The 125,473-nt window shown below is 49.6% G+C and overlaps 3 protein-coding genes and 1 long non-coding RNA gene across 7 annotated transcripts; 2 read left to right on the top strand and 2 right to left on the bottom strand.

Annotated features, from left to right (window-relative positions):
- Nucleotides 1-6,583: 6,583 nt before the first annotated feature.
- On the top strand, nt 6,584-36,665 carry LOC132367634 (L-gulonolactone oxidase). Of its 2 annotated transcripts, XM_059926226.1 has the most exons (12): nt 6,584-7,422; nt 8,169-8,270; nt 10,923-11,048; nt 12,309-12,403; nt 16,304-16,394; nt 19,510-19,695; nt 27,186-27,293; nt 28,136-28,212; nt 32,445-32,594; nt 33,477-33,641; nt 35,146-35,236; nt 35,890-36,665. In XM_059926226.1, the coding sequence occupies exons 1-12, from the start codon at nt 7,420-7,422 to the stop codon at nt 36,016-36,018; spliced, it is 1,323 nt and encodes a 440-aa protein (XP_059782209.1). In that variant the 5' UTR covers nt 6,584-7,419; the 3' UTR covers nt 36,019-36,665. The 2 variants fall into 2 exon arrangements, with proteins under 2 accessions (XP_059782209.1, XP_059782208.1); XM_059926225.1 differs by lacking the exon at nt 6,584-7,422 and having other exon boundaries at nt 8,081-8,270.
- An 8,140-nt stretch (nt 36,666-44,805) lies between these two features.
- On the bottom strand, nt 44,806-59,719 carry CLU (clusterin). The gene is made up of 9 exons (XM_059926853.1): nt 59,613-59,719; nt 55,993-56,109; nt 54,524-54,672; nt 52,268-52,438; nt 50,257-50,668; nt 49,108-49,212; nt 46,192-46,421; nt 45,304-45,473; nt 44,806-45,052 (listed from the first exon to the last, which is right to left on the bottom strand). Exons 2-9 carry the CDS (start codon nt 56,069-56,071, stop codon nt 45,043-45,045), a joined length of 1,326 nt encoding a protein of 441 aa, XP_059782836.1. The 5' UTR covers nt 56,072-56,109; nt 59,613-59,719; the 3' UTR covers nt 44,806-45,042.
- A 14,404-nt stretch (nt 59,720-74,123) lies between these two features.
- On the bottom strand, nt 74,124-77,433 carry LOC132368186 (uncharacterized). The gene is made up of 4 exons (XR_009503964.1): nt 77,332-77,433; nt 76,911-77,148; nt 76,760-76,820; nt 74,124-74,381 (listed from the first exon to the last, which is right to left on the bottom strand). It is a non-coding gene; the product is annotated as an uncharacterized LOC132368186 (long non-coding RNA).
- SCARA3 (scavenger receptor class A member 3) lies at nt 76,092-115,662 on the top strand. Of its 3 annotated transcripts, none has more exons than XM_059926836.1 (7): nt 76,272-76,528; nt 86,358-86,425; nt 94,660-94,761; nt 95,981-96,100; nt 97,415-97,513; nt 98,500-99,543; nt 113,961-115,662. In XM_059926836.1, exons 2-7 carry the CDS (start codon nt 86,407-86,409, stop codon nt 114,410-114,412), a joined length of 1,836 nt encoding a protein of 611 aa, XP_059782819.1. In that variant the 5' UTR covers nt 76,272-76,528; nt 86,358-86,406; the 3' UTR covers nt 114,413-115,662. The 3 variants fall into 3 exon arrangements, with proteins under 3 accessions (XP_059782820.1, XP_059782819.1, XP_059782821.1); XM_059926838.1 differs by lacking the exon at nt 113,961-115,662 and adding an exon at nt 102,685-102,943; XM_059926837.1 differs by lacking the exon at nt 86,358-86,425 and having other exon boundaries at nt 76,092-76,528.
- The last annotated feature ends 9,811 nt before the right edge of the window (nt 115,663-125,473 follow it).

The following is a 125,473-nucleotide window of genomic DNA, read 5'->3' as shown; positions in this document are numbered from 1 at the left end:
TTTACCCATTCATCTGTTGATGGACACTTAGGTTGCTTCCATGTCTCGGCTATTGTAAATAATGTTGGAACAAACATAGGGTGCATGTATCTTTTCAAACTATAGTTTTCTCCAGATATATGCCCAGAAGTGGGATAACAGGCTCAGAGAGCAACTCTATTTTTAGCTTTTGGGGGAACCTCCGTACTGTTTTCATAGTGGCTGCACCAATTTATATTCCCGTGGAACTTTCTGACACGATTGAAATGGTCGGTTCTGTGCTACCAGATAGAGTGGCCACCAGCCACGCGTAGCCATGTGCCCTGTCTCCCTGCTCCGTTGGCATGGTGTGCTCACCAATCTATGTTCACCTCCCTCACTGCTCGTTCTGCAGGGCAAGCTTGTGGACAAGGTGGTGTCTCCAGGCTGAATTCTGAATTAGGATGAATGTAAATTAACCAGGCGGAAAAGGGTATGTATGTCCAGGTGTGTGCAGAAAAGAAATGTTAACAGCTATCATTCTTAAATACCCCTGTGTGCCTGGAGCCCTACACTGACCATCTCTTATCCTTCCCATTTAACAGATGGGAAAACTGAGGTTCAGATAATTTGCCCAAGGTCGCTTGGCTAGTGCGGGGCAGAGCCTAGATTCAGATGCATGCTCTCTGGTTCTGCAGGTTGAGCTCCTTCTACCAAAAGCTCTTTTCTTTTCTAAATCTGGGGTGAGACTACCCAGATCAAATCCCTGCTCGGCCACTGACCACAGAGTGACCTCGAGAAAGAGGTCACTGTGCCTCAGTTTCCTCTATTAGAAAAGGACATTAATAGCACCAAACTCATAAGTGATCGTGAGTATTAAATGAGGTAATACATACAGGGCCCTAGAACGGTGCCTGGCACAGAGGAAGTGCTACTGAAGTATTAGCCATAAAATTTCTGGTTTATCCCAGGATGAGGCTTCTGAGGGCTTTAAACTTCCAGCCAGCCCACCACCACCTCCTCCCTTTTGGATCAGAGAATTAAAGGACTCATTTAAAAAGCAAATGTGTGCTCTGGGGGAATGACTACAGAAGCCGGCTAACAATATTTCACTAACTGCGTGTGTCCAGGCTTATTTGTCCGGGATTGGTTGGAGGAAACAAGAATCTTAGAACATCTCTCATCTGAAGAAGCACAAGTAGGCAAACCTATTCGGCCTGTCTCCGTTTCCAGTATTCTCCCCAGTAATCTCTGTAAACCATTCAAAATGTTCAGAAATTCTACTCTTTCAGCAAATAAGGGCCGGACGAATCTAGTTCATAGCATTGCGACACAAATATCACCAGTCATACAAGATTGGGGGCCATAAAAAAAACGCTCCATTGGAAAAGGTCTTTAGGTCATTCCCGAAAATACTTTTCAGATGCCTTGTTAAGTACAAGTTGTTTGAAGTATGTTCAAATTGATTTGATTTTTAAATGTTATTTTTATTTCAGACTACAAAGGGCATAAATAACAAGTGTATTTACCTCTGCAGAGGGAATTAGCTTTTTAAAAGAGGCATGAAAGACCCCACCCACATATCAGTGAGATCATAGAGCTCCCTCCAGGGAGCTGAGATCACTCACAGGTTCTGTCCTCACACTCGATGGCTGTCAACTAGCAGGGTCCAAGGTTTCCAGGAGAAATAGCTTCTAAAAATGCATCTATTTAGAACATGTGACAAAAAGCTATTCCTGTCTCTCTTGGGGTATAATGAACCCATGGTGTTAGGCCTGGGAGTGACTCTAAGGCCCACTGTTCACACTGACATTACCATGAGCACAAATTAAAACTAAACAATGGCTAAAATATGTAGGTCAGAAGTTCAAAGGTTTTGGCAACAAGAATTGGGTGGGAAATATCATGCCTCGCAGTTCAAGGGAATCCATCTGGCAACAAATAAAATACTTTCTTGGCAGTTGCGGAAGTTTCTCCCCAGTGTTGGCTGCTGCACCCAATTGTTAATTGTTTCTTCTGCCAGACTGTCAGGTTCTTGGGATTGGAGCCTGACTGTCTAGGTGATTCATCCTTGATCCTAGCCCAGTGCATGCCTGGTGTTTTGAATGGGTAAATGAGTTAAGTTTCAAATGCTTGACTTTTGATGTCCTGCTTCATGAGATGGACGACCAATTGTCTGAGTATTTTCACTGTCCCAAGCCTTGGTAGATCTCTTACTGTTGGCATGTGTGCCGATAGCACTAAATTCAGGAGAAGATATCCAGATTCTAGACATCTACACATCTTCCCTAGGATCCATTGGATAAACCACGAGGGTATGTCACTGAGCTTCTGCTTCATGAAACAAATGTGATAATTATTTTAATAACACAGTTGAAGTATTTGAAGATACTGTAGGTTTTTACAGCTTTCATATTTATAAGGCATAGGTAGTCATTTTGGCAGTTTACCTAAATACATTTTGTCTTATTTCCATACATATTTCCTGGATTTTGAGGCCGGCACCTGCTTTAGAAAGAATACCAGTGATACCCCTATTCCTGTAAATTCACTTTTTTAAAATTGTGGTCAAACTTGCATAACATAAAATTTACCATTTTTCAGTGCACAGTTCAGTGGCATTAAGTACATGCACATTGCTGTGTAACCATCACCACCATCCATCTCCACAACCTTTTCATCTTCCCAAACAACCCTGTCCCCATTAAACACTAACTCCCTTTTCTCCGTCCCCCAGTTCCTGGAAACCCCCATTCTAGTTTCCGTCTCTATAAATTTGGCTACTCTAGCTACTTCATATAAGTGGATTCATACTGTATTTGTCTTTTCGTAACTGGCTTATTTCACTTAGTATAAGATCCTGTCAGGGAGGAAGAAAACTTTCCTCTACCCTTCTATGTTCTTCTGGCTGGTCTAAGAATTAAATTGACATGAGATAGATTAACAGGAAAGATCAAATTTAATTTTGCACATAACGGGAACCCTACATACATGAGAGGGTCAGAGGGAGAAAGGTAAAATGAGGTATATATGCCACCCTGAGCTAAGGAATGGGATAGGAGCCTGGGGCTTCCAAGTACAGGAGGGTCATTCACAGGATGATAAAAGGAAGAGCAGATGCTGGGTACTTAGGTATTTGCCCTGCCATATACATGGTGCCACTCAGACAAAATTTATCTCCGGTAATAACTCTTTTCTGGGAAAAATCCCCAATTTAAATTCTTGTAGGTAGTTGAGGGAGGAGCAGTAGTTTCTCTTGAACCCACAGGGGCTCTATTGCCTTTAGCTCCTCGTGCAAAAGTAACACATTTTGCGGAGGCTCGTTCTGAGCCCCTAAAATCCTCAAGGCTCATCCATGTTGTGGCCTGTGTCAGAATTTCCTTCCTTTTTAAGGCTGAATAATATTCCGTTGTATGTATGTTCCACATTTTGTTTATCCAATCATACATCAGTTGACACTTGGGTGTACAAGTATCTCTTAAAGCCCCTGCTTTCAGTTCTTCTGTGTACGTACCCAGAGGTGGGATTGCTGGATCATACGATAATTCTCTCCACTGTACTGTTTTCCACACCGACTGAATCATTTTACATTCCCATCAGCAATGCAAAGGGCTTCAATTTCTCTACATCATCATCATCACTTGTTGTTTTCTGAGCTTTGGGTAATAGCCATCCTAATGGGTTTGAAGTGGCATCTCTTTGTGGTTTTGATTTGCATTTCCCTACTACTAAGTGAAGAGCGTCTTTTCCTGTGCTATTCACCATTTGTATATCTTCTTTGGAGAAATGTGCATTCTTTGCCCATTTTTAAATCAGGGTTGGGTTTTGGTTGTTGAGTTGTAGGAGTTCTTTATATATTCTGGATATTAATCCATTATATGATTTGCAAATATTTTCTCCCATTCTGCAGGTCATAAACTCACTTTTTAATCAAGTAAAAATTTACTTCCAATTTTAAAAGGACCTGGGTTAGGACCTAACCTCTGTTTTGTATGTAGTTCCTCACTGTTTTCCATAAAGTTACTGCCAAGATGGATGGGCAGAACACCTCAGCACTGGGGAGCTTGTGTGACTATTCGGCTTATGTCAGAATTTGGAAGACAAAAACAATTCTTTGTTTATGCAAATCAAGGTAAGAAAAATCCAGAGAAAGCCCCAAACAGTGGTCTTTGTTGCCATTGGAATAGATTGAGGAGATGTATTATTTGGTCACTGTCTCCATCAGTTATCCTGGACTGAGATGGAAAAGAACCCTAAGAAGCGGGGGATACTTTAAACCTTGCCATCCAGCTTTGTCATTTGTTGAATGAACTTTATGCCTTACAGCAGACTTTTTATTTATTTATTTTTAATAGATCTTTATTGGAGTATAATTGCTTCACAATACTGTGTTAGTTTCTGTTGCACGACAGAGCGAATCAGCCATATGCATACACATGTCCCCATATCCCTTCCCTCTTGAGCCTCCCTCCCTCCCAGCCTCCCTATCCCACCCCTCTAGGTCATCGCAAAGCACCGAGTAGATCTCCCTGTGCTGTGCTGCTGCTTCCCACCAGCCAACTATTTTACCTTCGGTACAGCAGCCTTTTTAAAGAGAACGAGCTGGCTGAGTGGGACTAGGAAGTAATACCTACCGATCAGAAATCATTAAACACTCTTCCAAATGTTCACAGTGTTTCAAAGAAATGTGTTAAGTTACCATGTACAAATTGTATATTAAGGACTCGTTTTCACTGATTAATAAGCACAGGAGGGGAAAAGATTTTTTAAAAAAGCCTTCAGTGGCCATCGGGATGGTAACATTAATTTCCCTTGCCAACAAATGTTTGGAAAAGTTAAGACTCAGCAAGTATAGAACAAGCTGAGTCCTTCAGACAAGAAGAAATGAGCAATATACCATCGACCTCAACCACGAGATGGTGGCGAGGCAGATTGAATTAACTGATAGACACCATTTTTGCTGATCTTTATATTTCTTTTCACGTCATTTTATTTTTTCTTTCAGTAAAGGCGATTCATAAAAGTGATGCGACTGGCTTGGGGGTGAGGGAGGAAGCATTCCACGCAAGGGCAGTAGCACAGGGTGAAGAAAGCAAGCCTGGTGGGTGACTCCAGGCTTCAGGAAATCTCAGCAGAGGAGGGAAGTGAGCCTGCAGGCAGTCTGGGGGCACAGTCCAGGCCCACCGACACCCATGGCATCCAGCTTCTGGAATGTCCTGCCTCAGAATGCATTCACCCAAAGGAGAAAACCTGGCTTCCACTGTAGTTGCAGAGGAACATTTGCGGGTGGGCACAGGGTACATTTCGCCTGAAGCTGTGGGACAGGGCTTGAGGGTGAGCGGGAAGCAAGCTATTTATTTGGGGTGGCATCGGGCTGCCCCCTCCCCTCCTTGCCACGGGCCTCTTTGCCCTCCTGGCATGATGCACACCCCACCCCATCTGGTGGCCGCAGCCCCTGGACCCCCTTCCAACTCGGAGGGGGGACAGTAGCCAACTTGAAAGGTGCGTTCTCCACCCCTCAGCCCTTGGGCGTCCCCACTGCACCCCTACCAAGGCCTGCCTCTCCCAGGCAGGGAGTCTATGGGGAGGTGCCCTCGGGTGATGGAGCTGGCCGCCTTGGAGCGCCCTGGCCCTGCCTTCCACCAGGGACAGCCCGAGGGAGACAGCGCAGAGGCAAGAGGGCTTGCTCTCCTCCCGCACAAAGTCCTTGGTGGAGACCCTAGCACAGAGGCTTGCAGGCAGCCAGAGTGAAGAACCACAGACCGAGTGGCTCCAACAACGGGCGCTCATGGTCTCACAGCTCTGGGGGCTGGAAGTCTAAGGCCAAGCGGTCGGCAGGGTTGGTTTCTCCTGAGGCCTCTCTCCTTGGCGTGTAGACAGCCGTCTTCTCCCTGTGTCCTCACCTGGCCTTCCGTCTGTGTCTGTGTCCTAATCTCCTCTTATCTAGACACAGTCATATTGGATCAGGGCCCATTCCAATGACCTCATTTTAACTTAATTACCTCTAAAAATCCTATCTCCAAATACAGTCACATTCTGAGGTCCCGGGGGTTAAGGCTTCAACCTAGGAACTTGGTGGGGGGAACACGATTCAGCCCATGACACAGGTCCCAGCTCTTGTGCCAGATCGGCTCGGTTCTGTGGCCCTGAGCTCTGCGTACCTGGTACTTTCCTCTCTGCTGTTGAGCTGCTGCTAAGCGATCATAAACAGCATCTCCACTAGTTGGGATCCCCCTGTGGGGAACACGTGGCTACCACACCCCCTCAGCACACAACTTTGCAGTTGCGGAGTGTGATCGCACACACACACACATGCACACGCACACACATATGCACCCGGCAGCTGGAGGAGATCCTGGCCTGGGGGACACAGGTGTCCCCCAACCCCCATTCCAGAACTTCTTCTGTGTATATCTGACCCCAAGCTCCGATCCTCCAGCCCGGCCTCGCCTCCAAAACCCTAGAGCTGTTACTCACATTTCCCGCTAGACCCCAGCTCTTGGCTTGGAGAGATCGAATGCCAAGATGCTCAGTGACTGATTAATCTGTTCATTGCACAAACGTGCCTCAGAGGCTGGTGCGGTGCCAGGCACTGAGCCAAGCAGTGGTGACGTGGACAGGAACGTCCCAAGGAGCCTGCCACCGAAAGCTCAGCGCTGGGGGCAGATGCAAGAGCTTGATACCTTCGCAAGCTCTGATGGTGTCCCGGTGCTTCTCAGACGTCTGCTCTAACCTTTATGTCCACCCAGAGGATTAGGCAAAAATGCCACCACTTTATTGGAGAGAAAACTGAGCTTCACAGAGGTTAACCGGCAAAGCATGGCAGAGGAACCCAGGTCTGCCTGCCTTAAGGCCTGGGGAAGGAAGACCTCAGCTAGAAGACTCTGCCTGGTCTGAGTGTCACTCGTCGGCCCCCCCACGTCCCCCGTCCCCCGCGCCCCCGTCCTACAGCCACCAGCATCCTGTTCTGTCTCCCGATAGTGATGGGCAGCCTGGTGTATCCCTCCCCCGGCTCTGACAAATGAACTAACACACGGGGCCCATGTCACAGCCTCCCCTGACCTGTGGCATTAAGGACCCAGTTTCGAGGCCGGGGGTCCTTCGGCTCCAGAACGCCTCTACTTGGTGTCAGAGCTCAGCAGCTTTCGGGAAGAGAGCAGCCGCCTTATAAATGCTGCGTGTCCAGCCTGCGGCCTGAGAGGAGCCCCGGGGCAGGGGGCCAGGCCAAACTGCTGTTTGTCTGGGTGGAGCCTGTTGTCACACTGTTTATCCACCTCTGCCGGGGCCCCAAGCCCCTCTGTGTGCTGCAGCTGCAGAGTCGGCCCTGAGCTCCTGCGGTCACCGTCACCGCGCTGCTGGTTCCAGCCCCCCGCTCCGCCTGGCCTCCGCACCCCGCTGCCCCGTGCTCTGCTCCACGAGGAGGCCAGAGTCAGCCAAGGCCACGGACCCACCGCTGGAGCCATGGTAGGGCCACGTGGCCAGCCGCTCGGCCCTGCCCGTCTGCATCCAGGCTGGGCCTGTGAACCCGGCTTGGGAGGGCAAAACGAGGGCGGGTGTGGGGCTACTGGGAGGCCACGGGGAGGCCACGGGGAAGCTCTTGAATTAGGCTCGTGGCTCTGGGGAGCCGCTGGGGTGCTGGGGAAGGGATGGAAGAGGAAGGCCGGGGTTGGACTCCTGTGTCTTTCCTTGGTTGCTCTGTGAGCTCGGGGAGGTTACTCTACCTCTCTGAGCCTCAGTTTCTGCTCCTGAAAATGAGAGTAATATTACCTATTTCATGGCTTTATTGTAAGGCCTAAATAAGAGATATGACATGTGGAGGACCCCAGAACAGTGCCCGGCACACAACGGGGATCCCACAAACGGGAGTCTTTTCCCCAAGGCTCTCTGCTGTGGCCTCCAGGCCAGGAAAGGCCGCTGTGCTGTCTCCCAGGGCTGCACCCCTGATCTCCTGTAGCCCCCTTCTCCTAAGGGGGGGGGGGCCGAGTTTTCTGCGTGATCTGCTCCCCTGACCATGGGGGTCAAGGGAGATCGTAGCAGGAAGACCGCACGTGGCTGCACGGCTTTAGGGCTTCCACTGTGTGTTTGAGCTTCCCAGTGGCTCAGCGCCGTGGCCCCAGCCTCCCATCTCTACAATGCTGGGACAGTGGGACGGGGGTCAGGGCAGCCCTAGACCACTTACTGGTGGTGACCCGGGGTTTGTCCTATCACAGGTCCATGGGTACAAAGGAGTCAAATTCCAAAACTGGGCGAGGACCTATGGCTGTTACCCGGAGATGTACTACCAGCCCACGTCCGTGGAGGAGATCAGAGAGGTGAGTGCCCACCTCAGCACAGGGCCCAGTGGTCCAGCTGCCGGACCTCCAGCTCCATCTGGGCCCTGTGGACCAGGCCAGCCCCAGGGAGGAGGTGGACTTCCCAGCTAAGACCCTCATCCCCACCCCAGAACTGCCGGTGGGGTGACAGCTCCATGTGGTCGGCTCCAGCTGAACTCTGCTGCTGCGTGACCACTTGTGGTGTCTGCCAGTGACTGCCAGATTTTTATTTCTGGCTCAGGTCTCTTCTCTGAACTTCAGATTCGCTTTTGACTTCTTTCATCGAAGACATCACAAACTTATATGCCCCAAACAATGTTTTTGATGTTTGTTTGCTTTCAACCTGTCCTAGTGTAGTCTTCCCTGACTCTGTACCAACCACGGGATTGCTCAAACTAGAAGCCAGGAAGTAGGTCACTGTCCCTTATCGGACCTCAGCAAGTCATGCCTCAGAAGTTTCTAGAACCCACCTCCTTCTCTCCGGCACTTTTGTCACTAAGCCCAGGCCACCATCTCTTCCTCACATGCCGTGGCCTGTGATGGCCTCACCCCTGATCTCCCAGCTTCAGTTCTTACCTCCCTCAAATGCACTTTCCACAATCAGCGAAAGTAATTTTCTTAAAATGTAAGTTGAATTGGGCTACTTCCTTGCTCTTCAGAGGCTTTCATTGTTTGTGGAATAAAACCCCAACTCCTGACCCCAAGGCCATGCATCCTCTGGGCCTGTCTCTCTGGCCTCCCTAAGGTCCCTCTCTCCCTGGCTCGCTACCTCCGTACCTTAGTACTTGCTGTTCCCACCACCTGGGATGCCTGTCCCATCGCTTTTAATGGGACTGACTCCTTTTCATCCTTTAGGTCTCAAAGTAAATCACCTCCTCAGAGCCTTCCCAGACCATCTTATCTGAGTATTTCCCCATCTTCTGTATCTCAGCTCCTTGCTTATTTCTTTCATTGCATGTTCAAAACCTGTGGTTATTTCGTTGACGTGAACGTTTGCATGCTTTTGTCTCTCTCCCTCATAAGGATTTAAGACCATGCTTGTCTTGTTTTCCATTTTATCCTCAGCACCCAGCCCTGTGACCTGTACACAGGAAGCACTTAATGAATATTTGTTGAATGAGTGAGTGAATGAATGAATGAATGGACATGACCCAACTTCTGCCCTTTAAAGGCTTGCCCCTAAGACAGGCTGCATGTGACTAACCCCAGAGGATGCAGACGTTTCACTAGCACCAGCAGAGCACAGAGAAGGGAGAAATTCATGCTGCGTGTGTGTGCATGGGTGTGAGTCTGTGCACAGGTGTGTGTGAGGGCACTTGGAGGAGAGCGGTGGGAACGACACTGTCACCACTAAGTGATCAGCACCACTGCTTCATATCTGTGGTCTCATCCATCCCCACAACCCCCTGTGAGGTAGTGATTATTATCCCCATTTTCCAGATGAGCAAACTGAGGCTCAGAGAAGCTTTGTAATTTTCCCATATTAGTAAGTGTCAGAGCCAGGATCCAAACCAGGATTCAAAACCCCCAACTTCTCATGCATGAGAATGAAGGAAAGTGGTCACTGAGCCAGGCCCTGGAGGATGCATAGGAGCTCAACAGGGAGCTGGGCAAGGGCAGTGTGAGGTGAAGGAAGGTGAGGAGGACACCTGGAGAGTCGTCAGACGTGGCTGCCGGAGGGTGCATGGGGGAAGGGGAGGGCAGAAGAGGAAGACTGGGAGGCAGAGTGGCTTTGAACAAATCTGAGGGCCTTGAATGCCGAGGCAATATGCTTCATTCTGAGCTGAGGGGAGAGGGTGTAGGGGTGCTGATGTCCTGCGTGTGAAGGCCGTTTCTAGCCGTGCTAGCCGGCACGACTGTGAATTACAAATAGGAGGAGGCTACTGCAGGCCCGTGTTTCCCTGGAGAGCTGGTAGGGTCGGGGGGCGGGGGGCGGAATAAAAATAGTTGTGCGGTCAAGGGAGTGCGAGGGAGATGCTGTTAAACAGATGTCTTCATTGTATTGACATTCAGTAGAACCTGCAGCCTTACACGTGCTTCACGCATGGGGGTGGGCGTGGAAGACAAGGGCGATGGAGCATTTCCCAATCTTCCTTGACCCTGGAACCCCTCGAGGTATGAATCCGGAGACTGGTGTTCCACGCCAGACACAAGGGTGAAAGAGTATGGATTCCTTTGAGTGACACCACGCATTCATTTCTTTACTCATTCAAGATCACTAGAGACGGCCTATTCCCGTCAGGCCCGGGGTAGACACGGGGCTGCAGTGTCAAATTAAGCCACCGCCCCTGCCCCCGGGAACCTTCATCCCACCCTGGGAGGCAGCTGAGGCCCATGTGGGCCAACACGAGGAGAAGGGCCTTCTTCTGAAGGTGCCGGGTGCCTTTGAAAGGTTTTGCCCAGGAGAAGAATGTGATCAGGTTTGCCAGCTGCCTCGGGAGGCACGCCCAGGAGCCCCACTTTAGGGTGCTTCCTTGGTTCTCCCTCCCACTCGCTTCCCGGCCCGTCTCTCTGGCTCTTTCCCGGAGTGGCCTGCACAGCGGCCTCCAGCCAGGCAGGGCCTTGCGGGGCTGGGGGCCCAGAGCCTGGGCGGCCCGGCGGCCTCACGGAGAAGGGCCTGGACCGGGGCTGACGCAGGCGTTGCCTCAGCAGGTGCTGGCCCTGGCCAGGCAGCAGAACAAGCGGGTGAAGGTGGTGGGCGGCGGCCACTCACCGTCAGACATCGCCTGCACCGACGGCTTCATGATCCACATGGGCAAGATGAACCGCGTCCTCAAGGTACTCGGAGCCCTGGGCTCCCCGCCTCTGCTGAGCCCCATGCCGGGCAGCTACGGTCTCCGTCTCAGAGTCCAGGCGGAGACTCCTTAGCCTTTTCCCTTGGGCCTTATCCCCTCCCCACCTCTGAGTCCCAAAGTGACCCCCCCAATTCCTGGTCCTCCTGCCTGGGCTTGCTCAGGCCTCTCGTCTGGTCTGTGCGCCCCCTTGTGGCCACGGAGAGGATGTCCTTCCTCCCCTCCAGCCAGAGCCTCCTCTCCACTTCTCTAGAACAACAATGGCAAGTCAGGCCCCCAAAGGTGGACTCACAATGAGAAATCCAGAAGGCTTTGCACTTAACTTGTTTTACTTTACGTATGGGGAAACTGAAGATCAGAGAGGGAGAGTGATTTGCCTAAGGTCACACAGCCGATCAGCAGCAGAGCGGGCCGCAGACTCAGGGGCCTGACATCAGCCCTGTGCTGGGATACTGTTCATGCAATTCAGCCATGAATTCAGGCCCCACCACCACCCCTTCAGGTGCCTGCCTGGGAGTGAGAGTACTGGCAGGCGTGCCGCCCGTTAGGAAGGCTCCTGTTCCCACCTGACCTGACGGGGCCAGCTCCCCTGAGCTGTAATTTTTGCCAGGTACCCTCCCCTCCAGCCCTGCTAGCAGAGGTTCTGGGTTTCTCTCTACTATTTATTTCCTGATTTGCTCAGGCTGACGGTCACCACCCCGTAGAAAATGTTCCAGTCAAGACATCAGTCATGGCAGAAATCAACTCTGATCGCTAATCAGTGAGGCCTGGGCTCCAGTAATTGATTTTGCCAGGCCCTGGGCTCGGGGTCAACGGAATGTGTGTTTTGGAGTCACACAGATGGGAGTCTCATCTCAGTTCCGCCACGGATGTTTGTGTGACCTTGGGCAAGTGACTTCAAGTCCCTGAACTTCAGTCTCCTCGCTGTGAAATGGAGAGAGCCTGCACCTCCCCCGACCCCCGGGGCAGCCATGGTTGGGGGCGGTGGGTCTCAGTACACAGCACAGTTCCCCTAGTCCTGCAGTGACTTGGGCAAATCCCTTCTCTTCCCTGCTTCTTATTTCTTTCCCCTGTGAAAAGAAGTGTTATGCAGAATAGTCCCAAAGCCCCAGCACGCTAGGGCTCTGCCTGCACCCCTTTGGCTGCCTGCAGCGGGAGACATGCTTGTACTCACAGCCCTGCGGGGCTGCAGGACAAGGACTGAGCGACGGCCTAGCTCATCCCAATCTCCGCTGGTCTCTTGCAGGTGGACACGGAGAAGAAGCAGGTGACCGTGGAGGCCGGCATCCTCCTGGCTGATCTGCACCCACAGCTGGACAAGCACGGCCTGGCCTTGTCCAAGTAAGAGCCGCCTCCCGGATTCCCAGGTGGGCCAGTGATGGCCCCTGCTCCCTGCCCTGGCCTTGGCTGGACACTCAGGCATCTGTCAGGAGCCAGAGAGAAGCGCTTCTTAGGATGCACCTGTTTCTCTGGACCCCTGTTCCTCCCCCACAGAGTACCCATCTCCCCATCCCCTGTGTTCAGGGGCTATTGTGTGAGAATAAAAAGAAATAGGCCAGCATTAAAAAAAAGTCTAGTACAGGAATGGGAAAACCATGCATTAAGTCTTTCTTAAAACTTGCAATAAAACTATATGAACCCAAACAGAAGGATATACAAAATAAGCACTCAGAGAAGCAGAAGAGCATGCTGATTGAGACACAGGGCTTCCTGGTATACCTATATGTGGCTTCACTTGTTTCTCCTTCCAAACATGGTATCAGTGAATGCTCAAGTTTAATATCAGGAGGCTTCCACTGAAATAGGAAATGAATTTGGCTGAATGCAGCCAAAGGAGTGAATGTCTAACTGTGAGGTTTCAACCACTAGAAACAAGTGACAGAATTATTTTGGATATTGAGGTAGCAATCTCTTCACAGCTGGAAATTGCAACCATAGAAGCCTGTGGTTGATCTTCAAGTGTGGGTGGTCCATTCACCTAGCTTTCTCATTGCAGGCCCTGAGGCATCACTATACTTTTTCACTCTGAAAACCATTCTGTTTCTGCCTCTCCAAGGGTCATGGCAACTCAAACATTTATGGAGTGTCTACCATGTGCAGGCTTTGTTCAGGCCCAGAAGAGGCCAGGATGAATAAAACCCAGACCCACTCACAAGGAGCTCCCTGCAAGGGGGGGAGACAGACCCACGAAGTGACAAGCATGACACAAAGCAAGAGCCTCAATGCCGGAGAAGTGTTCAGGGCACCGTGGGGTTCTTGGGGGCCCATGTTCAGCCTTGGCAGGCAGGGGAATGTGTGAATGGATGGGAATCAGGGCAAGCTTCCTGCAGGAGGGGCCCCTTGGTGGAGCCCTAAAGGATGACCTGATGTGAACCAGAAAAAAGAGAGGAGAGAAGGGCTTCAGGCAGAGAGAGCAGCATGAGTGAAGCCCAGGAGAGGGAAGGTGTGGGAGTGTGCAGGGGTCTGTATGCAGCTAACGGACACATCTCCGTGACCAGCGACGACAGGAGATATGTTCCATTAATCACAGGCTTTAGCTTCTGGGCCCTGGAGCGTCTCTGTGCCCTGCTCATGATGTATCTCTGTCCTCCCTGGGGACCTAGTCCTCCTCAAGTACCTGCCTGCACGGGGCTCATCTGCCTCTCAAAGGGAGTTTGGATGTCCTGTCCTGTGTATCCCAGGGGCCACCTAGGTCTGCAGCTCCAAGGATGCTGTGGGGACCTCGGGAGTGGCTGGGGGCTTGGGGGGAAGCACAGAGCTGTGTCAGGCCGCATGCCGGTGGCTTCATGCCCTCTCTCATCATATCATCATCCCTGGGAGGAAGGACTGGAACCCCCATTTAAGGATGCAGAAAGCAGTGTCTTGAGGCAAAGGTGCTTCTCAAAGCCACGCAGGTGGAAAGCTCTGGAGCTCCCACTGTGTGGTGAGCCAGAGGGAGCAGGCCACAGGCGCTGTTCCTAAGAGGGAGGACAGCAGCTTGGTGAAGACCCCAGCTCCAGAAACAGGCCTGGGTGCGAATCCTGCTTCTACCTCGTACCAGCTGTCACTCAAGTTCCTTGACCCTTCTGGGCCTCAGAGTTCTCATCTAGAAAATGGGTCTGTGAAATAGGGGCGCTCAGAAGCCTGCGTGAGTCAAAGGTGCCCCGCATAGTAATTACTACGTAAGTGTCGGTTCCCCCTTCATTTTCCTGGCTCTGTCTCGCTGCACAGACTCCGGAAGTGACCCTTCCCCTTGGCTTGTTCTCTCCACCTCTCGGGAGACAAAGTCTAATCCTTCCTTCCTAGGTCTTCCTCCCTGAGGGCCTCACGTTTATCCAGCTTATTTCTTTTACTTATTTATTTATTTTTATTGAAAAAAATAAAGTTGATACAGTTGATTTACAGTGTTGTGTTAGTTTCAGGTATACAGGAAAGTGATTCAGTTTCATATATGTGTGTGTGTGTATTCTTTTTCAGATTCTTTTCCATTATAGGTCATTCCAAGATATTGAATATAGTTTCCTGTGCTATCCAGTAGGTCCTTGTTGGTTATCTATCTTATATATAGTAGTGTGTATCTGTTAATCCCAAACTGCTAATTTATCCCTCTCTTTCCGCTTTGGTAACCGTTAAGTTTGTTTTCTATGTCTGTGCGTCCACTTCTGGTTTGTAAATAAGTCCATTTGTGTTGTATTTTAGATTCCACATATAAGTGATAGCATATGGTATTTGTCTTTCTCTGTCTGACTTTTCACTTAGTATGATAATCTCGAGGTCCATCCATGTAGCTGCAAATGGCATTATTTCATTCTTTTTTATGGCTGAGTAATATTCCATTGTATATATGTACCACATCCTTATCCATTCATCTGTCAATGGACACTTAGATCAGCTCTTTCTTTTAACGTGGTCCCAAGCCCACTTCCGTGTTGCTCTGTAGTCTCCGTGGGCTTCGTGGACAAGGGTAGACTTATTGCAGGTTGGTGAAACATCCCCTCCCCTGTCACGGGCACATGGCTGTCCTCAGTTCTTCACTATCGTTCATGATGCCTTGATGAACGTCTTCGTGCATCTGCCTTCCCACATGCTGGGGCATTCCCTGCGACAGGATTTCTGTGGTCTAACATTCTGGTATTTTCACAAGGGGTGATATCACCAAGTCACCCCACTAACGTGGACAAAAAGGCAAGAGTGACACAAGGGTGAGGGCAGAGAAGGGAAGAGGCTTCCGTTTCTTTCATCCTCTTCCTGTTTCACCAGGGCCGCCCCAGGTCCCATTGCAGGAGGGTATGAGGCTAGATTTTCTCATCACTGTCAACCTGCCTCTTTGGAAGCCAGGGCCCTCCTGCCTCAGGGGCCCTGGGTCTGCGCTGAGGGCCAGGTTGGGTCAGATCCCCGCCCTCCCGGCTGGGCCCATTCCTCAAGTGTGAACCAAGGCAACTGGGCTATCGTGGAGCTGTTGTGTAGCGTGCAAAGCTCCGATCTCCTTGGCCCCCAGTGGGCCTTCTGTAAACACTAGTTCCTTTCTCCTTTCAGCCGGGGCTGGGATGTCTCAGAGAAAGCTCCTGAGAAGTAAGATTTCTTAAAAACTCCTGACCCACTCTCTCTCCTGGACCCTGAGGTCTGAGCACATCTTTCTAATTCCCGTCCTCAGAGCCCACGCCAGTGGAGGCGTCTTACTCCCCTTTAGGGATCTGGTCCTCGTGCACACGGCATCCTCTTATTATTTGTTCCAGGGCCTGGAACACCAGGCTGAGGCGTGCGGGCTTGATCCTGGAGGCCCCGGGGGACCCTGGAGGTTTCTGAGCAGGGCGTGACATGGTCTCCTTCTCCTGCGTCCTCCTACCATCCTGGGACGGCTGTGTGTGCAATTCTGACACGGGGACTCTACAGGCCTCGATAGGCTGGGTCTGGAGAAGTCTTAGTAGGAGCGTTTGGCCTGTGGTTGGCGGAGAAGATATTGCTGGCAGATGGAGGTCGGAGGAAAGGGGTGTTCTAGGCTGCAGGAAGCCTGAGGCAGGCAGGCAGGCAGGCCTCCCCTCGGAGCGGAGCCGTATCCCCACCAGCTCATCTGACGGGCCACGCGGCTCACAGACAAGGGCTGGCTTGAGTCAGACGATCTAAGCTGTGGTAAGTTGGGGACGAGATTCCCAGGCAGGAGATGGATCAACTATTCTGCTCTGAGGGGCCTCACACCGAAACCCCAGGGGGCATGGTCACAGGAAGCCTCACTGGTCCCTCCGTCCCTCCCCCTCTCTCCAGCCTGGGAGCCGTGTCGGACGTGACCGCAGCTGGCGTCATCGGGTCCGGAACGCACAACACGGGGATCAAGCACGGCATCCTGGCCACCCAGGTGAGTCTATCTGCTTCGCCACTGACTGCCAGGGAGAGGGGAGGACGGGACGGAGCCCCTTTCACCCTTTGCTCCGTGGCTGCTGGACAAGCAGGTACTCCAGGGCAGTGTCGGCAGCTCCACAAGGGCCTCAAGCCCATCCGGGTCTCGCCTCTGACAGAGACTCGGCAGGGGTCCTTCAGAAACACCGTCTCCCCTAACCCTCATCCGTTCCCAGCAGACACAAGTGACGAAGGCGCCCTCGTGCATGTTGACGCTGCCCTGCCTCTCGGGAGCCTCCTGGCCACCCTGGGGAAAAGGGCAAGCAGAGCAAAGGGTTCCATCCCCACTGAACGGTCTGAGGCAGGAGCCAGGCAAGGCAAGGGGCCTTTCCAGATTAGCAAGTCGGGGAGGAGCCAGGAAGGAGCCCAGCACAGGCGGGCCTGGGATCCGCACCTGACCTTCACCAAAAATCATTTCTTAAACTTCACGAGAGCCCAGTTTGGGGCACAAGTTTAGGACTCAGACCTGGGCCCCAGACCTAAGTCCGATGTGCTCTGTGTGCGGCATGTGGGCAGGTTATTTAACTCATCTGGACATCCGTGTTTTCAGCTGTCACCTGGGGAGAATACTCCTCAACCCAGGGAGGGTGGTCAATGGGACAGCGTGTGTCAGTGCCGGGGGCTGGATGACAGTTCACGACGCCTGCGTCAGGAACCACCCCTTTGGGGGGCAAACTCCTTTAACTTTCACTATTAGGAGGAGCTTCTAACAGGCCAGGCTACGGCTCCGTGAAGCAGGCCGCTGGGGGGCACCCGTGGAGGCTGGCCGCTCACCCTCAGGGGAGAGAGAGAGACCCTCGTGCTGGCCGTAGCTCACCGCGTGCTTCCCTGCGGAAGTCCACCTGCACTCTGGGCCACGTGGCCTCTGGCCATCGGAGCATCAGTGCTAAGTGCTGGGCTTTGGCTTTTGCCTCCCAGCCCTTTGACTCTTGTCTGTGTGACCGGGGAGGGGACAGGTCTCTTCACCTCTGGCCGCCTCAGTTTGCGCCCCTGGAGAATGGGGATGATCACGCCAGCAGTGCGTGCAGGGTGCTTAGCTGAGTGCACACAGTTAGTGCTCAGTACGTGTCTGTGATGGGCTTGTATGTAGGGCAAGGCCCTTTCCAGAGCCCACACTCTACGCTGTCAAAGAAATTTCAGCTTCGTGGCGGCACTGACCGCACTGATGACTTATGTGTTCCCCAGTCAACCAGCCAGGAGCACGGCTCCCCTGTTCTAAGGAAGACGGACACGCCGGCAGGTGCTGTCTGACTGTGGCTTCTGGGAGCTGGTCCCACGTGCTCCAGTCCGGAGCTGCACTGGCTGGAAAGAAAATGGCCAACAGCACTTTCCAAGGATTCACTTTGTTTTCTTACCACGAGGGGGAGCCACTTCAGTTACTGTTCCGTAAATCCGCACTTTGCTTTCTCATCAGCCTTATGCACGCACACCGGTGGCCCTTGTCCTTTTCCTCCCCCCTCTTTCAAGCACAAAAGCCCCAGAGACTCACCAGGCAAGGGAGAGGCATTCTGAGGGGATGCCGGGAGCCAGGGAAGGGGAAAGGCCCAGGGCATTCGACCACGAAGCAAAGCAAGGTAGGTTTTGTGCGACCTGATTCCCAGGCACTCAGAGCCCTCTGTAGACTTGTCGTTACCCCCTCAGGGTGGGGTTCACTGTCCAGGAGAGCCCAGTGGTAACTGGGGGTGAAGGGTAATAAACCACCCCTCCCAAGATCTGGCCACAGTCCTAGTCTACTCTCCAGGGGTGAGGTCAAGCTGGTTGCCTCAGTTTCTACAAAGTGATCAGCAGAGTATGGAAAAGAATTCTGAGTGGTCAGAAATCAAAATGCACGTGAGATATATTGGCCACTTCCCTGAGGAGGCTCAGCTGAGCAGGATGGGCCCCTGCACGCAGTAGACGGGAGGGGACTGGCATCTTTAATATCCACTGTACCCCAGGCAGTTAGCTGGGTGCATCACATACTCTCTCAGAGTTGCTTATTATCCTCATTTCACAGATGAGGAAACAGAGAGGTTAAGTCACCTGCCCAAGGTCACACAGCTGGTGAATCGTTGTCCGCATTTATTGTCACTGGACCCTGCTGCAGTGTTTCACTGGCAGCTCTCAGGCTCTGCCCTGGATCTCAGACAAAGTCTGGTTTTTATAAAAGTCATTCTGACGCCCTCACTCCCACAGAGGGCCACCATGCCCCATTTCTGCCAATTTCTCCTCTTTGGTCTTGGCTGCTGTTGATTAGAATTAGTTCAGCTTTATCTGTTCTCTCACCCTGAGCACCCAGCCACCAGCTGCACACGTCGAAAGCAATTTCCATCCAAATGAGCAGGTAGCAGAAAAGTACTTCCACAGGCGATGAAAGAGGATTCCTCTGGAAATGGGGGCCAAGGGCAAGGATACTGACGTTAACCACCTGTCTTCAACTGGGCAGCCCACTCTTTGCAGAGACCAGAGGTTTCCAGTTGTGTGTGGCCACGTAGGGGAATCTAGTTCCTGAGGCCAGTGAGAGGTCCCCGAATGAGAAGATGGACTTGGGTCGGTGCCCAGGGGGGCGACAGGCAGAGAGAGCCTGCAGGGGACCCTGGTCCCCGGGCTGCGTGTTGGGACAGAGGGCCGGCTCTCCCCCAGATGCACACACATCCTCCCTTTGCCTTCACAAGCCACCTCCACCCAGGGCCTCGGGGCTCTTTGGAGCCTGTCTCGTCTTAGACTTCTTCCGGGCAGAGGACAAGCTCGCTGCATCCTGAGTGTGAAGTCCACAGAATGATCAAGGCAGCGGTGGGAAGACAAGCCACTGGGGTCCCACGGAACCACATGTGATATATGGGCCCCCTCCCTGCTGAGGGCTGATGCCACCCAGACACAGCCTCCTTCTCCCCATTTCCCCTTTCTCCCTCCCCCAAGACTGAGGCTCCCTCAGGCTGTGACTGGAGACCCAGCTGGGAAAGTTCCCTGTGACCAGATGATGGTGGTCTTCTGGGAATAGAGATACCTGGCCTCACTTCCAAGGACAAACAAGGAAGTGAAGGCTTCACCCAAAGTCTAGGGGTTCTGAAATGTGGCTCGTCTCCCACTGCCAGGTGGTGGCACTGACCCTCCTGACGGCCGACGGGACCATTCTGGAGTGCTCCGAGTCCAGCAACGCGGAGGTGTTCCAGGCGGCGCGGGTGCACCTGGGCTGCCTCGGAGTCCTCCTCACCATCACCCTGCAGTGCGTGCCCCAGTTCTACTTGCAGGAGACTTCCTTCCCCTCGACCTTGACAGAGGTACTGTCTCTCCTTCATCAGAAAATAAATGGAGGGCATTAATAAGTCATGTTCCACTGAGAGCCCCCGCGGCTCTGTAGGCCCCCTGAATGGGACAGTGGGCTGACCTCACCAGACCTTCGCTGGCCCTAGGTTACTGTAGCAGTATCCGTTTGTGAGCAGGTCAGGGGAGCTCAGAGGAACTGGATGATGGGGGGCAGAAAGGATAGCTTCTGATTGATAGCAGTGTTTTTCTGAATGAATGAAAACCCATGTTGGTTAGCTGGATGGATGGATGGATGGATAAATGGATACATGGATGGATGATGGATGGATGGATGCATGAATGAATGGATGGATGAATGGATACATGGATGGATGATGGATGGATGGATGAATGGATACATGGATGGATGATGGATGGATGGATGGATGAATGGATACATGGATGGATGATGGATGGATGGATGGATGGATGCATGAATGAATGGATGGATGAATGGATACATGGATGGATGATGGATGGATGATGGATGGATGGATACATGAATGAATGGATGGATGAATGGATTATGGATGGATGGATGGATGACGGATGGATGGATGCATGAGATGGATGACTGGATGGATGGATGGGTAGCATGGAATAGGCCTGAAATGCCTGGCAAGGATGGATCTCTCCCTGGTAATCACTAAGCTACAGGACTCAAATCTATGGTTCCAAGTTCCTTGGCCTTTGAGTTCCTCCATGGTCACCTCACCATTCAATACAGGTAGACTCTCTGTGCAGGTGGAGTCGGCAGTGGTGCAAGCACTACTGGCCCCACATGGTTATGGTGGGATTGGGGATCAAATTGATCTGGCCTTGAATGCTGGCAGTACCACTTCCAAGCTGTGACCCTGAGCCAGCCATTTAACCTTGCTGAGCCTCAGTTTCCTCATCTAAAAGCAAAGTAAATCATGTCTACCTTAAAGTATTGAATCTGAGGATTAAATCAGATAACACCTGCAAAGTGTCTAGTTCAGTATTAAAACATGTTCCCCATGGTACCTAGTCAGTGACAAATGGAAAATATTGTTACCTAGAATCTGGTCTAAAAATCCTTACCATTGGAATTTCTAATGCATTAAAACCTCAAGGCAAAGGATTTAGATCCGGAAGGCCCTTTACTCAGAGGCATGGTGTTTGGTGAAACTTTAATCCCAGTTGGTGGCTGAGAAAGTGATTCCAGGGATGCCGTAGGGGACGCGGCACTGATCCCTGGGGTACCAATGCTGAGCCTGCACGGACCAGTCTTGGCAAATGAGCTGCCTGATGCTTTGGCCCAGTAAGGAGTTGTTTGGCAGTGACAGTGCATGGCTAAGCCAGGGAGCCCCATGAGGGCGGGGCTGGTCCATACGACTGCCTGGAACCACCCCAGACTCTGAGCTCTCTGGGGCCACCTCCAGTCTGCCTCCCCAGACCGGCGTTAAAGGGCAGATCTAGGCCTCTTGTTCACTCCAAACAGGCCCTAGCTTCAAATATAGTCACATTCTGAGGATGAGGGCTTCAATATATGAATTTGGGGTAGATGCATTTCAGCCCAAAGCAGAGATCAACAGCCCCCTGGGCGATTGACCATGGCAGTGGATGAGGTCACCCACGGAGAGAGGGTCTGGGTGAGGAGAGAAGGGAGCCTTACTGCTTAGTGCCCAGGACAGAGCAGCCAAGAGTCCAACGCTGTGGGGAATCAGGGATCGACACGAGGGTCTGGTCATCAGGAAGCCGTCGCTGACCTCGGTGAGAATGGTCTCAGTGGAGCAATGGACAGGTTAAAGGGTGGGTGGGCATCTCAGGCAAAGAAGGGAGCTGGGCAGAGACCACCTTCAACCGGAAAGGGGCTGTAACGTGCTTAGTTGTTGAATCTATTTTCCTGCCTCTCACTTAGGTCAGAACCTGTTCATTTCGAAGCTGAATACTTTGACCCAGAGATAAAGAGATTGCTTCTTTTTTGCAAGTAGGACTGGCCCCCGGGCGCGCACGCACACACACACACACACACACGCACACACACACACACAATTACACAGCAGTAACACTCAACAAGTATATTGTAAGGGCTCTGGGGAAGCAGGCAGGGCCCCAAGCCTGACTGTGCAGCTCACTCTGTGTGACCTTGACCAAGTCCTTCAAACTTCTGGAGCCCCGGTTTCTTTGTCTTTTAAAAGTGGGGTCCGATTAGGTGAACCCTGAGGTCCTTTTCAGTGCGGACGTTCTGTAAACCAGTGCAACACTTTGATACAAAACTGTGCCCGCACCTCATCGCCCAACCCTGGAGACAGAGGGTCCTCTCTTACGTTATTCTTTCTTTCCCCCGGAGCATCTGGTGACGTTCTCGGCCCTTATCCCCAAGGAGGGGCATGAACCCTGGTGGGAAGGCCTCCGTCCTTCCCCTGTGACCCCAGCGCATCCTGCAAGGCCTCAAGGGGCTAGATCCTGCTTCTCCCCCTCTTCCATGAGTCAGCAGGTCCTCCGTGGATTCTCTCCTTCCCCACTAGCGGCTCCTGATGCTATTCCGCCCCGCGTCATACACCCAGCTTAGGGCTCTGTCGGGCCCGTCATCAGCATCCATGACACCCACGGACAGCCTTCCCTGCCCCCAGTTGCTGGCCACAGATAAGGACTGCGCAGAGGGTGGGTGGCATTTACAACCCTGGCATTTACTGCCAGCAGTATGTACAGTCAATCGCCCCACATTCAATTCACTTTTGCCCTCTCTCCACTCAGAGCAGCCTTTAAGGGGCCCCTTCAAGGGGTTGGGAATGCTTGGGAAGAAGAGTAAGATGGAGGTGGGACCCGAGACCCAAGCTGCTTCCCTAGGAGGAAACAGCCCATAGAGGAAAGAAAGAGGACCAATTGGAAAACCATCACTAGAGCAGATTCTCCTCACTCTTGAGTTGCCTGGAGGTTTTCCTTCTAATCCAAAAGGGAAAATAATGGGACCTCACTTCCAGGAGCACGCAGTTTCCTGAGAACCGATAGGAAGGCAGTAAACCTTCGTGGGTTCATACGTTGATATCGGCTCCCAGTTTCTTGCCATTCAGGTGTCTAGGAAGCTGTCCCACCTCCCCTGGGGCTGCAGACCATGCTGCCCCGAGCGTTTGCCTCTAAGTAGCAGCTGCTCCGAGACGCACACAGCCCCCCAGCCTCATGTCCCCTCTAGACGAGGGTGGGCTCCCTGATGGCCAAGCCCTCCAGGTGGGCTGGTCGTGAGCCACAGGAGGGCATTGGAGGAGAGGACAGAAGCCAGGACAAAGGACTATGACGATGGCTTCCTGCATGTAAAGTCGGGTTTGAAGATTCAGCTTCTCGGCCATTTTTCCTTCCCTTGTATGTCTTTCCTTTCCTTTCCTATTCCCTTCCTCCCATCCAGCACGTGTAGCTATCTTGGGGCTTCCAGCCTGAATTCTGGAAGAGTCCCAGGAAAGCCACCGCGAGGGTGCAGTGTAGAGCCTGTGACACCTCTCTGAGTCAAACCACCCTCTCCACTGACCCGCTGTGACTTTGCACAATTCCTCCCTCCCCCAGCCCCGGCTTGGATTCCTCACCGATACAGTGGGGATACGAGCACCACTGCCCCCACGGGGCTGCTGTCAGGACTCAAGGACACACAGCACTTGAGTCCTCGGCCCTTTATAGCCTCCGAGAGAGGGACCCTCAGTCCATCCTCTCTCTGGCTTTATTCGAAGAGAATACTACCTACTGGTACCTGCTCTGTAGGTAGATTCTAGACTCTGAATCTACACTGCACTTTCCAGACCACACATGCTGGTTGCCCTAATTTGCTCATGAGCCTCTTAACATTTTTTTCCCCTCCTCCTTCTTGCTCGGTGGTCAGTTTCTGGAGAGCAGGGATGTTATCTGAGGTCTTTTTACCTCCCCAGGGTCCACAAAATACAGACCTCAATACCAGGTAACTCAAGGTCAGTTGGTCAAGAATGTATTGAAAATCCATCCCTTTCTGGGATTTTCCGCATCTCCTCCCACCCATGCTGTGTGTGGTCCATCTCAGATGCAATTCCGTGCTTCCCATGACTGATGTTCTTAACTACATCTCAACACGGTTTCTGAAGGTTGCTCAAAGCCGTATGAGGGGAAGGGGGAGTTCGGAATCAGGGCTTCTGGGCAGTGAGGCCAAGAAAAGGGCAGGTTTCATGGCTTTTTATGACAGTCTCAGCATTTCTGACTCTTTGCAGTCTGATTGGTACGAAATCACAGCCAGTGAGAAGACATGAGGATTTTGGAAATTGCTGTCAACATTTTGCCCTTTATGCCATGCAAACCATAATGAGATGTGAGGAGTACAGCTGGCTGCCTGCATCACCCGCTCCCGCTACGCTCTGGGAAGCAGGTTCGGTCCCAGGGACACACCGGCCTTGTCAGCAGCGTCCCAATGCCTGCCACTATCTTGGGTGGTCGTTCGCTGGTGACTGGGTAGCCCCCAGCCATGGGACATGGAGCTCTCAGCTTCTGCTCTTGAGCCTGGTAACCACGTCCCAAGAACCAATTCAGTAGTGGCACTAATTTAGGGGGAATGAATCCTCTAGAACCCTTCATGCCAATAACATGCCAAGGAAGACGTTCCTCTGGGGCCCAAACCCCTTTGATGGTGCTCCCAGGAACCACAAGTCAAACCGAGGAAATCCATGATCCTAGGGACCCTCCTCCTCCAGATGGGATTGTTTGTAGGCCCTGAAGGGAGAGAGTTAAGCTCACAATGGGATGGGGCTTGGGGCGGCTCCATCCTTCAGCCACCACTCGGTGCTAAGTTAGGGACCACAGAGGGTACAGAACTGGAGCGTGCGTGGGGCATGCCTCCAGGAGCTTAGAGTTTAGTGTCGGCGAAAAGGATATGCCTTGTCCCTCTAATTCAGGGAGGAAAAGAAATGACAGATGTCAGGAGAGAGGCACAAAATGTGATGTGAGAGTGGCTCTCATCACTCCATTCGGGGTGGAAATCTGGGCACGCATCTCTCAGTCACCAGAGCTGAGAAAGGGGCGCCATTACATTTACTGCTAAGATGCTGGGCGATATAGGATGGCCTTGGATGCTGGGACACGAGGAAATGGGGGATTTTCTGCTCTCTCGTGTCCTAGCCCCATCCTCCATCCAAGCCCCAGGCTGTGTTCCCTGCTCTCCCAGCAGAAAATCAGCTCTGCCCGGAGGTGATGGGTCATGGGTCCACCACCCAGTCAGGAGGGAAGTGATAGTAACAGGGTTCTGGAGTTTCTTCCTGAACTTTTCCCAGGTCTATAGCCCAGCAGAAAAGGCCCTCCTCTTCAAATAAGGAATCATAGGGCCCTCCCGCATTTATTGTGTGCAAGGAGCTAGGCCAGCAGCTCTAGGGCAAGGGGTTGGGAAACTACGGCCCACAGGGAAGAGCTGGCTTACTGCCTGCTTTTGTAAATAAAGTTTTATTGGCACACGGCCACGCTCCTTGTTAATGTATCCTCTGTGTCTGCTTTCACGCTACCATGGTAGAGTTGTGTAGTTGCAACAGAGACGGTAAAGCCTAAAATATTTACTATCTGGCCCTTTACAGAAAAAAAAATTTGCTGATCTCTGCCCTCGGGGAGAAACTAAATATGAATGAAATAGTCACTGACCTATAGGAGATGCTTGATGAATTTCAGAGACAGGTGTATGCTTCAATACCTGTAATATACTTCTGGGATGGATGTGATATAAATAGAAACTGCTTAGAATGGAAGGAGAGAGCTTTGGGGCGGTGGGGGGGGGGGGGATTTACATTGAGCTTTAAAATTACAATACATCTCAGTTCAGATCCCACACTTTCCAGGTGCTCCATTGTCACTCGTGGCCAGTGGTGAAGGTACCGGACGGTGTCTGTAGAAGGAGGCTTCTTAGCGCTGAACTGTTTGGGCTCGATTCCGTAGGAAATGGAGCGCTGCTGGGGATTTTTGAGCTGTGTCTTGGGGTGCTTCCCTGTGATGTTGTCTGGAGAGATGAAAAATGGAGCAAATTATGAGGCTAGTGCAAGAGGGCAGGTGAGAGCAAAGAAGGCAGCTAAGTCAGCCACCTTCCTTGGCAGCAGGAGCGGATTATAGGGAAGACTGGAGAGACACGTGCGGGGATGCAATAGGGTGACCGACAGCCTGGGCCTGGCATGGGCGGGGGAGGTTTAGCATGGCAGCCAGGTCACTGGAAGGCAACCCATTCCTGTATCCCCCAGGCCCCATCAAGCATCGGTTAACAAGTTAGGGGTCCTCCCTGAAGTGATGACAAGGATCCAGAATTCTAAAGTTCCCCCACTGCTCCCAGATGCTCCAAACTGAAGTTCTAGGTGGGCTCACCTCAGTGCTTCATCTTGGCTTCACTTCCCTTCCTGGTCAGATGTGGAAATCACAAGTTGTGTTTAACAGCTTATAAACTGCTTTCACATCCATCAACTCCCTTGGTCCTCACAACAGTCCTAGAAGGAAGGAAGGAAGGAAGGAAGGAAGGAAGGAAGGGAGGAAAACTATTAATGTCTTGGTTCTACAGATGAAGACACGCTGCCCAGAGGCCTCAGAGGGCTTCTTGAGACTCACAGCTGAGAACTCGGGGGCTGGGGAGTAGGACCGGGGCCCTAAATGTGTGCCAGTATTGCTCACATTCAGAGACAAGACTCTCCACTGGGCACATGCCACGTGGCAGGCACTCGACTCGGAAGCGTCAGCGTAGGTTATCTCATTTCATCTGCACAAGTGCCCGCATGTTATTGGTGGGAAAACCAAGGCTCAGAGGACGTGGTTCGTGCAAGGTCGTGCAGCTGCAGAGCCAGGACTTGAATCCAGAACTTACTCCAAGATCGGTGCTCCTCCCCTACCTCCCGGCTGCCTATCAAACCCCAAATCTGTCTCTGCTTTGGCTCAGAACTTGTCCTGTATCAGCCTGATGGACGTCAAGGAGACATGATTCGCTGTGCGATGTTATTTCCGCGTGTGCAGATAATGAGCCATACCCGAGCAAGGCTCTCCTGCCCATTTTACTGAGGGCCCTCGACATGTCAGGCCTTGTGGGGATAAGAGGGGATGACAAGTACAATGTAAGAGTAATTGTAGCAGCAGCACCCTGCACCTGTACAGGGCTCACCAAGCTTGTGACACCACCTTAAGCACTTTCTAAGCATTAGTGCATTTACTCTTCATCACAAGCCTGACATAGGTACTGTTATTAATCCCATTTTACAGATAAGGAAACTGAGGCACTTGCCCAAACTTACATAGATAGTAATTATTCAAGCCAGAACACATGAGAAGTCATTTTTGTCCTCTAAGTTACTAAAGGAAGTCAACCTGTAAGTGGACCATTTTAATGTCCAGCATCTTATAAGACACATTCTGTGCTATTTGACAATGTTAGGACAATTTCAGGTATTTTCTTTTGATGGTGGGCTCTGACTTCCAGCAGCCCCACCATCATCCTGTGACCAGTACAATCTCTGCTCCTTCCTCCTGCCTCGGACAGGTTCTTGACAACCTGGACAGCCACCTGAAAAAATCCGAATACTTCCGCTTCCTCTGGTTCCCGCACAGCGAGAACGTCAGCGCCATCTACCAGGACCACACCAACAAGGTAGCCGGGGCGTCTTCCCCTCCTCACGCACAGCCCACCATTCCCACACGGCCCCACCCCCAGCTCCCAGGGTGCCTGACACCTGTTATCGTGCTGATGAGCTGTGAGAGGTGAGAGGAAAAGCAAGGGTGAGCACCACTGAGCCTGAGGAGAGAAGCACGAAAGGCCAGAGGGTGGAAGGAAGCAGGAAGGTGGACCCAGTAAGGGTCCATGTGTCTGCGGGGAGGGATGCGTAGAGGTGAGGTCAAGGGACAATCTAGATGTGGGGCAGGGGAACAGGGGACAGAGGTGTGAGCAGGACAGGATAGGCTGAGTCCTAGGAAGCTGGGCTAGACCTCAGAAGCCAGCTAATACATCCCACCTTCCCTCCAGCACCCCCATCTTTCCCACCCCCAACCGTACAGGTGAAGAAACCCTTGGTTTTGTCTCCCCACTGTGATCTTAGCAAACAAGCTGCTTCTCAGCAGAAGAAAACAAAACCATCACTTAGGATGATGTTGATTGAACAAGTCAGGCAAAAGCCAGGACACCTACTGTGTGTAAGGGGCTGGCGTAGGGTTCATAAAGGATGATTGCTGGACACCGGCTCGTGGGCTCTGAAGAGGAGGGACAGATGCACATTTTTGTCTTGTGCAAAATACATGAATACATGAACATATAAAAAAGCACGAAACAGAGGGGATAGGGCATGGGAATCAGCAGTAAGAAGTGAGGCTTTCAATCGTCCTGGCAGGTGGGTCACCCTTCCCCCATGACACACACACAGTCTCTCCTGGGACACATCTCCCTCTAAGGAGACACTCAGCTCTGGCCCCAAACTGACCACAAATTCTGCTTCCCAGCCTCCCTCCTCTTCAGCCAACTGGTTTTGGGACTATGCTGTTGGATTCTATTTACTGGAGTTCCTGCTCTGGATCAGGTAGGAATGCAAGTGTCTCTTTTCCCAGCACCTGCCATATACTGTTGCAGATGTGGTCCATCAGAAGAACAACATCCTACCTAGTTGTGCAAACTGTGTCTGTCTCCTGGGTCCAGAGCAGGGGTTTTCAACCCTGGGGAAATTTTTAAAAAATACCAGTGCCCAAGTCTCATTCCCTGGTTCACAGGTGATGTGAAGCTTCATATTGTCCTGTTTCTTACCTCCTTCACAGCCTGAAGTCTGTGCTCAGGCTCAGGCCCCATGTCTGCCACCAAACATGTAACTATGAGTGATGGGGAAGGTTTTATGGGGCCTTGAGTGGTGACTCTGTATCCAGCCAAGACATGGAATGGCATCAGATAAAGATTTTTGAAATGTTTCACACATGTAAATAATATAGGCAGCACAAATTTAAAATATAAAGAATAATATAGTAAGCACCCACATCTTGTTGTTGCTACCATATTAAGAAGTGAGACAACACTAGTAAAATTGGAGTCCTCTTGGTGGAACTCCCAGATCACAGTATCTCCCCGAAAAGGTAAACCACCACCCCAAACTTTATGCTTATCATTCTCTTGCTTTTATTGATACTGTAGTTTTCTGAATCCTGAAATAAAAAATTGGTAATTCAGCTTTGATAGTGATATTTTTCCATGTTGATATGAATAGCTGTAATTACTCATTTTTCACTGTATGCATTTACCACAATGTATATATCCATGCTCTTGTTGATGGATATTTAGGTTGTTTCCAGGAATTTTTTTGTCCATGCTCTTGTTGATGGATATTTGGGTTGTCTCCAGGAATTTTTTTGTCCATTACAAACAACATTCCTGTGAGCATTCTGGAAAATTGCTTCTGATGTCTTGAGTATATAATCATGAGTCGAATTCCTGGGTCACCAAGTATAAGCATCTTTAGTTTTATAAGATCAAGTTGTTCTCCTAAGTAGTAATACCAAGTTAACTGCCAAGCACTGTAAGATTCTCTGTCCTCCATAAGCTGGACAAAATTGGACCTGTCAGGCTTTTAAATTTTTGTGTGCTCTGTGTTAAATGGTACCTCATTATGGTTTTTAATTCTTATTTCCCTGATTATTAATAAGGTTGCCCAGCTTTTCAGTTTATTGATCCTTCAGATTTCTCTTCTGTGAGGTGCCCATTTACGTATTTTGTTCTTTTAAAAAATTGGGTTGTTTTTTTCTTAGTGTTTTGTACAGCTTTATTTACATGTATTTTGAACACCAGTCCTTTGCTGGTTATGTGTGTTGCATCACCTTCTCCCTGTTGGTGTCTTATCTTTCACTTTCATGGTGTTTTATGATGTGTAGATGTATTTAATTTTATCAAATGTAGCCATCTAGTCTTTTATCTGGAGGACTTTGGTGTCTTTTTAAAGACGGTGAGCCCAGCCTAGAGGCCATCGCTCCATCAGATGACGGATCGGGGGTGAGAGTGGAAAATGCCCAGCCAGCTTCTCTCCCCTTCCATCACAGCAGCCTGGCAGCTTTATGTGCTTGTGTCTATGGAGTCCGGGCCCAGGGAGCATCCAAATAAATTGGGCTCTAAATCACAGTTGACACATCCCAGCCAGGGCGGACGCTCCGAGGGAGCTCCATGACCTCTGAGCCCAGCCCATGTGGCCCCCCTTTTTGTGTCTTCTGGAAACTGCATCCACCCAGCCTCATCCCTGCAGCTCTGGGCCTCTCGCTGAACTATGTGCCCAAGGATGCGGGAATGAAAACTAACATAATGGATTGGGTACCTGGTGACTTAATGGCTGCTTTGCGATCAGACTCACTGTAGCCCCATGAGGGCAGGGATGCCGTCTGTCCCGTCACTGTCAATCCTCAGAGCCCCAAACAACGCCTGGCACCTAGAGGAGGCTCATAGTATTTGTGTAGGAAATGCTAATGAAAAGCTCGGTCCCTGTCCTTTTTTTTTTTTTTTTTTTTAAATTATTGAGTATGTGTTCAAGGCTAACAACAGTGTGCTAGTCTGAGTTTTTTTTTTTTTTTTTTTTTAATTAATAGCTTATTTATTTATTTATTTATTTATTTATTTATTTATTTTTAGCTGTGTTGGGTCTTCGTTTCGTGCGAGGGCTTTCTCTAGTTGCGGCAAGTGGGGGCCACTCTTCATCGTGGTGCGGGGGCCACTCTTCATCGCGGTGCCCGGGCCTCTCACTATCGTGGCCCCTCCCGTTGCGGGGCACAGGCTCCAGACGCGCAGGCTCAGTAGTTGTGGCTCACGGGCCCAGATGCTCCGCGGCATGTGGGATCTTCCCAGACCAGGGCTTGAACCCGTGTCCCCTGCATTAGCAGGCAGATTCTCAACCACTGCGCCACCAGGGAAGCCCCGGTCCCTGTCCTTGAGGTGTTCAGTAGCGGTCAACCGTAGGGATGATGGTGTTGGCCCCCTGGCTGACCAGGACAGAGAGACAGGCTCTCTCGGGAACAGATCCCTGGAGGGTCAGCCAGGACCAGGGCCAAGCTTAGCTCCTGTGCTGAGAACAGCCCTGTGCCCTGGGGCCGGTGGGAGCCTCCCCACGGCCATGCTGGCCTGGGACACCAGAGAGCATCTGCCTTGAGAGAGACAGCGTTCTTTTCGCCTTCCAACCCCTGCAGCATGTACCCTTCCTCCCCTTCCAACCCCTGCAGCACATACCCTTCCTCCCCACCCCCTGCAGCTTTTACCCTTCCTCACCCCCCGACCCCACCCCTGCAGCGTGTACCCTTCACCCTCCCAACCCCTGCAGGAGAAGGAGAAGCAAGGAGGAGGTTGATTTTGCTTTCTTGGCTTCCCAACACATCTACAGTGAAAATTTATTTCTTTTATAAAGACAAAAAATGAACTTTAATCTGTGTGTGTGTGTAAGTATACATTTGGAAGAATGTGACTTGGTGAATGAGTTTCCCAGAGCAGAAAGCCAGGTGACAGCTCCTTCGTGGCCCAAGAAGCGCAGAGCCTTCCCTTTGCAATTCCTTGGGCAGCTCATTTCCAAACACAAGAATGCATAAGCCCAGCCCCCATGCTAGGCCACTGGCCCCCACTGGCCACTTACAACAATCAAGTCCTCCCAGGATGGCCAGGTGTGGAAGGAGGGTGAACTACTACAGTCCTTATGTAAATTAAACTGGCAGCAACCTGCTGAAATTAAAACTCTGCCTGCCCTTTGCCCCAACAATCTGGTAAGGATATAAGTACAAAGACGTTTGTTATGGTGTGGCATGTGGTGGTACTACACCGAAAATGACAGGTTTTGGCGAGGATGTGGAGAAATTGGACCCTTGTGCGCTGTTGGTGGGAATGTAAAATGGTGCAACCGCTAGGGAAAACAGTACGGAGGTTTCTGAAAAAGTTAAAAATAGAATTTCCATATGACCCAGCAATTCCCCTTCTGAGTATATATCAGAAAGAATTGAAAGCACGATTTCAAAGAGATATTTGCACACTTGTGTTCACAGCAGCATTATTTACAACAGCCAAAAAGTGGAAGCAACCCAAGTATCCGATGGATGACTGGATAAACAAAATGGGGTATGTCCATACAGTGGAATACTATCCAGCCTTAAAAAGGGAGGAAATCCTGACACCGGCTACAATGTGAATGAATCTTGAAACATTATGCTAAGTGAAATAAGCCAGACACATAAAAGGACGAATACTGTGTGATTCCACTTATATGAGGCATCCAGAGTAGTCAAATTCATCGAGACAGGAAGTAGAATGGGGGTTGCCAGGGGCTGGAGGGAGGGCGCAATGGGGAGCTGTTGTTTAGTGGGGACAGAGCTTCAGTTTTGCAAGATTCTGGAGGTGCACCACACAGCGATGTGAATATACTTAACACTACTGAACTGTACACTTAAACAATGGTTAAGATGGCAAATTTTATGTTACGTGTTGTTTTTTTTTTTTTAATCACAGTTTGGGTTTTTCACCAAACCCAAACCCTGAAGATAACCTAGTCACTAAAGGGCAAGAGAGGGATAAAATGTGAGATAAAATCCGTAACTGGGTCACGGGGCAGCCGTGGAGAGAGGGATGGAGGGCGATATTCACGTTCCCTGCAGGGATTTCCAGGCTGTAGGTAAGCGTACATGGCAGAGTATGTGGAGAATGAAGTCCTGGTTTGTAAAGGACTCAGCCCGGCGCCCAGCAAACAGCCGGCACTCACTCGCTGCTGGATAATACGATGATCACAGGCCCCTCTGCCCTGCTCCCCCCCAGCACCTTCCTGCCAGGCCTCGTGGGCTGGATCAACCGCTTTTTCTTCTGGCTCCTGTTCAATGGGAAGAAGGAAAACTGCAACCGCAGCCACAAGATCTTCACCTACGAGTGCCGCTTCAAGCAACACGTGCAGGACTGGGCCATCCCCAGGTAGGGGCTGTGTGGGCCAGCCCGCGGGTGGGTCAGCAACAAACAGACCCCCTTGGGTCCTCCCCACAGCCCCAGCACGTACACTGCCAACCAGGCTCCCCGTTCTACCTGTTATTAGCGGGGGGCAAACTGGAGGCTCCGAATCCCCATCCGGTGCCCTTGCACCATTGTGCCTCTCAGGGAAACCAGCCAGGGGATCCCTTCTGCTCTCCCCATCAGCTCCTCTCCAGCCATGAGGCCGGGCAACAGCAGGCTTGGGCTTGAAGCATAGTGCTTCCTGGCCAGCATCTGGTTTTTCTGAAAGACTGTCCCCTGCGTTGTCCCTCGGTCGGCAGAGTCCATGGAGCAGGCTGGGGGCCGGTACTCTGCATCTCAGTCCTGAGGGACACGCCCCCTCGGGACTGAGGCTAGGTCTGTAGCCCAGATCACTGCAGCTTTCTCTCTGAATTGCCCCTCTTTGTCCCTCTCCAAGAAAAGGGTGGGGGTGCGGTGTTGGTGCCCAGGGCTTAAGGGGTGCCTCTGTTACCATGTTCAGGGGCTGAGACCACCACACTCTTGGGGCAGGACTATTAGAAAAAGTAGAAATCTTGGAATCAGAGTGACCTGACTCTGTCTGAAGAAGAGGAGGCCGGGGCATGGGACAGCTGTGGCCAGAGACCCAAGGGGAGCCCCCGATTGGGCGGGGGCCCTGGGATCTGAGCTGGGAGCAGTAGGTAGGTCTCCTCTTCTGTGAGGAGGACTTTGAGAGCAGCCATGAGGAAGGGGCCTCCTGGGGACCGGGATCCCCGAGGCCCCCAAGGCTGGGAAACCGTGCAGAGCCTCATGGGAGCTCAGGAGGTCCCTTCCTGAGGTCTGGGTTCCATCCGCTTGGGCCGAGTGCAGAGAGAAGACCAAGGAGGCCCTGCTGGAGCTGAAGGCCATGCTGGAGGCGCACCCCAAGGTGGTGGCCCACTACCCCGTGGAGGTGCGCTTCACCCGGGGGGACGACATCCTGCTGAGCCCCTGCTTCCAGCGCGACAGCTGCTACATGAACATCATCATGTACAGGTGACCAGCTCGCGGAGGGGGCGGGGTGGGGCTGGGCTCCCTACCCCCACCCTGCCGCCCTGCTTCGAAGGGACCCCCTCTCCTTCCCCAGCGTTCAAGGCCAGTTCAAATGCCACCTTCTCCCAGGAGACTTCCCTGATCCTGGCCGCAGAAAATCGTCTTTCGCTCCTTTGAGTTCCTACAACCACCCTTTCTAGCCTATGTTATGTTAATGCAGTCATTAATATTAATGAATGTGTAATATTAATGTTAATATGCATAGCTACTACTTGTGAAGCTGATATTACGGAATGACAAGTCTATGCTCTCATGTGCCTGCCCTAGTCAGTGATTCCGAGAGCCTGGAACTCTGTGTCGAGAAGGATTCTGAGGCCAGGTTTCAGTTCAGCCAAAAAGAGAATCAGGCCTGGATGCACTTGCCCATCTTAACCGGCTCCACCAGGTCCTGTGCTGATGCCTTAAGCTCACGACTGCGTTATCTTTTTCCTGATTAGTTGCACAGTAATCTCTTGTATGAGGCTTACAGACATGCACGGTTTAAGAAGCTCCTCTTTTCTAAAACTTCCTGCTTAAGACATGTCTTCCTTCCTTCCCATCCCCCATTGATAATAGCCCTTCTCTGACTTTGCAAAAGACAAATATACTCTCTCCCAGCCTGAATCTTGCTATGCTGTATTTCTCCAGCATGTAAAAACCCCCAAACTCAAGGGATCCCAAGGGACAATTCAAGAAGGCGCTGTCCTGGCGGGAGTCCCCGAAGCCAGAAAAGAGTTTCTGAAACACGTACTGAATGAGAGGCGGCTTATTTCATGTAGGGACAAACTTGCAGCCAGGCTCATCCACACCTGTCTGTCTGTCTGTCTATTTTATCCTTACCTGTGCATGCAAATTCAGAAGTGAGAAAGTTGCCGTGGGGCTGCATCATAACATTTGAATTTTTTAAAGCTCTGACTTCGATTTTTTCTATCAGTAAATCTGACTCCCCTGGACTGACCAACTAGGTTATATGGCCAAGCTTTCCATACATCAATGAGGGGATTCTGATATAAATATTTATTTTTAAGATTTGTGTGTGTATATATATATATCCTTAAAGTAATCTTTACATTAAAAATTTTTTAATTTACATTTTTAAATACTTAGATTTAAAATTGAAATCTTCAAGCTGCATGAGTATACAAATATGCATACATATATATGTGTGTATGTGTGTGTATATATATATATATATATATATATATATATATATACATACACACACACAAATCTTTAAAATTATTTAAACTCATGACAGCTTTCAGTGGCCAGTTAAAAAATATGCAAGAGGATGTAAACCTTTTCCAAATCCTTCTGAGCAGAAGCCCTCAAGGCGCTGGGTCACTGCTGTCCATGTCCTGAGGGCAGAGCCAAGTGCTGGGCCCGGCACAGGCCAGGCGCCTGATAACAGTGGGTGGGACCATGCAAAGCAGGGACAGGGCCTCACCTCCTTCTGCCCCCTCGCCAGGCCCTACGGCAAGGACGTGCCGCGGCTGGACTACTGGCTGGCCTACGAGACCATCATGAAGAAGGTGGGGGGCAGGCCCCACTGGGCCAAGGTAGGATGCTTCATGCCGGGTGTCAGCTGGGCAGCTGCTGTGAGCCGGGGCTTCCACCAGAGGGCGCTTCTCTTCCCGGTTGCCCTGCCCGCCCAAGGCTCAGATGTGGGGAAACTTGGGCTGAGCAAGTGACAGGAAGGAGGGCCTCCACGACCCTAACCAGACCCGTCTTCCCTCTGCATTCATGTTCCAACAGCCCAGTGACTGTAATTCTCTCAGAGTTTTCAGAAAACTTCCTCACCTTTCATTTTATTTAATTCTCATAGAAACCCTACGAGCAGGATAAGGCAGTGGGTCCATTTAACAGACAGGAAACTAGGGGTCTGTCAGAGGTGACGGGACTTACTTACTAATTAGCAGTTGAATTGGGGCCAGAGCCTCTCCACTGACACACTGCCGGGTGGCACAGGGAACGGGAAGTTTAATGTTGCATTTTAACACCTTCCTTCTTTACTTTCCAAGAAACTCCTCCCTCCTCTTTGGGTCTCTACACTATAGGTGCGTGTGAATGAATGCGCGCGTGTATGTGCTTGTGTGTGCCTGGGCATAGGAGCGTCACACATGCAGGCATCCAGACGTGGGTGCCTGTTTGCAGCCCCCCTGAAATGCCGCTTCCAGGGAACGAGGCCTGTCGTATCTGGTTGCTTCCTCAGGCCCACAACTGCACCCGGAAGGACTTTGAGAAAATGTATCCGGCCTTTCCGAAGTTCTGTGCCATCCGAGAAAAGCTGGACCCCTCGGGGATGTTCCTGAATGCGTATCTGGAGAAGGTGTTCTACTGAAGCACAAACAGAAAACAAGTCGAGCCCACCCCATCCCGTCCCCCAGGCCCACTTCGCATGAGGTTGAAGGCTCCATGTCCCTCCGGCCTGGTGGGGAACAGACCTCTTCCCCCAGGCCCTCTGCCATGGTGCCCGCAGCTGCCCTGGCCCAGAGTGAGGAGCCTGGATCTGGGCAGCTCCCACTTCCCTCATCCTCACAGGAACCCCGTGTAAGGAAGAGCACCAAATCCCCATTTACCTCTCCAGCCTCATCCTCTTAGCCCAAGCCTGCACTCACCATATCCTGTTTCCCAGAAGACAGAGAAGCCCCCAAATGTTCTGTGTCTAGGAGGTCAGGATTCAGCGTTTCACAGGTTCCACCCGCTGGTTGGGTGTCCGGAGCTCCAGGGATCCCCCGCCCACCCTTGCAGGGAGGGGTCCCCCTGGCATGTGTTTGGGCACAGAGGTCGTGTGTGCTGTGCTCTGCTTTCTTTCACTCTCGAGGGTCTTTCAGATGCTCAGGTGTGTGCCCCCTGCCCTGGGACTGCCCTCTTCCAAAAGGTCCACCTGTCCGTCTGACCTCCCATAGCCTGACCTGCAGTGTGTCTATTCCAGCGGATGTTTGGGGAGTGGGACTCTCCTTGCCTCCTTTTTAATAAAGGCCAAGAGTTCATTCACTCTCTGCTCCCTCCTCTTCATCTCCAAGGTAATCCTTTGGGAGCAGGAAGCTCCCTGATTCCCCGGCTGCCCTCCAGAGGTAATGGGTCTTGGACTTGCCTGGAAAATGCTCTTCCTATTCCTTTTGCAAACTTAGTTTCAAGCTGCCTCTGACCTACCACACTTTGTGGCTATTCTTTCACCAAGCTTTTGTTGAACATCTACAAGGTGCCAAGTGCTTTGGGGGAATTAAAAGGACCTTAAGGGGCTTCCCTGGTGGCGCAGTGGTTAAGAATCCGCCTGCCAATGCAGGGGACACAGGTTCGAGCCCTGGTTCAGGAAGATCCCACATGCCACGGAGCAACTGAGCCCATGAGCCACAACTACTGAGCCCGAGTGCCACAATTACTGAAGCCCACGCGCCTAGAGCCCGTGCTCACAGCAAGAGAAGCCACCGCAGTGAGAAGCCCACGCACCGCAACAAATAGTAGCCCCCACTCACTGCAACAAAAAGAAAGCCCACGCGCAGCAACAAGGACCCAATGCAGCCAAAAATTAAATAAATAAATTTATTTTTAAAAAAAAGAACCTTAAGACAGGTTCCTGGCATCCAGAAATGTATATTTTAATCATATGTTTCATAAGAGGTTAATACGCAGACTATATAAGAACTCCTCAACAACACAAAAACAAACAACTGATCAAAAATGGACAAAGGCCTTGAATACACATTTCTCCAAAGAAGATACACAAATGATCGGTAAGCACATGAAAAGATGCGCCACATCACTAATCACTAGGGAAATGAAAATGAAATCACCATGAGATAGCACTTTACACCCATTAGGATCACTATTATCAAAACAATAATAACAACAGAAAATAACAAGTGTTGTCGACGACATGGAGAAACTGGAATCCTTGTGCATTGCTGGTGGAAATGTAATGAAATGGTGCAGCTGCCGTGGAAAATGGTATGGAAGTTCCTCAGAAAACTAAACATAGAATTACCGCATGATCCAGCAATTCCACTTCTGGGCATATACCCAGACGAACTGAAAGCAGGGACTCAAAACAGATATTTGCACACCCATGTTCATAACAGCATTATTCACAGTTGCCAAAACGTAGAAGCAACCCAAATGTCTACTTTTGGATGACTGCATAAATAAATTGTGGAATATACATACAATGGACTATTGCTCAGCCTTAAGAAGGAAGGAAACTTTGATATATGCTACAATCAATGAGCCTTGAGAATATTCTGCTATGTGAAATAAGACAGTCACAAAAAGACAAATGCTGTACAATTCCAATTACATGAGGTACCTACAGTAGTCAGATTCGCAGAGACAGAAGGTAGAACAGTGGGTGCCAGGGGCTGGGAGGAAGGGAGAAGAGGAGATAGTGTTTAACTGGTACAGGGTTTCAGTTGGGGAAGATGAAAAATTCTGGGGACGGATGGTAGTGATGGTTTCACAATAAAGTGAATGTACTTAATGCCACTGAACTGTACACTGAAAAATGGTTCAAATGGTACATTTTATGTTATATATATTTTTACCCCAATAAAAGTAAAGAAATTTATATTCAAATTCAGGAAAACAAGACTAACGTGCATAGGACGTTAAATAGCAATACCAGGGAGTGTGTAATTAAGTGTCCGGGAGATGGTACAGCCACAGAGACCTGGCCGGTCCACTTGGACTCAACTTCCCCAGAGAGGCTGGCTCAAGACCTAAGTCCACGACCTCGAGGGCAAGAACTACCCCTTCAGCAGGACCAGCTGTGTAATTCACAGGGCCCAGCCCAAAACGATTAAGAATTTCACGAGGGCAACTATACTTCAACTAAAAAAAAAAAAAAATTTCAAGAGGGTGACAGCAGAGCATTAAAACAAGCATGGGGTCCTTCTGAGCTCTGCACAGGCCAAGCACCCATGAAACCAGCCCCACCCACCGCCACCAGGTGTGGACAGTAGTTATGTGTCAACTTACTGGGCTACAGTCTGAATTGTTTCAGCAAACACCGACTTAGATGTTGTTCTGAAAGAGGTATTTTGTGGAGGCACTTAACATCTACCATGAGTTGACTATAACAAAAGGAAATTACCCTCAAAAATGTACGTGGGCCTCATGCAATCAATTGAAAGGCCTTACAAACAAAAACTTGAGGTTTCTGGGAGAATAAGTTCTGTCTCAAGAGCTCCTGGCTGAGTTTCCAGCCTGTGGGGCTGCCCTACAGATCTCAGGCTTGAGCCAACTCCTTGAAATCAGTCTGACATAAACATATACATTGGTTCTATTTCTCTGGAGGACCCTGACTGATACATAAGGAAAGAGATGGATTGGTGAAGTTAATACAAAGACAAGCTGGCAGGCTAAATCCTGAGGCTTGGGAAATGGCGGAGTCCGAGTCACTCCCATGTTCTACAGATGAGGAAACAGAGGCTCAGAGAGGTGAGGATGCTTGTCCAATGTCACACAGCAAGTTAGGAAAGACTGTGCCAGTAAACCAAAGTACATCTTGAAGCCCTGTATTTTCAATAGCTGGAATTTAATTTTTTAAATCTATGAATTTTGCACTCTGTTGTATCATGATTGTGTTTTAAACTTTTGAGTAATGTTCTATTTTCCAACTCTTTAAACGACATTTTCGCTCAAGGCAGGAGTGCCATGTTTGTTGTGTGCTTTTATGGCACCTCACATCTACCCCAGGGGGAGAAGTACAGACATTAAGGAACACACAGTGCAATGGCTTAAGTCCCAAACCCTGAGGTTCAGTAAAACTTCAATTCCTGGAATGCTGAGGCAAAAGAATGTTCTGGAAATAGACTTTCTAATTACCAGAGAACCCGGGTCCCCTTTCTGGATCAGGCTTTTGATGAATATAATTTACTCTTCCTTTGATTTGAGATCTTTTGATGCCTGAAGGTCATCCTTCCCCCCAGAAAATTCTCCTTGCAGAGTTCTTTTGATACCAACTGTGTACTGAAGCCTTAAATTGGGCTCCTGAAGTCATTGCTAATCCAGATCCCCTTTTCTCTCCTCCCTCGCCTCCTCCTGGCCACTGCTGGTCCAGGTTCCCACTGACTGGCTTCTCGTCTCTCCCAGCACTGCCCTCAGGTCCAAGCCTCAGGTAGCGTGAGCCCTAGAGGCACACTGTCCTCATCTCAGGGGACTCGAAAACTCGTGGGTGCTGAGGCTCAGAGCCTGTACTTCTAACAGCGAACAGTGATTGCTGGCGTCAGCTAAGGAATCGGCTGGAAGGATGAGGAAGGGGGTCCCCCTGGGCCAGTGTGAAACTAAATCATAGTACAGCATCAGAGCTGCTGGGCCGTGAGCGGCTCTCAAAGTTGAATTTAGGGTGAGTGCTCACCGGCCAGAAGGAACCGTATAAATCTCATCAAGCAGAGTGAGTGAACTCTGGGCAGCTCTTGCCCTCAGGGCGGCCGCCTGGCCCCAGCACCCCACAAATTTACAGCTGAGAACGGGAGGGCTCCGGGTGAGCTCTGAGGGTCCCAGAAGGATGCACCACCGCTCAGAAAGCCTCCCCAAATGCAAAGAGGTGGGACATTTAAAAGCCAAGCCAGGTGCCCCCTCACTTCAATTGTAGGTGTCTCTGCATGGGGATAACCCCAAATCTGCAGAGTCAACTTGGCCACCTGCAGGGGCTGGGCCCAGAGGACAGATACGCGGAGGTGGGTGGGTCCCCTGACTGGAGGGAGAGAGGGCAGCGAAGCCCAGCCATCGGCGGAGCCAGAGCGCAACTCTGGTCCTTCTCTCAAGGTCCGCATCCGCTGTCAGCCCCGGAACAGGGATTCATGCCGCCCCCTGGTGGCAGCTGTCGGGATCCTTCGAGGTGCGGGCGCAAGAGGAGCAAAGCCTCCCCCTCTGACCTACAGGCGTGAGGCTGGCTAGTCTCAAACTCTAAAGCGACCAGGAAAGCCTCAGAGAAGGGAGCAAACCCCGAGGGACGCCCTGGAGGAGGGGCAGTGCCGAGAGGGACGAGATCTCTCCACAAAGGTAGGTTTCACAGTTAGAAGAGGTGTCTCTGGGTCCGCTACTAGGAAGATCTTACCTGTAGGTCTCCAGTCACTAAAATGAGGCCAAAGCAGGAGTTATTCCAAGGATGGGGCAGTGGGAGCTGGAAAAATAGCTACGAAAAATAACTACGAAAAATAGTTCCATGAGGAACCCGTGAACTAAGGGGGAAAAAATACAAGGCAGTGTCTGAGTGAAGCTGCACTGAATACCCAAGCCTGGCTTATCTTAGTTTCCATCCTGAGTTTCTTTCCCCATGTGGCAGGGTCAAGAGCGGCCCAGACACTTCCAGAAAGCTCCCAAAAAGAGTTATCAAAATTTTGGTTTGTTTTCATTTTTGACATCCACAAATGGATGTTTTTACACACACAGAGTGAGAGAATGTTACACTAGGCTCCAGATAATTGCTATTTAAAAAAATGATACCTTGGGACTTCCCTGGCGGTGGGTCCAGGGGTTAAGACTCCGAGATGCCACTGCAGGGGGCATGGGTTCCATCCTTGGTCAGGGAACTAAGATACCCCCATGACGCGGGGCACGGACAAAAAAAAAAAAAAAATTTAAATTAAAAAAAAAAGGAATGATACCTTGTGCACTCTGGGCAGGTGGGCTGGGGAGGGGTCGCAGGCTCGAATATGGGGAATGAACACCTTCCTTCGGTGCTGTGAGTGCATCTCTGTGATTTTATACCTGTGCACAAAGCCCTTCCCAAAGAGGGCGAAAGCCTCTTTATGGATGTGAGGCTGGAGTATGTGGTCCACCCATCACCCACACCGCCGTGATGTGCCTGTGTGGCGGTCAGCCTGGGTCAGGTGCTCGTTTTTATTGAATTGGGCACCAAACAGTCTGGATATCAAGGGGAGGTTGTAGGAGAACGTCTGGTCCCAGCTGAAGGTCGATATCTTTACTCCTTTGGTGCTGGAGGCAACAAACACGTGAGGGCAAGTAAAGTGCTGACCTGTCTCCATTCCCTCTCCTAGCCTGAGTGAGTCCCCTTCCCCAAACTGGGAGTGGACTTGACCTGGCCGAAGGCAACTGTTGACCGTTAGTGAGCGAGGCCTCAGAGTGGTGGGCGCAGGGCAGGAGGCGCTGGACCAACGGCCGTCACCCCGCCCCACCCTGCGCAGTGTCAACCTCCAGGAGGATTCTGACCGAGAGGTGGAGATATCCCAGAAGCAAACAGAGAGTTCATTATTAACCTCGTAAATTTGTTCCACTTGGCCTGGCATTCACTTGCTATCATATTGACTGATTTGGTAATCATCAGTTCTATTAATAAATTCTTCAGACCCGAGTCCCTCTCGAGCTGTCTTTAGATCCATTTCATACTTCCTGGGTTTGCCAAGCTATCCTGTCACACCGAGAAAACCCTGGGCAAATGCTGGGTCTAGAGAGGATACTAAGGTGGGAGCCTGGGCAGCGAGGGCCCCATGGACCCCAGAATCAGACCTGGGTTTGATCCCAATTCTGCATGACTGCAAATAAATGGTCCTTATTATGTCTACACCCGCACTCCCAACTACCTCTCCCCGATCCACTTCCTGTCTGAACCTCATGCTCAACTGTGGATGTGACTCCAGGAATCTGTTTATGGTGGAGTTTCGATTCCTTTGGCGGCACAAACATGAAACAATTTGATTCACTCTGACCACTGTTCCCATCACGTAACAGCTCATGCAGATTGGGTTTTTTCTCCCTGAGAAGGTCACAGTTACTAAAACGATCCAAAGTTTACTATGGAACGTCATCCTCCCATCCAAAGCAAAACTCTCCCCCTCCCCCATCAGAGGAGGACGGGTGGAGGAGGTGAGGGGCACACAGGCTGCCCTCCTCCTGGTCTGGGCAGAGTAGGGAGGGGGCGTGGTCCCACGCTGGGCCCCCTCGTCCTCCTCGCTCCTGGGCAAGCTCCTCTGAGGCGAGGCGGGGTCTTGCTTGGCCTGTTGACCCGGGCTGCTACCACCAAGTGGTCTCCTCTCCTCCTAGACAAGTGGACCGTGTCCTTGGGCCGGCCTTGAACCTGGTGCTTGTGTCCTCCTTAGGCCCCTGCCAGCAGTCTAAGCCTCCAGCGCCCTTGGGGTGGGACAGAGTTTCTGTTCCGTGGTGAGCATTTTCCTCCAATCCCGTCACTGTGACTCTGTGACGTTGTAACCCCGGGGGAGGTGATGCCTAAAGGAGCCTAATTGGAGGCCTTTGGAGGAAGGGAAGCCTGAACCAAGTGGCCCCTGTCAAGCCCACCCTCACCACTAGGTGGCGAGCTCTGCTCGGCGCACTCTGGCGGGGCTTCCGGGCTCCCACGGCTCCCCTATTCCCCACTCCTTCACGGTGCAGGGCTGCAACTCGGGGTCCCCGCCTATAGCCTCTGTGGACCACAAGGAACTGGGGTGGGATGTTCTCCCCTCTAGGCCCTCCCGTCACAGGGCACTTCTCTAATGAAGGCTACTCCTGGAAGCCTTTGTGCTGTGCAGGGGGGAAATGACCCCTGCCCTGAGGGTAATTGTGAGGACCCGATGGGATTACACAAAGCAATTGGCCCAGGGCTTAGAGCACTGTGCTAGGCCCAGGGCTGCTGGTTACAGTTGCCCAAGCTGCACACGGCACAACTCGGGTCGTTGCACCTCATCAGAGATGAGATCTAATTGCAATTTTCTGGCAGAAGGCTGTCAAGTGTCAACACAGAGGCTGACAGTGGATTTGTGCCGCCCCCCTTGCCAGGCAGAGGACAAGCCCTCTCTTCTCAGAGCATCAAGCCCTGATCCCATTCTGCTGCAAGGATCCTAGAAGCCAGAAACCAACATCTCATTTCCTGCCTCGGACTTTCTAGGGCCTCAGGCTGGAACTTCTATTAGGGATGGAGGGACGTCCACGGACCCTCAAACCAGGCCACTGTGCAAAGAAGGAAGAGTGTGGGGAAAAGGGGTCCCAGTGAAACTGAGTCAGCTTTAGCCTCTGAATTTTAAGGGGCAGGTCTAGGAGAGTTTAAAGGAGGTTGCGTAAAAAGAAGCAACAGCTTGGTGTAGTGACTGCCAGCATCCAGCAACATAATGGAAAACAGAAAATAATTTTTGAAACATAAGCTGTGACAATTATGTAATATATAGTTTACAATTATGGTCATTTTAGCAAATGCCTTCTGAACCATAACCCTGACTAAGGTTATGGTATATCTTTAAGTGAGTCACCCTAACTTTACTCTGAATTTTCTTGATAGCGATACTAAAGTACTAGCTTCTGTGGACATATACTAAGCCATAGTGTTTGTTGCTTGTGTGGCAGGGTTGTTGATAACTTAGAAAGGAGAAACAAGGAATGGTAAACTAAGAATACTTTAAGCTTTTAATTTACATGTGGACTTTGCTACAAACCTGGGATGCATCCAGATGGCGTTTATTTCCATTTGAAGTGTATTTGATGAACAGAATTCTGTAGAGAAGATTCATAAATGGAAAGACTTCTTAATGTGAAGTACCGCGGTTAGTCACTGCCACCTGCTGGCAATGTAGGGTCCTGCAGGCCAGCTATGTTTCAGAGTGAGGGGTGAATAGTCATCACGAGAAACCCAGGCAGAGGAGAAATTCCTGGGGTTGAGGGAAAGATATAAAGGTTGTATAGACAGACAGTGGCCAATCAATGCCACAGTCAAGAAGGTGCCACAGGGATTCTAGGCTCTTACAACTAAAAGAAAATTACCTTGTTTTGTTTTTGGGGAGACTACTTTTTCCATAAGGAAAATATCAATTATGTATGGAAATAACTGGTATGCCTTAATTTTACCCCTTCTGCACCCTAATTTTCAATGTATTCCTTCAGGGTATCACCCCCCCCCCCATCAGAATATGTATCTGCTTTATAATGGAATGGAAAAGATTCATTTTTCAGAAACATATTTTAGCTGGCTATAGGGAACATCTCTCTTCCTGAAAGCAAGAAATCTTTGAACTGGGTCAACTTCACTGTCCCACTCCTTTTATTCTCAACTATATGAGAATATACCATTTTAGCCATTGCTTTTTCTCTTCTCCTTTTTTCTTCCACACCCAAATGAAGGTGTGTGGGAGATTAAAAAAAACAAAACAAAACAAAAATAGCATAAAGAGGACACAGCAGAGCATTCAGATTACAAGGCGGTTTATTGAGTTAGTGGCATGCGGGGAAGTTCTTCCCGTGATCAGCAAATGCAGGCATTACAGTGCAAATCCAGAGGGAGAAGCTGGGTGCGGTCAGGAGGGCCTCGAGCCCAGGGCCTGGTCAGCTGGTGACGTGCAGAGCTCTCTAGAGGGGACTGTGCCTCATCGCGGGGACAGCTGGACGCAGACACCCCCGCACTTGGAAGAGCAACGTTCACGTCTCACTCCTCCCTGAAAAAGAAGGCGCGGAGGGGAAGGTGAGGCCTGATATTCACCGAGAGGCAGCAACCAACACTCCAATTCTTATCAACGCAGAGAAAACATCCTCCAAAGGAAGGAGAAAATTCCCAGTAACTTTGTGGCTTCCTGCCTGCGCTGTAGCTGCAGGAGCAGCGATTCCCAGGCCAGGTCCTCTGCCCTTTTCTCAGTCCCCAGGGACCTGACGGGCCCAGAGGGAACACAGGTGAGGCCCGCACACTCACCGGCTCTTCTGGCGGTATTGTTGTAGCGCTTTCTCTGCCACAGTCTCCATAAACTTAGGACTGGAGACTTCTTGTGGGACCGTCACAGTGAAGGGGTAGGAATCAAAGAGCTTCACAACCACCTTAGTGAGGCCAGAGGGAACGCTGGGGTCGGAACTGTGGGAATTCACCTAAAAGGAGAAAAGTCACGAGAGGGCGGAAACAGCGGTCAACACGGACTCATCTGGCACCTGAAGTCAGGCTTAATTCAGATCAGTTGACTCCTTTGCTTTTTACTGACCTCGACATCTATACAACTTGGTGAACAGAAATGCCCTAATTCAGAGACCCTCACTTGTGGGTGTAAATGTCATTCACGAAGGACCAACCCGGGGGAGCCCCACCGAGTAAAACATGTTTCCTTTGAGCAGCCACTGGCCACGTGGTGGTAGAAGAGGAATCAGAGGAAGAAAAAGAAAAGGTTCCCAGCGCTAGAGGAAAGCTTCTTATCACTGGAGGAGAACGATGGGCCGATTCATGAGCCATCCTAGGCGGGACAGGGCAGCAAGGCAGCTCCCCGGAAAGAGCACTAGCTCTGCAGCCGGGCAGACAGGTTCAAACAAACACCCAGGAGATCACCCTGCAGATAGGAGACCCTGGGTAAGCTGTTGAACCTCTCAGTTTCCTCATCTGTAAAATGGGTTCATGACATTCCACGTCACTGAGTGATGAGGTTTCCATGCACCACTGGACCTGAGGTTTTTGTTTCCTGCCATATGACAAATGCTCAGTGAAAAGCAGACATGCCCTCTTGAGCACCTTCACCCCGTTTCAGCCCTGGGGCAGGATCACATGAGCTCCAGACAACACCTTGAGCCCAGCTTCAGTGTGTGGCCAGGACAGACTCACCGTGGAGACGTGGAGATAGTGCTGGCTGTCGCTGTGCGTGAGGTTGGCCAGCTGGGACACCCAGGTGAACTGCTCGTTCAGCTGCTTCAGCAGGGAGGACGTGTTCAGCATCTTCTGCTGGTAGGACTGGAGCAGCTGGTCGTACAGTTTGCTGAACTTCTCCGCCAGCTGCAGGGACATGTTCAGCTGCTGGCGCAGCTGCATCTGAGAGGAGTCGTTGGCTGAACAGTCTGCCCGGAGATTAAAAAAAAAAAAAAAGACAAACGACAGAAACGTGAAGGGAGAGCTAAAAAGGGATGAAAACAAATGGTAACCAGTTCACGCGGCCAGGACCTAAGGCAGAGCTACTCCAAGCTCCAGTCTGCCCAGCGTTCACTAGCAGCCCAAGACAAAACAGATGGCTCGCCCCGAATGTAGATCGGCACGCGCGTCCTTCATTGAGAAAGTCTTGCTCTGGGAGACAACATCAGCTGAACTAAAGTGTCTCAGGGACATCACTGATTTCTCTTTGGGTGCAAGACCCTGTCTCCTTGGGGACCAGCAATGAGGGGCACTGCCCACACCTCAAGAAGCACGGACCTCGGGGCTGCATGTGCTCAGACCTCCCTGCCCTCCTCCCTCCATTAGTCATTTCAGGAAACGGTGATGTTACTTGCAGCTGCCGTTTGCATGGTACCTTCTATGTACCAGGCACCACCAAGTGCTCGGGATAGCCGTGATCTCTAATAGTCAGGTGTATTCTGACGTTAAGTCTTATCAAGAATGAAACTGAGGACCAGAGCGGTAAATCATTTGCCTAAAGTCATAGGGTGAACGATTGGCGAGGGCAGGATGTTGAACCCCGGGCTTTCACTCCTAAACTTGGGCTCTTCCTACTCTGAGTCTGTGGCTCTGGAAGATTCTCCAAGCTTGCCTATATCTATAGAGTTGGAAATTCTGGCCCCAAGAGCCTGGGTAGCAGAAGAGCCGGTCAGGACCCTCGGGCCACAGAGCATAGTAGCCTGGGGCTGGGCATCTGGGCTTGCCCACCTGCCCACCATGGCTGGTCGCCAAGCTCACCAGAGAGCAGGGAAGTTCATTGCTTTTGGTCACCAGGTGCCCACTGCAGGTTGTCAGGTGGATAAGAGCTGGAAACTACCCACTCTCTCGCTCTCTAAAAACTACTGTTTTTCTCTCCCTTGATTTTTGAAAAATATCCTCCAAAGAGCTCATCAAACCCAAGCAAGTCAGGGGGAAGGAGGAGTTCTTTGCACACTTCACCATGGTGGCTGTAATCATTTCTAAAATAAAATAAAACGTCAGGTGGGGCAAGACATAGGATTATTAACAATAAACTGGGTTGAAAAAGATATATAATGGTGAAACTTAACTCTTCTTACCAGGGAATCATTGAAAATAAGGACAGTCATTGAGAGCTGGGTAGCAGTCTAGAGCAGTGGCTCTCACCTGGGGCGGTGCTGTCCCCAGGGATATTTGACAAGGTCTGAAAACCTTTTTGGTGTCACAACTGGGGTGAGGGAGGGAGGCTGCTGGCATCCAGTGGGTAGATGCCGCTAAACATCCCAAAGGGCACAGGACAGCCCGCCACAAAGAAGGATCTGGTCCAAAATGCCAGTAGTACCGAAGTTGCGAAATTCCAGTCTGGAGGTCCCGGGCAGCACATGTCAAATGGCTGCAAGCACCTTAGATAAGAGGTCATAGGTCTTCCTCGATGTAGAAAAGAAAACCACCGTTTCAGGAAGCTGTGATCAGTGAACGTTAAGGTCAGCGCCAGGGGCGCCAATCTGAGCTTGGGGATCTGTAGGTCTCTTTTTCTGGCCCTAACGTGACTTTCTCATGGTGTGATTTACACTCTTCTAATCATGGTATTTTATGGGATAAACCCAGGAGGTTGTGTACTCACCTCTCGCTTCTTCATAGATCAGCCTCTTACAGCACTTGTATTTCTTTTGCAGTAGCTTCTAAAATCACAGCAATGAGACTAGGAATATTTAACTAGACTCTGAAGGCCTGCCCGGGCAAACCCAAAAAGTATTAAGTAAGAGCAAAGCCGCAAGATCGATCCGCCTGGTACAAGGGAAACAATTAACTTTTTCTGAGCATAGACTGTTGTGGGCCAGGAAGTGTTTCGCCGCTTTTATAGCTGTTACTTCCAAGTAAGAAGAATTTAGTCTGCCTGATAAAACCGAAGGAAACAGTGGAAGGAAGGTATTTCCTCTGCCTCAGGGACCAACCTACCAAAGGTAAAGTTACCGGGAAGCTAGGGTACCACTAGGAGAGACCCACGTGTTCAGGGTAGAGAACACAGCAGCACTGGTTGGGAACACATCACAAGCGCCCCCAGGGCGTCATGTAATCTTGGGCGGGTCACCAAACCTTCTCTGACTGAGTTTCCTCCTCTGTGAGACAGGGATGGTAAGTGTAGCCACCCGGTTATTCCAGGGAAAAGAGTAAATGTTTGTAAAGTGTTTACAAGAGTGTTTAGTAACAAACACATGCGAAGAGTTTGTTTAACAGACTCCACACTGCCTAAACTCTCATTGTCTGCAGCAAAACATGAGGACGTCTACCAGGTTTGGCCCTTGGGAACAGACCAACTGGGGGAAGTCAAAGGATGACAGCTCTTTAGAAAAGCACGGCAGCTCCTCCCACCGTCGGCCTGTTGACCGTGAGCTGGATGATGTGGTAAGCACCTTGTATTCTGTCTCCCGACTTCAGGGACAGCCCCTCATCTTAACCCGCGACCCCAAATGGGGACCCAAGCAGAGCTGGGCAAAGGACTCCCCCACCCAGAGTCACAGCTGGAAGGCAGCAGAGCTGGCATTTGAACTCCCGTCCGTCTGAGCCCATAAAGGCAGCCCCAGTGAGGTGCTGGAAACCCAAGGACACAGGAGACCACGGGGCCCCCTGACTCACCCATGGACAAGATCTCCTGGCACTTTTCACACTGGTCCTTCATCTTCAGGCATCCCGTGGAGTTGTGGCGGATTTCCTTGCACACGGTGCGGTCACTGCTGTTTTCTGGAGACACATGAGGGAAAGTCATACAGAGCGACACAGAGATGGACCACCCCGATCTCCCAGAGCCCTTCCACACTACTGTCTGGCCCTTTGACATGGTTCTGCGGGCAGAGCAGGTTGGACTCTGGTTGTTTGCCTGCAGACACAGGCTCGGATCGGGGCTCCCTGCAGCGGGACCAGGAGGTGGTTCGGCCCCCTCCCCCACCATCCCCACCTGCTGACACGTCTCCTGCCTGCTTGTACTTCTCTTTGGCATCATAACCCGTTCTGCTCTGCATTCTATCTGTCTTATTTCTCTCCCCGGGCCAGACAGCAAGCACCTTGAAGGCAGGAATAGGATCCACCTTAGAACCTCCTTATAACACAGGGAGCCCCCCATTATGGATATGCAGTAAACTCCTTGTTCAGTTCAATACCCTCCTGTGTTTCCAATCCATTTCAAGCCACACCCCAGTGCCAGTCAAACTGTGGCGTTTAGGAGATGGGGTTGGCCAACGAGTGTCTATTGGTTCAATGAAGGAAATCACTTCTGAAAGTTTTGGCTTCTCGTATCCATGTTAGAGTTCCTTCATTCAAAATATATTCATTGTGTGCCCATTCTCTACCAGACCCTAAGGTTACAGCCACAAACAGCTTTCTTAACTGTACCATGAGCTGATTATATAATTTGTTGCCACTATATGCATGGCGTCCACATAAAGCCATCTGAGTTCCCAAGACAAAGGGGTCTAAGTTCTCTAGAGGAAGTAGTCAATGTCATGCCCTCCAGTTGCTGGAAGGAGCTTGGTACACTCGAAAGAACACAGATTCCAAATCCTGCAGGGCTAGATTTGACCGGCTCCCACTTTGTCAGCTGTGAACCCTTGCACATGCTCCTTTACCATCCTGCCATAGTTTTCTCCCCATCAAACCGGGATGAGAGCACCCTCCCCAGGTTTCTGGGGGCGGAATTCAGATGACATATGCCAAGCCCCGGCCACCGTTCTGAGCATCTAACGGATTAACATCTCAATGAACTGTGAGTTCCCATCCCATCCTCCTAACCTCCTGGGAATTCCGCCATCGGGAAGTGGTAGGGAATTCTATGCATGTGGGCATCCATGGCCTGCTGGGCCTGGTGGATCATGTCAAAGAAGGGCTGAAACATGTCATGGAAGTTCAGGGGTTCCAACACGGGGAAAGGCATGACATTCCGGGCGAAGCGGGACTTGGGATTGAAGAAGAGCGATCCCCTTGGGAACGAGCTGAAGGGCGAGTAGTACTGAGTGTCCTGGAACTTCCGGGGAAAGAACCGGTCCTGGAAGAGCTCGTCCATGATGTTGGATGCACGGTTGAAGCTGTCCTCCATGACGTCCATCACGTGGCCCTGCTGCCGGTCGTTCTCCAGTAGGGAGTCGATGCGGTCACCGTTGATCCACAAGTAGAAGGGGGAGCTCTGGTTCAGGAACTCCTCGAGCTGCGACAGGAGACAGGGGACAGTCAGGGGTGCTTCCCCCTTGTCAAGACGGGCCAGGCCCGGCCCCTCCTGGCTGCACCCGGGGCAACTCAGAGTCACAGCAGGCGACAGAAGGCCAGGCTGGGACTGGCTCCCCATCTCTGAACTGTCCAGGTCAGCGCCCTTCCATTCTACCAACCCCGAGGGGAAGAGTTTAGGAAGACCTGCGAGGCCGAGAGAGTCACAAGGCCCGTCACATGAGACTAGTCTGCTGTCCTCTTTGGCCACTGGTGATCCCCAAGCCCGCTCAGCCAAGGGCCAACTGATGGGACTCCTGGAAAGGGCAAAATTCATGAGCCCTAGCTGAGCAAGGCCCACGGGGAGGGAGGATCAATAATAGCGTACTAAAATTTCTTAATTCCTTCTGTTTAAGTGGACGCAGGGCTCTGCCATACCGTGGAGCCATTTGTTACGTTAGGCAGCTAATAATTGCTGAATGAGAGTCTTCAAAGATGGCAAATACCTGGCACAGGTGCTTTTCATGACTCCACTTTACTGCACTCATAGCAGACATTACCAATTGATCACAGAGGCCCAAATGCAGCCAGAACTAATTAATTGCATCCGGCATGTGAAGTGAAGCTGTGATATTGTGATTTATAATAAGAAATATATATTTGGTCTGGTCCTTGACAAAGAGGTCCTAAAGCCCTTGGAATTTCCTGTGATAAGAGCAATAAAGGTGTCTTTTGTTATGTTAGTGAGGTGACTTTTGGGAAAGCACCTAGGGATGGGGGCTGGTCGCCAGGGGAGCCAACCCTAGATTAGAGGGTTGGAACTTTCAGCCCCACGCCCTGATTTCCAAGGAGGGGAGAGGGGCTGGACCTTGAATCAATGACCAATGGTCAATGATTTAATCAGTCATACCTATGTAATGGTGCCTCCATTAAACCCAAAAGGATGGGCTTGGGGAGCTTCTGGGTTGATGAACACATTTGCCAATGAGATGCAGGAGACTGTTGAACACGAAGAGGGTGTGGAAGTTCCCCACCCTTTCCCCATCCCTCCCCCTGGGCATCTCTTCCATCTGGCTGTTTCTGAGTTATATCCTTTTATAACACACCAATAATCTAGTATGTAAAATGTTTCTCCGAGTTCTATGAGCTCCTCTAGCAAATTAATTGAACCCAAGGAGGCAGTCATGGGAACCTCTAATCTACCGCCAGTCAGTCAGAAACACAGGTGACCACCTGGACTTGTGATCGGCGGCTGAAGTTGGGGGTGGGGACGGGGAGGCATCATGGGAACCTCTAATCTACCGCCAGTCAGTCAGAAACACAGGTGACCACCTGGACTTGTGATCGGCGGCTGAAGTTGGGGGTGGGGATGGGGACGCGTCCTGTGGGACTGAGCCCTGAGCCTGTGGGGTCGGACGCTGTCTCTGGGTAGACAGGGTCAGAGCTGAGTTCAACTGCAGGACACCCAGCCAGTGCGGGAGAAATGCTTGATGGGGAAATCCCCACACTTGGAATTGGGTGCAGAATCAAACAAGCATATTCAGTTCTCCTCACTGCCCACCCAGAGCCCAGGCTGTGCTGAAGAAGCGGGGCCCCTCGTCACCTGTTGGCCAACCAGTCCGGAGCCGCTTCTGCAGACGCGCGCGTAGAACTTCATGCAGGTCTGTTTCAGGCAAGGCTTACACTCCTCCCAGAGGGCCGTCATGGTCTCATTGCACACCCCCTGGGACGCCTTCAGCTTTGTTTCAGAATCCTTGGTGTCGTTCAGGGCATCCTACAGGAGGACCCAGGCTGGGTTAGCCACAGAAACCACAGCTTCCCCTTCCCCAAGCAGGCACCGTGGTGCTGGCCCCCCGGCCCAACCTGGCCACGTGGGGTGCTTATTTCCACCCCTGCTCTGGCTCACGTGTTCCCGCATCTGCCCACCTGGAATTCCCTCCCCATCTGGCTCTACACGTCCTCTCGTCTTCAAGATCCAACTGCTCCTTAGTCCTTTCCAGCCATTAGAGCCCATCTGGACAGCTCCTTTCTCTGACGCTGCACTTAAAGTCTTTACCCCAGGACTTCCCTCTCGCTAATACCCCACTTTCTAGTCTCAACTTCTGGAATTTAAATGTCATCTTTCAAAGCTTCCCTGAATCTTATTTCTCTATTGCAACCATGGTCCACGGCATGCCAGGGGAATAGGTAAGCTTCCGAAATTAAAGCCACCGCTACTACCAAAACTCTCCAAGACGACCATGACATTTGATCCAGTAATTCTACAAGAACTTATTCCGAGGAATTCCTGCAATAAAGGAAAAATCCATATGCTTGAAGATATCTGTTACAATATTCATGTGTGGCAAAAAAAATACTGGAATCAACCCCAATGCTCAAAACTAGGGGACAAGTTAAGGACACTGTGGTACTTACAAAAGGTAGATAGGACAGCATTACAAGGGATGTTTGTAATAAGTTTTAAATATTATAATAAGCATTTTTCATGTTAAAAATTCATGAGTTTCAGTATAGCCACTGTCCAAAAAGTATAGAGGAGAAAATGTAGTAAGAAATAGATCAAATGTTAAGTGAATCGTCCTTAGGTAAAAGGGTTATGGAAAAACTTCTGCTTTTCTATATTAAAATCTTGATAAATGAGTGTATTACTCTTCAAAGAATTAAGTAGACCATCCATACCGCAAAGCAAAGCTACACTATGAATATCTGAAAATGTGAGATCTTCTCCTGCTCTGTGTCCCCTGTCTCCTCATCTGAGATGGGGAAGGCCACCACGCCTCCAACTGGGCCAATTCACAGGCATCAACTCTGCTGTCCAATTCCATTCCTTTCCTTCCAGTTCGCATATTCCTCAACTAAGAAGTCATGTAGTCTTTTTCCGAACTTGATATACTTTATCATAGAACCTGGATTGTCAAGTATCAAACTCCAATGAGAAGTGCAAAAAGTCAAGAACAAGACTTGCCACTTCTACATGGGCTCTAGGTTTCTCATAGTGTGACTAGAACTAATACTGATGCCAAGAAAGGCACTAAGTTTCAAAGAAAGTTAGAGCTGCACCCAGGCCAACATTTCCTTAAGTGGTTTCCATGGAATTGTGCTACAAGCTATCAGGAAAAAAATAAATGGATTCCATGGTCAATTCGATTTGGAAAACACTTGGATTAAATGAAGTTACACGTGCTTCCTTTACCGCACAACTTCTCTGAGTCTTTATAATGCTTTTACTCTATGCATTAGGGATCATGAAGGTGGCAGGGGGCCCCATCTCAGCATCTCTGTCATTAGGGGTAGGGTGGCAATGGGCATAGGCTTTGAGGAGACCCTGAAGGACACTGTTGACTTTTTAAATAAGCTGTTTATTGAATTATAGTGTTTTACTTTTGTATGTTCACCATTGGACCTAGGTGTCTCTTTACGAAGTAGTCCAGAACTCTATAGAGACTTGGGCAATACAGCATGTGCCTGCTGTACCCCCAAAGGTATTGCCCCTACTAGATAAGCTTCCTGAAGGTAGGGTGCCATCCCTCTCCTAACCTGTGACAGTGACAGACCCTACCCAAAGCCTGCCTTGGAGCTTGCACATAGTCTGGGTTTAGAAAAATCTACTGAAGTGAATCTGGGTGGCAGGCCCTGGGCCAGGCTTGTAACAAAACCAGATCCAAGATCTCGCTGCTTGAAGCTTTCAAAAGCAAATAAACCTTCCCTATTTGTTAACCACAGCCCCAGTATCAGCTGACACAACCGGAGAAGGCCTGCGGGTCACCATAGTAACCTGGCAGGGCACTCGGAAGAGCAATGGCCCCTCCCTCCCTCCAGCACAGTGGATCGAGGCGTGGGTCACCGGGCTCTTCCTTACCTCTTTCTTCTTCTTGGCCTCCTCTAAGGAGCCAAGCAATGACTTGCGCTCTTCATTGGTTTGTTCTATTAGGGTCTTTATCTGTTTCACCTCCTTGAGAGCATTTTTAATTTCTTTATTAATGTACTTACTCCCCTCGGTGGACATTTCTGCAAGAAAAGAGCAGGGAGGTAGATGAGCCCAGAGGAAGGGATGGTGCTGGGGATATAACCCTGGAACCAGCTGTAACGGTGAGAAAGGCCAGTGGGCCTAGGGGCTGCCATGGCTGGGATCCCCCTGGCAGGCAGCCTTCGGGCCCCAGCTTTGCCCTGACACAGGTTCCATCCCAGGGCTCACTGTAGACCCAGGGCCAGAGAATCGACTACACCCAGCTGCTCAGAAATGCAAACCATCAGGGAGCGGACACGCCCCAGAGGAGGGACAACCCAGTCCGCCCCTGGAGCTCTGGAGAAGCAGCCTACCCAGCTGCAGAAGAAAATTTTCAAGGAAAAACAAAAAATCCTGGAAGCGTAACTGTTTAAGCATCAAAATATAAAATAGTGATATTGTGGATACAAGTCTTTCTGCAATGCAGTTTAAGCAAACATCGGAACTTCGCTGTTCCGATGCACAGTGTCAGGTGACAGGGCCACGGAGGTGACTTAATAGCACCATCCTTCAAGGAGACTGGGATCAGACACCACACCGTGTGACAAATGCAATGAGACAATGTCACCAAAGTACCGAAAGTAACAGCCAATGCTTCTCTGGTTCTTATCTTGGGCCAAATGCTGAGCTGGACACTTCACGTGCATTTTATTTAATACTCTTGACACCATCTTCACCCCTTTGCACAATCAAGGATAAAGAATCGCAGTGAGATCAAGATACTTACCCAGGGTTCTACAGCTGGGGAGGGCGGAGCCAGATTCCCACCCAGCTCTGGGCTCAACGCTTGGGTTTTTAACTATTACCCCATAGAGTCAGTCAGCTCATAGGACAAGAGTGGGGCAGAGGGAAGACAGGTTTCAGGAAAGGCCTGGCAGAAGAGGGGAACCACCAACTGGGCTCTGAAGGATGACAAGCCCTCGTAGTGAATGATATTCTGCCTTTCCTGAATCCGGAGCATTGGTTTTCTAGGTGGAAAGGTGGTGGATACAGGTAGTAAGTGCTATGGAAACTCAAGGGGAAATCCACAGAGGCTCCAATGGTCCAGGCTTCATGAAGCTTCGTGGAAGAGGTGTGGACACTGGACCGAGCAGATGGGGAGGGGAACAGCCAAACGAGCTGCAGCAGCCAGAAAGGACTTGGGGTCTACCTGACACTGCCTGGAAGCCCACCTGACCACAAAGAGCCTAGGCCGGCGAGAGAGGGCTCAGAGAGGGGCCTGGGCAGAGCAAACCCGATCCGATGCACAGGACAAAGATGGTCTTAACCCTTGGGGCCCTGACAGAGGGAAGCATGCCAGGAGGGCACTCCTGGTCACTTACCCTGGAGCTCTTTGTCCGAGACTGCCCTGCCATTCTCCCAGCTCAGCAGCAGGCCCACCAGCAGCAGTAGAGTCTTCATCTCGCCTCCTTCTCCAATTCTGGAATCCTAGCACGCCTCTGTTTGCAGAGAACAGGGGACTGTCATGGCAACAGCTAGACAGCCTGCTGGTTACAGGCCCAGCCTGCTGCCTGTGTGGCTTCCCAGGAACCCTGCCGAGGCCTTGCCCTCCACTCTCCCCTCAGCTGGCATCACCAACTTTTTATCCCAAGGAAGTGACAAGAAAGTATCAGACTTGCCACTGGGCCCCTTCAAAAGAAAGTGGAGGAAGTGGGTATGGGGAGGAACCACAGGACAGCAGCCTAATATAGAAGAAACGAGAACTCCAGAGTCAGAGCCACTGGGCTCTGGTCCAAGCCAGCCGCCCTCCTCCTCCTCATCATCCTCCTCCTCGCCCCCCATAATAGCTGACTATGCCTAAAAAAGGCACATGTGCTTTCTGTATCCAGAAAGGGCATCTATCTGATGATACCTGCTCACATCAAACAAACCCTGAAAACACCTCTCTTGGGTCACTCATCTGGCCTCTGCCGTCCCCCTAAAGTGGGGACTGCAGCCCAGAGCACAGACAGCCCCCTGCTGTCTGCATCACCCATCCTGCCCACAGCAGGCATCACCAATCAATCACAGCGCTGTCCCCACCAAGGCTGGACACCTCCTGAAATTGATTTTCAAGGGTCTGAGGCAGTGACAGCCTCTGGGTTGCTACAGGGAAATAAATCCATTTGTCATCCCTAGCGTGGAAGAGAGTAAAGCAAGGCGTGGAGGACAGTTGTCTTCAGGGGATAGAGGGGGGGGGCAAAGCCAAAGGATTAACGGCGGGGGGGGGGGGGCAGGGCAAGGAACCTCCCCAGGAAAAGTCCCTGTGGGAGGACGTACCACTCTGCTCTGCCAGGTCCCTTTCACGCAGCCAGTCCCTCTAAGCCCACAGCAGGGTGTCTGCCAAGGTCCTCCCGCCACCACTCGGCTAGCTGCCCTGAGCCCTGGACCAAGCTGGTCTTACACAATGGACCCTTTCCCAGAAGCTGAAGTTGTTGCAAAACAGAAACCCCTCCCCCGGCACTGCCCTCCACCCCAATGCTCATCCGAACTCACCCGTTTCCCCTAAGAGAATGGGAAGGGGGTCTCCCCTTCCTGAAAGGATGTACATCCAGAAGCTGCTCTCCGCTCAGCAGGCCCATCGGGACCCTTGGGAGAATATTGATAAGGCAAGTCTCTCCTGAGACATAATTAGTAAGGCAGCCAGGCTGTGGTTCCCGAGCAGCGTGGGAGAAGAGAGCGGGTCACCGCCCTCCCCAGAGATGGTGAGTGGGCAGCTGAGCCAGGGTGCTATTCCAGGTCTGTGAGGCTCTGCCCTAGCTGCTCACTGAAGCCTGAAATGCCTCAAACAGGGACAGAACCTTTGTCATGCCAGAGAGAGAAAGCCGGCGAGAAGCACCCTTCCAGCAGAGGCCCCCGATAGCAAAGACTTCTGAGAAATCCAGACATGAGCCTCTGAAATAGGTTGGGACCAGAAGACGGGGCATTGGGCCCTGACGAAAAGAGAGACAGGGCAGCCAAAGGCAAGAGCTCTGGATAAGAAGTCTGGAAACCCAGTGGTCAGTACAGGATCTCCCACCAAGAGCCTGGGGGCCATGGGAGCCATCAAGTTCCGAGCTGGGAGAGAGACCTGTCTCCTGCCCAATCCCTCCACCTCAGAGGGGAGGCCGAACCCAGAGACAGGATGGGGCTCCCCAAGGCCTGCAGCAAGCTGGTGACAACCCCAGGATGAGAACTCAGCCCTCCCAAACCCCAGTTCAGTGTTCTTTCCTTGACACCAAGTCACTTAAATCTCTGAGCCTCAGTTTCCTCACCTGTAAAATGGACCTAATAGAGACCTTACAGATGGAAATGTGTTCTGTAAACACAAGGGTCTTATGTAATCATAGGAAATTCCGACTCCTTCAAAATTGACGTAGGATCAATCATGGGCATTGGCAGTATCTATCGGGGAAGTGGGAGGAGGTGGCGTGTTGGGAGAGGGACAGAGGAACTGAAGCAGGTACACAAAGGTCACCTGTGGTCCCTCCCCGACTGTGGGCTTTGCCTTAGTGATGTGATCAGCTCCTACGAATTACCCGGGAGTCTTGTTATAATGCTGATTCTGATTCAGAGACTGCTTTTCTAATAAGCTTGCAGGCGATATTGATACTAGTCCAAGGACGGTACGAGAACAGCGGCTGCGCGGCCACACTGCCCTCCCTTTGCACTGACTCACCTCCCCACCCATCTCCTGGCCAGGGCGCCTGGTTGCCAACTGCTCTGATTGAACAAGCCACTCCAAGGCCCTCCTTTCCCCAGAGGAAGCCGTGGGGAGGACATGGTCACGCAGCTAGTAAGCTGCAGGGTTTAAAGCCCAAAGCCCAAGCTCCTCTCCTACTGCCTCCCCAAATGCAGAAAACTCAACCAAAAAGAAAAATGAGAAAATAATTCACCTGTAATTCACACCATCGAGAGGCAAACATTAGCACCGTGGTATATTTCCTCTTTTCTATGCATTTGCATACAATCAGATCCTTTACATCCACTATCTTCAAATACTCTCTAAAAGCACACTTTTGTGGCCGTATAATATAGTCCTTTTTTCTGATGTACTTTATTTGCCATCCCACAAGCCGGGCATTTAAATTGTCTGTAATTTCCAACTATTATTACCGTGAACACTCTCGCGCGCATCCTTTTATAGTATCTGTGCTTACTCTTAAATTCTAAACTTCACTCTTAAAAAAATAATAATAATCAGTTTCTTTTTTTCATTAGGTCCAGAAATTCTGGAAGGTCAAGGCTTGGGTTCTAATCCCAATTCTGATACCTATTTGCTGTCTATCTTTGGAGATGGTCCTAAACCTCTCCAGGTTTCAGATTATCATCTATAAAATGAGACAGTTGAATCAGATGTCTGAAGTCTGATGGAGGTTGTGTGATGTTTCTCTGATGTACCCTGGTGCATTAGGAAGCAGAAAGAGTAGGATTTCAGTGGTTGCAACATATACTTAAATCAAAACATCGTTACTTATAAACACACAATCCAGAGAACTAGAGAATTCGGGAGCAAACAAGATGACTCATGCGCGCAAGCGGACAACCACCCCTGGAGCTCAGTACCTTTCCAAGGAAGATGCCGCGGGAAGGCTGCAAGTGCAGGCCAGCTCTGCCACTCACTAGCCTGGCCTCGGGCAACAGCCTCCGTCCTCCAAGTGTCCATTTCCACATCTTTACAAAAGGAGGATCCTTACACCTATCCCGTTTACTCCACAGAATTGTGGTTGGAGCTGATGAACAAAGGGCCTCTTGAGTCCCTTGCCTGTCTGCCGGCAATTCCGTCCCGGCTCGGCTGTCTGGTGATGGGGCTCCGACCACCTCCCTTCCCTGGATCCGCGACTCCATCTAAAGCGCCCCTCTGACAGCCCTGTGACTCCCAGTGGTCGTCGTCTCCTCGCCTGGGTGCCGCCCCCCGCCCCCCGCCCGCTCATCAGTCCCGGCCAGGCTCTGCGCAGGGGCAGGAAAGGTGGGGACATCTCACCGGTCAGCGGTGCCCGCGCGCTCCTCCTGGCGACGCCGCGTGCACAGCACGGTGAGGCGCTCGTATTTATAGCGCTCTGCTGCGTACACACCCACTTTGGGGCTGGCTGCAAACCTGCATGACTCACGCCCCGAGAATGCGGTAGAAAGCACCGGGAGCTTTCTGGAAGCCGGTGCGGGAGGGGGTTCGGAGGTGCGGGCGGGTGGATGTCCGGTGCACCACCCGGCAGGGGGCGCGGGGGCGCGTATCAGCACCGCGAAAGGCTCCGGCGGAGACAGACCCTGGGGTGCGGGCGCGCACCGCTGCCGGCTCCCCGTCCCCGGGGGCTCAGAGCTGGCGCACGGCGCCCCCAGGAGGGCAGAGCCTGAATTAACGTGCACAGCTGGCGCCCAGCTCCGCAGAGATGGAGGGATGCTCTGCGCCCCTGGCTGGTGCCTCGTCCCCAATAGAACGTCACTGTTCCGCTGCCCAATTGAACGTTAATCTTTCGCATTCAACACGCGCCACTCCTCTGGCTCCATTGAAGTAGAACGGCGTCAGAAATAACGTGGGTGTGATGGAGAGGGATGTCGTGCTAAAACACAGGAAGTACAAAATGCCGGCTTCCCGAACCACCACCTGACCTGGTGGTCCCTTGGCAGACCTGCTGGCCGGGAGGAAACAGAAATGTGTTTTTAGGGGTGAACAGAGCATCCATATGGGAAACTAGAAGGCCTCCCAGGCCCCTTGACTCCTGGACGTTAAGCAAGTATCTTCCCCATCCACTTGGGACCCAGCCAAGCAGGGCGGGCTTCATGAGCACGGGACCCTGCCGCCCCACACTTGGTTTGAGGAGCTACTGCCCACGTCTTGAAATTCTTAAGAGTTTTTGAACAAGGGGCCCTGCGTTTTCATTGTGCACGGGGCCGCCCAAATTATGCTGCTGGTCCTGCTTACAAGGGACTCACTGATCTCCACCAGCACCAAGTTTCCTCTGCTGGCTCAGGAGGAATCTTGCCAAAGGACTTTTTGGCAGGGGGCTTTGATGTGGCAGAGGGATAGGAGCGGTCACACCACGCCCTGGCAGGGAGGGGACTAACTGAGAAGCCCCTCAGGCGTAGCTACTTCTTGGGGAAGAAACAGAGCCACACACTCTGACCCTAGGATGTTTGAGCCCCAGGAGAAAGGTCCAGGGGCTGGAGGGTGGTTCTTATACTGGCTGGGGGAGATGGGTGGGCAGGGCAGGTATAGGCAGCTTGGTTTGCTGGCCGACTGAAAACCAGCAAGATGAAGGGCTCAGAGGAGAGCTCTATGGCCAGGGGCTGAGTTGTCCTGCTCACAACTTTTGAGATACAGCCTAAGGCCCAGTCCCTGGTCGCCCAAGGTCCAGGGGCAACTAGGACCCCACCCTTTTCAGGAAGGAGCACAGAGGGAGCTTCTAGGCCTGTGAAAAACAGGGGATGGGGGAAGGACCTGAGCTGGGTGCATGGAATTCTGACCACAGTCTCAGCTCTGTCCCGAGGCTCTGGGTGACCTTGGTTGGACCAAAGACTTTAACCCCCACTCCTCAGTTCTCAGTTTCTTCCTTCTGTACAATGAGGAATCTGGAAGGTATCATCTCTGAGGTCCCCTTCACCCTAACCCAAGGCAATGCCAAGTGTGAGGAGATCATCAGCTCAGAAGGAAAAAAAAACAATCGACAATTGGGAACAATATTTCTCCCCTGAGGCTTCACTTTATCTTCCTGAAAAAGTCAAATTATCAGTAACAGCTACATTTTCTATGGCAACTGCCTCTTCCTTGGCATCATATCAGTGCCCGAGGCCTGAAGAAGTCTCTCTGAGCACGCTCCTTGTAACTTTTCTATTCTGCAGCTCCCCCAGCATCCGGCACAGGAGGCACATATCTGTAATAATTATATTTTTAAAAATCGGACTTTGGAGGACAAGGCAAGGAGATCTGCCTTAGTCAGCTGAAGTAGGGGAAGGGAGGAGAGGAAGAAGGGATTGGGAGAAAATAACATGATTCACAGCCATGACTGCGGTCCTCTGGGAAAGATCACTTGATGACTCTAGCTCACTGCTAAGCACACAAGGCTCAGAAGATTAAACTTTAAGGAAAAGAGTTCACCATAAATGCATCACTGGATTTTAAGTAGTCTAAGTAGATCACAGATGCCAGTTGGTACAGCCCTCACCCAATACTTGATTCTGGTTTTATTTATTTATTTTTTCTTTTGGCATATAGTTGATTTACAATGTTGTGTTAGTCTCAGGTGTACAGCAAAGTGAACCAGTTAGTTATACATATACATATATCCACTCTTTTTTAGATTCTTCTCCCACATAGGCCATTACAGAGTATTGAATAGGGTTCCCTGTGCTCTACAGTAGGTCCTTATTAGTTATCTATTTTATATATAGTTGTGTGTATATGTCAATCCCAATCTCCCAATTTACCCCTTCCCCACTTTCCCCCTGGTAACCATAAGTTTGTTTTCTCCATCTGCAACTCTATTTCTGTTTTGTAGGTAAGTTCATTTGTACCCTTTTTTTAGATTCCACTATTTGATTCTTAACTGCCCATTCTTAACTACTTGATGCCACCGCTGCCACATTCCCATCAGGTGGTTATCCTGCCTCTGTTTGAATGCCCCTGGCAACAGGGAGCTCACTACCTCCATGGGAGCAATTGTCTCGTAAAACTGTCTACAGAGTTAGCTGTGTGTAGACTTTGTTGAGTCAAAGTCTGGCTCCTGCAAGGGACAACCCCAAGCCCAGCTCTGTCCCCTGGAACTACACAGAGAAAACCCAAGCCATCTTCCGGCTGCTAGCCCTTTAGATATTTGAAGGCAGCTAGTCACTTCTCCCAGTGGTGCCCCGGGCTTGTCGCTGCCTGCTTTGTCATTGAGTGCAAGATTCTTCCCCAGCCCTTTGGCCTTCCGGACCTTGCCTCTCTCGAACCCTGGGCCTGCCAATACCAGTGAGGACTGACCACAGAGCAGAGCGGGACTACCTGCTCCCTTGCCCAGACACTCGAGATAAGCTTTTATTTAGCTGCTGAGTCACTTGGCTGATTCATATAGAATTCATCATCATTTTGGCAGAGGCTGCTGTTTAACCATTTTTCTCCCATCATGGACTTAGGCGGTCGGGTTTGGGGTTTTGGGCTTGATTTTTTTCTTGGAGTGGGGGACCATCGGGGAGGGGGCTGGGGGAAAATAAAGAGCTCTACATTTATCTGTTCATCTCTTAATGCTTTGCCCACTCTCTCTCCCTTGCTCTGCGATGTCTTTGTTATGCACCCCACCTCTGCCACAGCGGTCCAGCTCTGCACCACCGACAGGGCGGCAGCTTAACCCCTGCTGATAGAAGTGGAACAGGTTGGAAATGGACAAGAGCAGTAAGTACCCTGTAATTAAGAATCACTCTCCAGGCTCTAATTATTATTCGGGTGTATTCAGTCAATCATGGGCTCACAAAAAATCATGGATAATAAAATCAGATGAGATAAAATTAGCCCACAGCTGATGCGGAGGCATCCTGACTGCTTTTTCAGGGCCTACCTAAAGTCCAGAAACATTCACTCCATCAGATGTGTTTCCCTTATCTTCCCAAATAAGATCTCTTTGGGAAAAGATCTGGGGCTAGTCTCTCCTGAGTTGCTTATCATGGACCTATAAGTAGACAAATATTACTTAAACTATCTTCACTGTTCATCATGCTATTGACCAAAATCCAAGGATGCTCAAGTCTCTTACAAAAATGGCATAGTGATTGCATATAATCTACCTACATCCATATACTTCTTGCTTATACATATTATAAGCAATCATCTCTAGATTGCTTATAATATGTATACACTGTAATGATGTGTAAATACTTGTAAGTACAATGTAAATGCTATGTAAATAGTTATCAGAATCTCAGTAAATTCAAGCTTTGCTCTTTGAAACTTTCTGGAATTTTTTTTGTTTTATATTTTCAATCCATGGTTGGTTGAATTCACGGATTTGGAATCTGCAGATACAGAGGGCCAACTGCATCTCACTCCAGCGCTGGTCAACACTAACCTTTAGCTCCAATTCTTAGACTAATGGGCGTTTTTTAAAATTGGCCCCCGGATCTGCCTCAGGTCAAATCTACTTTTTCCACAACCATCTGGAATCCAACGGATAATTATTTTAGATCAGTGATTCTCAATGGAACTGTACAATATAATTACCTGGGAACTTTAAAAATTAACCATGCCTGAATCCCACCTCCAGAAGTCATGATTGAAGTGATCTGGGTGCAGCCTGAGATTGCAACAGGATTTCCTAAACCCTCCAAGTCATTTTAATGCACAGCCAACGTTGAGGACCACTGCTTTCCAGTTTATGAATTCCTAGCTTACACTTTGCCCCATCTGATCCCTACTGCATCTCTATGTCATTGCTAGAGTGTGTGGTATTAGTCTCACTTTATAGAAGAGAAAACTGGAGGTCAAAGGAATCTCAGTTAGCACTGAGTTGAAATCTGCTTCCTTGCGTCTTTTCTCTGTCCTCTGCAAGACGGCCCTCTAAGTATTTGAAAACAAATATTCTATCTCAAATGTACTTCCTTTTCATAGAGTGAGGTCACCAGACCCTCGCTCTGCTTGTCCCTGCCCCTAGGGTGTTCCTAGGGGAACGATGTCCCTGCCATCGTCTCTCTAGCGTGGCTTTAGGAACAAACGGAAGACACCAGCTTTGGTTGGCCAGCTGAGGGGGCAGCAAGCAAGACTATCACTACACGTGATTTGATATGAAGTTCCCGGAACCCCCAAGGCCCTCTCCGCTAACTTTTACATTATGTTTTAACAAACTGTGCTCCTCATATTGGTTTACACTGGCCCCCCGGGGCAGGCTATGGTATGCCGGCTGTACACAAAGACACAGAAGCAAGTGGCTCTAGTTTTACTCAAAGATTTAGAGAGAAAAGTTAATATTTAGTGAGTAATCAGTCTTCCTTCTCTCTCTCTCTTTCTTTCTCCCTGTCTTTTTTCAGTTCCCCTCTAAATCTCGTGCTTCTAAAGCAATGGATGTCTATTTACATTTGTATTTAGAATGTGTGTGTATGCATAATATATATGCATAATATATACTACATATATAAATGTATAAGGGATTTTTCTTTTTTCTTTTCTCTTTAAAATAAAATCAGATTATATATGCTGCTTTGCAACATGCTCTTTTCCACTTAATAAAATATTATGGCTAGCCCTCCAAGTTAAATGCTTAGATAGATCTTTTCAGTAACTACTGTACATATTTTATTCAGCCATTCTCCTATGCCAACTTTTTCTGTCACTATAAGCTGTGCCACAATAAACAGACTTCTGCATATATCCTAATATGTTGGTGCCTTTATTGGCATAAGAGATTCTCAAATTGGGACTGTAGGGTAAAAGAGAATGTGTCGTCTTAATGTTAATACATACTGGCTGATGATTTTCCCAAAAAGTAGCTGCTACTCCCACTGTATCTGAGAAAACCCATTTCCTATGTAACCATAAGGCTGGATATTGTCCTTTTGAATTTTTGCCACTCCAGTGGGGGAAAATGACATTTTGCTCCCTTAATCTCTTTGCCTGTTTATGGTTTTCAACTATTCATTTTAAAATAAAGTTTATGTTTCCGTGACTTGCATATTCATATTGTTTGCTCATTCTATTGGGTTATCCGTCGTTTTTTAAAATCCAAGTATAGTTGATCTACAATGCATCCTTTTTTTTTCTACCAGTGTATAGGAGCTCTTTAAATAAATGAAGTAATCCTATGTGTGTTGCAAATGTTTTTACCAAGCTGTCGTGTGTCTTTTACCTTTGATTATGGAAGGTCTTAAAATTTTTTATGTAGTGAAATTTATCCTTTCCTTTATAGTTTCTAGGTCTCCTATCTTGCTTAAGAATGTCTTCCTCTCACTAAAATATAGACCGTTAAAAATACTATATCACTATGCTATATGCCTGAAGCTAATATGGTATTGTAAATCAACTATACTTCAATACAAACAAATTAAAATTAAAAAATTATTAGGTAGATGTCTATTATGTAATACATGCCCAAATACTGCATAGTGTAGATTGGGTATAGTTAGGTATAGATAGATAGATAGATGTCACATAGCTAGAGAGACAGATAGTTCGATGTAGAGTTAGAGATAGATAGATAATAGAAATGATAGATACAATAGATGATAGATGATACATAAACAGAAGATAGATAGATGATAGAGTTAGAGATGAATAGGTATAGATAGTTGATAGATATAATAGATGATAGATAGAATAAATAGTAGATGATAGATAGATGATAAACAGAAATAGATAGATAGATAGATGATAGATAGATAGGGCCTTATCCTCGGAAAAGCAAAAATATAACAGCAATGGAAATATTAAAAGCTATAGAATAATATTAGGGAGTGATGCTTTCATTAGCATTCTTTCAAAAGACACTTTAAAATTTTTTTTAAAGTTTTTTTGATATGGAGAATTTTTAAACTCTTTATTGAATTTGTTACAATATTGCTTCTGTTTTATGTTTTGGGTTTTTTTTTTTTACTGCAAGGCATGTGGGATCTTAGCTCCCTGACCAAGGATCGAACCTGCACCCCCTGCAATGGAAGGTGAAGTCTTAACCACTGAACAGCCAGGGAAGTCCCTAAAAATTTTAACCTAGACTGAAGTGCATCTAATACATCACAAAAGACAGACGTGAGAGCAAGTGTAAGGCCCTGCAAATTCCTAATACAACTCCTGGGTTGTCAAAGAAATATTAAATTATGAATACACTCAGCACAAAAGTGAGATTAATTGTAGTTTATAGCCCATTAAGTAATCAGTATTTATTTGGGAAAAGATCCCAGGGGCTGTCAGCTTTCGTATGGCTGTAAAAAGAGAGCGATATTGGGTAACACTGAGAAAAAGAACAGTAAAAGAAATAAGGTGAAAATAAAATATAGACAGTTATTCTAATTTTCTTCTAGCTTTCTACTGTGTTAATTTTTATATTCAGATTTTTAAATTCAAATGAAACGTGTGTGAGGGGAGTGTATGCGTGTGTGTGATGTGTTTGTGGAGGAGGGAGGTGAGGCAGGGATCTAACTTGTTTTTCTTCCAGATGTATACCCAATTATGTCAACACGATTTAGCAAATAAACCACCCTATTCATACTCAGTTGAAATGCCAGTTTGTCATATACAAAGTTTCCCAAATACACTTGGATCTGTTTTAGGACTTTCTAGTTTATTCCTCTGATTTATTTCTTTGTTCATGTGTAATATATTGTTTTTATCCCATGACTTTAAAACAATATTTAATGTTGAGAAGGTAATCTCCCTCACTCTTCCTTTACAAATTTTCTTGGCTGTTCTTGGACATTAATTCTTTTCTATAAATGTTAATTTAATTCTGCCCAGTTGAAAAAAAATGATATTGTAATTATAATTTCACTAAAAGTACATAATAGTTTTGGAAGAATTCACATTTTTATATTCTTTCTTCCTATTTAGAAGCATAACATATTCTAGAAGTCATTTAAACTATTATTTTTATTTCTAAATGAATTTTTTAATCAAAGTCTTGTATGTATATAATTAAAAAATATCAAATAGTACAAAAGTACTAATGCAGAGTCCTCTGCCACGTTCCTCACCATTTCTCCAGCCTGCCACCAACCCACTCCCAATCCAGGAAAACCATTATTTTTATATTAAAACAAACATTGTTTCATCGTGCTATGGCATGCAACTTTTATATCATTTTTTAAATAAAAGGAAAGATTTCAAAGATATTTTTGCTACTTCTATCATTATGGCAGTGGAAAAGTTTGAAAAATCCTGACTAAGTATATTGTACTGAAATTGATCAGATGATAGTTCAAACGTTTCCCCTCTTTCATTCAGCTTTGTGCTCCCATTCTCTAAGACATAGCCCAGCATGCAGTATGTATTTAATAAAGACTTGTTAAATTACCTGAATTAATTTTTCAATTAGTGCCATCTAAGATTCCATTTATTTTTTAGCAGTCCACCCTAGTTTTGCTTTTTTTTAATGTCATTTTATTATTTTTTAAAATTTTATTTATTTTTGGCTGTGTTGGGTCTTCGTTGCTGCATGCGGGCTTTCTCTAGTTGTGGCGAGCGGGGGGTACTCTTCGTTGTGGTGCACAGGCTTCTCATCGTGGTGGCTTCTCTTATTGCGGAGCACGGGCTCTAGGCATGCAGGCTTCAGTAGTTGTGGCATGCGAGCTCAGTAGTTGTGGCTCGCGGGCTCTAGAGCACAGGCTCAGTAGTTGTGGCGCATGGGCTTAGTTGCTCTGTGGCATGTGGGATCTTCCCGGACCAGGGATCGAACCCATGTCCCCTGCATTGGCAGGAGGATTCTTAACCACTGAACCACCAGGGAAGTCCTCACCCTATTTTTGATTTGTATCAAAACTGTAACATCCATGAGGATAGGGAACATATCCCTGATACTAGCACGGTCCTTGGCTGTGTATTCAAAATATATGTTTAAGAAATAAATGAAAACCATGCATGGCCAAATATCACCTAGATTTTTTCATTTATTTATTTCTTTATTTTGGCCGCACTGTGCAGCTTGTGGGATCTTAGTTCTCCAACCAAGGATTGAACGCTGGGCCACAGCAGTGAAACCGCCAAGTCCTAACCACTGGACCGCCAGGGAATTCCCATCACCTAGATATTTTTCTCTGAATTACTAAGCTTCATTCATTGCTAGTGCAACTGAGGGTGAATCTAAATGTAGGGTTTCAATTTATTTCTCTTGAATTTTCTTTCATACGTGCACTTGTAGGCATCTGTCAAGATTGTTCTAAATTTTGTTCTTCCAGTTTTGAATGAGAAACAAAGAAATAATCTTCTAGGTCTGTATCCAGAGTATAGCTGGAAATGTCCATTAGGACCCTTTTTACCCCAAAAACCCAACCTCTTGGGGTTTCCCTGTTGACGCAGTGGTTAGGAATCCGCCTGCCAATGCAGCAGACACGGGTTTGAGCCCTGGTCCGGAAAGATGCCACATGCCACGGAGCAACAAAGCCCGTGCGCCACAACTACTGAACCTGTGCTCTAGAGCCCACGAGCCACAACTACTGAAGCCCGCGCACCTAGAGCCCGTGCTCTGCATCAAGAGAAGCCACCGCAGTGAGAAGCCCACGCGCCTCAACGAAGAGTAGCCCACACTCGTCACAACTAGAGGAAGCCCGCACGCAGCAACATAGACCTAACTCAGCCAAAATAAATTAATTAATTTAAGAATAAATAAATAGATAGATAAAAGCCGATGAATGTTAAAAAAAAAAAAAAAAAAAGCCCAACCTCTGCTATAAAGAAATTCTTATGGACCAAATTTGGAGAATATCTTCCTCAAAAGCAGTCATGCCCCTGCAGCTCTGATCTTCCCATTTTAGTGTGTAAGGTTCCTGGCCAGCTGGAGACAGGGATTTTTCCAGTCCTATTTGCAGTAGTCTAAATTGTGGATTCCTGCAGGGATCCCTTTCCACTGTCCAGTGGATGGTCCGGCTAAAAGAGGCTACTCCTTCTTACAGACCATCAGGGATCCTTCTGTTTTCATCTACATCCAGCTCCAAGTGAAGTCAGCCACTTTCTTCCTGAACTTATAATTGATTCAGATGAATAATCTAAGTAGTCTGTCTTTGCTAAGACTTTATCATATTAATCTAGAAGATTTGTACAAGCTCTGAAGCATCCTTTGTAATTAAACTGCTGTTCTCAGAACTTCACCCTTACAGAATTCATAAAATAAGGTATTAATTTGATGATATGAAGCCCCCTTTAAGGATTTCTCAGGCTAGAAGAGTTCATATTATATGGCATCTCCCACCGGTAAAGAGTGGTATTGCAAGGCACCTCTTGGCCGCTGTATGCTCAAAAATGCCAGAATTGGGACTTCCCTGGTGGTACAGTGGTTAAGAATCTGCCTGCCAATGCGGGGGGCATGGGTTCGAGCCCTGGTCCGGGAAGATCCCACATGCTGTAGAGCAACAAAGCCTGTGCTCCGCAACTACTGAGACTGCGCTCTAGGGCCCATGAGCCACAACTACTGAGCCTGTGTGCTGCAAGTACTGAAGCCTTCGCGCCTAGAGCCCGTGCTCCACAACAAGAGAAGCCACCTCAATGAGAAGCCTGCACACTGCAACAAAGAGGAGCCCCTGCTCGCCACAGCTAGAGAAAGCCCGCACGCAGCAACGAAGACCCAACGCAGCCAAAAAATTTAAAAATAATTTTTAAAAAATGCCAGAATTGGTAAGTGTAAAGTGAGGCAAGAATCCCAAACACAGGATGAATCTTAGGGAAATTTCTGGGAGGAAGCAATAAAATATAGGAAACTTAAAAATCATAAAAGGATCACATAGTTCAGAGAATGGGGCAAAAAGAGGCCAACTTAATTTTTCTCTGGATAAGTCTTCAATTGAGAATGTTGATAGATCCACCCCCCAGGGAATTCTATTTCTTATTTTAAATTGAAGCCAATAGGAAAATGGGATTTAGATTTTCCTTTATGACCAACGTCGCTGGAGTACTGCTATGAATTACCCTGGACTGGCCCTCTCGTCCTTTCAAACATATTGTACTCCTGTGCAGTATTGGTGGTACCGTGGTGAGTATAGCAGCCTTCCAAAAAATATTTTACTCTTTAGCTTCCAAAGGATTCATGATTTGGGTGAAACCTTGGCATTCACAAGGCAGTAACACTGCACGGAGTTGGAATCCATGCTATTGAAGAAGAAAGGGCAAAAAACTTTGAAAGGTCTGGGTTGGGGAGAGGATTGTAAATGAACGGTAGGACTCACCAGTATCCGCATTTCCTCCTTTCCTTGCCGTAAGCCAGCTAAGGGATATTTCCCAGCCCCCTTGCCTTTGGTTGGGGCCATGTGACTGAGTTCTAGCCAATGGAATGTGGCCCGTAGTGACTGTATGCCTCGTCAAGTCCTGTCCCATGATCATCTCAACCCACAACCCTCCAGTCTCTCTTCCCCTTCTACAGCAACCTCGGAGGCCGCTTACTGAAAGGTGGCAGCATCACAGGATGGAAGAAGCCTGCATCCCTAAGTCAACATTTGTAAGAGAACTCCCCGACCTGCAATGGATTGTGATACGAATGAGAAATAAACTATTACTGTACTGTCATTAAAATCTTGCAGTTATTTATTAGAGCCAGTGTCCCTTGCTCTCACTGCTATGGAAATCGCTATCTTAAAACGGGATGCCATTGTAATAAAAACATCAATATGTAGCATTAACTTAGCATTGGGTAGCCCGACGTGAGGAGCCTGGTACCAGAAGCTGAAAAGATGAAATTCTTTATTATGCAGTGGCAAAACATTGGGTAAACTGTGCCTATGTTATCTGGGATAGCAGACCACATGCTTACTAAGTAGGCATGTCCAGGGGGCACTGGTTAGAAAAGAAACAAAGTGATAGTGTATGTTCTCTGCTACTGGCTGTACTTGGCAAAGCAATACAAGGCAGAGATGAGCTCTGGAGAAGTGGATGGTTTGCAAAGAGAAATAAGAGGGAATGGGGAGAGTACAAAATTTGAGCCTGAAAGAGGAAAACATCGACTGCTTCTAGATCCCAAATGGCAGAAAATAAGATTGGAAAGCTTTCTAGCAGCAAAGACCCATTTAGACCTAGACTTGGTGAAAAGGTCAGATTAAGGATGACTTTCCCAGTCAAGTCTTGTAGCAGCAAGGTAGTAAACTGCCCTTTGAGAAACAGAGAGAGGCACAGGGGAGGGGAAACAAAGAAATAAAGCCAGTATGAGAACTATTTCTAGGAAAAAACTCTGGGTGTGGTCACTGGCCCACGACACTGACTCGAAGCAAATAGATGAGACTTTGCTAAAATTTTGAGGGACTTTCTTGGGAAACAAACAAAACCTCACATGCCTAGACCTTTACCTGTCATCTGGACAGTTGGAGATGAAAAACAACCTTGCTCCAGGAGGTAATGGGCTGTGAGAATTAAGCAGCTCTCAGGAAAGGCTCACCGCCTCCCACCCGCCGCATCCACTTCAGATGTGTCCCAGGAGGGTGGTAAGCAAGAAGAACCTTCTAGAGGGCATAGCCCAGAACATAATGGACAAGAGATTTCCTCCAGAGTTGAATGAGGGCCTAAGCAAAGAACTTCCCCCACCCCAGGATTAGGGGCCTTTAGAGCACCTGTGGGGTCTTGAAATTTCCACAGACCCGTAGCTACTCTGTGTCTTTCATTCTTCCCTTTTCTGAATGTGTGTTTTTATTGTGATTATCTGATCCAGGCTCTTCCATTTGGACTGGAGCCACTCCCAGACCTGAAGGAAAAGACACACTCACAGGGAGAGCCTGAACTTAGAGCTCAGTGGTGGGCATACTTTGAGTTGCCTTCCTGGGGAGGAATGAACATGTTTTATGTACAAGAGGAAAGGAGCAAACAGGTATTTGGTGACCACGAAGGTGGCCTGAACAGAGAATGCCCGTGCTCCCCGATCTGTGCTTCTCCCTCTATCCAGGGCACACAGCGAAGTCTATTTTCAAGCCCTCTCACTATGAGGGGCTCTGGCCAATGGAATATGGGTAGAAGTGCTGTATACTAGCCCAGCCCTTAAAATTCTCCTATGCCTGATCCTCCATTCTCTCTTCTGTTTTGCAGCAACCTTAAAGCCATTTGTTGAAGACAGTGGTAATACAAGATGGAAGGTCCCTGGGTCCCTGAGTCACCATCTGGAAGAGAACTGCCCAACCCACACTGGATTGTCATGTGAGAAATAAACTTTTGTCTTATTAAGAGAGTGCGTTGTTGCCACAGCAGTGAATTTTACTCACACCAACTAACTAATATAAGGGTAAGGAATGTCTACATTCAGAAAATATACCAAATAGGGAAGGCCATTAGTAAAAAAAGAAGTCAAAGAAGTTCAGAAGGAGAACCGGAAGTAAGTAGGATAAGATAAACTAGGGGAAAAGAGAGATTCAAGAAGGAGCTGCCAATGGTTTGTGATGGTTAATTTTATGTGTCAACTTGGCTAGGCTATGGTACCCAGATATTTGGTCAGTCATTATTCTAGATGCTTCTAGATGTGAAAATGTATTTTAGATGACATCATTTTAATTAGTAGACTTGAGTCAAGTAGAATACCCTCCATTGTGTGGTGGGCCTTCTCTAATCAGTTGAAGACCTCAAGGGGAAATAGTCTGACTTTTCCCATGAAAGGGGGAATTCTGCCAGCAGACTGCCTTTGGACTTGAGCTGCAACATTAACTCTTTCCTGGGTCTCCAGCCTGCTGGCTATTGGTTCTATTTCTCTGGAGATCCCTGACTAATACAGTGTTAAAGCTACAAAATGGTTGAAGAGGATACAGATTTTGAAAAGGCTATTATATTTGGCAACTAGGAGGAAGGGAGCAATTTCAGTGAGCATTGAGGGGGGAAGCCACATTCTAAGAAGGAAAAGTGGAAGCAAGGTCCTAATGCTGGAGAGGAGCATGGGTGGGGTGGGGGGGAGGGAAGGGATCAAGGGCATTGGTGGAGGAATTGAGTTTTAGGAGAAAGAGAGCTTTTGGGGGGTTTTTTGCCTGAAGTAGAAAATAGAAAGGAAAGTCTGGGGAGCTCCCTGGGAGACTTTGTTCTGAGTAAATCACAACAGTGCTCAAGAACCGAAGTGGAACAACCCAAGTGCCCATCAACAGACAACTGGCTTAAGAAGATGTCATATATATATGTCATATTATTCAGCCATAAAAAAGAATGAAGTACTGCCACGTGCGGCAACATGGATGAACCTAGAGAATAATATACTTAGTGAAGTAAATCAGACAGAGCAAGACAAATATTATATGATATCACTTACATGTGGAATCTAAAAAATAAGACAAATGAATCTATATACAAAACAGAAACAGACTCACAGACATAGAAAACAAACTTATGGTTACCAAAGGGGAAAGGGGGGCGGGATAAATTAGGAGTATGGGATTAACAGATACACACTACTATACATAAAATAGGTAAGCAACCAGGATTTACTGTATAGCTCAGGGAACTATATCCAATCTCTTGTAATAACCTATAATGGAAAATAATCTGAAATATATATATTAATACACACACACATATATATATATATGTAACTGAATCACTTTGCTGTACACCTGAAACTAACACAATATTATAAATCAGCAATACTTCAATTTAAAAAAAGGACTGAGTTGGGACTTTGTACCTTCATTAATACATGAAGTTTCCACCACTAGTGATTCCATTTTTTTTCCTCTAAATGACCACTGCTCTTCAGCGATTTCCTTTGACTTTCAACATAAGTACGGCGTATGTGCCACAATCAACTGTCCCCACACCTTCCCCACCCAAACTCAAGTTGAAAACAATATTAAGCAACCTTCTGTATCCCACCCATCCCACCCTGCCTACCCTGTCTGGTGCTGTCCATGCCTCTGCACTCAAGGCCCAGTTGAGCCACATCCTAACAGTTCCATAATCTGGTCTCTCAGGGGGAGTCATCCCAGTTGACCCTGGATTCACCCCTCTGACTGTTGATAGAAATTGCCTGAAATTACAGCTGAAAACTCTCACCCAAAGGCTGGTGTATTTCTAGGAAATCCGGTCTCCTCCCTTCTTCATCTGTGATCTGTGATCTTGATTTTGATCCCACAGTCCTTTTGGAGCAGGAGTTCATCCTCTGAACCTCTTCAGGGCTGGGTCCAGCTCTGCTCACCCAGGGTCCATCTACAGCCAGACACCAGTATATTTCATTTCTCTGCTGATGCATCTGCATTACCATAGCAACACATACATACATCCTCCAATCCCAAGGGGGCGAGGTGGTGGGAGAGGATCCTCCCACATACAAGGTTAGGACCTTTTTCTCACCAGACATCTTGGATCTAGTCAACTAAAGAAAGCATGGAGAAAACCAAGGGTCATTTGTCTGTTCTCTCTTTGACAAATATTTGAGCAGCTTCTGTGAGAGGCAGGGTAGTGCACCGTGGCTAAGGACAAAGGGGCTGGATTCGGCCTCCCTGGGTTCAAATCCCAAGATCTCCACTTACTAGCTACGAGACACTAAGCGCAATATCTATCTTCTGAAAAATTAGGACTATAATGGTGCTTATCTCATAGGGCTGCTAAGGCGATTAAATTAATTAATACATAGGTAAACTGCCTAAAGGATGCTTTGCGGGTGGCTAGCTCCCTGGTGTTTACAAAACAGCTCTCCTCATCCATGCCACAGTCTGGGAGACTGAGGCTCATGTGGCAGACTTGGAATCCAGATTCAAAGCCCCAGGAGTGCCTTGTGACTACTACCGGGTAGGCAAAATCCTCTCCGAACCTCAGTCTCTTCACCTGTAAAATGGGCAGTAGGTTCCTGGCTGCCTCTCTCAAGGTCATGGTGAGGTTCTGCTGAGACCACAGAAAGAATGCACTTACTGAACTGAAACTTGCCATTGGGAAGGGGAGGAGATTAGAGAGAGCTGAGCATTCCCCCCTCTGACTGGCTGGGATTTGTGAATGGGGCGGGGGCCGGGGGTGGCTGTCCTTGGCCCCTTCTCAGCTCCCAGGCTTAGGAGAAAGTTCCTCTGCCCCTTTGGCCTCACCTACTTTACTCTAAGGGCCAAATGGGGGTGGGCATGGAGGTGTGGAGATGTGGGAAAGGGGCTGATGTAGCAATGGAAAGAGGCCAGGCCAGGTGGTCCCCACTGTGTGGTCCGTCTCCCCCTGCCCCATCCTGCCACCATGGCCATCACGCCTCAGCACCATTACTTGTTAAATTGTTGTCTTTCCTCACAGGATGCAACCTCAGGGAGTCCGGGACAGTGTGGAATGTTCCCCACACTCCCAGAGTTTGGGGCAGGACCTGGCTCATGGCTGGTTCTCACTAAGTGTCCCATCAGTGAACATGTCATGTGAGGCTCCCGGAGGAGGGCCTTGGATGAGAGAGTCACCACTCCTTTGCCTGAGGCCCGTTTCCCTCAGATGTCACTGTTTATACCAGAGGCCTCTCCAGGAACAAAGTCACAGAAGTTGGGAGCGCTCAGGGCCCAGTTTTCTCTTGCAGAAAACCGAGGCTTGGAGACATGGAGTGGCCGCCCAAAGTCACTCCCCCAGAGTGGCAGAGCCGGCCGGCCTGACCAACCGTCTGGGTCTGCCCCGAGGGATGTGCGACTTTCAGTGCTGAAACGGGGACAGTCCCAGGCAATCGGAGGACGGGAGGGGCTGGGGCCGGGACCCGGGGATCCTAACTTTTCCAGTCCCTCTACCCCGCAGATGGATGAGGAAAAGGTCCAGGGCGAAAATCGAGAGCCCCCAGCCACCAGGCGGCCCCCACCGCGCGAACGATTGCTCTGGAAGAGCCTTCCTTGCGCCCCCAATCCCCAGCGCCGCGGCGCCCGGGGGCGGTCGGCGGGCGGGGCTCGGGGCCTTCCCCGCGCGAGGGGACTCCGAGGGGGCCGGGCGGGGCGCTGGGGCCCGCGGCGGCACAAAGAGGCCCGGCCGCGGCACTTTTGAAAAGAGCGAGGAAGTTGATCTGGGCCGGGGCCCAAGGAGTGACGAGGAGGGAGGGAGGGCGGGCGCGCGGGGCCGGGGGCGGCCGCAGCCCTCGCCTCGCCGGCCTCCACGGGAAGCGCGGCGGCGGCATGGGCGGCGGGGCGCGGCGCCCCCAGCCTGCGACCCCGCGGACCCTCCTCTCGGCGCGCCGCCTCCGCAGCCGGGGCTCCGGCGTGACTCCGGCACCGGGCCCCACTCCCGCCGGCTTCGCATAGGGCGGCGATCGATCCGTGCCCTCCCGGGACCCGCCGGCTTCAGCCCGGGTCGCACGGCCGCCGAGCCGCCTCCGGCGGAGCCCTCCCGAGGCCCCGGAGCGGGGACCATGAAAGGTAAGCCCGCCCGCGCGCGGGAGCTCCGAGGCGAGCCCCTGCGGGACCCCTCACCCTGCCCGGGCGCGGTGGGCACCTCTCTCTGCGGGCGGGCGAGGACGGGAGGACGCCCCCGGTAAGAAGTGCGTGGGCTCCTCTTTCGTCTGCTCCGGAGAAAGGTATTGGGAGGACAGGCTGGAGCCCTGAAGTCCAGCGGCAAGGGAGAGAAGAGGCAGGATGCAATGTGCTCACCGGCCATGGCTCTCTCCCGAAAAGCCGTTGTAAATCCAGAGAAGTATCTGATCCCGTTAACCTGTCGGCACAGAACGATGTTACCCGCCCAACCTTCTCCCGGTGTCACCCCCTCCGGAGGACCCGTCTCAGAGGCTGCTGCGGCCCTCACCTAGCCTTTTGCCCAGCGCCAGGCCCAGGATTCTCCTCCGGGAACTTCCACCCTTTCCCCAGGAGAGACCTGCCCTGTCTGGGTTCCTCAGCCCAGGCCCAGCCCTTCCTGACCTCTGAACCCTGGCTGACCGTCCTCTGACCTCCTGGGCGCAGAGCAGCAGGGGGAGATCAGCGGTGCAGGCCTGAGCTCTTCCCCAGGCCGGTGGGCATCACCACAGTGGTCCTTGCAGCCAGTTCTTGGGATGGAAACAAGAACCAAACTTGGTCCCTGCTGCTCATCCCTGGGCCTGGTTTACTTGAGGCCCGGGAGAGTGCACCCCCGGTCTTCACGGTCGTTCTCAGGCTAAGGGAGAAGCAGGCTTTGGAGTCCTACCGCCTACCGCGGGACAGGGAACTTCGGGGTTTTGATGCTCCCTCACCTGCTTTACGATAATCCTTCAAATAGCACTGGGGCAGGCGCTTGTGCTCCTAGCGCCTCTTCCACTTCCTGAATGTGGAAACGCCAAAGGGCTTCCGGGGTCATCCGCAGGGCTTTCCACTGTGCCGTCAGGTGGTGTTGGCGAAGCCGCTTCATTTGCATAGAAGGGTTTGAGGGTTCCTGTGAAGGAAAGTCTCCACGGGTAAACCTCTGATGGATCACAGCCTCCATGTTGTATAGTTGCGGAAACTGAGGCCCGAGCAGGTAGGACCAGCCTCATGGGTGTGTCACCTGTGCAGTCCCCCAGGGGCCCAGGGCGCCACATGAGGTTCAGTGCTCTGCTGTCGCTGTCTGGAGATTATTAATAATTTTTTAACAAGGGAGCCCAGCAGTTTTATTTTGCACTGGGCCCCGCAAATTACGTTGCTGGGCCTGTGGATGAGAGAAGGGACTTGCTTAAGAATCACAGCTCGTCAGGGGGACCGGCCCAGGGCTCCTGACTTCCGGGCCAGTGTGCTTGCTAACGCATACATCCCTCTTCCTTCCCTCCGGCCTCTGGTCCCTCTGTCTGGGCTTCCCGGTGGCCTCACCACGTCTTGATCTATCTGGGACGAGGCAAGCAAGTTCTCATCAGCCCCAGGGAGTTGCCTTAGCAGCAGACAGGAGCCTCACCCACCGGGTTCCTGCTCTCAGCTACCGCATCTGCGCAGTGTCCTGTGCCCAGTCAGCGGTCCCAGGGCAGGGCATTACCAGAAGCTTCTGGAAAGGTCTGAGGCCACATCTCGCCACAGGCTTGGGGCCCACGCTGCTCTGGACCTTGATGGTGATGGTACGACGCTGCACATTCTCACGGTGGTTTGGCTCCACCAACATTCCAGAAGAGCTCTTTGGGGGAAAACAGACTGGGGGGAAAGCCAGGCAGGGCCGAAATCCCCTGAAACGGAGGAGACACCCAGCTCCCAGGAAGGGAGTCGGGAACACACGGCCCGCCCTTCGGAAACTCAGTGAGGCGATGCCACTCCTCTAAGCGGCGGAGGAAAGAGCTGGTGTGAACAGGTATTTAGAGGAGGTCTGTGAGGAGGGCCGGCTGAAGCAGGTCGTCGGGTCCCAGCGTCTTCCTGGCCTGCTGACTGGGAGGCTGTGGGCTCTGAGCAAGAAACCCAAGTCCTGCCCCTCTCACTCCTTTTCCCTCAGGCTGCAGCCTCACCACCCCCTGGGGCCCGATTCCTGTCCGCTGAGGCCTTCAGGCACCTCTTGTGTGGTTTTCCCCCAGTTTCGGGAAACCTTCTACGATCGTCCATAACCTCCCAGGGCCCGGGCCACAGAGCTGCGGGGAAGGCGGGGTTGATTCCCAGCCCACCTCCCTGCAGGGTCTCCCCTCATGGTCCCCGGGGGCCAGGAAGAGCCACCCCCTCTACCTGAGATGGAAAAGCCAGGGCAGTCAGTCAGTATTTGGCCTTGGGGGCATCTGTGGAGTGTGAAGAATCAGGATTTTTTTTTACACACGTGGAAAAAAACAAAGTGCCCAGAAGAGCAGGCGGCCCCTTCCAGGATGGCCCTTCCCCGGGGGGGAAGCTGGCTTCAGACTGTCCTCCGAGGGCCGCACCAATCTGAGAAGTACATCTGCTGGCAAAGATTCACTATCCCCGCTCAAAGCAAAACATGGTGACGTTATGTTTTGTGGAGGTTGGCGGGGACGGTACTTGAACAAGAAAACAGGTCTGCTGATGCGCGCTGCCACCCGTGGCCAGGCGCCAGGGCCCGCTCTGCCAGCCAAGCTGTTTCCACCCCGAGGCGCCTCCCGCCCACCCGCCCACTGGCTGGCGGCCGGGCCTCCCAGGCAGCCGCATCTTTTGATGCAAGCCGCCCCAGCTCCGGGTCCAGCCCTTCTCGCACCTGAGGGGCACACAGCTGCCACCAGCCCCTGGTGATGGGCCCACCTTGGAGCTGCCCGCTGGCTTGTCTGAGCCATTGACAGCCACCTGCGGAATTGCTCCCACATCTCCAGCGAGAGGGGTCCTGTCGTGAGATCCCCTCCCAGACATGTGTCACCCCTCCAGAAGCGGCCTGGTTTCCTGCGAAGATGACTGATTTGAGAGTCAAGGACAGAGGCTCTAGTCCTGGCCCCGCGTGAGGCTCTGGTCAGTGTTTCCCTCTCTGGGCCTCGTTCCCCTGCTGGGTGGTCCCGGAGGCCCATCTTGCTCTGACGCACGAGAGGTCCCAAGGAGAGAGTTTGGGTGTTATTGGTCCTTTCCCCGTCTCTCCTCCTTTGCTGCTCCTCCTCTGGAAGAGTCTGTGGTCTCAGCCGTGGACTCCCATTCCTTGAACAGTCCCACCTAGTCTCAAGGATGTGATACACGGGACAGGCTGGTGATACCGGATTTAATCCTCTGAGCCCCAGACCCTTACCCGGCAGTGTCCTAAACGTCTAGCTGGAGACCTGCAGACACTCCTTTAAGGTGCAGATGGGAAGCCTTCACATCCAACTGAACCCAGGTTAAATAGCGGTTATTCTGGGATGTTGCCCCACACCTTTCAGTCGGCAAACATGTATCAATACCCGCTTTGGGGGAGGAAGCGGCTAGTCTAAAGGGGAGCAAGGATGCCCTCCGGGGGAAACGAAGCATACACACTTAAGAAGAGAACCAAGTGAGCAAGGGGGATGATGCGAAGGAACCAGGGAGTGGTATATACAGTGGATTGCGTAGGAATCCCCAGAAAGAAAGAGCCTTTCAAGTTGGGGCAGGTCGGGAAGGCTTTAGGGAGGAGTAGAGGGTGAGCAAGGTTTGGATGGGGTCATCCAAGAGACAGGGGGAGCAGGAAGCATGTTGGTGAAAGCTGGGCACTGTCACTGGGTGTGTTCACCGGTGATGGGAAGAGAGATTTGCCTGGAGACTGAGGGTTGGCAGAGAAATGCAGGGAGCCACAGGACCAGGAGGCCGTGAGTGCCACGCCAAGGACTCCAGCTGTGTCCTGTTGACTCCTGTTGACTTTGGAGAGGCCCTAGAAGGGTTTGTCAGGAGATGGCCGGTTGCTACTTCTCTAATGACCTTCCCCCATGTTGGGAAATCTCTACTTTTAGAGAAAGCAATGAGGGAAGAAGAAAATGAGCCTGTAACAGAGCCAAGAGGAGCGGTTGGGGACACCAGGGGAGAAGGAGGATGTAATGTAATGGAAACCGAGAGGAGAAAGTTCCAAGAAGGAGAAAATGGTCAACAGTGTGACTGTTGATGGACAGGCTTAGCTAAGGGTTATTTGATTCTGAAAAAAGTAGGCTGCAGAGACCTAGAGGGGAGTGGGTGTATTTGAAACAAAGGCACAGGAAGACCTTGTGTTAGAGAAGTTTCAGGAAAAGGGAGCTAAGGAGTTGAAGTAAGAAGCAGGGCCAGGTGTGAATGGTTTTTCGAGGTGGTGCTGGCCTGCCCATTGGAAGGTGGAGGGAGAGAAAGGAAGGGGAGATGGGGGCCCGGGGATGAAGGAGATAGGAGTGGCTGAGCTTTGCTGTAGAAGGAAGAAAGGCTAGGACTTCCCTGGTGGTCCAGTGGGTAAGACTCCGCGCTCCCAGTGCAGGGGGCCCGGGTTCGATCCCTGGTCAGGGAACTAGATCCCACGTGCAGCAACTAAGTCCCAGAGCACCCTAAATAAATAAATAAATATTTTTTTAAAAGGAAGAAAAGCTGTCTTTATGGGGGCCCCAGGAAGGATGTAGACATAGGCTCTTTGCATTCCTAGTTGCATTTAATCTTTTTACCATATATCCCCATTATAAAAATTTTGAAAAATTCAGAAAAGGAAAAAATAAAATCGCACTCACCTGAACTCCTACCCCTCAGAGATAATTGACAAGATTTGGAAGAGAGTTCTTCCAGAAATCCTTCAGTGTATATTTTCACATGGATTTTTTTCACATAAGTAAGATTATACTACTAATAACATGGCTTATTCTGTGTATGTATTTATAAAATTCAGGAATAGAACCTAGATATCTTCCCTAGGCAGTAAGTATAGATCTGCATTCTTTTTTATTGGCTGCATAATATTCCATAGTATGGCTTTACAATAATTTATTTAACCAATCCCTTATCAATGGGCATTTAAGGTATATACATTTATCCTCAGGTTTATCATAGCATGCAGTGATAATCTTTACATCTCCATCTTTGCCTAGTGGTATATGTATCCCCTTAGAAAAAAATTCCTAGAAGAGGGTTGCTGAGTGAAAAGGCACGCTCATTTGAAGTTTGGCTATCATCAAAAAGAACACAAATAACAAATGTTGGTGAGTACATGGAGAAAAGGGAGCCCTTGTGCACTCTTGACAGGAATGTAAATTGGTGCAGCCACTATGGAAAACAGTATGGAGGTTCCTCAAAAAACTAAAAATAGAGCTACCATATGATCCAGAAATTCCACTCCTGGTATATATCCAAAAAAACCCCACTAATTCAAAAAGATATATGCACCCCAAAGTTCATAACAGCATTATTTACAATAGCCAAGATAAAGAAACAACCTAGGCGTCTGTCAACAGATGAATGGATAAAGAAGATGTGGTACATATATATATATACATACACACACATATATACACAATGGAATATTACTCAGCCATAAAAAAGAATGAAACTTTGCCATTTGCAACAACATGGATGGACTGGGAGGGTATTATGCTGAGTGAAATAAGTCAGAGAAAGACAAATACTGTATGATATCACTTATATGTGGAATCTAAAAAATACAACAAACTAGTGACTATAACAAAAAAGAAACAGACTCACAGATATAGAGAACAAGCTAGTGGTTACCAGTGGGGAGAGGGAAGGGGGGAGGGGCAAGACAGGAGTAGGAGATGAAGAGGTACAAACTACTTGTATAAAACAAGCTACAAAGATATATTGTACAGCACAGGGAATATAGTCAGTGTTTTATAGTAACTATAAATGGAATATAATCTTCAAAGGTTGTGAGTCACTATGCTGTACACCTGTAACTTATATAATATTGTGCATCAACTGTACTTCAATTGAAAAAAAACGAAGTTTGGAAATAGAGTCCACACTATGCTCCCAGGGCACGAGGGCCCATCTCCACACATCCTCATCTACACTGAGTTTAAGGGGTAGGCACCTGGAGGAAGTTAGGGCAAGACGAAGAGCTTAAACCTAATGGGTTTGATCTTTTCAGAAAGGGAGGTAGTGAGCTCATCTTTGGAGAATGAGGTGGGCTGAGAAGAAGAGGAATAGTGGATGAGGATGCAGATGGGAAGATTTGACCGGGGACAGAGCCACACCAGTGTCTGACATGCCCCCACGGAGCTGGGTCCCCAGTGCAGTGCAGAGAGAAAGGGCTGGGGAGTGAAAGGCACCAGGGCCAGGAGAGAAAGCTAAAGGCTCCCGGGAGCCGCAGGTGATCCTGGGGGCCAGACTGATTGCCTGGGAGAAGCAGGAGTATAAAGACTTAGTGCAGGGGATTAGGAAAAACAGCGGGAGAGGGAGCAAGAAAGGAGCTTGCGATCATGCAGACAGAACAGCAGTGAGGTTTACCCCAGAGGGTGTGCAGGCTGAGCTGTGGCCAACGTGGAGATGAGACCTACAGATTCCAGGTCAAGGAGCCCTGTGGTCTAGAGACCCAGTGGGCTTTCAACATGTTCCCTCCATTAAAGCTGGTGGCGGGAGACAGGATGAAGAAATCATCAAATCCAGGTGATGTACTTATCCAGAACAGTATTCCCCAAAGTGGGTGCACCTCTGACTACCAGTTCCATTGGATTTAATAGATCATTGTTTTCAAGAATGGCAAGAAATTCTATGGTGAAATAAGTTTGTGAAACACAGAATTAAACACAGATTCAGGTGGACTTTTTTTCTTTTTTGCAGAACTTTTCAAAATTTGTACTATGTTAATGTGAGTCTCGAGATGGTGATGGAAAATGCAGCATTTTCCAGATTTACTTGATCAAAGAACCCCTTTTCACAAAGAATATTTTGAACTAGTGCTCTGTAGGACGTGTTTTTGAGAACTGAACTTCTTGAAAGTTGAAAATTGGTCCTGAGAGTGACAGGCATTAGGAAAGAGAGATAAATGACAGCAGCAATTCAAGCGGGATAGAAAAACAATCCTAATAAAAATGGCTGTTGCTACCATTTATCAAGTATTTACTATGTACCAGGTACTTTTTGTATGTTGTCTCATTTTCACAGCAGCCCTGTGCAGTAGATGGTGTTCTCACTATTTTGCACACGGAGCCCAGAGAGGGGAAGGGGAATCCCCCTGCTAGGGAACACATGACTGGAAGTGGTGAAAAGCAGAGAGTGAGGGGTTTGAAGGCCCAGAGGTAACAATCAAGATCAAGAAACTCATGAGTCCCACCCCTCCCACCCTACTGGGTTTGTGGGGTTCAGGAGCGATGGAGGAGCTCCTGTCTCCACAAAGGAGACCATTGTGTATGTGATGGGGGAGGGTTAAGGTCTGTTGTACTGAGTGAATAGCTGGGGTTCTCTTCTCAAATAGAGGCTATACAACCCCTTGAAGGGGTACAGTCATCCCTCTGTATCTGCGGGGGATTGGTTCCAGGGTCCCCCATGGATACCAAAATCCAAGGATACTCAAGTCCCTTATATAAAATGGCATTGTATTTGCATATAACCCACACACATCTTCCCATATACTTTAAATCATCTCTAGATTAGTTATTACACCTAATACACTGTAAATGCCAGTGTAAATGTAAATAGTTGTAAATACACTGTAAATGCTATGTAAATAGTTGCTGGTCACTCAGCAAGTTCAAGTTTTGCTTTTTGGAACTTTCTGGAAATTTTTTTCCGAATATTTTCTAACCGCGGTTGGTTGAATCCGCGGATGTGGAACCCACGAGTACGGGTTGGCATTTGGAGTTACCGCAGATAACCAGGGATTGCTACTGGCATTCAGTGGGTCAGAACGCCAGATGTCTGCTCGGCGTGGGTAAATCCTGTCTAATGGAGACCTGTGCCACTCAAATGCCAAGAGTGCCCCAGTTAGAATACTGAGGGCAAGAAAGGGGAGGAAAGTCATTTAGGATAAAGAGGGAGATTGCCCACAACCTCTGTGGTTACAGGAACTGTGGAAGGCAGCAGATGCTGGGGGCTGCGGGCTGGCCCTGAGGATGCAGGCAGAGGTGGCAGCAAGGAGAGGAAATGCCTGTCCCAAGAGCATCGAATGTGGATTTTAGGAATGAAGGATCAGAAAAGAGGTGACTGTCACAGGGGAGCAAATCATGACACCTTGCCGAGCAGGAGAATCTGAAAGGGAAGGACCAGATCATCAGAGCAGAGAGGGACAGACTGATTCCCATCCGAACATAAACGTACCCGCAGCGGAAGCCTGTGGGGAGGGGGTCATGGCAGAAGGGTTCCAATGAAAACAATTTTACCACCTTAATTATAGCATTCTCCGACCATGAACTACAATTATTCTGCAACTTTAAATATAGCATTGGCTCCTGAGAAGACTCCGAAATCTTTATTTTTACTGACCCAATTGGCTGTTTTGAAAACCCACTCTGTGAACTCCATAGAATATAATCATCAAAATATGTTCCTTGAAGTTCCCAAAGAAAGACCTTTTATTCAGTTCCTCGAATCTCTCCCCCTTGCTGACGCTGATGGAAGATTGCAGTCCCTGAAAGGCTAAAGAGTGAATCAGCACCACATTTTCAGTCAACCAAAAGCTGAATTCTGCGACCACAGTTGAGTTAGCAGTTGGTTAACAGGTCGGGGCTATTTTCCACCTCCAGAGGGACAAGTGAACCCGGCTCAGCCCCAGCAGAGCCAGAAGTCATGCCCAGCCATGTGCCGACTCTGGCACCTTCAAATCAAACTCTCTACAACGTGGCTCTGTGGCAGCTGAGGCTTGAAAAAAACAAGGGAGTTCCCTTGTGGCTGCCTTTCTGATATTTGAGTTGGAGAATATGACCGTAGGTATGGGAGAAACAGAGGTTCTTTCAAGTCTTCAGTGGCTGCCACTACTTTATGAGTCTGGGCTTGCAGCGCTGTCTTTGAAGGCTAATTTTTTTTTTTTTTTTTAATTCACTGCCTGGAATTTGGGTAGAGATTGCTAGCTGAAGAGTGGGGTCCAGCTGTGCCTTTGGTAGGTCATTCATGGGCTGGGCTTCTTCATGACACGGATAAGACACTCCCTCACGACAGCTCCAATCCCTTGGGGCCTCTGGGACAGGGGAGGCTGAAACTGGCTCACAGAGTCTTCGATGTTTGCTACCCAGAGTAGCTGGCTGTCCCAAGCTTGTCTCAAGAGAGGGGTTTTCCTGAATACTTAAGGTTCCAGGCATTAGCCTAGCTTTGCCGGTGCCCTTTCCCAAGCCCACCCCCTCCTGTCCCAGTGGCCTTTCTCCTGGAATCAGCAAAATGAAAAAAAAGAAGAGTACAAACAGAGAGACAGAGAGAAGGCAACAGAGGCTACTTCTGCCTTCCTGGAAAGGTGGCCTCTTTTCAGACAACTGTGGCAACATCTTCAACCATTCCGGGCACCTGGCAGCTCACACTGACACGCAGGTGCTTCTCAGTTTTCAGCATGTCAGGAGGTGCTCAGTTTCATGGATGGTTTATTTATGATGCAGGAAAGAACCACAGCCTGATCTGAGAGGGCCATAAAAATGCTGGTGGTATTCTCAAGTGATTAACTGGACACTGATGGAAAAAATTAACCACCACCCACCCCCCCAAAAAAGGGAGGCCTTTTAGCTTTAGGAGAGGAAAATCATATCCCTTGTTCCAGCTCTGAGAAAGGCAGGGGAAGAAGATTCTAAATTTTGCTGCACTGCCCCCAACCTACCCTTTCATTCCTTTTCAATCCAAACATTAGGCCCCTCCCTGTGTATTCATTTTAAGTTTCTGCTGCTTTAAGCCTTTGCATATCCTCAATGCATCAGAACTCCCCAACACTCCCTAGCCATGGAGAACTCTAAGAATAAACCATATTTAACCCATATTTTAAATCATTAATCTTTTTTTTTTTTTTTTTTTTTAGTAAAACTGAGCTCTTAATTAAAAGGGCAGAAGTTAACAATTAACTAAGGATGCAGACCTTCTCAAAAGGTCAGTAAACCCATCTTTTTTGAACACCCACTATGAGGTCAGCCCTGTGCTGAAAGAGGCTGAGGGGAGATTTCCTGACCTCATGGGGATGACAAACCACTGGCAGGCCAGACGTGTAAACAGATGCTGAGCCTGGATGGAAGAGGCCTTTCCGGGCTCTGTGGCCTGTCTGCGCTGGGTGTGTGTAACTCTGCAAGCACTCTGTATGTGTATTTGCATCTTGCTTCAGATCCCTGGGCATTTCAGAACCTCTAACTAGCTGACGGATCACTTAACCTCTGCCAGCCTTTGTAACATGACAGGTGGGCTCTGTGACTTGTAAGTTCCCTTCCCACTTCTTCTCTCTGAAAGCTCTGGAAAGCTGGGGCACCCAACACTAAGTCCCATGGCCCCAAAAGGCATGGGAACAAGCAGCATGGGAGATGTGGAGGGGGGTGGAAAATTCTTTTCCTGTCTCCGCTGACCCCACTTGGTCCAGTGCAAGGGGAGAGTACAGATCCTGTCTCATCAATCAGCCTCTAATCAGTCATAGCCTCTGTGTCCTCAGGCCCAGCTCTTCTCAATTCTTTATGTCTGTTTCCTCATCCTTCCTCTGACTGGCTCAGTCTTGGTGTAATGTGAGTATAATGAGTCCATGCTTGCACAGGGTTTGGCTTCTAAGAGCCTCACAAAGCTTTGGATTATGTCCTCATTCAGATGAACAAGGCTGAAGTGGAACAGTTGCTATAGCGTTCCAGACATAGGTAAATTAGGGGTCCCCAGGGTCCGTGGCTCAGCGCTAGTAAACAGGAAGTTGGAAGGATTAGAAAGAGAAGATCTCTTTGGGGATGGGACCCGGGGAGCAGGGGCGGCGGGGAGAGGTGGGGCTGTGAGTTATGGAGCTGTGATGTCAGCAAAGGGAAAAAGGGAATAGGGCCAAACATTTGCGAAGCCCCTCATCTAAAGAGAGCTGAGATCGTGCTGGCCACCATTCCCCTTCCCGCTGGCGGCTCTGCAAAGTATCAGACGGGTCTCGGTGAATTCCCACTTGCTAATGACTGCCAATCTAGGGGCTCTCAGTGGGAGAGCAGAGTTATGACAGAGCTGTGTGCTCTCCTAGGGGGTGTTTGCTGAAGGTTGGTGTCCGTCCATCTTGCTTGATTTAAGTCTTCCCAGATTCCCTGCAAAGGCTGTAAACAGCAAAGTGATGAAATTGACCCTGGAGCCAGAAGAGGGAGGAGGCCTAGTCACAGGGGCGGGCACGGAAGCACCACCAGGGGTGGAGAGAGACGAGAAACACAGGCACGAAGGCCTAGGAGGTGTCTCTGCTCCAATGAGTGGAAGGAATACCTCCCCGAGGGGCCCCCGGGGCTGCTGTAAATCCGACAGCCCACAGCGTGGTTCTGGCTGAAATCATCCGGGGGTGAGAGGGTGCCGCTAGTTAGGGTGAGGGTTTGGTCTGACACAGCACAGAAGGCACCGCCCCGCCTGAGGCGCTCGTTTATGGGGAAGCGATGGCAGTCCTGGTAACGTCCCAGGCAATGTTATCCTCTTAAACTATCGGCAGACTGATGATAGGGTAGCAGCCTGAGACACAAAGCGGGGCTCAAGGGGTTGATTTCTTAGGATACGTATAAAGGGTACCAGTCATGTCAGCCTTCCTTCTGCTTCTGTACCCATCCTCCTCCAAAGCGTGCACACACACACACACACACACACACACACACACACACACACACGAGAACACACTAACTGTATCAGACAGAAGCTACCTGCAGTTTGTTACTGTGGAGAGGAAACTCAAGCATAAAATTCAGGAGCCTTTGCCACTCTTACAGATCAGGGGTCTTGGCCTTCCCCAGTCAATAGAAATTGATCAGAGGCCAGACAAGAAATTCAGGCAAGGCTTTACTGGGGCCCCTGAAACAAAAGGTTTCCTTGCTTGCTCCGCGACGGGGAAGGGGTGTGAGCTGGTCCCTTAGATGGGGTGAGGGTAGGGGTGTGTCCAGGGGTCTGGCCGGAGGGGCGGCTTAGGAGTTTTGCCCACCCCTTAGGTTGGTGTTGCGTGCAGGGGGCATGCACAGTACCCTGCTTTTGCTCCCGACACCCTGTTTTTGCTTCCGGCTCTTCAGAAGTGGCAGTTGGGGTTTTTTTTTGGTCTTCGGTATCTTTTTGTCCATAATTTGCAACAACTGTGCATGCACGCAGTTATTTTTAGACCCTTATAGTTTCTTTGTATGTTATTGCTCGAGGAGACGTTTTTGTCCAGGTGCAAGCCCTGCAGCAAAGGGTCCCAGGTCCCAGGTCCCAGCCTGTCTCATCACTAGCTGTCCCTGTGGCTTTAGCCAGGCATTCAAAGTTAACCCTCCTCCCCCTAACTCAGCTTCCCCATCTGTAAAACTGGGAGAATAACTTCTTACCCTGTCTCTCTCTGTCAGGCTAGTTGTGGGGATAAAGGGTATGAACCCAGGTCTCTGCCTTCCCCCCGCATTAACTCAGAATCTCTGAGGGTGGGGGGCTGACCTTGGTCTTTGCACCAGGCTTCTCCGTGATTACACATGCAGGCATAGACCCCCTTCCAGGAAGGGTAACACAAAACCATTCATAGTCCCATGCAAAATTGTGTTTGTTGAGCACTTCTCTGTGCCAATCCCTGTGCTAGGGGCTTTGGGTAAAGCAGAGAAAAAGACAGACACAGTCCCCACGCTCAGATCTTAAACACTGAGGAAGAGAGCTGTTGGATAAATAATAACAGGTATACTGCATTCCACAAAGGGCAAATACAGACCACGTGGGAGAATATGTAACAAACAAGAGACTTCCTCCAGTCTGGGAGCTCGAGGAAGACTGCTAGGAGGTGACATGTAGTCATGACCTGGAGGACAAGCAGAGGGCTTTCATGGCAGTGATGATGGCATCTTTAATTTGGGGCTGCCCACAGTCCCTCCCCGACTGAGCCCGTTCAGGGCTACCCTCACTTATCGGGCACTCCTTGCCCACTCTGCCTCTTGGCTCCCGGGTAGGTCACAGTGGTCACGACAGCACAGCACTTGGGAAATGAGGCTGCTTCCGGGTCATTGTCAGAGAGCCTGAGAACCATGCCCAGCCCTGGGCCCAGCCCCCTTCATTTCTACCCGCTCACCTCGTAGTCACAGGAGCAAGGATTCTTAGCATTTGTAGGACCTTGGCTTGTTACTCTGACGGGGGAGTGGGTGCGGTAGAGAAGACTTCTGAGTTCAGGTCTCAGCTTCACCACATATCCTGGGTGCTGTTAAGCAACACTGTAACTTCTCTGAACCTCAGTCTTTTTGCCTATGAGAGTGGTACTTTCGACTCTAAAGTTTATAGCATCGTTGTGAAGATTGCCCGAAGGCAAGATCCAACCCTTCATCACTTTAAAAAAGGGAACAAAGAAAAACAAAAATTGGAGCTTCTACTTCGAGCATTACCAACTTAAAATATTCCTGGGTTATAAAGTTTAAGTGCCTGATAAACTACAAGCAAACTGCTAAATGCATAGCTAGAGCTGAAAGAAAACAGGGGAAATCCCTAGGGACCAAGCCAAAAAAAACCCCTTAAAATTAGGAACTGAAACCAAACGAGTCCACAAATGCAGGAGCTGGATGTTAGGAATCTCTAGTCTTGGGTGCAGGAGGAGACAAGGCTGTGAGAGGCCCAAGGGGCACCTGTGGACCTTTGCTGAACCAAAGACCTCCCAGCATAAAACTCCAACCCTAGAAGATGCTGCTTCCAGGTGCTGTCACCCTGGGACAGCCATTCTGGTTGAGGTTATTTAGTTTTTTTGGCCCCAGTGTTTTCTGATGGGCCACGGTCTTCCTACTGTTTGGTCAGCGCCCAAACCTGTGGTTAACGATCTTGAGTCTCACCCCAGCCAGTCTGCTCCTTGAAAAGGGGGGAGGGGAAGGGAAAGAGGCTAGATGCGAAATCTACCTGCTAGAGAGCTGACAAGGAAATGGGATATCTCCAGACAGTCCGCGTGAGGGGAAAGCGGCGGTGCTGGGTTAACACAGCCTTGCCCTCAACTGGTCTGGGGATCTAGTATATATTCTATGTGCACACTTGGGTGATCCAATCTAAGGAATCAAACTGCAGTGGTCCCAGATCGGTAGCTCCCCTGGCACCTGGCAAAAGTCTAGGAAATGCCCTCTGGAAGAAAGAGTCTTGAACACAGACCCCTCAGGATCCACTGTTTAATCAGGGGCTACAATATGAATGCCTTTCCACACCTCCCCACCCTCTCCCTCCCCCTGGAGTGCATTATGGTGGCCCCAAAACTGTGCACACACAAGCTTTAACAATTTTCGGAAATAAATATATCGAAACATCTGCAAGACACATGATGATAGGTTATGTTCTCATCAAAACCTTCTGTGAAAAGAAAAATCAACAGTTCAACAGAAAAATGGGCAAAGGCTACATATAGTTAATTCATGGAAAGGCATGGTTAGTAAGCACTTGAAAATGTTCCATTTCACTAATAATTCTTAAATGTGCAAAATAAAATACGGAGATTCTTTGAGTTAAACTCATAAAGACATTTATTTTTTATGAGACTCATTGTGGGAGGGACTAGTATATCAGTATATATTCATATGCTATGTGGGTGGAAGTGTAATTTGTATGCCCTTTCTAGGTGTCAGTCTGTTCATTTGTTTCCAGAACATTAAAATGTTCTTACAATCTGATCCAGTCAATTCACTTTTAGAGAACTGTCTAAAGAAAGTCCTATATGTGCATAACATTTTACGTATAAGGATTTTCACTGCAGTATTATTCATACACACACTTATTGCATATGCACACAAACACATAATTTTTTTCTGAAGCTCTTGAGGGTAAGTTACATACATCATGGTTCTTTACTTCTGAAATTTCCGTGTGGATTTCCTAAGAACAGGAATATGATCAGGGTACAATTATGAACTTCATGAATGTGCTTCAATTCTTTATCTAATATACCATATGTATTCCGATGTTCGTTGATCAAATAATAACCTCGATGGATTTTCTTTTCCCTCTAGCACAGGCTCTAGCTTAACATTAAGGATTGCATTTGGTTGTCATGTCTCTTCACCTTTCACTGTCTTTTTTGACTCTAATATTTTTGAAAAATACAGCACCCCCCCCCAACTTTTTAAAATACAGTGCTTACATTGTGTTTTTCTCATGTTTCCTCATGATTCGATCGTGGTTATGCACTCTTGGCCAGCAAGTTACGTAAATGATGGTGTGCGCTGGTCAGCGTTGCCTGATTTCCCCACTATATAATTACTGGGTTTTTTCCTCCCTTGCAACTAATAAGTAGTCTGTAAGCAGACAGTTTAAGGCCATGAGTAAAGGCTTACACGTAAGCATACATATATGCTGTTCTTCATCAAAATTTTCCCAAGAGGTGGCATCCACTGATGGTTCTTGCCTGATCTGGTCTTTACCGTGATGACTGCAGAGTGCTGATCTCCCAACTCCAGCAGTAAGAAGAGCCCTCCCTTCTCCCTACCTGTCTGTCTGTCTATCATTGGTATGGATTCCTGTTTTTTCAATGACTTGTAATTTCATTATTATACTTAATTATTTTAGTGCTCAAATTGTTCCAGATTTGGCCAGTGGGGGCATCTTCAGGCTGGTTTCTATTTCTTTTTGATATGTCCTTATCATTTTTTTTTTGAGCATTCCCTTAATTTCTGAAATAGCAAGATGTTCTAGATTCATCTTCTACCTACCCTCTGCCCCAACCCTAGAATCAGCCATTTCTTTAAGAAGCCCGGGTTCTTTTTAGTGGGAAATGGTATTAGAGACCAACATCTGGATTGCTAGGGGTGTTCAGTGCTATTTTGGTGTCTTTGTTTCCTGGACCTTTCAACAAACAAAGTTATATGCATACACATAGCTACAAATATAGATGCATCTATACATATATATGAACATAAATAAATATGTACACACATAAACATATTTTAGAAATTACTGATTCCCACTGATACCTTCAAATTTCAGTCCAGCTCCAAGGGGTTCTTATTTGTCTCTCCCATTGTATATTTCTGTATCCCTTTTCTCACAGTGAGAACCCTGGGTCCAAACCACATCAATGCATTTACTCTATTTGCTGAATCTTGAATTAATGTAAAATAAGTTCAGAATTGCTTTACCCATGCTACACCAAGAAATAAAATTGCTTTAAAAGTTCAAGATTTGTTTGCACTTCTTCCTCAATCCTACATTATCACATCCTAGACTGAGATTACAGAGTCCAAACTGTGTCATAATTTACTTAGATTAGTTCCTCTTTCCTTTTTTTCCCCACTTAGTACGTTTATTGTATTCATTCAAGCAAGCAAGGCTTATTTGGTTCCAAGTATTTTTTATTAATAAAATTGAATTTTTTGAATATGTAAAATATTAACATGTTTTCAGCAGTCAAACTATACAAAAAACTATATTCAGAGAACTGTGACTCCTTCGTATATCCCTTTCCCCCACCCCTTCCCTTGTAGAAAACAACTTCATTGTTTTTCGGTTTACTCTTCCTGTTTATCTTCTTTAAACGATAAGCAGATATATGCGTGTTTTCTTATTTTCCCTTCTTTCTTACAAAAAAGTGACATACCATATGTGCTCCTTTGCTGTTTTCATTTAATATCTCCTGGAAATGACTCCACATCGGTTAATAGAGATTTCCTTATTCATTTGTGTAGTTGCACTGAGCCCCATTGCGTGTATACATACCATCGTATGTTAACCAATCTCCTATATTGTACGTTTAGATAGTTCCCAAATTTTGTAATTACAAGTAATCCTGTAATGAATAACCTTGTCACATATATTTTCAGATTGTTGGAGGTCTATATTCTGGACAAATTCATAAAAGTGTGATTGCTGTGTTGAAGGGTAAATGCATCTGCTAAGCCCCCTCTCCACAAGCTTGGGGCCATTTTGCATTCAGACCCCAACTCCCCCCACCACCTAGGCCAACAACATGTATTGTCCTCTGCATCTTTGTCAATCAGATGGGTGATAAATATTATCACAGTGTAGTTTTAAGTTGCATTTATCTTATGAGTAAAGTTGAACATCTTTTAAATTATTCAGGGGCCATTTTTATATCTCTTTTTGTAATTGCCTGTTCGGGTCTTTTGTTCATTTTTCTGTAGGATTTTTGGTCCTTTATTTCCTCAGTTTTTAAAAGCTCTTTATAAATTTGGTATATTAGCTCTTCATCTGTGATGTATGTTGTGGATATTTTCTCCGTTTGTCATTTGCTTTTACGGCCATGTAAAAGTGTTGTTTTACTAGCATGTAGTCAAATGTATTAATCTTTTCTTTTATTGCCTCTGGATGTTCAGACGTAGCTTAAAAAATCCCCCCACCAACTATCTCCCAAGCAATTTAGTTGTCATCATAAACTTGCACCCCGACTTCCCAGCACAAAAGCCCTGGTCAGCTCGATGCAGACCACCTCATTTCTCAAACACCCACTTGGAGGTCCGGCTCATTCTGCCAATATTGGACATCTTTCTTCTGATCATTCATAAAAAGACCAGATCTTGTAAGGAGGAAGGGATATGCAGTGTCTAGGGGAATGGGAGCAATCTTCGGAATGAGGGAATACATCACTTAGGTCCCAGGGAACGAGCATGGAATCAGCCTTCCCGCATGAGATCTGTTCCTGCCACGGTCCCTTCCACCCCCTGGCACGTCCTGCACAAGGCAATGTGTGAGGCAGAGGCTGTGCCCATCCCGTGTCCTCACACCGCCAGCTCCTCCTCTCCGAAGCCCCCCAGCTGGGCTGGACGCAGAGTCTTGGTGGGGACTGTGCTGGGGCCAGATTCGCCCTTGTCCCTGCAGAAGCAGAATCCTGCTTCCGTTACAACCTGTCAGGGAATGGAAGGGTGCTGAGCCAGATCAAGCAAGCTCTTCTTACTCCACCCCAGGGGTCTGAGCAAGGCACAGATAGAGAAGGCACCTGGGCTGGCCTGTGTGTCTTTACCAGTTTGCCAGAGATCATGAACTCTCCTCCCCCAGAGGTGTTGGGACTTCCCAGTTCCTCAGCCACTTGTTTCTGACCTCCATCCTTCTTTGCTCTGTTTGCTGTCAGGTCACCTGGAGCTCAGGTGGGCTGACTTGGACCCAGGGGCGGGGGTGGGCGCAGGGTGTGGGGACAGTAAAAGAATGGGGCAGCTGGAGAGGGGTGGATGTGACTCCCCAGCCTGGGTCTGACAGCTCTGGCTCCATCACAGTGAGGTCGGCCGCCGGCGACGGAGATGCGCTGTGTGTCACGGAGGAGGAGCTGGCAGCTGACGACGACGTGGACATGCCGTCCTTCCCGTGCACGCAGGAGGGTAAGGGCTCCGGGCTGATCCCAGGCTGGGGAGAGACTTGTCTGTCCGCATGGCTTCAAAGTCCTGGCTGTCCCTTCCCCGCTGCTCCCCGGAAGCATCGCATGGGCCCGGGTTACGCGGTACAGATGAAGTCAGAGTTTGACACACGTGACATCTGTCTCCAGGGCTCCTCCTCAGGCCTGTCCGGGACCATGTCCCCCAGGGCCTCTCTTCCAGCTGGCCCAGAACTGTCCCCTTCCTTGTATCCCATGCCCATCAAGTGGCCCGTCCTTCTCAGGCCCACAGGACCGGCTTAGCATGTGGCTGATCTGAGACACCAACGCCCTCTGAACTGTTACTTGCAGTAGGGCTTCTTGGTGGGTTTCAGTATAGGTTAGAGCAGCTGTTCTCAATCTTGGTTGTGCATTGTAACCACCCAGGGATGCCTGAGACCGACCCTTAGAAATTCTGATCTCTTTCGGTCTGGAGCGTGGACGGGTATCAGGGTATTTAAACATTCCTGGTACTCATCATGTGCAGCTGAAGTTGAATCCGTCTTAGAACTTTCACAGCTGTGAGGATCACAGCTTTCCCGCTGGCCACTGGCCACCTCCCAGAGCCGCCAGGAACACCTTCTTCCAACCTTCCTCTATAACAAGGACCAACTGATACACTGGAATCATCCGTTTGGCTTCCAGGAGAACTTCTGGTTACCTGCAAAGTTTGGGGACCAACCTTCTGGTTGGCCTGGGACTGAGGGGTTTCCCAAGATGTGTGACTTACAGCTTTAAAACTGAGACAGTCTTGGCAAACCATCCTGGTTTGCCCAATAGCAAGGAGTTCCCAGAACAGAAGACTCTCAGTGCTAAAGTCCAGGAAAGTCCTAGGCAAACTGGGAGGAGTTGGTCACCCAACGGTGAGACGAGGCTGGCTGCCCTGGGGGACGGCTGATGTTTCGGGAAGAGGTGCTTTCCTGCACCATGGGCTGAATGACGATGCCACGGAGACAGAATGATGGTGTGATGGCCGTGTACTTTGAAGATCCTGACTGTGGTCTTGCCTATTCGCAAAAGCTCTAGGACCTCCAGAAAAGGCAGTGAAGTGGGTAGAGGTGAGGATCCAGGACAGCTCCCTTTCGGAGGCTGGTTCAAAATGGGGTGAGACAGGCCAGAGCAGGAGAACTGACCCTTAGGCCGCGGCCTCTGCCACCGGCCTCTTTTTTGTCCCCCCCTCTCCACAGGCCGGCCGGGGCCCCGCTGCAGCCGCTGCCAGAAGAACCTGTCTTTGCACACATCGGTGCGGATCCTTTACCTCTTCCTGGCCCTCCTCCTGGTGACTGTGGCCGTGCTGGCCTCTCTGGGTGAGCACAGGCTGGCAGCAGCAACCCGCTAGTCCGGGGCTCTCCACCCCGGGCTGTGGGGGAGTTTCTCATCAGGGCTCCTTTCAGTGCCAAAACCCCCTACAAAGACAAACACAGATCTCTGTGGCTCACGGACCAGAACCAGCATCTTCCTGACTAGGGGCTCTTAGTGCCTGATTCAAACTGCAAAGATTAGCTCGTAACTTCTGGTCAATAATTAGCTGTGTGGCCTTGAGCAAGGCACTTCCCCTCTCAGGACCTCTGTTTTCCTGCTGGTAAATGAGAGGCTAGGACTAGACAGTAGTTCTCAGTTTCAGCCCCATATTAGAATCATCTGGGAGCTGTAAAAAAAATGTGGATGCCTGGGCGCCCCCCCGCCTTGGATAATGGAATTAATTCAGTAGTTAAGCTCTTCAGATGATTCTGGTGTACACCCAGGGTTGAAATCACCAGATCGGACAATGTCTAAGCCCTTTCCATGGCCTTTGTGTTTCTCAAAGTGAGGCTGGATGTGTACCCGCGTCAGGGTTGCCCCCAGGATTTGTTAAGATGCAAATTCCTGGGTCTCCCTCAGACCTACTAAGTCAGGGTACTGCCGGCGAGGCGCAGGGATCTGAAGTTTGGTGGTTCTCATACCCTCAGCAGTTTGTATGACTGTGGTGGCTGACCCAGGTGATGGCGTGCTGCCAGTTTCAGGTAACTTCTGCCTTCTGGATACTAACACAATTTATGGTTAAAAAGTGAAAACAAATTTGAAAGTTTCTTACTGCAATCTCATTCCATTCTTAGCTTCAGAGTTAAAAAAAAAAGCTTTTTTACAAAGGGAAGCCTGTAGGTTTGTTTGCTCCAATGGACTAGATATTAAAGACAAAGCTGGGACTCAGGTGAGGCAAAGGAGGCACGGAGATGGATAGGATTAAGAATCATTTTTATTTTTATATTTCTTTCTTATTTGTCCCCATTCTACCCTGTGGTCAGGTCCTAGTTCTAAAATCTGAGGGGGGTGGAAATTAGATATGTATATGTATAATTTAGGTACTATTATATATTCTAATATGTACATATATACCCACATACGTATAAACACATATATACACTTAAGGGAGATATATAAAAAGATTATATCTATCTATGTCTATAGATATACAGATACACAAGTATATATTTTTAAGAGATGTGTGACAGACTCTGGCCATTGGGAAGCCCCACAGAAGAGTGAATGGTTTTGGCCGCAGAGGGGCTGATAAAAATGTCTTCTTAACAAACGACTGCTGTTTCTCTAAGACCCTTTTCTCATCTCTGTTTCCCCTGCAGTTTTCAGGAAAGTGGACTCTCTCTCAGAAGACATCTCCCTGGCCCAGGCTCTTTATGACAAGAAGCTTGTGTCCATGCAGGAAAATCTCCAAGGGCTGGGTGAGTGTCCAGTGTCCAGATGTGCTAATGACCGTGACAGAAGGCCGATATTACTTGATGGGAGGTGGGGGGGCAGGGTTCCCCCCATGCCATGGTGCCCCGGAGCAGGGCAGCTTTCACCAAGCTTCAAGGCACGAGGGAAAGACAGCCATGGCTCCCGGCCTCCCTGTCCAGCTGGAGAGCATCCAGCCAACGAGGGCTGCTACCCTGGGATGCACCCAGGAATGGGGCTGGGGGTTCTGTGAGTGGCATGGATCTAGCCAGAGCCTCCAGGTAGAGAAGCAAGCCGAAGGCAGTCCACTCGCCAAATATCTTCACGTATCTGAAATTATTTTTAAGATCTTCCCTATGCTCTTGACAAGTCGGCCCTTTCCTCATCACTGCCTTAAAGTTTGCACAATTTACTATCTCTTTATCTCTTGCTTTCACAAGGGACGTTCTCGTTCTGAGAATGAGACAGAAGGAGCCATAAGAGAAGGGTTTAGAGGGGGTCTGCTTGGTGGGAAGAGAAAGTCCTATTCTGCCACTAATTAGCTGAGTGACATTTGGCAAGTCACTTTTCTGAGACTCGTTTCTCATCAGTCGCGGGGGGAAACTATCCCTGTACCCTCTTCTCCACGAGCTTGTGACAGGCTCAAATAAGCACAAATATTAAAATGTGGGGAGACATTTTAAAAATAAAATGTAAATGGGAGGTTCTTGGCAACCTCAGAGAAGTTATGAAGTTACATACTCTCAAGAATTTGGTGGTGAGATGGAGAAAATATCCTAAAGCCTACATTTCAGGTCAGAGTAAAGTCATTTGGTAGAAATAAGATTGCATAGAGGTGGCAAGACTTTTCCAAAAAGGATTTCATAGCAGGTCTTAGGAAAGGAAGAGGGTTAGGAAAGCCACTTGCCAATTCATTATGCTCTGAAATATTAAAGAAGCAACCTTTGTCCTGTGATCCTTCAGCAACTCAAAATGTTGTCCTTTTCTCCTGAAGAGCTGAAAGCCCCAAACAACTGCTCTTTCTGCCATGAGGCTGGGCAGCTGGGGCAAGAGATCAGAAAGCTGCAGGCGGAGCTGGAGGGAATTCAGAAGATGCTTCTGGCTCAGGAGGTCCAGCTGGACCAGACCTCCCAGACCCACGAACTGCTCTCCACCACCAGCGGTCAGATCTCCCAGGAGATGGGCAATTGCTCCTTCTCTATCCACCAGATCAACCAGTCTCTGGGGCTCTTCCTGGCCCAGGTGAGAGGCTGGCAGGCCACCACAGCCGGCCTGGACCTCTCTCTGAAGGACCTCACCCAGGAGTGCTACAACGTCAAGGCTGCGATGCACCAGATCAACTTCACCGTGGGGCAGACTTCTGAGTGGATCCACGGGATCCGGCGGAAGACAGATGAGGAGACCCTGACCCTCCAGAAGATGATCACCGACTGGCAGAACTACTCGCGGCTCTTCAGCAGCCTGCGCACCACCTCGGCCAAGACGGCAGAAGCGGTCAAGAGCCTCCAGGCCACCCTGGGGGCCTCCTCCCAGCGCATCAGCCAGAATTCTGAGAGTATGCACGACCTGGCGCTGCAGGTCATGGGCTTGCAGCTGCAGCTGGATAACATCTCGTCCTTCCTGGATGACCACGAGGAGAACATGCACGACCTGCAGTACCACACCCACTACGCCCAGAACCGCACGGTGGAGAGGTTCGAGACGCTGGAAGGACGCATGGCTTCCCATGAGATCGAGATCGGCACCATCTTCACCAACATCAACGCCACTGACAGCCACGTGTACAGCATGCTCAAGTACCTGGATGACGTGCGGCTCTCCTGCACGCTGGGCTTTCACACCCAGGCTGAGGAGCTCTACTACGTGAACAAGACCGTCTCCCTCATGCTGGCCACCACCGACCTGCTCCGGGAGCGCTTCGGCCTGCTCAGCGCCCGCCTGGACTTCAGCGTCCGCAACCTGTCCATGGTCATGGAGGAGATGAAGGCCGTGGACACACAGCACGGGGAGATCCTGCGCAACGTCACCATCCTACGAGGTGAGAGCCAGATCTGGGCCGGGCTGCCGGGGAGCCCCCAGAGGGCCTCGGTGACCTTGGGAAGCACAGAAGGACCTGGTTTGGGGCAAAAAATCTCAGTGGGTTGATACAATCCTGCAGCAAATTCCTGGGGTGACTGGCAGCTTTTACGTCCTTGCCAACCTCTTTTGGAAAAGTGTATGGCTCCTCACTTTGCCCGACATACAAATTTGGATTTTTATGTGTGGATCTGTTTAATTGGGCCCACAGAGAGATATAGGTAGAGCTCATCTTTCGGAAACTCTGTCTCCTTTTGTTTTCTCCCTTCCCACCCCCTTATTGGTGCTCTCAACCATCTGCCCTTCAGATGCCTGTCACTCTGATGCCCTCTTCTCCTCCCTTCTCACCCCTGTCTTAGGCAGAGTTCTTCAGAGATATAGGAGAGAGAGAGAGATTATAAGGAATTGGCTCATGTGATTTTGGAGGCTGGCAAGTCCAAAATCTGCACAGCTGATGTCCTAGTTCAACTCAGAAGGCTGGAAGCTGCTGTAGAACCAGGAAGAGGCAGTGTGCCAGTTGAAGGCTGTCAGGCTGGAGGATGCTTTGTTACTTAGGGGAGGGTCAGCCTTTGGTTCTATTCAGCCTTCAACTGATTAAGTGAGGCCCACCCACATTGAGGAGGGCAATCTGCTTTACTCAGTACCGATTTTTTTTTAACTTTTTATTTTTTATTGGAGTAGAGTTGATTAACAATTTTGTGTTAGCTTCAGGTGTACAGCAAAGTGATTCAGTCATACATATACATGTATCTATTCTTTTTCAAATTCTTTCCCCATTTAGGTTGTTACATAATGTTGAGCAGAGTTCCTACTCAGTACTGATTTAAATGTTGATTTCATCCATAAACACAATGGAGACACACCCAGAATAACGTTTGGCCAAATATCTGGGTACCCCGTGGCCCAGTCAAGTTGACACATAAAAATGAACTGTCACAAGTGCGTCCCTCATCAACCTGACACGCATGCACATCTCCTTAAATCATACTTAATCTCCAAATGAAGAAAGTAACAAGGTCATAATTCTGCCTAATATACATGATATAACGATCCTGAGAATAACCCAAAATGCACTAACCCCTTCCCCGGAAGAGGAGGTAAAGTCCTTGAGTGATGTTTACTCTTCTTAATATCCCATAACTTAAATATTATGATATAAAGTTAACAATATTTAAATACTGTGATATAAAGTCAATACATTTTGTATTTTTTGTTACATGGTAAGGGGATAAGAGAGGGAATAAAACAAAGATATATATACATATATGTCAACATATAACCATAACACAATGAGGAAATACTCTTGACAATTACAGTCCTCGCTCATGAAATTGGTCAGACAGTCACAGCTAGTGACTTCTTCCACTACCCATTCCGTATTCCCTTTGCCTTCAGCAAGCACCTCAGCTGGTTGTGCTTCTTTACCTGGTAGGGTGACCCAAACCTTCATTCCTGAAGGGCCATTAGTAGCCCTGCCTGGATTGGGTTGTTGTAATTCTCCATTGACCTTAATCCCAGGACATGGTAATACTGAGAGACGCCCTAAGTGATCTCCTAGATTCCAGACATGCTCTTTCTTACCTCCATTGTGGAGAAGTAGTCTGATTTCTCCTTGTCAGTCAGGGTCAATCATCCCAGTCAGCACAGTAACTTCTTTGCCTGTTATTTCAGAGGCATGAGGAGCCCAAAGTGAGCAGGCAACAGTCTTAACTTCCAGTTCAATGGAATCGTATCTCCTGGCAGAAATATTTCCCTTTGGAACTAAGATCACTAAGCCAGCAGGGCATAAGTTTCTGGGAACAAGAAGCAAAAAATTTGCTAGTGGGGCACTAGGGTTAATAGTGAGTGGTGGCTTCCCATTTCCCCTTCTTGATCCTTGGACCCATGAGTCCTGGCTGTAAGAGAAACAGCACCATGTTTTTGTTGCTGATTCAGAGCATATACAGCCCTGCAAGGTATTAACCACAGAACGGGCACTGTAACTGAGTCTTCAAAAGGCCATTTCACCCTTCTATCCAGGCAGCTGCTTCAAGACGGTGGGGGACATGGTAACGCCAGTGAATCTTATGATCATGGGCCCAATGCTGCACTTCATTTGCTGTGAAATGAGTTCCTTGATCAGAAACAATGCTGTGTGGAATACCATGTATAATGCATTCTGCAAGTACACGGCTGGTATTTTTGGTGAAGCATTACATGCAGGGAAGGCACTTCTATATCCAGAATAAGTGTCTGAGCCAGTAAGAACAAAACACTGCATGATGGAAGTGGTCCAATGCAATCAACCTGCCACCAGGTAGCTGTCTGACCACCCTGGGGAATGGTGCCATGTTGGGGATTCATTGCTGGTCCCTGCTGTTGGCAGATGGGGTGCTCAGCTGTGGCTGTAGCCAGGTCAGCCTTGGGGACTGGAAGTCCATCCGTGTTGCTGAAGCCATGCATAAGCTCCGTCCTGGCCATTTTGTTCATGAGCCCATTGGTTGATGACAGGGGTGGCTGGAGAAGAAGCCTGAGTGGAAACCATAACACAAGTCCTCCCCTTCACTGGATGATTAAACTCCTCCCCTGCTGATATCGCCTTTGGTGAGCATTCACATAGGACGCCATGAGATGGACCTCAGCTAAAGCTCCATTGATCCCCTGACCGCCATAAGTCCCTGCTCTGACTGGTGCATCACAGTGATGGTTGGGTCTCCTGGAATCAGTGTCAGATCAGAGCTTGTGTCCAGTGGTGCCTGAAAGTTCTGATTATTTCCTCTTGCTCAATGCACAGTTACCCTGGCAAAAGACCATAGGGCCCTTTGGGGAAGGCTGGAAAAATGGTTAGTAGTAAATATTGTCGGTAGTGTACGAGGGTCCTTCCTCGAGGGGACCTGGCCTCTTCATTCAAGGGGTTCAGGGTCTTCCCACACACCCCCCATTCCAACTTACAGGATCCCATTCCTTCCCAGTCCCTAAAGTGGCTCAAGTCTGAGAACTGGTTGGGGGTTATGACAGTCTGTTTTAATGATTCAAGTTAGACTCTTGTTCACTTGACCTAGAACTTTTCTGCTTACACAGAACAAGTAAGAATTAGTAGGCTTCCTGTCTATTTCACTTCTAGGAACCCCATGACGAGCTAGCCAATGCCATCGGTCTGCAGGACTCAGGGCATTCTGATTGCGGCATTGACCCTGCTGTCCATCACAGGGACCACGCCCTCCCTGCCTTCGGGGCTTGAGTGCCGCCACTGGTCCCTGCCGCCACGGATCCAATCACTCTCACCGTGGCTACGTTTCCCAATTCCGTGACTGCAGTGCCCTCTGTGAAGTCCGGCCCGCAGGGAAGAGCCAGGGATGCCCGGGCTTCCCTCTCAAGTTCCTCTCTCACAGTCGTGGTGAAAGGCATGTCTTCTGGACCTTCCCAGGGTGGGTGAGTGAGTAGGTTTCACATGACAAACTCACTCTAACATTCCAGTCTCCCTAAGTCATGGAATCCCTTTCTCTACATTAAACCAAAGCAGGTCTGGCAATTCTAATTCACTCACTGTGGGTCTCCTTTTGGCCATATTTCAGCCAAGCAACGAAGCAAACTGTTAGAGCCCTTTCTTCCTCCCCAAGATGCAAAGTTAGATGCAGAATCCCTGCTTAGTGAGCCCGTGGCAATAAATGCCGCCTGATCCAACTTTACGTTCCTTCCACGATTTATCCCACAGCCTTAATACCCATCCCCACACGTGCGGCCCGGGTTTCTATCTGCAGGAGTTAGAACACTCAGAGGGTAGTATACCTCCTCACGGGTCACACTTTGTACCTCACCTGTAGGGGCTGCTGGGACTTGAGTCTGCTCATAGGTCTAGAAGCCAAGAGGGGTGGTGGGGTTGACACTGAGGAGAACCAGCAGTGTCTTGCTTGTCAGCTGCCTCAGGGGCGGTCATTACCCTTTCCTCAGGTAACGCAGGGTTAATACCCTGGGACGGGGGTGGAGAGGCATCAGAATTTAGGGTTCAAGGTCCGCAGCTCCATCAGGGTCTTCCCACACACCCCCCATTCCAACTTACAGGATCCCATTCCTTCCCAGTCCGTGTCCTCGCTTTAGCAGGAGACACCCTGGGAGGCTGGGAGTTCAACTCGCATTGTAATTCAGCCAGTCACAGGGGGAGATGGTGGGTCTGATTTTCAGCACTCTCAGCCCTGTGGCTACAGGGGGTAAGGGTCTCCTTCAGGGCAGACATAGAAGGTTTCAGGTCATTTATGGGGCCTTTGAGCTAGGAATTCAAATCCCTGAGCTCATCCTTCTCTTTCCCCACTTTGTCCAGTAACATTAGAAACAACCAGCCAATCTCATCATACTTGTTATTTTGACCAAAATGTTCAAAGGTATAATATACATGGTTGCCTAGATCCTTGCTTAGGTGTCTCCATTATTTTGGGTATCTCTATTGCCAGGGATTCTTAGGCTGCTTTTACTACTGGATAGAGAGTCCTGAGCATCTTTAAATCTAATCATATTAGAGAGCCAGTTCCAGAAACCCCAGACCAAATCAGAAAACTCACCTTTAAAATTCTGTTCACCTGGAATCATTCTTGGTACCAAAATCTGTATTAGCATTCTCCAGAGAAACAAAACCAGCCAACAAGATGTATATTTATGCTCTGTCCAGTAGGCTCTCTGGAGAGAGAGATTGATGTATTATAAAGAATTGAAGGTATTGGCTCACATAGGTGTAAAAGCCAGCAAGTCCCAGGATCTGCAGGGTGAGTCAGCAAGCAGAAGGCCCAGGAGAGAGGATGCTTTAATTCCAGCCTGAGTCCAAAGGTCTGAGACCCAGAGAGCTGGTGGTGTAGTTGCAGACTGAAGGCCAGCAGTCTCAAGACCCAGGAAGAGCTGATGCTTTAGTTCGAATCCAAAGGCAAGAGGAAGCTGGTGTCCCAGTTTGAAGCAATCAGGCGGGAGGAGCTCCCTCTTACTCAGCCTTTTTGTTCTATTCAGGCCCTCAACTGATTGGATGAGGCCCACCCACACTGGGGAAAGCAACTTGCTTTACTTGGTCCACCAACTCAAATGCTAATCTTGTCCAAAACCCCCTCACAGACACACCCAGAATGATGTTGCACCCATGTCGGCTGAAAAAAATGCACAATCTTAACGTTGAGAATGATGTTTTATTCAGCAGCTATACCGAGGACTTAAGCCCAGGAGACAGTCTCTCAGATAGCTCTAAGGGACTGTTCCGAAGAGTTAAGGGAAGGGCCAGCATATATAGGAGTTTTTGCCAAAAAATCCAGGTAGTTGAACATCAGAAGATTACTCCTAATTAAAGAAAACCAGACATCTCAAGTTAATGAATTCAGCACTCTTCTATGTATGGGAAGATGCAAGAGTCTGGGCTTAATGAAATTATTCCTTTGATAGGCACCTTCACTATCTTGGGCCAATATCCTGGTTTTTTCCATCCTGAATCCTCTCAGGGTGCACTGTCAAGGGTGGCTGCAAGTGACTGATGGCTTGATGGCCGCAACATCCTTTGTTTACTGATATGGCAGGCGACATTCTTTGTCCACACCAACTATCAGGGCTCCCCCGGCCCAGTCCGATCGACACAAGAAATAGACCACCAGATGTGACATCAGAAATGAGGCCTGAGAACAGGGGAGAAAGTCAGGTAGAGCAGGGTTGGCAAGGATGAGCAGAGGAGCTCCAGGCGGAGGAGCAAACATGCAGAGACCCTGGGCACATGCGTCATCGCCTTTAATTCCCATGGTCCCTGAAACCGAAGAACCGGCTGCCGGGTGAGGTCTAGTCAAGCTCACGCAGCTCGCAAGGAAGGGAAATGGGATTCAGATGCAAGGTGGTTCAGATCCAGTGTTGTGCGAGCTGCCTTGAGTGGCCTTCTCCTCCAAAGTCACCTAAGACCCGCATTCCTCTAAAAGCACCTGAGCAAACGACAGATGCTCCTTGCTGACAGCACGGGCTTCCTGGTGGAGTTTCTGCGCTCTATTCCTGTCTACCGTCCGTCCATTTCCCCAAAAGGGACTGACCTCTTGCTCCCCTTAGGACAGCTCTGCCCTCAGTTTCCCCTTAGATCCCACATCAAAAGTTGGTTACCTGGCCCACTCTTTTAATTGACTTGAAATGCTCTATGGCTTCTGCTTATGAGTACTTCATTCTGAAATAAACCCTATGTTAGTCAGCCCGGGCTGCTGTAACAAAGCACCACAGACTGGGGATGCTTAGAACTGAAATCTCTTATCTCACAGCTCTGGAGGCTGGAAGTTTAAAGTCAAGGTGCTGGCAGTGTTGGTTCCTTCTGAGGGTTATGAGGGCAGGATCTATTCCAGGCATTGGCTTGTAGACGGCCATCTTCTCCCTGTGTCTCCTTATAACATCTTCCCTGTGTGTGTCTGTCTCTGTGTCCCAGCTTCCCCTTTTTTTAAGGACACCAGTCATATTGGATTAGGGGCCACCCTGATGACAACATTTCAACCTGATTATCTCTGTCAAGACCCTGTCTCCACGTGAGGTCATATTCAGAGTGGGTTAGGATTTCAGCATGTGAATTTTGAGGGAACACAATTCAGCCCATAACAAACACCGTTACCTTTCCGTTTTAGTCCTTCACAGCAATATTTCCAACAGTTTTTCTCCTGGAAAATGGCCCAGAAGACTCCTAATTGGGATTCCATACAGGAATTTGTATGGCTATACTCAATTTCCTGGCCCCTTCCCAGGAAGTGTGTGTCTTTGTGGGAAGAATGTTCAAGCTGAAAATATAGCAGCTCTTGGCTCTAGAGAATAGAATAAGTAGCCACTGAGATCTGGAGGTTCTAGAATGTATAGTCACATTTGGGGGGGCCAGAAGTCTGGGCCTGATCATTCCGGGAGCTCCAGGAGACAGGAGGGAGGGCCCCATGACCCCAGACAGCGCTGTTGTCTTCACAGAGCTCAGACTTGGAGCCAACCTCTCTGATTCTCTGGTTCTCTTTAACCATTTGGTTTCAAACCTGTGTTACCTTCATTTTACATCAGTGAGCATTTCTGCTAATATTTTCTTTACTCTAGATTGGCGGTGTTGCAGGGGATGGAGGTGGGGTAAGATCTTGTTTGCCTGTTGTCATATTCTGGCAACAAAGCCAGGTACTGAGTATTTCCTTAGTAACTGAAACAGTCCCACAGTATTTCATCTAAAATACGTATCTGTGTGACTTCTAGGATGCAATGTTCCAGAGAAGGCATTAGCAGATTGTTCTCATGGTTCATCCTCTGGTAATCTTGTTGTTCTTAGGTTGCATTCAATCATGACGAAGCCCATTCACCCACTTTGTTTTATTTTAGCCTCACAACATTTTTTTTTAATTTTTATTTTATATCGGAGTATAGTTGATTAACAATGTTGTGTACGTTTCAGGTGTACAGCAAAGTGATTCAGTTATACATATACATGTATCTATTCTTTTTCAAATTCTTTTCCCATTTAGGTTATTATAGAATGACGAGCAGAGTTTCCTGTGCTATACAGTAGGTCCTTGTTGGTTATCTATTTTAAATATTGCAGTGTGTACATGTCAGTCCCAAACTCCCAATCTGTCCCTCCCCTAGCCTGACAACCTTTGTGGACAAGACGTGTTGCAGGTGTTGGTGTCTTTACTTTACAGAAAGGTGACCTGAGACTGAGAAAGGTTAAGGGATAACTCAAGGTCGCCCTATGATTAAGATCCTGACCCCTTGCCATGGCTCTGAGACGCACACGTCTAGTGCCCAGCCAGAAGAGGAGACACTGAGAGCATGAGCCTGCAGATACCAGAAAGGCATTTCCACTCAGGCCCTGCTTAGGTGTCATGTGTGGGACAGACTGGAAAAGAAGGAAATGGTACCAAGAGTGTTAGTAAGGGAACAATTTGAGGACCTCACTCTAAGTATAACCCAACAATAGTCATGGGACTTTGTATTTGCTCCTGTTCTAATGATGGCAGAGTTCTCATCAAAGAACCTCATCCTAACTGGAGAGCAAGGTGGGACATCTCTTTGAGCTACATTTGACTCTCAGTTCAACCTCTGCATATTTGTTTAAATTGTGTCTTTGGGCAACATTTCTCTTGGTTGTTAAATCACCACATATAAAGTCTCTCACATCTGAAAGAAAATCTCAGGGACAAAACGAACATCCCTTCCTACAGGAACATGTCATTCATTCATTCATTCATTCATTCATAGACAGGTGCTGATAGGCTCTCACGGTGGGGCTGGCAATGAGGTCTCCCTCTGGCTGAAGCCGAGCTGCTCTCCAGAATAAAGGAAGAAGGACAGCAATGGCCACAGCCAGTGTGGAAGGTGCCAAGTGCTGACTCAAGCTCTGGGGCTCTTAAACTGTCCGGGGAAGGAGCCTGGATTCTAATTTGCTGTGGGTCTTTAGGCAGAATCACTTAATCTTTCAGGGCCTCTGGTTTTTTGGGGGTTTTTTGTTTTGTTTTGTTTCATATGTAAATCAATGGATAAGACCAGCTGTTCTCTGAGACTTCTTCCAGCTCTGTGATTAATTCTGAGTCTCCATTTGCCAAACAGAAAGCCTGTGGTACTTCTATAGTGTTTGTGCCTCTCATAGAATGTTTCTTCCTATTCTATAGGAGGATTTCTGTGTGTGTGCTAGACAGTGCTTACCCTAAGACTATCGCTTGGGAATTGGAGCCAAGAAAGCATCATTGCTTATTTGCTGAGTGGCCTTGGACAAGGCTCTTGGCTACTTTCTTTCTTTTTAATAAATTTATTTATTTTATTTATTTATTTTTGGCTGCTTTGGGTCTTCCTTGCTGTGCGCAGGCTTTCTCTAGTTGCGGCCAGTAGGGGCTACTCTTCGTTGCGGTGTGCTGGCTTCTCATTGCGGTGGCTTCTCTTGTTGTGGAGCATGGGCTCTAAGTGCATGGGCTTCAGTAGTTGTGGCTCACAGGCTCTAGAACGCAGGCTCAGTAGTCATGGGGCATGGGCTTAGTTGCTCTGTGGCATGTGGGATCTTCCTGGACCAGGGCTCGAACCTGTGTCCCCTGCATTGGCAGGTGGATTCTTAACCACTGCAACACCAGAGAAGCCCTCTTGGCTACTTTCAATTCAGCTTCTTCATCTGCAAGTAGAAATATAATATCTGCCCTGCCTATATCCCATGGGTAGTTGTGAGTAACAATGTTAACAATGGGTGTGAACAGTTTTTGGTAAAATATAAAAGGGTGTCCTAATGAAGGGATGATTCTGAACCTAATTCACTTGATGGTGGGCTCCTTGTCTTGCTCATCAGTGCCCAGCACAGTGCCTGACCTTTGGAAAGTTCTCAGGAAACATTTGCTCGTTGAGTGCATCAATGAAAGCATGACCACAGGGCAGAAGCTGAGGACGGGGGATTACACTTACCAATTCGCTCCCTAAGCCCTAACCTCCTTCCTCCTCCCACAGACAGTGTCCAGGAGTTTACATGTTGTGAGGAGAACTTTGAATTATCCCGTGGTTTAGGGCGGAGGAGCTACTTGGAGGGGAGGCGGGGAGGAACATGCCTGCTTGGAGGATTAGTAGGTTCGCTTGTTATTGAGAAGCAAGGGGGATTAATGAAAAGGAGAATTATACCAGCTTCTGTTGGTGCCTGCGAGAGAGCTTACCATGACACCCGGCCTATTTCTGATACATTCTTACTTCCAGGGCATAGTCCTTGAGGAGTGTTTATAGGGCACTACTACCTATTGGCCTTGAACTCCGGTTATTGTTTCCCCAGCCCCACAGGACTGAAGGAATGAAGCCTAATTCTCTGCTCAGCTTCTCCACCCCCTGGTCCTTACCGCAAATGCCCACACAGTTTCCTTTCTTCCTTTTCTCCTGCATCTCAGCCCTGGACCTTGGCAGCCCTGAGCCCCAGCCCCAGTGAAGCTGCTGGAAACCCTACTCAGCTTCTCAGCCTCTCTGCCCAAACCAGTTACTAGTCAGCAAATGCCTTGAGAGGAAAAAGAGGCAAAGAAGGTCTGGCTTTCTTCAATGAGTCTCCCTTCTCCCTGGGATTCTGGCCCTTGATCGCTCTCCAGATCTTTCAGAAGGATGTCTTGGCATTCTGTCAAATGATTCTGGTTGTTCTCAGTGGGAGGTTGAGTCTGTACAGATTAATCCATCATAGGCAGACATGGAAATCCACTGGCATTTTTTCAGTGCTCCTCAGGTAACAACAGCCAGGATTGAGAGTCCCTGACCCAGGCTGATATTCTCCTTGAACAAAGAGGAGCCTGCAGTCCAAAGAGGGCCAAATGACTTACCCAGCCACCCAGTTTGTTAATATGGGAGCTGGGACTCAGACTCGGGTCCTCTGAAGTGCAGGCTAGTGTGCCTTGCATGGCACCAGGCCACTCTCCCGAGAGCCTCCCCTTCCGTTTCCGGTTCCTCTCCCTTTGCAAGCTGGCACGTTGCTTTGGATTATGAGATGGCCTGCACCCACCCCTCCCGGCCCGTGCACTCCCCCACCCATGGGTGGACAGCGTTGGTACCCCGAGGGCTTGGTGCTTCTGCTCGTCCCCCCACCCTCTCCCCACTCCCAGTGCAGACCAGGAGCAGCCCACCTACTTGTCCCAGACATGCAGTCAGTTGTGCCTCTGCGCTGACGGGCCGGGATGGCCTAATTACAGCTCAGGGCTTCCTGAGTAATTATGGGCCTTCTTGGGACTCCATAGCGCTCTGTTCCTCTCCCCCATCTCCCCACCTCGGCCACTGCTGCTCACGTTTCCTCCTTTGTCTCAAATGTGCCCCCGCTGCTCAGAGAAGCATTTAGCTCCCTGCCCCCCACTTTGCCCTTTAGCCCTTCCGATACCCAGATCTTGTTACAGGCTGGGTGAAGGGCCTCCTGTTGTGGAGAGCCCCTGGTCAGCCTCTGCCTGCATCCCTTCCCCCCATGCTAACCGCTAAAGTTTGCTTATTGACTTCCTCCCCGGCCAGACCCAGGTCCTGCCAGCTCTCCCCTCTCTGACTGCATGACTCATGGCTGGCTCTGAAGGGACAGGCAGAGGCTCGGCTCACCAGAGGAAGACAGTCCTTCAGGTGACCCCTTCCCAGCTCTGTGGGGACCCTCCCCCTCCTCCGAGTGGCACGAGGGCAGGAGGTCCTGGCAGTGGGAGGGGGTCTGGGGACCAGACCAGGAGCCTCTCAGGCCTGGGTTTGCATCCTGTCTCCACCCTTCCTGCTTGGTGATGGTGGGCAAGTCGCCACTCTCTGCACCGCGGTTTCTCATCTGTAAAATGGGGCGATGATCTCAATGTACGGTGCTGGGGACGTAGGAGAGACTAGGCAGGCAAACGTTCACTGCTCAGAGAGATGGGATCTTCTACGTGGGAGCCGGGAGCCCTCCCAGTGGCCGTGACCCAAGAGAAGGCAGGTCACAGAGAAGTTAGGGTGAGCTGGGGCCATCGTGGGCGCACCGACACCGAGACAGGGCAGTGAGAGAGGCCAATGCCTGCAACACAGGTCCTGCCCCAGGTGGAGCCACCCCACCGGATGTCCTCAAGGGCACTGACTGGGAGACCTGCGTGGGTTCTCAGAGACGGGGTCAGCAGCGGCAGTGGAGAGGGAGGTGACCCCTTTCCTGCCAGGCCTCCTTCCACTTGCTCTAGGGGCTGCAGCTCCTGGGGAGTGAAGAGGACAGTGCGACCCAGGCTTCTGCTCAAACCGACACCCTGGGCCCGTGGGCACCCAGCCTTCCCCAGCCAGGGAAAGGTACCCAGAGCTTTCCCAGAAAGAGGAGCCCGAGGGGGCTGGAGGGGAGGAGCAAAAGAGAGGCCTTTACTCTCTGCCTTTTCTCCCCCGCTGTTGGCGTAGAAACCGTGAGAAATCCTTGCAGCCGCCGTGCCCTTAGGGGCCAGGGAGCAGAGGACGAGCGCCGAAGATGGTGGCTCAGGAAGGATGGGGGTCCCACGGAAGGAGGGAGGGGCTCCCGCTGGATCCGTGGGCGTCCTTGTCCAGATGAGATTTCTCAGGCTTTTCCTGAGTCCAGGCTGGGGATGGGGACCATCCATCCAGGGGACAAGAGTGGAAGCCACAGCCGTGGTTATAGAAAAAGAGAGGAGAACCAGGGAGCTGGGGCAAGCCCTGGGGGTCATGTTCTTAGAGCAGGAGGGACAGAGGCAGGAGGAGGGGTCCTCGTGGAGCCACAGGGCCCTGGGGGACTGTCAAGTGCAACCTCAATGTTATAGATGGTCTGAGCGCAGATGGGCAGCGACTTGCCCAGCGTCACTCCACGCCCTCTGATTCCCTTCCACTTGCACAGCCTACGGGGGCCTCTCCACCTCCGAATGGCTCTGCTTTTCCAGCCCACACTGGCCCAGGCACCAAGGGCAGAGCTGGGGTGAGGACAGGCGCAGTGGCTTTGCCGGTTCCCGGCCATGCCTGCCGGGCTCGGGGAGGTGGTCCCTGCCCGGCATCAGCCTGTGCCCTTGTTGGGCCGTGTTGTTCTGGCTGCTGTGCTGCGGACACAAGGGCAGGTCAAGCCGCTCCCAGACCCCAGCCAGCCCATGACGGCATCCCAGCCGGTGCCGCTGGCAGGCCGCGTGAGCCGAGCCCACGCAGGCCACAGCCCCGCTGTGTGTGGGAGGCGGGCATGGGCAGGAGGTGGCAGGGACTGGCTGGAAGGTTTTTATTGGCCCTGCTGGGGCTGAGTCTGTCTGGGCCCCAGTTTAGATCATCATTGGAGGATGGGGTTCACTGACTCTCCGCTCCACTTAGAAACACTCCGGGAGGGAGATGAGAGGGGGCACCGAGGTGGGGGAGTGTAGGGGGAGGCTGGGGGCGGGCAGCAGGTAGCCCCAGCCAGGATGAACAACAGTGGTGTCTGCATTAGCAGGGAGGGGGCCCCGAGGCCGCAGAACTGGGTCACGGCCACTGGGAGGGCTCCCAGCTCCCACGTAGAAGATCCCGTCTCTCTGAGAGGCCCACCCGGCTTCTGGTTTCCGCTCAGGGACCCCTGGGGCTATCACGTCACCTCTCTGAGCTTTAGATGCCTCCTCTCTGACAGGGAGGAGTTGGACCAGCTCCCACCGAGCTCAAAAACTCCAGGATTCTGTTACAAAGGGGGATGGTGTAACAGCAGAGTTCTCAGGGAGAGCCGAGTACGGGTGTGAGAATTCACCTCCCAGGCCAGGCCTGGGGGGCAGCCCGTGAGCCGGTGCCGAGACCACTGAAGAAAGCCAGGCTTCTGCGGTGCCTTGACCCCGCGGGGGCTAAAGCTGTTCTCCACAATTCCTGTTCTCATTAGGCCAGAGGGTTCTTTTCTTCCGACCCCGGGGCATCCGACGTGCCTTGGCCAGAGTGACGGCCACACTCCGCTCTGTGTCCTCAGGGCTGGTACAGCTCTGAGAGGTGGTGACTCTGACCTACGTGGCAGGCGGGAAGGGCATTAAGGTCATATGACCCCTGGCTTGAGCGCTAGACTGGGCTCTTTAAGGAAAAGAAGAGTGTCTTCATCCTGGCGTCTCTCCCATGCCCTAGGCCAGAGCTGAGCAGGAGCAGGGGGTCCACAGCTGTTTGGTGAATCACGCTCTTCAAGTGTATACTGAGCTTTCCCTGCCGTGTGCCGGGGCTCCGAGCCCAGGGCAGGGGATGGGAGCCGTGCCCCCCCCCCATCTTCCTGGGGCCCTACAGTCTAGCGGGGTCCACCAGAGAGGTACCAAGGATTTGCTTTCACTATATTGTGACTTCTCTTTATATGTGTTAACTAAAAGATTCAGAAAGTAGTAGCTCCAAGAGCTCAGAGAAGATGCTGGAGTAGTCAGGGTGGACTTCCTGGAGGAGCTGCCCTTTCTCTGGGTTGTTGCTGTTCCCACTCACTCACTCACACTGGGAGGGATCCACTTCTCAGGCTTCACTTTCTTGGCTTTCTCCTCCATGTCACCTGACTCCATTCCTGGTCCCAGGTGCCTAAAGGTCACGGGCAAATCCTGGGGTTGGGATGGGCTTGGGGCAGGAGGTCAGGACCCCAGTCAAAGTCCATAATGAGTGTAGGCATCCAGGCCAGTCTCCAGATTAGGACACACGATCCTGGATGGTTGTGGCCTTTGCCCAGAGCTCTCTCAGCCCCCAACCTGAGTGCACGTGTGGAACTACGGCCAAGCCCTGAAGTCAAAACAATGAGTGCCCTCCAGGCGCAGGCCTCATGCCAAATGCCAACGCGTGTCAGCTCGGGATGGGCTCACAGCCTGCAGGTGAGATTCTCAGCCCCACTTCACCGGTGGCCAAGCCGACTTAGAGGGTCAAGTCAGTCGGCAGACCTGGGCCCTGTGCCTTTGGACCCTCGGGTGTCACAGTGCCCACTGCCAGGCGTCCACATCACGGGACAGCCTTGGGACACCTGCCCTCCTGGACTGACCTCTCCCCTCTTCTCTCTGACCCTAGGTGCCCCAGGCCCTCCAGGACCGAGAGGACTCAAGGGAGATGTGGGCGTGAAAGGGCCTGTTGGCAGCAGAGGACCAAAAGGAGACCCCGGCAGCTTGGGCCCCCCAGGACCTCAGGGTCCTCAAGGGCAGCCAGGGGACACCGGGCCTGTAGGAGAAACGGGGCCGGTTGGCCTGCGAGGTTTCCCAGGCCTCAAAGGCTCGAAGGGCAGCTTTGGAACTGGAGGCGCAAGTGGACAGCCAGGCCCCAAAGGGGACGTGGGGCCCCCAGGGCCAGAGGGGCCCCCAGGGTCTCCAGGGCCAGAGGGGCCTCAGGGAAAACCGGGGATCGCTGGGAAGATAGGGTCACCAGGCCAGCGGGGGCCCATGGGGCCAAAGGGCGAACCAGGAATTGAGGGTCCCCCGGGCCTCCCTGGGCCCCCAGGCCCGCCAGGAAGCCAGAGCCGCTATTGAGGGGCGGCCCAGTCCCGGACACTGCACGCAGAAGGTGGGGAAGCGTGCTCGGGTGAAAAGAGACCCCCGAAAAGCCGCACCTGCAGACATTGTGGTCCTTTGGTCCCGAAGAGCGTTCCCCCAGGCCTGCCCCTGCACCTCCGGGCTTCCCAGTAGTGACTGAACCGTAGAAAGCAGCCCCTTATACACACACGCACACGCACACGCACATTTCCCTGCTGGCCAGGGGGGCTGACCGGGTTTCCCTGGCTGGGCGGGAGGAGAGGGCAGGAGAAGCCCCCTCTCCTGTGACTGAGCCTGCCAGGGAAGTGGCTACCTCGGGGGAACGGTCTTAACTCTGGCTCTGCATTGGTGACCAGCGCTAGTCTTTCTAGCACCTTCACACCCATCCTAGCTGGCTGGCAGTTCCCTGAGGCTCCCAGGGGTTGAAAAGACCCAGGAAAAGCTTTGCAGGGGATTATGGTTCAAACTCTAGGGACGAGGTGGATTTGGCAACCACAAGACCTTCCCTGTAACCATGGGAGCAGAGGCCCGGGAGCTCACACAGGACAGAGCAGCTCCACCTGGGCCCTGAGCGCTGTGCCCCCAGGAGTGCAGCATTGTTTCCCACATCTCCAGAAAATTCCTCGCTTCATCCTTGCGTCCGCCTCTCAGGAGCATCCCAGAAGGAATCCAAGCAGGAGTTTCATCTGCACCGGGACACTCTCCAGGCCCTGGAATGTTCTGCCAAAGTAGAAGGCCCATTCCGATCCGGGGGGTGACCGCTTTGTGGCAACTGGGGGAGGGCTGACCGCTGGGCCGCTCTCCCTTCCCCCGCCTGCTCTCCTCCTGACCTCACCCCACCGTGACCCAGAGTGGCCCCAAGGCCTCTCTGCACGGGCAGCTCGACCAGATGAGAGGGAGGGGCCACAGCTCCCTTTGATGTCACCGCTCACCCACCTCCATCCTCCTGCGCAGCCAGCAGCACGGAGGACTGGGACATCCCCAGAAGGGCAAACTCGCGGTGAAGCGGCCCCTCCTTTGTGTTCTAACAGATAACGACCACCCCTGGGATCGGGGCTTGCAGCTGTCCCCTCCCCAGCCTGACCCAGAGGCCGGCCCCTCCCCATTCCAGAAGCCTTCCCCCCTTCTTGTAACAGGTGTGCAACTGGCTTGCACTCCCGCTGCCCTCACTGCCGTGTAGTTCTCCTGTCTACATATGATATCATGCCACGTAGTATCACCGACTCAGTAAAGAGCTGTTTCCAGGAGGGAGGTGTCTTCTGGTCCTTTCTGCCTGACCGGGACCGTGATGCCTTCAGGGGCTGCACCTCACCTGGCCTTTGAAGGGGAACCAGTGCACAAGGGGTCCCTTAGATATTCGGTCCCACTGTGGAGTCCAGGTCTGACCCCCTGGCCCTTCACTCTGGAAACACTGAGTTCTGCTGGGAGTTCCCAGTGGTCCTGCAGGGGCCAGGGACCAAGGTTGGCTGAGGGATTACCCCCAGCGAGCAGGAACCCGGTGGAAGCAAGGTGACCTACTAATCTCACAGCAGGGCCCTAGAGCTCTTGGGCTAGAACGAGATTGGAAAATAAGACAGGACACCTGAGTGATACCCCCTGCTCCCCCGTCTTGTCCCTAAGATAAGGAGATAAAACAGAAAAGGGGGAGGAGACCAGACCTGCCCCAAAGGACCTGTCCCTCCAGGGTCCACGGGAAACAAAGGACAGCTGGGTCCTCTGTGAATCAGCCAGACCTATTCCAGGAATCAGGGGTGCGTGAAGGGGTTGTGCCCTCGGCTGGCTTTTAAGGCATATGTCTTAGTCCGTTCAGGCTGCTGTAACGGAACACCACAGACTGGGTGACTTCTAAACAGCAGAAGCAGCATAAATGATGAGGCTCATCCACCCTCGTGACCTAATCCCCGCCCAAAGGCCCCCCCCTCCTGAGCCCATCACACTGGGGGTTAGATTTCAACATAGAAATTTGGGGGGCTGGACACAAACATTCAGACTATGGTAGCATAGTAACCTCATTCGTCAGTAAAACATGGCCTAGTGAAAGCCCTGTGCCTTGTTTTGCTTTTTTACTTTTTTTTGGGGGGGGGGGGCAGGGGTTGGGGGGAACGTCTTAGTCAGAATTCTCCAGAGAAAGGAAGGCTGAGACATGCCATGATCTGCCATCCCCAAGCTGGAGGCCCAGGAGAGCCAATGGTATGGTTCCAGCCCTAGGGCAGAAGACAGATGTCCCAGCTCACACAGTCAGGCAGAGAGAATTCTCCCTTCCTCCACCTTGTTGTCCTATTCAGGCCCTCAACAGACTGAAAGGCTGCCCATCTGCTTTAGTGAAGGGCCATCTTCTCTACTCAGTGCACCCATTCAAATGCTCACCTAATTCGAATTCTCATCTCTTCTGGAAACACTTTCACCGATACACCTAGAAATAATGTTTAATCCGACATCTGAGCATCCCATGGCCCGGTCAAGTCAGCACTTGAAACTAAGCCTCATGGGGTGTTTGGTAGAGGAAGCGAGCAGAGAGGTGGAATGATGGGGATGGGGCCCCAGGGACCATGGCACGAGGCACCCACCACTTCCTTACTCCCCATGGTGGCTCAGGGTCCCTGCCCCGCCTGCCCCCGTCAACAACTGAGATGTGCTGGGCAGTGAGTTAGGTACTGCGGGGTTACAGGGCTGAAGCGGCCTTGCCCTGGGGGCTCGCCTCTCATAGGGGAGGGAGCAGTAGTGAAAGATACCTCTCCGCCTCGTGCAGGGCAGGCTGGGGGCTGGAGAACAAGGGGTCGTGGCACAGAGGTAATGGGCCTTGGGGGAGGCAGTGAGGACCACCCAGTGGTGTCATTTCACAGTCTGGGTCCCCAGGAAAACCTCCAGGAAACTCTCACTACTCATTGTCCCGGGTGGGGTGGATGACGGGCCTGGCAGGGGTACCCCTGGGTGGGAGGGGCCGGCATGGGTGCAGGTACCCAGAGAGCTGGGCCAGGGAAACGGGAGCAGGAAAACCCAGGCATCGGAGCAAGCCAACGTCCCAGAGTCCAAATCCAGAAAAGTTAGGTCTGGGATGAATTCCAAGGGATGAGTTGGGGGCCAGAATGAGACACAAGGCTGCAAGGATGAAAAACTGAGTTGATTTCAGAACATAAGCAAAAAAACATAAGAAAAACTCATGGGTCCTGGACAATGGCCACCAACACGTCCCTGACCGTGTGGTTTTGGGGGATCAGCTTGATTTGCAGGCACAGGGTGGAGACGGGCCCTTGGAGTCCATCCAGGCAGTCACCACCACCTCTGGTTTCCCTGGTCACAGAAGCCCTCTCAAGCTCTAGCAAGGAAATCAGGAGGGGGCAGTCATGACAAGGCTGCAGCGGGTAAAATCAAGGCTATGGAAACTTGAAGTACAACTCCATCTCAGGGTGACTAGACGTGGAAAGCTGCCAGCGTCTCAAGCATCCATCTTCACTCCAGAGAACCAACCAGTCTCCTATCTCTCTTCTCTCAGTGGCCCCTGACCTCCCCTTCCTGCTCCTCTTTGTCCCCTTTCTGTTGACCAGCATCTTCTGTTTGCACGAGGCCCAGCATAAGAGGGCGACGGCTGACCACCAAAGGACCCGCTCCTACAATCTCTAGTTCCCAGCCCTAGGAGAGCAATCTGATCGCTCACCCTGTGGGTCAGGGGTCTACCTTGATCCAGTGGGCTGTGACCACAGAGGAAGAGGCGGAGGGAGAGGGATCACGTGGTAAAAAATTAGAGGCACAAGAGCAAGAGTGACCATGAGCAAAGCTGGCCACAAAATCTGTGTTTGGCAACAGAGGAACAGGGGAATAACCTCAACAGTAATAATAATAGCAAACACCAATGGGAGAGCTACTGTGCAACAGAATACCATTCTAAGCACTTTTCATATATTTATTCATTTAATCCTCACTACAATTTGTAATGCAGCTATAATGTCTATAAATCTATAATCTCTCTATATATTGTATCTACATATATTATTATTATTCCCACTATACAGATGGGGAAACTAAGGCTTGAAGAGATTAATTAACTTCCCAAAGTCACATAGATAGTGAAGTTTTTTTTGTTGCTGTTTTTATGTCTTTTTGTTTCTTTCTTTCTTTTTAAATGACACAGGAGCCAGCCTAAAGGGGTTCCCACTGGTCAAATCTGGGACACTTTATTTATTTATTTATTTATACAATTCCACTTTTCTTTTTTCTGTTTTTTTGGGCCATGCCGTGCAGCATGCAGGATCTTCCCTGACCAGGGATTGAACCCACGCCTCCTGCATTGGGAGTGCAGCATCTTAACCGCTGGACCGCCAGGGAAGTCCGATAATGAGTTTTTAGACGTTTCTCTATTGAACCTCAATCTTGGGTGATTTAGCTTCTCTGTGCTTCTGTTTCCTCCCCTGTAAAATAGGGATTACAACTGGACCTACCCCATGAGGTTGCTGAGGGGATTAAGTAAGATGATGCTCTTGGCCAGTTTCCCAGTGTCTTAGTCAGCCCAGGCCGCCATAACAAAATACCACAGATGGATGGCTCAGACAACAGAAACTTATTTTCTCAGAGTTCTGGAGGCTGGAAGTCCAAGATCAACGCACCAGCTCTTCCTGGCATACAGATGGCTGCCTTCTGGCTCTGCCCTCACATGGTAGGGGGAGAGGAAGTGTGGGGGAAGGGGAGAGAGAGACAGAGAGAGAGGCAGAGGGAAGGCTCTCTTCCTCTTCTTGGAAGGCCACAGTCCTATCAGATCAGGGCCCCACCCTTATGACCTCATTTAACCTTCATTACTTCGTAAGACCCTATCTTGAGATACAGTCACATTGAGGGTTAGGGCCTCAACATATGGATTTTCTGGGGACACAATCCAGTGTCTGGTGCCTGGCAAGGGTTACCATCCCGTAAACATCAGGCATCATCATGTTGGTGTTTATCCTACAGACTCAGGCTTCCTGGATGGCAATATTACTCACCACTTTCCTCTGTAGATGAGTGGCCAGAACTCCAGGTCCTGCACGCTCCCACCCACATTCCCTGCATGGTTAGAGCCAGGAACAAGCTGTGACTCACCCAGCTCAACCTCTTTACTTTTCAGGTAAGAAACCAAAGGCTGAGAGGAGCTGAAGGGCTCATTGCCCAACCGGGACCAGAACTCTGGTGTCTTGGTTACTGGGCAAAGCAATTTCTCATGCCTCTGGTTTTGCCGCAGTTTCAGTTTGCTATTGGTTAGGACCAATGGGCACCAACCGCTGCACATTCCCCAGAAAGTACTCCCCCTGCAATCCCTCTCTCTGTCTCATGTCATCAAACAGTCCTGGTACTAACACGGCCCTTCAGGGCATCTGGACCATTGTAGGTATTGCCGAAAATCCTAAGAGCTGACCACAGGGGTTAGCAGGGCCAGCAGTCAGAATTGTAAAGTCTGCAGCAAACTCTGTGAATCAGTATCTTGTTCTGTGCATAAGCTTTGGGAAATGGATCCAACCCGCATCCAGTGGGGAGATCGGGTGGGCTTCACGATAGAGACCCTCGGTGGACATGGAATAGGGATGGGTCGTGCTTGCTCCCTGCTGGGTCCTCCATTTATCGGGGGAAAGTCGGCCCAGCACCGCCCTCTCTAACCTTCACTTTCTTCATCAGGAAACAAAGAGAGTGGCCTGGTCTCGCCTCCATCTGGGAGTCATCGGATGTGCCCGACCCCTCTGTCCTACAATTCTAACCAAGTGCTCTTCCTCCTGCCCTGCTTGGTTGCTTTCCTGGAATTTGCCAGGGCCAAGGCAGGAAAGTCTGAATCCAGACTGAGAGGTGACAGCAGCGGGATGCAGTCAGTGGCTTAGGATCATGGCCTTTGCTGTTGGGTTGTTTTCCTCTCCACCAGATGTGCAAAACCTTGAGGAGCTCCTGAGCCTTCTTTTAAGCAGAGCAAAGGGCTTCCTGCAGGTCACAGGCCTGGGGCACGTCCTTGAGCACCTCTAAAGACCCCCAACCTGCCCACCCTTCCTCCCCGGCAGCCTCAGTGCCCTGCCAGGTGGGGCAGGACAGTGGGCTGGGCAGAACCTCCAGGCCTTCCTCCTGCTCCTCTTCCCCAGCCAGGGCTGAGCTGGCAACGTCTGCCATGCCAGCCCCGGACACACCTGTCAAAACAGAGCCGCAGGAGAGGAGAGTGACGAACTGACAAATACATTCTGACCACGCCATACTTCCAATAGGGCGGGCAGGGCTGACAAGGAGCTTGCCTGGACACATAGGCTGGCGGCGCACTGAGCAACCTCCCTGGGGATTTGTTTTCCTTGCCTTCACCTGTCCAGTCCTTTTGTTTTCTTTCGAATGCTTCAAAGGGCAAAGCTCTGTGTCTGATGTAATGGGAGAGGTGCAAAGGCTGGTGCAGTGCCCTCAGCGGGGCAACCACCCAGGAACCCGCAAAAATTCAGACTGCGGGCCTGCACCCCAGACCCACTGCTTCAGGACCACAGAGGTGGGGTGGGACAGGAGGAGTGAGGGGGAGAATTCCGCAGGGAATTCCAACGCCCCATGTAAAATCTGAGAACCACAGGCATAAGAGATAGAGAAGGGAAAATTTTTTTTCCGATTTATGTATAGTATCTCATTTAATCCTCATGCACTAAATGTATTTACATTTTATAGGTCAGAAAACAAGGCTCAAAACAGTAAGTTGCTCAAGGCCACAGAGATATTATGTGGATTTGAACCCAGGATTAATGGAAGCCAGCTATGCCGAGCTAATGCCGACCAGGGTTCTTGGTCTTCCCCAGTCAATAGAAATTGATAAGAGGCCAGACAAGAAATTCAGACAAGGCTTTATTAGGGCCCCTGCTCCCCAAGCTGGGGCACGAGCTGGTTCCTTATATGGGGTGAGGGTAGGGATGTGTCCAGGGGTCAGGCCGGAGGGGTGGCTTAGGTGTTTTGCCCACCCCTTAGGTGGTGCTGGATGAAGGGGGCATGCACAGTACCCTGCTTTTGCTCCCAGCTCTTCAGAAGTGGCAGTTGGGGTTTTTTTGGTCCTTTTGTATCTTTTTGTCCAGAATTTGCCCCAACTGCGCACGTACACGCAATTATTTTTAGTCCCTTATAGCTTCTTTGTATTTTGTTGCTCAAGGAGATGTTTGTCCAGGTGTAAGCATTGTAGCAAAGGGCCCCAGGTCCCAGCCTGTCTCAGAGCTACTTCTTCTAGAACGGTGGGATTGGGAATTCAATGGGGCCTGAGAAAGCCGAGATCCACAGAAACAGACTTGCTCAAAGTCCCAAAGCAAGCTAGTGACAAAGTTGTGACAAGGCCCCAAGTCTCAGGGCTACCAGGCTTCCCCATCCTGGCTGCCTCATCACTAAACATGACGATGGACTAGTGAGAACTGTGCCGGACTTGGAGACAGGAGTGCGCTTCCTGCTGTGAAAGCTGGAGGCTTCCACAAGGAAGCCAGATGCCGACCTTTAACCAGGCTGCTAACCTCCCTACCTCCTTCTCCCCAGACCCAAGGCCTCCAAAACGGGTGCCCAGCCAAACCCTCCAGCGGGGAGGAACCAACTTTTCAATATTAAAACATCTTCTTGTTGTGTTTTATTCATTCAAGGTCACACTTTGTTTTCACATAATCAGATCTGACATGAAGTCAGCCAAAAAAGTGTGGACTGATCAAAAATATGACTTGAAAATAGATTTATATTTATTACCCTTCATGATCAACATCATTCTAAGTGTAATTTTGCTTTGAGACATTAACCAATAATAGAAACATCGAAAATAATTCATAAATAAATTTACATATATTAGGAGATCAAAGAAATAATCCCCCAATTTTTTTTATTAATGGGGGTTGTGATCAAAACATTTGAACACCACTGCCCTAAGCCAACTCTGTTTCTTCTGACATTGTCCCTTGTGATAAAGCAGAGTTCCCCCATATGAAAGGAAGAAAGAATCTCCACTTGATGATTTTAACCAGATTTATAACCTGATGGTTGTTGCTTCTTTTTCTGAACTCCCAAAACCTCTAAATGCCTCCAACAAGCCTGACCCACAAGTTTATAATTTGGAACTTGCTGGCTCCCCATTATCCATCGTTGTTCTTACTTCAGCTTCACAAAACAACCTTCTTCTGGACATAGAAACATTTAAAAACTGAATAGGCAGTGTGGGCACCCCACTGACTTTGTTCACTCAGAGATCATTAGTCCCACGGGTTGGAAGGAATAGAGGTCAGAGTTTAGGGCTGCCAAGGCAGCTGGAATTGGGTACCAGACAGGGTACTGGGCAGGAGGGAGCTGTGCAGAGGCAGATCCCCAGAAATCTGCATAGAGCTCCCCTGAGTGGTTGGCTGAAATAAACAGGGCAAGAATCTGTGCAGGCCTGTGAGCTGACTCTGAAATAATTCTAGACCAACAGCAACAAGGCCTAAAAACAACACCCCTCTCTCAGTATTTGAAACAGAATAAGTAAGCAGAAAAGCCATGAGGATATAGAAATTTGAACAATACCATCAACCGATTTGACCTAACGATGTGAGAACACTGCACCCAGCAACAGTTGAATATTCATTCTAAACTGATATTGTAAGCACGACATACCAACATTTGCTGGATGCAGATAAAGCAGTTCTTAGAAGGAAGTATAGAGCTTTAAACGACTATATTAAAAAAGAAGAAAGCTTTTTAAATCAAAGAACATAAAATATTTGGGAATAAATTTAACAAAATTTGTATAAAATCTCTACATATAAAATTATAAAATGCTGCTCAGAGAAATTTTGAAAGACCAGAATAAATGGAGAGATACACATGTTCATGGATTGGAAGACTCAAAATCATGTATTCTCCCCAAACTGATATATAGTCAGTGCAGCCCCAAACAAAGTTCCTGCATGTTTTCTTGTAGAAATGGAGAAGCTGATGCTAAAAGATACATGGAAATATAAATGACATAGAATAGCAAAAAAGAAAAGAAAAAAATTATTGGAAAAAAGAACGAATTTGGAGGACTTACACTGCCTGATTTCAGTGGTTAATATGAAGATATAGTAATCAAGACAGTATGGTATTGGCACAAAGATAGACAAATGCAACAGAGCAGAGTCAGAAAAAAGTTCAATACTAAATGGTCAACTGATTTTTTTTCACAAAGGCATCAAAAGAAATCAATGAGAAAAAGAAAGACTCTTTAAAAATGGTACTGGAACAATTGAATATCTAAACAGGAAAAAATATATATCTTGACCCCTACTTCATACTATACACAAAAGTCAATTCGAGATGGATCAAGACCTAAACTTAAAAACTAAAATTATAGAGCTTCTGAATAAAATGCAGAAAAATACCTCCATGATCCTGGAGTGGCAAAGATTTCTCAGCTGAAACAAGAATAGCATTAACCATAAAAGAAAAATATAATAAAGTAGATTTCATAAAATTAAAATCTGCACATTAAGAGAGCCAGTTTAGTAAATGATAAGACATGTTACATATTGGGAGAAAACATTTGACAAATAATTTATAAATAGAATATATAAATATCTCTTGCAACTCAGTAACAAGAAGATAAACAACACGTAAAAATAGGTGAAATGCTTGAACAGACACTTCACAAAAGATACTAGCGCATGAAAAGATGATCAACATCATTAGTGATTAGGAAAAGACAAATTAAAACCACCATGAGATACCACTACACACCTGTTAGAATAGCTAAAATTAAAAAGACAGACCAGGACTTCCCTGGTGGTGCAGTGGTTAAGAATCCGCCTGCCAATGCAGGGGACATGGGTTCGAGCCCTGGTCCGGGAAAATCCCACATGCTGCTGAGCAACTAAGCCCGTATGCCACAACTACTGAGCCTGCGCTCTAGAGTCTGCGAGCCACAGCTACTGAGCCCACGTGCCACAACCACTGAAGCCTGGGCGCCTAGAGCCCATGCTCTGCAACAAGAGAAGCCACTGCAATGAGAAGTCTGCGCACCACAACGAAGAGTAGCCCCTGCTCGACGCAACTAGAGAAAGCCCGCATGCAGCAATGAAGACCCATCGCAGCCAAAAATAAATAAATGAATAAATAAATTTATTAAAAAAAAAAAGACAGACCATGCCAAGTGTTAGGATGAGAAGCAACTGAAACTCAATTACACCACTGGTGGAAATGTAAAATGATACAACCTCTTTGGAAAACAGGTTGGTAGTTTCTTAAAAATTTAAGCACACACCTGTCATCTGGTTCAGCCATTCCACTCCTAGGAATTTATCCAAGAAAAATAAAAACATATATTCAAAAAAGATTTGTACAAGAATATTCATAGAAGATTTATTCATAATAGCCAAAAAGTAAAAACAAATCAAATATCCACCCTCAGGAGACTGGATAAACAAGTTGTGGTACATCCATCCAATGGAATGCCATTCAGCAATAATAAAGAAAATCATTATGCTGAGTGAAAGAAGCCATACCAAAAAAAAAAAGTATCTCATGTATGAGTCCATTTATATGAAATTCTAGAATAGGCAAAACAAATCAAAAGTGGTAGGAATAAGTTTAATGGTTACCTGGGGCAGAAGTAGGGTGTAATTTGCTGGGAAGGAGCATGAGGGAATTTTGTGAGGTGATGGAAACGTTCTATATCTTGATTAGGGTTGGTGGTGATACAGTTGAAGACATTTGTCAAAACCCACCAAATTATATACTTAAAATGTGTGCATTTTATTGAATGTAAATCATACATCAGTAAAATTGCTTTTAAAAAATAACTAGGATACCACAGCTTACTCACTAAAATAATTAAAATTAAAAAGACTTAAAAAAAAACAAGACTTAAAACGTCCAGTGTTAGTGAGGATGTTCCTGGTGGGAGTGTGAACATGGTAGAACGTCTTTGGGAGACGCTCTGGCAGTTTCTTGTAAAGGTAAATAAGCACTCACCCTATGACTCAGCACCTCCACTCCTAGGTATTTACCCAAGAGAAATAAAAACATATTCCACAAAAAGACTTACACAAAAACATTCACAGCCGCTTTCATCATAATCGCTGAAAACTGGAAGGAGCCCAACTATCCATCAAC

The sequence above is a fragment of the Balaenoptera ricei genome, chromosome 6 (assembly GCF_028023285.1).
Source record: "Balaenoptera ricei isolate mBalRic1 chromosome 6, mBalRic1.hap2, whole genome shotgun sequence".
In the NCBI taxonomy this organism is placed as follows: Eukaryota; Metazoa; Chordata; class Mammalia; order Artiodactyla; family Balaenopteridae; genus Balaenoptera; species Balaenoptera ricei.
Note: the sequence above shows the minus strand (reverse complement) of the source record. Positions and strands in the feature narration are given on the sequence as shown.

Coding starts and splice junctions, on each gene's coding strand:
- LOC132367634 (XM_059926225.1), top strand. CDS start 8,091: ATGCTGGGACAGTGGGACGGGGGTCAGGGCAGCCCTAGACCACTTACT. Junction 11,049..12,308: donor AGATGAACCGCGTCCTCAAG/GTACTCGGAGCC, acceptor GGTCTCTTGCAG/GTGGACACGGAGAAGAAGCA. Junction 35,237..35,889: donor GCAGGCCCCACTGGGCCAAG/GTAGGATGCTTC, acceptor TTGCTTCCTCAG/GCCCACAACTGCACCCGGAA.
- CLU (XM_059926853.1), bottom strand. CDS start 56,071: ATGAAGACTCTACTGCTGCTGGTGGGCCTGCTGCTGAGCTGGGAGAAT. Junction 54,673..55,992: donor CTCGGACAAAGAGCTCCAGG/GTAAGTGACCAG, acceptor CTTTTCTTGCAG/AAATGTCCACCGAGGGGAGT. Junction 52,439..54,523: donor AGGCCAAGAAGAAGAAAGAG/GTAAGGAAGAGC, acceptor GTCCTCCTGTAG/GATGCCCTGAACGACACCAA.
- SCARA3 (XM_059926836.1), top strand. Junction 96,101..97,414: donor GGCCGTGCTGGCCTCTCTGG/GTGAGCACAGGC, acceptor TTTCCCCTGCAG/TTTTCAGGAAAGTGGACTCT. Junction 99,544..113,960: donor CAACGTCACCATCCTACGAG/GTGAGAGCCAGA, acceptor CTCTGACCCTAG/GTGCCCCAGGCCCTCCAGGA.